The 135,209-nt window shown below is 36.4% G+C and overlaps 1 protein-coding gene across 8 annotated transcripts; it reads left to right on the forward strand.

The window, feature by feature from the left end:
- Window positions 1–11,968: 11,968 nt before the first annotated feature.
- On the forward strand, window positions 11,969–113,241 carry ehf (ets homologous factor). 8 transcript variants are annotated; one of them, XM_073942221.1, is made up of 13 exons: window positions 11,969–12,350; window positions 35,250–35,297; window positions 83,386–83,546; window positions 86,465–86,722; window positions 88,962–89,027; window positions 101,665–101,773; window positions 104,086–104,343; window positions 106,240–106,296; window positions 106,479–106,538; window positions 106,658–106,726; window positions 112,096–112,125; window positions 112,330–112,525; window positions 112,614–113,241. In XM_073942221.1, the coding sequence occupies exons 5-13, from the start codon at window positions 88,998–89,000 to the stop codon at window positions 112,711–112,713; spliced, it is 909 nt and encodes a 302-aa protein (XP_073798322.1). In that variant the 5' UTR covers window positions 11,969–12,350; window positions 35,250–35,297; window positions 83,386–83,546; window positions 86,465–86,722; window positions 88,962–88,997; the 3' UTR covers window positions 112,714–113,241. The 8 variants fall into 8 exon arrangements, with proteins under 8 accessions (XP_073798322.1, XP_073798323.1, XP_073798321.1 ...); XM_073942222.1 differs by lacking the exons at window positions 11,969–12,350; window positions 35,250–35,297 and adding exons at window positions 43,272–43,615; window positions 49,122–49,288 and having other exon boundaries at window positions 106,482–106,538; XM_073942220.1 differs by lacking the exons at window positions 11,969–12,350; window positions 35,250–35,297 and adding an exon at window positions 81,650–81,971.
- Window positions 113,242–135,209: the final 21,968 nt, after the last annotated feature.

Raw genomic sequence — 135,209 nt, forward strand, 5'->3', positions numbered from 1 at the left:
TTAAATAATCTTGTAAATCATTTATTGATCATAGTTTAACGTTTATTTAGCATTATTAAAATCTAAAGTTAAAGTTTGGCTTGGTAACATTAAAGGGGGGGCTGAACAGTGGCGTAGTGGGTAGCACTCACAGTAAGAAGATCGCTTGTTTGAGCCTCGGCTTGGTCAGTTGGCATTTCTGTGTGGAGTTTGCATGTTCTCCCATGTTGCGTGGGCTTCCTCCAGGTGCTCCGGTTTTTCCCACAAGTCCAAAGACATGTGGTAAAGGTGAATTGAGTAGGCTAAATTGTCCATAGTGGATGAGTGTGTATGGATGTTTGGAAGGACATCCACTCCGTAAAACATATGCTGGATAAGTTGGCGGTTCATTCCACTGTGGTGACCCCAGACTAATAAAGGGAATAAGTCAAGAAGAAAATGAATGAATTAGTCAAAGGGGTGGTCCAGAGTGTATTTTTAAGCCTTAGTTGTGTTTATAAAATGCAAAAAAGTGTGTGATGATAGCGTTATATATTTTCTTAAATTTTCTGGAACATATTTAAATTAAACTGTAAGCCCTTCCCTCTTTGTGTCATGTCCTTTGGAAGCCTAAATACAGAAACAGAACAAGCTCTGTGGAAATAGCAGCGTTTGGATGCCATTTTAGCTTTCTCTGCTATAACATTACAGCACCTCTGGAAAACGCCCCTTCGCTGCATGGGTGTATGCATGTGGTGAATGCATGTAACCTGAAGCGTTTGTAATCTCACTAACCCAAATTTTTTTTCTTTTTTTTTTTTTTGTAGTCCCCAAACTTTGTTCGCTGTAGGCTTTGCTAAGCTAAATGTCTCCCTTTGCTCTGAACTTTGCGCATATTACATTCCGAGATGTTGTTTATGTCCACACAGCTACATTACACATCAACTAAAGTTGAAAATATATTGTAGTGGACCACCCCTTTAGTTAATGCACCATGAGTTAACATTATTTATCTTAAATAACATCAATGTTAACAAAGATGAAAAAATACTGTAATAAATGTATTACTAATGGTTTGTTCGTGATAGTTAATACATTAACAAACAGATCCTTATTTTAAAGTTTTACCAAATCATTTATTAGGAAGAAATATCATATAGATTACGGGAAAGACTAACTTAAAGATATAGAGCACCTAAAAATTAAAATTTACTTTCAAGCGGTTACAGTCTGTCACAGAAGGAGGACTTGGACCAGAACTGAGTGAGTATGAAACGGGTAAAGTATTTTATCTTGCAGAGGAAGAGCAGTGGACTAGTGATGGAATGAACCGCAAACTGACGACGATGAGGAACACAGGTGAAATTAGGAAACACACAACCAGGAGGGAGCCACACTAGGAGAGAGACAAAGATACTGTGGATATACTTGGAACAGACAAGGTAAGTAAAGTATCTCAAACGTGAATAGACTGACCGTGATAGTACTTTCTACAAAAATAGAATTGGGATTTGGCCTAAATGTAAAATGATTTGTATTACATGTAAAGATGTATTTAACATAGGCTCATTCTGCAAACATAGCCGTATATACACGTTTCTGAAGATTACAAATTATGTAGCCAGAGCTTCTTTAAAACAAACGTTGCGGGGTGGTATGATGCTGTTCTTTTTCTCCTGGAACATATTTTGCTCTCCAGAAACATAACATAATCAGAATGAGCCTAGTTTGGATGTATTATATCCCATATTAACTTGCTATGATTTCCTTTATTATTATGGATCCATTATATTATTAAAGGTGCAGTAGGCGATTGTCTTCAGAAACATTTGTTGTTGTGCTGGTTGAAAGCAAGTGTGCCGCAAGCCTACGTTTGAGTGAAGGTTTCGGCCGTTAGATCGCCCCCTGGGGGCTGGCTGCAGTACAAGTCATAAAGCCCGCCTCCTCCGTGTTAATGAAGGAGACTTGAGCCCAAATAAAAAAAAATATTACACTTGCAATAAAATGTCTCGAAAGATAGTTCTGGTCGATTAAGGCACTGGTTATTGTGCTGAAATAGGTGCAGATCTTCATTTTTGTAAACAGTTTGTTTTTAGCAGTAATTTAATGCTGGGCGTGTCATCGTGATTGACAGCTGTGATTGACAGTTTCTCAAAGCGCGGCGTCTGAGCTTTGGCAGGAGACTGAAGTAGACTGAAATGTTATTATTCGATTTCTGTGTTATTTTACCATGACAAAATGAGTTCAGCAGTAAACTATAGTTTCTGACATACATGATCCTGGTGGAACACTGTTTATTCGCTAAGTTCAGGGCTTTTTTCGGGCTTTATTAGTTTGCTGATACACGCCTAGCCACCCAGATAGCAAAACACAGTTCCGGCTAGATTCTCGCCTGCCGGAGACTTATCTCTTAGAGCTCAGACTGACTAATGTTACCTCTGCTGGACCTACTCCGGATGCCTGGACTCACTACCCAATTCCAGCCCGAGTCAATCGAGCCAGATGCGGCGGCCGAGCGAGCAGGCGCTGCCGCATGCGAGCCGGAATCAGCCCGCGACGCCGCGAGTAAGTTATGCGCTGCGGCCTGGAGCTGGCGCGATTGAATATATAAAACCCTCATATTTGTTAACGTTATTACATCCATTTGTGTTGATATGACAGCAAACGCATGCTGAGAAGTTCGGGGGACGTAGTTGATTTTACATAAAGCGTTTGATTGGAAGCTCGACTCTGCTCATTTTCGCGGCTCCTCCTCTGGCTCCATCAGACAATCCTTCTGCGCATGTCTGGCTCCAATTTATTTATATATACATACATTTATATGTATTTTTATATTTCGGGTAAGTCATGAAACTAAAAAATGTTCATCCACTTAAATAGAGTTGGGCCGACATCTCTCATAATTCCGATAAGTAGGCTAAACTGTCTGTTCAATTCAATTCAATTCAGCTTTATTTGTATAGCGCTTTTACAATGTAGATTGTGTCAAAGCAGCTTCACATAAATGGTCATAGTAACTGGAACAGTGTGGTTCAGGTTTTAGTGTTTAAGTTCAGTTCAGTTCAGTTTAGCTCTGTTCAGTGTGATTTAATCATTACTGAGAGTTCAAACACTGAAGAGCAAATTCATCGATGCGTAGCTCTACCAATCCTGAACCATGCGAGGCAGTGGCGACAGCGGAGAGGGAAAAAAAAACTTCACCTGATGGGAGTGAAGAAAAAAAACCTTGAGAGAACCAGACTCAGTTGGGCACGACCATTTTAATTTCTCCGCTGGCCAAAAGTCTTGTGCAGAAATTCATTCGCCGTGGTTTATGCTGGAAGATGGCCTCAATGAAGACTCGTCTGTCCCTGGAGCGTCGCTGGAATCAGACACATGTTCTCCACTCCCCATGACCATCAGCGCAGCAGCAGCTCAGGATATGGCCTGGTCCCGAATATGGAATCCTTGGGGTCATCACGTCGCTGGTCTTGGATCCAATTAGTGACTCCGCCTAATCTGAGGACCTCGGGATGAGTATCCCCAGGTGAAAATAGAGAATAAAGAGAATAATTAGCGTAGCTGCTGTTCATAGTGTATATAAGCAAGATGTAGAAGCCAGTGTGGAACCCGCTAGGTGATGCACTGAGTGTATGCTTTACTAAACAGATAGGTCTTTAATCTAGTTTTGAACTGGGAGAGTGTGTCTGAGCCTCGGACATTACCAGGAAGGCTATTCCAGAGTGTAGGAGCCATGAAAGAGAAGGCTCGACCTCCTTTACTTGATTTTGCTATTCTAGGTACTACCAGAAGCCCTGAATTTTGAGATCTTAAGGAGCGAGTTGGTTCGTAGCGAGACAGAAGGTTGGTTAGATAAACAGGAGCTAGATTATTTAGAGCTTTATAGGTGAGAAGTAATATTTTAAATTCAATACGAAATTTAACAGGCAGCCAGTGTAAGGAGGATAAAATTGGGGTTATATGATCATATTTTCTGGACCTGGTCAGAACTCTGGCTGCTGCATTTTGTACTAATTGAAGTTTGTTAATAGAGGATGCTGGGCAGCCAGCAAATAGAGCATTACAGTAATCCAGTCTCGAAGTCATAAAAGCATGGACTAGCTTTTCTGCATCTGAGATGGATAGCATATTTCGTAATTTAGCGATATTTCTCAGATGAAAGAAGGCAGTTTTTATGACATGGGATATATGGTTTTTAAAAGTTAGATTGCTGTCTAATATGACACCCAGATCTTTTATAGTAGAGCTAAAGCTAACTTTGTATCCCTCTAATTGTAAATTGAGTTGCGAGATCTGCTGTGTGCAAGATTTAGGCCCAATAAGTAATAATTCTGTTTTGTCTGAGTTTAAGAGAAGAAAATTGTTGGTCATCCAGTCTTTGATATCTTTGATACACTCAGTTAGTTTAGAAAGTTCAGACGTCTCGTCAGGTTTAGTGGAAATATATAATTGAGTATCATCTGCATAGCAGTGAAAGCTGATCCCATGTCTTCTAATAATGTCTCCCATAGGTAGCATATAAATTGTAAACAGTAAAGGGCCTAAAACTGATCCTTGAGGCACCCCATACTTTACTGGGCAGATTTGTGAAGGCTGTCCATTAAGATTTACAAACTGGTAGCGGTCAGTTAAGTATGACTTAAACCATTGTAGAGCCTGTCCCTGGACACCTGTAGACTTTAAACGATTTATGAGGATATTGTGGTCAATGGTATCAAATGCCGCACTAAGATCGAGTAAAACTAATAGCGAGACGCACCCTCGGTCAGCAGCTAAGAGTAAATCGTTGGTTATTTTCACTAAGGCGGTTTCTGTACTGTGGTGAGCCCTGAAACCTGACTGAAACACTTCAAAAATATTGTTCGTCTGCAGATAAGAGCATAATTGAGTGGAAACAACTTTTTCTAGTATTTTAGACATAAATGGAAGATTTGAAATAGGCCTATAGTTAGCTAAGTTGTTGGTGTCTAGTTGCGGTTTCTTAATAATAGGCTTAATAACAGCTAGCTTGTAAGAGTTTGGAACATGGCCTATAGATAAAGAAGAGTTAATAATGTTAAGAAGAGGTTCTCCTATAGCAGGCAGCAGCTCTTTCAGTAATTTTGTTGGAATTGAGTCCAGCATACACGTAGCTGGTTTAGAGCTATTTATAATTTTTACTAACTCTTCATGTTCTATGATTTTGAAGCAGTGTAGGTTATTATTATGATTTAATGAAATATTTACAGGATTTGGAGTATAAGCCGGTGCAGAAAGTTTGGCATCTCCTATTTTCTGTCTAAAGCCTTCTATTTTATTACTGAAAAAATTCATGAAGTCATCACTGCTAATTTGCGGTGGAGTAGTTTGTTCCAAGGATGACCGATTATTTGCTAATTTAGAGATGGTGTTAAATAAAAATCTAGGATTGTTATGATTATTTTCTATCAGTTTGCGCAGGTGCTCGGTCCTGGCAGATTTTAGAGCCCTCCTATAGCTGTACATACTGTCTTTGTACGCAATTCTAAAGACCTCTAAACTAGTTTTTTTCCATTTACGTTCCAGGGCGCGGGTTGCTGTTTTGAGCGCACGAGTATGACTATTATACCATGGTATAGTTTTAATCTCTCTAGCCTTTTTTAATTTGATGGGTGCCACAGTATTTAGTGTGCTAGTAAAGATGGCATCCATACTGCTGGTTACTACATCAAGATCATTTGAGTTTGCGGGTGCATTACGAAATAGAGAGAGATCAGGTAAGTTATTTATAAATTCATCTTTAGTTGACGGAACAATAGTTCTACTAGGGCGGAGTATTGGAGCGGGTTTGCTGATTTCAGGTAAACATAGCTTATATAGTAAGAGGTAGTGATCTGTAATATCATCACTTTGTGGTATAATGTCTACGTCAATAACCTCGATTCCATAAGACAGAATTAGATCTAATGTATGCTTTAAGCGATGGGTTGGACCCACAACGTTTTGCTTTATCCCAAGTGAGTGTATTAAATCCATAAACGCGAGCCCTAAGGTATCATTAGCGTCATCTATGTGGATGTTAAAGTCACCTACAATTAGCATTTTATCAGTTTTGACTAATAAGTCAGAAATAAAATCAGAAAATTCTTTTAGAAATTTGACATAGGGTCCTGGGGGTCTATATATGGTGATTAAAGCGAGAGATAACATAGGTTTTTGTATAGTATCTGGAAGCTGAACATTAAGCGATAATACTTCAAAGGAGCTAAACATAAGTCCGTTTCTCTGTTTAATATTAAGGAAATCACTAAAGATTGATGCAACTCCACCACCACGACCAGTTTGACGAGCCTCATGTTTATATAAGAATCCTGGAGGAGTTGCTTCATTTAAGCTAATATAGTCATTTTGTTTCAGCCAGGTTTCAGTGAGACAGAGTGCATTAAGATTGTTTTCTGTTATTATTTCATTAATGATAAGTGCTTTAGGTGCAAGTGACCTGATGTTTAGGAGACCAAGTTTTACGAAATTTGTATTTTCACTTTCTACTGGTTTTTCTGGTTTGATTCTTACTAGATTTTTCCTGGAGCACACAGTACGTTTATTTCTTAATCTAATAATAAGTCTGTCAGCAAATGCAGATTTAAACAACTGCTCAGCTGTTTGTATGCAGCTTCTCTGACCGCTGTTTGTGCATAGACGTGGTGCCTGTTCACAAGATAGGGAGAGAGCGCTGTCGGCGAAAACCTGCTGAATCAAAGCTTATTCAAAACCTCAATCAATATTGGAGTTACCTTTGCACGCTGGAGACTGGATGACACCATGGCTAAAGGATTTCTCTTAGACAGGTAATGTTCTGTTTTGAAACATTTTAGCTTCACGCAAAGCAGATGTTGTTGTTACAAATGGGTTATATCTTCACAGAAGTGTTGTTCAGCCACTAAAATCTTCCGGTTAAAGATTGATAAAACTATTTTCAGTTTCACAAGGGACCTTTTACTGCATCGGTAATGAAGATTCTAATTAGTTTAACAACAAGACACAAGTAAATACCGCTATTCTGCCTAGTCTCTCCCTTTATTGTTTAACATGCAACTCTAAATATTCGCTCTGAAATAGCATGTCAGTTTGGCTTAGTAATGAGTGTACTTCCTTCACGCTGCCAAACAAGCACTAGTCGCTTTTAACACATGAGAGAGGGTTCCTTTGCTATCAACTTTAAGGTGTCCTGCTGAAAAAAACAGCTTAAACCAGCCTAGGCTGGTTGGCTGGTTTTAGCTGGTCGAGCAGTCTGTTTTTAGAGGGGTTTTGGCCATTTACAGGCTGGTTTCCAGCCATTTCCAGCCTGGTCTTAGCTGGTCAGGCTGGGAGATGACCAGCTAAAACCAGCTTGACCAGTTTAGCCAGGCTGGGAGCCCAGCCAAAACCAGCTATGTCCAGCTTAAACCAGGCTGGAAATGGCCAAAACCCCTCTAAAACCAGGCTGGTCGACCAGCTAAAAACAGCCAACCTGCCTAGGCTGTTTTAAGCTAGATTTTTCAGCAGGGTGCTCATGCTCCTGTTTCAGGAGGCGTGGCTCTGGATGGCAGGGGAGGGACTGTGATTCAGAGATTTATGCTAAGCTGTTAGCATTGTGGAAAATCACCTACTGCACCTTTAAACCTGTCCAATTTAGATTGTTTATAAATCTCTGAAAAACATTTCAGCGAACGAGTATCTGCTATTGACTCTGTCAAATAAATAATGACTGATCATATATGATGACTGATAGAAAACTCAGTCTATTATTTTGAATGCAATTCAGAAACAACGTTCCCCATTCACCCGTCTCGATCGCCGTATTTATGAAATAATAAAAACTGTTGTTTATTGTGTACATTATTTATTAACAATACATGAAAATATATCGATGACGAGGTCCGAGAAGACATTATTAACTTTAACATCCGTCGTAACCATATATGGTTCACCCCATGCCTGGATTGTGTGTCCTGAAACAAGTGTGGGTCTGCTTATTATTGGGCGTGTGTTCTACACAACTGCAACCCAACACTGGGAAACACCCATATACACTCGGTCACACACACTACAGCCAATTTAGATCATTCAATTCACCTATAGCGCATGTCTTTGGACAGTGGGGAAAACCTGAGCACATGGAGGAATCTCACCCCAACACGGGGAGAACATGCAAACTCCACACAGAAATGCCAACTGGTCTAGCCAGGACTCGAAACAAGCGACTTTCTTGCTGTGAGGGGACAGTGTTAACCACTGAGCCACCATATCACCTAAAAAAACAACATAATCTACAAATCAATTACTAGCTGCCTCTGATCCTTAGTTTGTTGTCTTCATTTAATTTACCAAACGCTCACGAAAATGTCTCCACATACAGATAGATGTGCTGGCCAGCAAATTTGTACACTTAATCTTAGCAAAAAAATAGTTTTGAGCAAGTGCCGAGAGCACAAATGTGAGAAATGTGTGTATAAAGAGTCTGGAGTAACCGTTGTTTAAGGACTAACCTTGACACCGCTGTGCTATAAATGTGAGACTAAATAGCTCAGCGTAGATGTACGGCAGCGATGGGCAATTCTTTCTCTCTACAGGTCTCCAGAGGGATCCTCCACTGAACCGAGGGGAGACGCGTGGCTGTTTTGTCTCGGCTAAATATAATATGCTATATTTTTCAACGTGTTTTAATTGAGCAGGAGGTATTTTTTATATGAAAAAAAGAGATATTATAGAAGCAGGCTAAAAAAAAAAACACAAACAGTTTTTACCGTAAGATTAAAAAAAAATGGATCACCCCCTCCAAGACTCCTTCAGAAACTCTTCCAGCTACTTTCCTCTTGAGGTCAGAGCCAACTTGAGACTCTGCCGCAACGCACTCTTGCCTGCCAAGCAGGACAAAATTACGCCGCTCTTATTTCTCACTCCGAGTTCTAGTGCTGCCATTTACCCAATTATTGGTATTCCAGCCCGTGTATGGCCGAGGTAAAGCACTTTACAACGCGTCAACATAAGGGCTTTGCTAATTATCCGTCCTCCGAAGCCGTACTTCATAATGGAGGGTTTTCGCGGAGTGCAGGGGTCTCCAATTCCCTCTCGGTCACCGTGCCCCCATAATCCCCCGTCTCATCACTGTTGTCAGCAAGACAGTATATCCATCGCCTGGAACCGTGGCCTTCGCAAAAGTCCTTAATTAAGTCCTGATCACCCTTTCCTCTCTCTCCCTCTCTCTCTTTGGCATTAGTGTGTTTAATTTCCTGCCTTCATATCTCTCTAACCCTCGCCGATATTTTATTAATCAAGTTTCGACTCATGTGTTTGGAAAAGGCCGTGCTCTCTTTTCCTAGCAAAAAAAAGGGAATGACAGTAAAGCTCTATTCATCGATTTAGCCATTAAGCGAGGCTTAGGCTGAATAATTCTGTTGAAACATTGCTCAGGGGTTCGTTCTGGCAATATTTAGATTACGTATATATGGATTAGGCTTTTCAGTCTGCTGATATAGTGTCTAGAAGACCTACAGATGTTGTTTTTTATTTGAATAAGGTGGAGAGATTGAAAGGTTCATCTCAGACTGTCAGGAGGGTGTTTGTTGTTTGAATTGAAAAGTCAGAACTACAGAAAATATCGTCTTTCAGTTTTATAAAATCTCTTTGTGTCCCATAAATGTGTTTTTGCATTACACAGCGTATCTTCTTTGAAAAAAAAAAAAAAATCTTTAAGTAATTTTTTGTTTAACTTTTTTTTGAACATTGAAAGCCATCAAATTTAATTTCTGCGGACAATTGCCCACTTATCAAATTTCTAAAGTGTCTTGACTGGCAGGAAAGCACTTAATCCACATGGATAGATTTTTTATGAGCTTTTAAAAACACCATTTGTTAGACGAAGAAAGAAATCTATGCTTGTTTGTTTATATATATATATATATATATATATATATATATATATATATATATATATATATATATATATATATATACATACACACACACACACGCTTTCATCCGCTTGTTAAGTGTGACGTCACGCGAAGCGGCTTCCGGGTCCAAGCGCTCTATTCATCTGAATGAGGAGACTCATGAAGTGGTAATAATAAACGTTTACGAAGCGATTTAATACTTTCGAAAATCACGATTGCAGTATATATGTCCATGCCTAATATCCGATGTCAGAAAGTGATAAAAAAATTATATAAAATTAACTTAAATGTGTGATAGAAATAAAACATGATCATAAACGAATGATTTCTCCACTCATATAAATGGCGACTTGGACCCGGAAACAGTATTCCATACGTCATCACTTAACAAGCGGATTGCGTTTAATGAGGAAACACACTAAACTTGGAGGGCTCATGTGTAATGCCCTGTCTTTGACAGCTCGCAACTTCACCACAGACTTTCTGAGTAAATGTACATAAGACACTAATACTCCGATTTTAATATGATTAAGATTATATTCTTATTAAAAGTCTACCGTGTAAGCAGCGATTTTATTAACCTAAAGGAACACCAAGTCACGAAATGCGGAGGATTTTCTTTCTGTTCGCCATGCGGTATCAACTTACAACAGATGTCAAAAGTTAAAAATGAAACACCCGAAATTGCATGAAACTCTGGATAACCTCAAATATATATATATATATATATATATATATATATATATATATATATATATATATATATATATATATATATATATATATATATTCATGTTATGGTATGTTAGTTTGGGAGGACATAATTAAAAAAAATTCAGTAAGATCATTAAATGACAAAGAAATTGACACTACGCACTACATACCATTAGATTGGCTCTGTTTGTATGTTAAGAAGAACGGCTTTTGAACATAGAACCCCATCGACTTTCAATAAATTATCCAAAATATATAGACAAATTACCATGTTTGTAAACATTCAGGATGCACACGCAGGGAGGTGGTACAAAAAAAAAAAAGGAGCGCTACATACAGTTTGTTGTTGTCTTAGAAATAAGTTATATTGATTACATATTATATATACTACTTACATAATGCTTTCAGCTTAGTATAACAGCTCGTCACCCAGTGATAAGCACAGCGATTCGACAAAACTAACGTTAAAGTGAGCGGCGTTCATCTGACAGGTCCATTTGCGATAGCACCCTCCCAATGAATATTGGATAAGACGAAATGCATCCAGCTCGAAATATACAATCTCGTTGAAGGTTATTTCAGACCGAATATTCAAAACGCCGTGGTAAACAATATAGGGAGTGTGTCACAAGTTGTCACTGAATAAATGTGTGATTATAAAACCAACTTTACCTTAATGACTTACACTTTCACGTTTCATTCTTAGCACTCAGTGACCGCAGTTTAATTGAGAAGAACTGTTTATGTAGATTGGACCCCATTGACCTTGTCAATTTTCCCTAAATATATTCTTGCCATATACTCCACATGTACAGATTTGCAACAATGTGGGGGTGAATAAATATTTATAAATAATTATATTTATTATTATTATTATTATTATTATTATTAAGAACTATTTTTAACCATTGAACCTCTTTTGCTTTAATTTTAATGAACATAAACGCGATCAATTTTTAAAAAATACCTTGACTTTGATTAAGCCACGCAGTTCAAAGTAAATTTTAGATGAAGAGATCAATCTGATTCATAATACCTTCATTTATATCAATGTCTGATGGGATTGAAATGACATTAGTAAATGATAACATACTGTAGTTTTCTTGTTATGACAGTCATTGAATGTCAAAGAACTACATAATTCACACTATATAGCATCAAATTAGTTCTGATTTTCCAAAATATGCCTTTCCACAGCCAAACAAGTTTCTAACAATGTGAGGCTGAGTAAACAATGACACCATTTCCATTTTAGGCCAAAGCGAGCGTTCATTCCAGCGCTCCTTTGATCAAACTTTAAGATGCGTTAACAAACCCGCTCGACTTCCGCCTTGTTTTTCGTCAAACGCAACAAGAAGCGCTCACAGACCAAAAAACAAACAAATGCTGAGCAGCATTTGAACAGACTAGAAGACAGCTCCGAGTGTGTACAAGCACTCTATCAAATCTCAAAACCAACAGGGTGCAGAATTCACTTCCACCGTCATACCGGCCCGCCGTGGCACAAATAGAGATCTTGGCATCTTTTGATACGCGGAATCCACAGGTGGCCCCAGCAGCGCTCTTTCAATTCCGATTTCATGACTGACACCCCTCTCTCCGAGACCGAGAAGGACAGGGCTGTGATTTTCAGGAAGGTCGACCGGAGGAAAGATGGACGCTTTGCAGCATGGGACTGTCTCGGGACAGTGTGAGCTCTAATTTCACAGCTGAGCTCCGCTGGCTGGCGCATTCGGACCGCCGTTTCTGATAGACGTGCCTCTGACCCGGGCAGAGATGGTGTCAGTAAGTATTTGATTTATTTTTTTCTCTCTTTTACACCTCTAGCTGTCAGATTCATTACCTTGGAGGCATCCATCTTTTCAATGTGACAGCGCATATAACAGATTGTCATGACAAGTGTGTTTTTAATTTTTTTTTCTTCCTTCCAATGTCAAAGCAAGCGGAATTGTAATGTGAGACGTATGTCACCTGAAAAGACAGTTATGATGCTATTATTCCAGTCACATATAGTTGTCTCAAAATAGATGGTGGCATAAGGGTAATATGTTGACAATTGGCAAACTGATAGCAGTAACCTTGTTGGAGATGTGACTGCAATATCTGTTGCGCTGTTAAACAGCTCTTTTCTGCCTTGCGGTTTGAGGTATAGAGAGCACAACGGATTTTATAGCATCTGTGGTGGTTTTTGATTATTCATTCAATCGAAGTAGCGGAAGGAAGCGTTCTCGTAACTTAAATGATCATCTTTGAGCCAGAAATCAATTGTTGGATGGGGGATCAGGAGAGATGGATTGAGCTTGTTCTGGGATTTCTATAAAAACACTAAATTCTTGTACACTGAGGTACGCCGAGAGATCTGGTGTAGGAACAGGTTTCACGCTAATAAATAATTACAAAGAAACGGAAAGTTTGGAAGAGAGTCAAATGCAGGACTTAGAAACCAAACGACAAAGAGTTTTTGATGACAACAGTGTGCCTCATTTTTGAGAAGAAAGACTGAGGCAGTTGTTAAACTCCAGTGGTAAAACAAGTGCAAATCCAAATATAATGACAATATCCCAAATGACATGAATTTAATGTGAAAATCTTTAGGTCTATTTGACATCCACACACTGATGTCACCAAAATAACGATCTAAAAAGCATTATAATATGAGAAAAGTTTGATTCATCTGAAAGCTTTAATTGCAAATTGACATTGGATTTTGTATTCCTACAATGCATGTGAACTACCTTGATGTCAAAACGACATTAAATTGACATGTAACACTGGTTTAAAACTTCATGGCAAAAATCTAAATTATACGCTGGGTAATGTAGTAAAATCTAAATTCAAATTGATCCCTAGGGATGGGTATCGTTAAGATTTTAACGGTATTACTACTTTTATTGATACCACTCATCGGTTCGGTACTTTAACGGTTCTCTTATCTGTACTTTTTGTTGTGTTTTATTATAAAACAAAAATTGAACAGAATTAACGACACATTATTTTATTATTACGTTTTTAATGTTAAAAAAAAAAGCTAAACAAATATTTGTATAAACAAATGAATAAAAAATGTCCTGTAAAAGAATGCACAATGGTTTAAAGGAAAATGACTTTCAGATTTTAACCTCGTTTCTTCTGGAGAAAAATCGACATGTTTGCCTTTTCTGGCAGAAGTCGGGATCTTGGTTCGTTGTTCTCCTTGAGTTGCAAAATGCAGTTGAATAATCAGATAATGTTTATGATTTTTCTTTAACACATTCACATACTGTAAATGAGTCACCAGGGGTTTGGGAGTTGACAACGTAAAAATAAGCAGTTTTTTTTTTTTATAATTTCTTAATAAAATTAGTTTATTATTATGCTAAATTTGTAAAAACAGCTGACATAAAAGCATTTTTAAATGTTTAACATTTATCTAGGCAACAGCAGTAAAAAAAAAATACTGTTTTCATTGTAACCGAATGTGTGTGTTTATTCAACTATTAATAATTGATAAATTATTAGAGAGACCTTATGTGTTTGACTGCTAGCATAACGATGTGGATGATGTACCTTTAGCTAGTCTAGTCAGTCAAAAACTTTTCAATTGTCTTTCTGCAGTTAATGCATTTTTAAAAGATACTTTTTCTTAGCCAGATTGCTTGTGTTTCTGCTTTTACAAGAAAACAACTTGTTGCGTTTTTTGCAACGGGCATTGTCGCTGTCCACTCGGGAAATACAACCCGTTTGGTTCACTCCGCAAGCTTACGAGCTGTGTGTGCGTGCGAGTCTGTGTCGCGAGCTACAGCCAAACACGGTGAAGGCTTTTATACTTGACGTGCTCGCCGCTGTACTTTTGGGCGAAAACACGAGCATTTCTCATGTGAGATTGCCAACTGTGCAGACGAATATCGCAAATTAGAAAAGGTTGTTCAGTTAAGTTATGCTTCTGTAAATAATGTTTATTTAGCAATTATTCTCCAGTACTAATAGCAGAACCGTTAACCGTCAGAGCTTATCAATAGTTCTGTTTTTATAATTTAGCACCAATTATTACAGTTCAAGTCAAATTATTAGCCAACCTGTGATTTATTTATTTGTATTATTTTCAAATATTTCCCAAATGTTGTTTATCAGAGCAATGAATTTTTCACAGTATTTCCTATAATATTTTTTCTTCCAGAGAAAGTCTGATTTGTTTTATTCCGGCTAGAATAAAAGCAGTTTTTAATTTTTAAACCCATTTTAAGGTCAGTATTATTAGCCCCTTTAAGCAATATTTTTTTCGATTGTCTACAGCAGTGGTTCTCAAACTTTTTTCATCAAGTACCACCTCAGAAAAAAATTGTCTCTCCTAGTACCAACAAAATGAGCAGTATTGAAATACAGTAGCGTAGTAGGCCCAGTAAAGCAGCTACAACTCTGCACAGTTAAAAAAACGTGGCAGAATACCTCAGAATTATAGGCTATATGTCCTATATGGCATATTATATCCATAATTTTTGATAAATTTTGAAATGTGTGTAGCATGTACATGACATATTTCATTCCTCCGCGTACCACTAGAAGGAAACCACTGGTCTACAGAACAAAACATCATTATTCAATCTTTTTTTTTTTCTTTTTTTTTTTTGCAACCGGGGACCCGTGTGACATAGGTTGTTAATTCTACTATATGATAACAGGTACAGATTTGCAACAAAATGTTGAATGAAATTTATATATATATATATATATATATATATATATATATATATATATATATATATATATATATTTATATATATATATATATATATATATATATATATATATATATATATATATATATATATATATATATTTAATTATTTATTGTTCATAAAAATAGTTTTTGAATAGTGAATCTAATTTACTTTAATTTACAAGGACATATAGTGGCGAAAAAAGTATTGAAAGTGTCATGTTTTTGTTTATTTGCTGAGAATAATATTTCTAAAGGAGCTGTTGACAGGGAATTAAACCAGATTTTGGTAAAAACCCAAACAATACAAACATAAAAATAAAACAAAACAAATCTGAAAATTGAGTTGTGTAAAATCAATGAAATGACACAAAGAGAAAGCACTGAACTACTGAAATGTTTTTAATACTTTATATAAAGGCTTTTTTTGGTGATGGCAGCTTAAAGACGAGGACAATGAAGTCACATATGAATTGCTTATGTGTAAGTTTTCCACAGACTTTACCAGAGTGTAAACATCTTGATGATTCTGTGGGTCTTGTCTTTCAAATCTGAGCTTTATTTTGTATTTTCTATTGGATTCAGTTCAGGTGATGGGCTGGGCCATTCTACAGCTTGATTTTCTTTCTTTGAAAGCATTTGAGAGCTTCCTTGGCTGTGTTTTGGATCATTGCCTTGCTGAAATATCCACTTTGGTTTTATCTTCATCATCCTGATAATGTACATGTTCAACTGAAGAAGCTAATATTAATTTACAATGATGAAGGGTAGAGGGATGCTGAAGAACTACTAAAGAATTCAGCTGCTGTCTGGGCTTTCACTGCCTTTTTACACCTCCCTTTGAATAAAAGCAACCGCAGCCGGTTGCTTTTCTTCATAAAAACTGAATAAAAGCAATTTTTAATTTTTAAACCCATTTTAAGGTCAGTATTATTAGCCCCTTTAAGTTATATATTTTTTTGATTGTCTACAGCACAAAACATCATTATTCAATAATTTGCCTAATTAATTGCCCAACTAACCTAAAAGTGCACTTTATGCTGAATACTATTGCTAATATGTTCTGTCATCATGGCAAAGATAACATAAATTACTATTATGTTATATAAAAAACTATTAAGTTTTAGAATGTGTTGGAAAAAAAACTTCTTTCCAATAAACAAAAATTAGGAAATAAAAATATACAGCGGGGCTAATAATTCTGACCTCAACTGTATATTATAGTCCATTATTAGAATAGCTTTTAAAGCTCTCCTTACATACATACTCTTTCCTCAAGAGCAATTTTTCCCCTGTTTGTCATTTCATCCCTTTTCAGTCTGACATGTTGGCGGCACAAACCTGTCGACCTTCCAGACCTACAAGCTTCGGTAAGTCCAGTCGAATCTCCACCACATGACGAGCCAAGACTCTGACATGCCAAAAAGAAGAGGCCTTGAGGGGAATTGCAGGACATTTACTACCTTTGTCTTGGTATCTCTGTTTGGCCCATTATATGTGTCAAGCAGCGGGTCATTTTTCCCCAGCGTGGCCCAGGCTGTCGCTCCCTGTGGTGGCAATCACCTTGCTGACGGAGGCCTAGTCGGTGCGGCGGGTATTTTTCGCCAGCCCTTCGGCTTCGACCCGACATGCTGCAATCTTTCATGCGGACGCCTCTGTGCCACGTTCTTAAATAAAGGCAATGCATCACTGGAAGGAAAGGTGTCAGTTATAGAGAGCGAGAGAATGGGGCTAATGACTTGAAAAGGGGCATTAAAAGAAAAAGTGGCACATGAAATTCAGGCTTCTGTAATACTGGAGGTATTAGCAATTTTAAAATATAATGCAATTAATACATACAAATTTGATTATAAATGATATAATAGTTTAAATGTAAAATTATTTTAGAAAACTTATGTGAAAAGTGTAAATTATATACACTCACCGGCCACTTTATTAGGTACACCTGTCCAACTGCTTGTTGACTTGATCTGCTGAAATGTTTTTAAGGAGCTTCCTGATGCTGACTTTAATTTTCTAGTCATTTCAACTTGCATCAGTCAAGCTATAAGTTAAACTTTGTATAACTTAAAATGAGTTGAAACACGATTATTTTTAAAATAAGGTAAAGCAACATTACATATTTATTGTCGTTATATTTTTTACAGTGTATTGAAAAATAAAACCCTTTGAGGTAGAGATTTCCAGGTATATAATCATTTTGATTATGCACAAGCTTTTTATATTACATCAATGATAAGAAGCTCCGGTTTCCCCACATGTCCAAAGACATGCAGTACAGGTGAATTGGGGGGTATTGAATAATAGGAACCATTTTTTATTATTTTTGTCTCTTTTTCTTTTAATCAAACAATTATTTTTATTGGTCATGTAAGGGTCATATATTAACTGAACTTTTAATGTTGTGTGTGAGTGCTGTGCATACTAATTAGCATTTTTGCAGAAGTAGATAGATGCGGGTCCAAAATTAAATTCAGCTCTGCAGAAACTTCCTGTCTGAAAAGAGGTGTTAAAACTGAACACGGAACACAGAAAGATGTATACTTTGTTGTTGGGCAGAGAATTCGTAGAAAAAGAGAAAGTATGTCGAAGGTGTGGCCAATGGAGGACTGAACAATGACTGACAAGTGACGTTACACCAAAACTCCACCTGTTAAGATCGGTTGTGTATATATGGTGAAGTCAGGAAATGTATGTTAGTTGCGAACCTCTTGAATGTAATTCTTGTATTGCATTGGGGTAATGTAACCCAGAGCTCTGTCATCGAATTATTCATTTGTATCCAATAAATTGTTACGATTTTTGACATTAAAGAAAAACCTCTCCAGACCTTTTCTTATTGAACACGCATGGAATAGAGATAGATATTTCAACAGTTGGCTAAATTGTCGGTAGTGTATGTGTGTGAATGAATGTGTGTGGATGTTTCCCAGAGAGGGGTTGTGGCTGGAAGGGCATCCGCTGCGTAAAAACGTGCTGGATAAGTTGGCGGTTTGTAACGTTGTGACGACCCCAGATTAATAAAGGGACTAAGCCGAAAAAAAAGAATGACAAAAACAATGCCAAGAGTAAGTGCTTAATACAAACATCTTGGGCATATTTTAGAGTCTCAAAGGCTTTTAATGAGTCATGAAACTCCTTAACAACAGTTTCCATTTTAGGGCAAGTTAAAAACGAATTCCTCCAGCTGGCTGAGGGTGTCGTAGTGGAGATGTTGCACCTGTTCCAAACGCTTAAGCGCTGGCCATCCGTGCCAAAGCCAAACCACAAAATGGACATAATATTCTGTCGCCAAACTTGGACACGCGTGACAATGATGGAGCCCCGGCGAATGGACTTAACACGGCACATTTGGTAATTTGCACACCTACCTGCACTTCAGAGCAGCACAATTACCCAGTTCTTCTGGCCGGCTCGCCTCTTTTTCTTTTTTTTTACTCTTCATTGGCAGACTGAGGCGCACCTTTTTGGCCCTGTCCGGCTGCGGTTGCGACGCCGTGAAATGGACGTTAATTCCCTCCGCTATCTGTACCATGCAGAGACTGTTTTAAAGCCTACATATGACTCTCACTCTTCTCTGCTGCTACAATCATCCAAATGCAGCGAGAGAGAGAGAGAGAAAGCAATGGGTAAAAAAATGAAAACATCAAACAAACCTGTGAAATGCAAAACAGCGCAAGTTTTACATTTGGTTGTTGCCATCAGTGGTGCTTAATGAGAATTTCACCTTCCAAGTTTGAAGGTAATGGAGGGAGAGGGAAAAAAACTGCATTTGTTCCTTAAAAATAAGGAGATGATGTACATTATGCAGTTAAGTCTTGAGTAATGAATGGTTTGACCTGTGTTTGGGGCTGCTGTCCATGGTCCTGAAATCAATCCTCAATCCTCATTCCTCATATGCACCAGTGGGAGATACTGTACTTTTTCCCACTGGGAAGATAACAGATTTTTCCTTTCGCCTAGTCCCTTATTTATCAGGGGTCTCCACAGCAGAATGAACCGCCAACTCATACACTAAGGCCAGTTTTGTTTACCCAATTCACTTATAGTGCATGTTTTTGGACTGTGGGGGAACGGGAGCCAGGGGCATAGTAAGTGGGGGGGTGACAGAGTGCGTAGGGGGCTGGCAATTTAGGGGGTTATGTGGCGGTGTTCTGACAATCTTTGCTACCTCCTCAGAATGTGCTACCGGTAGCTTAATCTGTCATATTTCAGCTAAAAAAAAACAGGATTCAAGAGTTCACACTTAGATAATGCTTGACTATTTTAGCAGGTTTGGCATGCTGTAGGCGAAGCAGTGGCGCAGTAGGTAGTGCTGTTGCGTCACAGCAAGAAGGTCGCTGGTTCGATCCTTGGCTCAGTTGGCCTTTCTGTGTGGTGTTTGCATGTTCTCCCTGCGTTCACGTGGGTTTCCTCTGGGTGCTCCGGTTTCCCCCACAGTCCAAAGACATGCTATACAGGTGATTTGGGTTGGCTAAATTGTCCGTAGTGTATGAGTGTGTGTGGATGTTTCCCAGAGGTGGGTTGCGGCTGGAAGGGCATAAAAATGTGCTGGATAAGTTGGTGGTTCATTCCGCTGTGGTGACCCCAGATTAATAAAGGGACTAAGCTGACAAGAAAATGAATGAATTGGCATGCTGTCCTGAGCTCGGAGATGGATGAACCCAAAGCTACCGCCTGGTCGATAAGCATTTGGGGGGATATGAGATCAGGTAGTTCTCGATTACTTCCCAAGAATAGACCTCTATCTGCGGCAGTTTGTAGTAAGTGCTTGTGACTTTAACTTTTGTTACATGTTTTTTGAGTGTGGGAGGAAACCGGAGTACCCGGGGAAAACCCACACGAACACGGGGAGAACATGCAAACTCCGCACAGAGTGTCGACTTGCTCAGCTAGTGTTTGAACCAACGACCCCCTTTCTGTGGGGCAACGGTGCAAGCCACTGAGCCACCGTATTGCCCGTACTTAGAATTGAGGAGGAGAGAGAAGGGATGGATGGGGGGTTTCCAAAACGAATCAATTTAGAATAATCCGATTGGCTAGTTAGTAATTAGTGATAGGACTGACTACAGCTGATTCCTATCATGTGCCTCCCCGGAAATTAGTTTGTGAAACTTCACTTAGCACATCTTGTCAGCTTTAAATGTCTATCAGAATGATCTACCTACTTAAAGAAGGGTGTAAAAACAGGGGGAGCAGATTTTGTCAGCTTCAAATGTCAATCGGAATAAACTATCACTCTAATAAACAAATTAAAAATAAAACTAATAATTTAAAAAACTAAAAATTAAAGCAGTAGTTTACTCTGATAGGCATTTGAAGCTGCTACGCCTTTTTCTACTTTGTTCAATAAAGTAGTAGCTATGCAGAGATATGCTCTACTCCCCCTCCCCTTTGCTCTTCATCCCCACCCCCACTTTTCTCTTTGGAGATTGCTAATGTAACTATCATACACCCCGCCCCACCTTCCCTTCACTTTGGGCTTGAAAACGTCACTATCACCTCCGCTCGGGTTTCAGTTCAGGTGAAGCTAGTTCCACACAAGAGACAAAATAGAATCGGGGTAAAACTACATGATTGCAGTGCAGTTTTCTGATACGTTTGCTTTTAAAAACATTGGTTGAGTTTAGGGAAGGGTTTAGTTTAGCTTTACTTGAAAACCAATTGAGTAAACCAGTTGTCTTAAAATAATTTGTTGTTATTACAGTATATTTAATGACAAGTACAGTCGAAGTCAGAATTATTAGCCCCCCTTTAATTTTTTCTTCTCTTTTTAAAATATTTTCCAAATGATGTTTAACAGAGCAAAGAAATTTTCACAGTATGTCTGATAATGTTTTTTCGTCCAGAGAAAGTCTTATTTGTTTTATTTCAGCTAGCATAAAAGCAGTTTTAAATTTTTTAAACCATTTTAGGAACAAAATTATTATCCCCTTTAGGCAATTTTTTTCCCGATAGTCTACAGAACAAACCATCATTCTACAATAACTTTCCTAATTACCTTAACCTGCCCAGTAAACCTAATTAACCTAGTTAAGCCTCTAAATGTGTTACCGACTGGGTGGAGTGACAGAGGACAACAGGAGGTAAGATCCAATATGCAGTTTATTCAATGTCAGGCAAGCAGTGGTCATCAGGTGCAAACAGGTATATATAGGCAGTCCAGAATCATAAACGTTAAACAGGCTAAAGGTCGAAAGGCAGGTGGCTAAACAGGATAACAAGGGTACAAGGCTAGGATCGAGACACGGAGAAACAAGACAGGTAAACGCGTTGTAATGTCACACTGGGTAAACAAGACTCGGCAACCTGGAAGCGTCAAAGAGTGGCTTATGAATGGAGTGAAATCAGTCTGTGAACAAGGTCCAGCTGGTGATTGCAATCAGGATAGATGAATGAGCAGGCGTGCGTGTTTGGGAGCAGTGCATGTATGAAAATGTAGTCCTGGGAAATGCGGAAATGTAGTCATGAGAGTTCGTGTGAGAACCAGCGATCCTCTGGGAAGCGATCGCTGGTTGTGTGACAAAATGTCACATTAAGCTGTATAGAAGTGTCTTAAAAAATAGTAAAACATTATTTACGGTTATCATGGCAAAGATAAAATAAATTAGCTATTAGAGATAAATGGTTAAAACAATTATGTTTAGAAATGTGTTGGAAAAAATCAGCTCTCTGTTAAACAGAAAACGGGAAAAAATTAACAGGGGGGCTAATAAATCTCTACATGTTCAGTAGCACTGGTTGACTAGTATCTAAAAATAGAGCAGCATAAACGAAAAAGGACAAGCCCCACATTCTCATAGACAAATGTACAATAAAACGTAGCCTAATTAACATATTTCAGATTCGCAAAAAAGTAGACAGCGCCCTCTAGTAGATTCGTCATCTGAAATCAGCTAAGCTTACCCGGAGCAACGTATTTTTTTAGTATTATGTTTTATGTTACGTATTTTGTAACATATTGCGTTCCACAAAAATGTAGGCTGAGATATGTATTTCCAATGAGCATGGGTTGCAAAAAAGCCCTTGTTTGATAATTACTAAACATTATCAGGATTATCAGATATTTAGATATTAAGTGTACTCATCACGTTTTTCTTGAGGGTACACAAAAGCCTTGTGAAAAAGACTAATTCAAAGGCATTGAAATATATGTTTTTCATCTATGTTTTCCATCACCATGTCCCCTTAGGGCCTCTGTAGTTTTCAGTAGACGAGTTGATTAGCGGAGCGGGGGAAAGTTGGTGCTTTCATCAGTAGAACCAATGCGCAGAAACAGTCCTGACCTTTCATTGCAGTAATTTCAGTTTTTGTTATTCAGTGTTATGCCTCCTGATTAATTTCATTTGCTTTACCTTTCAAATGTTAATTCTTGGAAAATAAACGACAGATAAAAACATAAGTTGTTTTATAACTTCACAGCTATCATCTCAGCGAGATGAAAGCTGAGCATCAAGCGATTATCATCACATTCATTAGCATGAGCCATGCTTGCAAAGCAAATGAGCAGGGCCGAAGCCGCTTTATCTCTCCCCTTTCTCTCTGTCAACAGTAAATAGTCAGTCAGCTCATCCCAGAAGCAGGGATGGGTGGGGTATCTAAAATCTCTACTCAAGTAAAACTAACAATCTTAATAGTTACTTGAGTAAGAGTAAAGAAATATATAAAGAAGAAACTACTCAAAGTAGCTAGTTTCTTCTGATCTGATTGATTAATTACATTCATTTATTTTCTTTTCAGCTTAGTCCCTTAATTAATCATGTGTCGCCACAGGCCTGAACCGCCAACTTATCCAGCAAATGTTTTACGCAGCGGATGCTGCAACCCATCACTGGGAAACATCCATACACACTCATTTACACACATACACCACTTTCAGATTATTTTTCCCAATTCACCTATAGCGCATATCTTTGGACTGTGGGGGAAACCAAAGCACCCGGAGGAAACCCACATGAACACGGGAAGAACATGCACAGAAATGCAAACTGACCAAGCCAAGGCTCCTCACAGCAAGAAGGTTTTGCTACCCACTGCACCACTGTGAAGCCCCTTGGTTAGAATAAATAAAATTACATTTCAAACTACTTTGCTTAGCTATCACACACAACTTTAGGTCACATCAACATCATAACATGCCATTTGCAATAAAATCTCAAACAGACCAGATGTTGTCTTTTCCACATTCTCAACACAAATTTGTCAACGCCTGCATGTACACAAAGAACAAAAGTTGAACAGTAAATTTGAATGAAAAAGGCAAATGGGAATATAGCAGCTTCCCCAGGACTTGCAAAAAAGTAATATGAACAAAATCCTGGCTCACACAGTACATTTACTAATCATAAATGATTGTAGTATGTCAGACTGCAACAACATTGCTCCCATGTTACACTGTAAGATCTCTGTTGTCATGACTGATCAACTGATGCAAGAAATCTCACCTAGAGTTTGACGTCTCCACTCTGTGACACTTTCACTATCCCATGGTCTCATAAACCAATTGTAGGGTTATTTCTGAGTAGGGTCTGTCCGCGGATTTCAAGAAAGGGTGGCGTAACGTATAGGGCCACAACTTGTAGTAGAGACGTAACTTGAAGTCCAATTTATCTTTATTTCTATAGTTGAAATACTGGAACAATAAACAACGTGATCTCACCTAATGACCCGATCTAATCCTGTTTACATGAAATAAACCTGCTCCCGAGCAGGTTTGAGCTACCAGAACTGTTGCTATGACAACAACTCTCGATAAGTTTTAAAGAACCAACCGTTCCTGGATCGAGTCAAATCGTCAATAACCAAATCCAGCTAATTGAGTAATCCACGTACGAAGAACGGACGCCAGTGCAAGGCAGGATAAACGCATCATAATAGTCACGGTTACAACATGACAGGACTTAGCAAAGATGTGTGTGTGCTGTAATAAAAGTCCCTGTAATCAGTCAGTAACGATCCTCCGACTGTGTGTATGCATGTAATAAAGCTGAAACAGGAACAGCTGTGTGCGAGGTGCATGATGGAACTTGTAGTCCATACACCGGCGACTTTGTAGTTCTATGGGGATCTGCGTGTTTAGCTGTCATCTACAATAATTGGTGATTGTGACAGTTCAAAACATCCAATTTTTTAGACGTATTAACGTTATTGTTTGGTTACAAAACATTTAATTCTCTTGTTAAATTAATGTTTTAATAACAATATTTAAAGTGTTATTAAAACGTAACCCCAACAACACAGTGATGTTTTAGTAATTTTTAGAATGTTTATTAATTACAAATAACATTATGGAAACGTTCTACAAACATTATCTTTTTTGATAACTTTGAGAGAACCTTTGGAGCACTGTTTCCCAAGCCTGTTCCTGGAGGCACACCTACAGTACATATTTTGGATGTCGCTCTTATCTGACCCATTCATTTGAGGTTTTGGAATCTCTTCCAATGTTCTGATAAGTTGATTCAGGTGTGTTTAATTAGTAAGAGGTTGAAAATATGTACTGTTGGTGTGTCTTCAAGAACAGGGTTGGGAAACACTGCTTTAGAGAACGTTAGCCAAAGTAACAAGATCATTCCCTGCTAGCTAGGTCTGCCCAGGAGTACTCTTAGATGGAGAAGCCGACTATATTGCAACCACACATCTACAATGACATGATAAGCATTGGCACCTGTCGCAACAAGTTACTCGACTCTCAAAAAGTGACCACCCGCCATCTGAATGAGGTCTTCATTTAAGTGTAAGTACCGTGACACTGCCTGGAAACCAGAAATAAGTGCACACACACACACAGGCATACTGACTCTATTCCTAACAGATGGGACTCTGTCTGTTCTACAAGGGCCCGCCGGCATGTTATAGTAAGTGCTCCCTTGTTACAGAGAGCATTGGCACATATGCAGGGCCTAAAAAGGACATGTTAGCACGTTAGAAGTGAGAAGATCCATCACAGAGAGCCCAACATCTCCTGAGATTCTTCGTATTGGCGTAATCAACTTCCGTAAAAATACAATAATACCCAGCTTTCAAGTATTAAACGGCTCTACCTCCGAATTGTTCTCCCGACCATCTGATGTGCACACATGCTTCTGTTTTTCGATCGCCTTAGACAAAACAAACAATAATAATAACGGAATAATCATAATTTCCCCCGTTGAGGATTGAAATGAGTTAGTGGCTGAACTGAGGCTCCACACAGTCACGCTTTGCTGATTTGGAACCCTCTTTGTTTGTGTGTGTGTGTGTGTGTGTGTGTGTGTGTGTGTGTGTGTGTGTGTGTGTGTGTGTGTGTGTGTGTGTGTGTGGCAAGACTGCATCAGGCGCTCTTCCCGCTGGGCTTTGTCAAACTGAAGCGCTATGTTTCCCTCTAGTGGACGGTTTGAGAAGCACAACCCCCAATCCAATAGCATCTGTGTGGCTGAGCTAAACATCCAAGAAAATAAATCACTCCTTTGTCAATACCCTCATCCGCGCATCTTGTTTGAGAAAAAGTCTCAAACGCTGGTAAAATCCATTGCAGCAAAGTGATTCAAATGGATTGATTTTTTTTTTACCTCACAAACACAAGCGTGCTGATGCAGCTCTAAGCAAAGACACAGCTAGGGTACTTTCCTGAGCACGAGTGCATTGTGAGGTTTATTTTATTGATACGTTGGCTCAAGGCTGATTTCCAAACAAAGGCGATATGAAGGTAAGGGAAAATCCACTCACCAATGATCTATCGGAATATCTTCCTCAATGGCTCTTTAAAAGACAACCTCCAAAATCAAGCTCACCATTTTCTGTTTACTTCATAACATTTCTTGATGTGAATGTGGTCAAATGTTGCTGGTTTTCTTCTTAAGAAGGGATTCCTCAATGGTCATCCCATGTAGCCTCAAGTTCACCTGCAACTGACAAGATTAATCTATCAGAAATCCATTATATTGAAAAGACCTAACAATTTTAATCATAATGTTAACCGATGTGGACTTGGACCAGATTCAAAAGTAGCCGGTAGGTTTAGGCCCTGTCCACACAAATATCCACACCAATCACAAATTTTGCACGTTCGCAGTAAACATATCACGTATTCAGCATTGTTCAACTGCGGGACGGTAATTTGCCTCTGTTCACATGCCTGCATTGACTTGTATGCAATTTACTCACAACATATTCTTCAAGAGATCACACTTAGATATTGCTTGTTTATGTTAGCAGGGTTGGCATGCTGTACCGGTAGAAAATCTTGAGCTCGGAGATAATTAAGCCCAAAGCAAAAGGGGGTACGAGATCAGGTAGTTCTCGAGAAACCCCTGAATTCAATTGGCCTACTCCTTGATTACTTACCACACCAGCGCATACCCATGTGGTGAAAGCTCAGTACTAAAGCACTCATATACTAAATTGAATAATATTTTAATGCAATTGAAACTGGTTTCTATTTTTGTCTTTAGCTCTACAAAAGGGTTTATATATATATATATATATATATATATATATATATATATATATATATATATATATATATATATATATATATATTAAGGGTGTAACGATATGCATATTCATATAGAAATGTTCGGTACGAGACTTTCGGTTCAGTACGCATTACAAACAGAACGATCCAATTCCGACTAACATCTAAAAAGATAAAAGAGAATAATTTCAAAATATAATGTTTTCAGTGCAATAACGCTCAACGTGGCATCCTAGATGACGTGGCAGACAACATGCTGCCTTCCCCGCTGTCATGTTAAATAGTAGACCATCGCTTTTGAACTCAGAATATCACTTTATTAAAGCTCATTAGCAATCTTGCTGCCTTCTGTGTCAGCCTGCTCGTGTTGGCTCCGCCCTCGTTGCCCCAGCAACTCTGGACCCCGAAACAAAACAGCCAACCCCAATTACCCATTTACATATCATCACATCTGCCCACCTCCAAACACTACTCCAGTCACACACACGCTACCAGGCATCCCAATTCTCCAGGAAGTTTCGGAAGACTCCCGGATGCCCAGATAATCATCCGGAGATTAAATATATATATAAATTTATTTATTTATTTATTTATTTATTTTTTTTTTTTTTGCTTATAAATGTATAAGTTGGCACCCCTACCAAGTTAGACCGCTACAGTAGTATTTGTTTTTCCTATACTATTTAAGTTAATACTTTTTCAGCTTTCTTCAAAATATCTTCTTTTGTGCAGAAGAAGGAAACTCTTAAAAGTTTGGAACATTTTTAGGGTGAGTAAATATTTTCATTTTCGGCTGAACTGTCCCTTTAATGAAATTCTCTAACGCAACAATGCTCTTCAACCTTTAGAACTGAAATTAGTCATAAAGCATTTTGTTTACTTCAGCAAATTTCCTGCTGTAATTTCCTGGTGAAGATTCAAAAGCCAATCTTATTTCGCTCTATGCAGTTAGATTGGATTTGAATGTAATATAGTTTCCCATTTTAAACAAATTTGCCTTGGTCTTAAATGACTTCAGTGAATAATGCAACAATGTTGGGGATTCCTGAGGGATCATTTCGCTCAGGGATTTAGTCATAGGAGATATATTCATTGATGCAATTTGGTTTCTCTAATGCAGGGGCGTCCAAACTCAAGGTCCTGCATAGTTTAGCTCCAACCTCCTTCAATACACCTCCCTGGAAGTTTCTAGTATACCTTGAAAGGGTTGTGAAGCAGACATTAGTCACGTTTTTTAACAATATTTTAATTTATTTTACCAAATTTTACAATGTTTACAGGGTCAGGATTCAAACAGAGGCCAAGGGCTACCAAATTAAACCGTCTATATTTACAAAATCCAGTTTCGTTGACGCAACAAAGCCCTCAACCATCAAAAAGGATAATTGATTAGCTTTTGATAGATGAAGGTTTAAACAGAGTCTCCAAAATCCAGAACTAGCCAGAAAAACACATTTTGGGAACACGTTCTGTTTACTTCATCAAATTTCCTGATGCGAACATAATCAAGGTTCCCACATTGAAGGCAAGGACAACCACACTAGACTGTCTATACATGATGAGATGAAATCAGCTTATATAACACAACCGTGCTCTCTTCATCTTTCGAAAGGGATACTTCAATGGCTCTCTAAAGTTGACAGTTCTCATAGACACTCCGAAAATCAAGTTTGCTAGTAGATGGGGAGTAGGAATTAGTCAGAAAACCATTTTAATTGAAACATTTTTGGTTTATTTGATCAAATTTCTCGATGAGAACATAATCAAGAGACAAAGTTAGACAAACTAAGCCATCTACAGTCATGCTGTTTTTGGTGGTATAAAGCAACAATGCTCCTTCAGCTTTTGGAAAACCCTTAAAATATATTTTTGACAACATTTTGACAATTCCCACGGAGCCTTTCAAGTTCACCCACAGCTGAGTAGTTGGAATTAATCAGACAAGCATTATTAATGAAACAGCTCATGTTTCCTAACATGTTCAAGATCTGAAAATAATACCAAAGCCTAGCTGTACTTGTGATGTTCTCAAAGCATTTTATTCCCATCCAGCTCCACTCCAACCATATAAAAGCATTCAGAGGGGATTTCCCAGTGGCACACGCCCCTCGAGAGATTACATTTCCCATGGAGCCTTTCGGTGCTAAATCAAGTTCACCAGCAGCTGAGAAGTTGAGAGAACAATCCCTCTGAAGACAATCATTTCAGTCTTTACACTTCTCAATGTGACCATTTTTTTTTTTGCTGTAGGCCTTTCAAAAGCAAGAGAATTTATAGAGCTTGAGTGAGCCGGTTCAAGTTTTTTAGTTTTAATCGATAGCTTCTGATGGCTCGACGTAGACCGAACAAGTGCATGAATGAACTTCAACCAAAACTCCATCAATCCTTGAGTCATCCGGTCCACTCCAGTGTGACTCAGAATCAATGAGAAAACCATTATTACTGGGCCACGTTGACATTTATATCACCAATTCATACTTTTCAGACATGGGCGCGTAGACGGGGTTTGACTTTGACAGAATGATAATAGCCTGAACTTCTAGAGAAAACTGTTTCGACGGTGAAACAAGGAATTACATTCTGTGAGCTCTTTCTTTTTTGACTCTGTCCACGGGAAGTCCTTGAGGCCTTGTGATGGAGTTGGTTTGAGATGTGTTTATTTGTGAACTTCTCAACCTTTACTCTTTGAAAACAACACTCTCTCCACCACGGGTAGATGTCTCACTTTCCGGGCAAAAGGGGCGTCCTGCTGAGCCGCCGCTGACGCCGGAGTGCTTTCATAAGGGCATGGCAAGCTAGGTCATATCCTTGATCCTCGAAACTGAGGAGTCTTTGGGGAAGCTCTTGCTAATGGCTTCAACTTGTGTGACAGAGAGAAAGACGACCCTTGACACTGATCAAGGACCAAAAAGCTACTCTAGTAGCTGTGGAAACAGTAGAACAAGGGTGTCGCCTCACAGTCCGAGAGTTCACAAATGGTGGAACCACTTGCACTGTTGACACAATTTTAACAGTGCATTATAAATGAAATTTAAGGAGCTATTCATACAGGATGCATCTTTTAAATTTCAATGTGCTACTTTTCCATTGTTTTCAGTGCATGACTGTTGCCCCTCACAATTTTTTGCAGCAACTTGCCTATGAGCACCAAGTTTTTAAGACGCCGTATCAAGGTACATAATTAAAACTTTTACACAGTGCGACTCATCAATGTCAGTTGCAAAGCACTGGACCAATCAGAAGAACTTGGAGGTGGGACAAGCATTTCAAGCTTCTGTTTTACAGTACCAAGTTGGCATTACAACCGTTTTATTTGACAGCAAAATAATCAAGAGATAGTGGCTGTCTCTCATACTGTCAAGTTCTACACCAGGGGTGACCAAACCTGTTCCTGGAGATCGACCTTCCTGCAGATTTCCGTTGCAACCCATATTAAACACACCTGCTTGTAATTATCAAGTGCTGTTCAGGGCCTAATTAATTGATTCAGGTGGGTTTGATCAGGGTTTGAGCTGATCTCTTTAGGAAGGTCGATCTCCAGGAACAGGGTTGAGCACCCCTGTTCTACACCATGCTTTTTCCTATGCTTGTTTTTCATGTTTTCTCAGACTGAATGGATATATATGCATATTTGGCATGCTGTCCAGGGAGGGGGCTCCACGTTCAGCAAGACACCCTAGTTGTGTTATTCCCCATGTCAGGATAGAGATAGAGAAATGGGTTCGAGTGCAATGTCTCCAGAAGCTCCCTTCGTCTTATGTAGGAATCAGGTTTAAAAGTGTAGGGTTGGGGTGGTGGAAGGATGCTGAAAGTCACGAGAAAATGGAGGTATGATATGCTTGACTATTTATAGGTTTTTATAGGGTTAGTCTTATGCTGATTGGATAATAGAACGATTGTCAATAACACATTAGCCTTGTCAAATCTGTTTGGGCTTCTCCTGAAATTCGTTTATAAAAGATCACTTAGACCAGGGGTGTCCAAACTTGGTCCTGAAGGGTCGTTGTCCTGCTTAGTTTAGCTCCAACTTGCTTTAACATGCCTGCCAGGAAGTTTCTAGTATATCGAGTAAAGCTGCGGTCACTTTTCTTCCCATAGACTTTCATTCATACGCATGCAAATGCATCAGACCGGAAATACAAGCTTGTGCAACAAGTTTTGCAGTTTGCTGCATTGCAAAGTTCAAGCTTGGTGAACTTTGACCTGCGAAATCGCATCACTTGACATTGTGAAACCAACTGAAGATCAAAACATGACCTCTGTGGACAGAAATTTAAAATATGGATCAATCGCTCGCTTATTTAAATGTCTAATCATCTTGTTTAATCCCGCCCCTTTTGGCAGTACCATACAGCAGAATTACGCAAGCTCATACTCTAGTGCAGTGGTCACCAAACTTGTTCCTGGAGGGCCGGTGTCCTGCACATTTTAGCTCCAACCCTAATCAAACACACCTGTACAAGCTGATCAAGGTCTTACTAGGTATACTTGAAACATCCAGGCAGGTGTGTTGAGGCAAGTTGGAGCTAAACCCTGCAGGGACACCGACCCTCCAGGACCGAGATTATTGACCCCAGCTCTTGTGTGACTGCAGCTTAAGAACTTGATTTGCCCGTTCAGGTTTGTTTGATTAAGGTTGGAGCTAAACTCTCCAGGACACCGGCCCGCCAGGACCTAGTTTGGACACCCCTGACTTAGAAAGTTGCCTAAGAGACTGTTGCCGTATGTCTTATGTTTTCTATGATGGTCCAATAGAAATCATTATAACATGCTGATTTTGTTGCCAAAAAAACAACAAAATGAAACTCTATTAAGTCTGACAACTACATAAGTGTTGAGTCGTAGCCCAAGAGTTCACAAATGGTGAAATCATTGGCAATGTTGACTCTATTGTAAAGAGTGTGTTAACAGTTATAATAAACCAATAAATAAGGAAATACAGAACATGCAGGAGAGGAAGATGTGAGAGGCAGCAACCATATTGGCACAATGAATTAAGATTCGTTTGTGTGTACATGTGTGAAATATTAGTTGGTATGCTGTTAATCTCAAGATTTTCTCACATCTTTTATGCGTGGTATGCTCAAATCGTCTCTCACCTACCATCAACAAATGAATTCTAATAATCCTTTGAAAGCTCGGCGTCTCAGTGAGGGTTCTTGTAGGAACGGGGGAGAGGCATTAGTGTGAGATGAACAAGATAATAGGGGTGGAGGAAAGGAGGGAAGGGAACTGTGTGAAAGAGAGCGCCAGGCGCTAGTGCTTTCCTGTGTTATTTGCCCTCTGATAAGCTCACAGTGCGCGCTAACCAGGACTCTTATTTTTTTTCTTTCTGCTTTCCGTTCTCTTTCGCCTTTCGTTCCCATCTCTTTCTATTACTCCCTGACTATCTCTGTCTCTCTTTCAAGTAGTATAGCAGCACTTTTCTCAGAATGTTCAATCAGAAAGAGGTAAGAAAGCAGGTGAGGGTCAGAAGGCAGGTACATGGAGTGAGTCTATTAAAGCGCGTGATTGCAATCGTCTTTGAGAATAGCCTTCTTGTGTCTCAGACTGAAATATTTCCCTTTGTGTTTCAGTGTTGAAAGCCTGATATCAGTGCGTGTGCTTTTGAATGGCTGCATTCGCACAGATATAGCATGAAAGAAGTTTGAAGTTTGAGAAGAAAGAAAGAGGAAAACAGAAGTGGTATTCAAATATTAGCATTGCTAATTCAAGCGGTAACCAAAATAACAGCTAAAATGTAAAATAAGTCAAAACTTATTGAAGATAGGACTCTTCCATTAGCATATTTTTCCGACAGTCTTTTTTCATGTTGTAACCTCTACTGATCAGGACTCTGAATTTCTCAACTTTCTGGATAATTGTAATAGTAAATGCTGGTAATCGGGAACAGACTGCATATGGTTTAAATGCTAAGAGGGACCCACAGTAAAGTCCATCTCTTAAATGCAGTTTACCTAAGATTCCTCTTCCAATTAAAATTCATAAAAGTGTACCTCTTGAACAGTGCTTAATTTGTAAATTGCCAGGTCCGGGGACAGATCGGTGCAACGGATCTGGCCTGTTACCAGGGGAGGGAGAAGTGTTGCAGACGAAAGAGCTGGAGGGTGGGGGACTTGTTGCAAATGAATAATAAGAGCAGGGGGGCAGGGTGTGTTGGACGAAAGTGAAGAGGGTTGGGGAGTCACGGAAGAAAGTGAAGAGAGTCTGAAGAGGGGGATTGGCAAAATGATCTGCTCTTGAAGTAACTACCTAGAGGTATTTTGTGGGCACCTAATAGGCCTATATTACTATTTTTTTTTTAAAGCAGTTTTATTTTTATTTTAGCAGTAAGTATCATATATTATTTTAAACAGGAGAACCTGAAGTTTCAATCTGTATAATTTAAAGGTCAAGTCTAAAATATTTTTTGGTCCAAAAACATATGAACAGACAGAAAATATTCCAGAATTATCCAGAAACGATTTTTTTTAAAAAGTGGCATGTTCTAGTTATTACAAACAAAACCATATGAAGTTTGTTTTTCTTTCTTTAGAAATACATGTTATGATGTTTTATACTTCCAAAACAAATTTTGTCTACATCCACCATTCCCTGAGCAAGTTATAGCAATTTATTTCAATGTTATTCCAAGGCGTTTTTCAATGGGGGAAAAAAATGCATTTGCTTACTGACAATGTATTTGCCCAAAAGTTCTGGGAATGAACTAAACAGAAAAAAAATGTTCCAAATAACAGAACACTGAAGCAAATTTGACTTTTTCCAAATAATAATCTGGGCATGGAGGAGGGACAATGCATCAATGTATCATGTCTGGTTTGTCCGGAGAGACAAGTGACGAGCGTTCCTTTGTCAAATCAGCGTTGTCAAAATTTGATGACGTAACCACACTGATTCCGGAGCCTCTGAAAGTCCGTTGTCCTTTATGCCAATCTTTGAATTGTATGGATTGGATCAGCGGATCAAAAGTTATTAAACATTTAAGAGCAATACTTATTTATAGCCGCGGGCGGCTGTCTCGGTCTTTAAGGGTTAAAGTGCAAATGTGTACCCAGCAGACACCTTGATACCAAAACGATCCAAAGCCTGTCAAACTTGATACAAAATCCGCCACATCACCCTCTAGCCTAAGACCAGTTACTCACTGAAGCTAAGCAGAGCTGAGCCTGGATGGGAGACCACATGGTTACTAAACTACAGTAGGTTGCTGTTAGAAGTGGTGTTAGTGAGGCCATCAGGGGCGCTCAATCTATGATCTGTGTGAGTCCTAATGCCCCAGTATAGTGAAGGGGACACCATACTATCATTGAGCACGCTAAACCAAGGTCCTGACTCCCTATGGTCATTCAAAATCCTATGGCACTTCACGTAAAGGGTGTCCAGGCCAAATTCCCTCCATTGGCCCTTAGCCATCATGGCTTCCCAATCATCCCCATCCACTGAATAGGATCTATCACTGTCTCTCCACTCCACCAATAGCTGGTTGGTAGTGAGCACACTTGTTTTGTTGTCCTGTGGCTGCCGTCACATCATCCAATTGGATGCTGCACACTGCTGGATGCTGAGGGGGGTTTGGAGAGACCCCCCTCATGATTGTGAAGTGCGTTGCCTTTATGTACATACAAAATCCAGTGTAAATTTGTATTCTGGACTTGAATCTTTCAGATGAATACAACTTTTTTTATACTATAATACTTTTTGTGGTGGTCAAATGGGATACAATGTGGGGATGTCAAGGTTTTAACAATTCATGATGTCAATTTAATGTTGTTTTGACATCAAGGCGCCTGCTGGGTACCTTTAGCTTTTCAATTCACCTATAGTGCATGTCTTTGGACTGTTGGGGAAACCGGAGCACCCTGAGGAAACCAACGCGAACAAAGGGAGAACATGCATACTCCACACAGAAATGCCAACTGATCCAGCCAAGGCTTGAACCAGCGACGTTCTTACTGTGAGGTGATCATGATAACCACTGCGCCACCTTGACACTAACATTGATGATATCACCACTAATGAAAAGAACCTTAAATTTGCACCTTAAAAAGTAGTAGTAGTAATTATTACTAATATTATGGGGCAGAGGTGTAATGGTGGGGAGTTCAAGGAGGGCTGCACACTGCCACCATTTACATAATAGAAGCAAACCCCACAACCAAGTTTTAAAAGCAAGTTTTTACTAAAGAGGAACCCAAAGAGTCCAGAAACCCTAGCTACGCCATTACCCACAGATGCTGTTTTCTGTACAATTACCAGTAACGTCATTAACAGCACTGGTTGTCATGGTAAAGCACAGGCTGTAATTGTTGTTTCAATGATTTTTACATCCATTAATGCCAGGTCAAGGGGCCGTTTGTCCTCCAGCCCCTGAAGACTTCATCAGTGAGGCTTTGATGATGCATTAGCCAAATCTCATATGAGGATTTCAGCCCCTCCAGGACGCTCCGGCTAATCCATATGAATTTCCATCTGTTCATATTCTAGATCGGTCCCCGATTTGATGTTTTTTTCTTTCTTTCTCTCTCTCCTGCAGGTGAGAGAGGCGAATGGAAACTGAGAAAATAGCCAGGATTAAGTTGAGGTAATGGCACTCGCGCTCTGCCTTTTGTGTGCTCAGCATCTGCAATTTTTTTTCCAGGATGCCATACAGGGCAAGTTAATTTTTCATTGCGCCACGAAAGGGGAATAAGATAGAGGGAGTGGAATAAAATAGAGAGGAGCTTCTTTCTCTCTTCCTTTAGATACTCATTTCACCATCTGATTGGTTTCAGCCAATCAGCTAGGCGCGATTTGGCCCGGTAATGAGGTGTGCTGAGCGAATGAGCTGTGGTGGCGTGAGCAGCTTATGCCGTGCTGAAGGATAACTGATAGTCACCCCTCCTTCCTCGCTTTCTTCCAGCCCTGCATGCGCATGTGTGTACGTATGGCCTATTTTTATGTGTTCAGCAGCTCAATATTCCTTCTCATAAAGCGCTGAATGGATAGTTGAAGTGCGTATTAGATTAGGAGTCAGCTTTATGGATGAATAAGGTATGCAAAAAACAGCAGGGATCGCAGCAGAACTACTTAACTTTGGAAAGGTCAGGGGCCGCAAGGCAGGATGTCTTATCTTATATATTACAGTAGATATTATGATCTGAAAAATTCAACTCAACGTGATTTTATTGCACAGTAGTGGCAGTTTTTGAAAGGGCTTCAGAAGCGAAAGGTACTTAAATTGCATGTTTATTCATTTTTATTGTATTTGCGGCTTTATTAGAAGATTATCTATAACAAATATGTCTGATGTGAGTTCAGAAGCTACCCATAGCAATTTGTTAAAGCAGGGCTATTCAATTAGTTTGTCATGGGGGCCAGTTCATGAAAAGCATCCCAAATGAGGGGCCGGAGAGATATTACTTGCAATATGAGTGATAACACAACTGCATATTAGAGTCCATATGCTGTATTTTTGCTCCTTACGACACCCACGTTGGCTTTTTCTACATTAGAATATTAATATGTTGTATTTTGAAACTACATAACATCACTGCATTGTACAATGTGGCTTTTTTACAAACATATTCAAATGTTGTATTTCGAAGCACAACAAAATCAGTGTATTGCTCAAGTAGGCTTTATCTACATTCAAATACATTCATATGTTATGTTTTAAACTGCGTAACAATTAGGGATGCAACGATTATAGATTTTGGTACTACGGTTATAGTCTGACGAATAATCATAGTTTTACGGTTATCATGATTATTTCGCATTTATTGAATTCAAAACAGTTTAGAAAATTAAAAGAAAACTGTTTATATTTTAAAGTGTTGTTTATTGCTGCTCAGTAACCAAATACAGCACAAAATATTTATAAAAAACAAATAGTCCATTTCACTCGTAAATAATTCACTCGACTTGTAAAATGTTTTTGATTTAAATATGAGTGATAATTTTACAATGAAAAAAAATGACAGAACAATGAATAAATCAACAAAATAACAATGAATAAAACATCTTATTTGTCTAATGTTAATTTAAGCTATATAATAGTTAAGAATTTAAATGAACTGTTATGTATCTGTGTTCATACATACATAATCGTTTTAATCATTTGTAATAATTCGTCTAACGTATCTTTCGTTTACATTGCACTAAAAGCCACGCACAACTCTCACCACCACAGCGTGAGATAATTTCAACTGTGTACGCCTGGAGGGCGCGAGTGCGTCGGTTTGCTTGTGAGCCGTGCGCGCACTACTCTCAATATGCACACGTCTCCATTGGAAATAATGAACTTGTTAGCACAATGAACAAAAGTTTTTTGGTTTTGTAATCTGTTTGAAATGAACGCAAGGTACAGTCCGTTCTGTCAAATGCACATGAAATGACAGCAGCAATTACTCAAATGCCCACAAACTTGTAAACAAAGAGTCGCTGTCAATTCTGAAGGAGATTCGCCATCAAGACCAAGTTGTGAATTACTTCAGAAGACCAGCATGATCAGATGAGCATTATCCAGAGGATGATAATGTGTAGATCCAGCCTGATCTCAAGAGGAAACGTAAGTATTTTACGTTTTGTCAGTTTAGTGGCTAATTTGTACAAATTTGCACGATTTCAGTCGTATGAAAATGTTTGATTTAAAAAAGGAGGCGTGGCACCTAACCCCAACCATCATTGGGTAATGAGCGAATCGTACTAAATTTTACGAATTAGATCGTACAGTTTCATACGAATTAGCCACTAAATCAAAAAGTTTTTAATTGCCGTGAGATCGGCCATAAATGAAGTTGGTGTCATGATCACCGGTGTCTGTTTTTTTATTCTATTTCTTTTTTTTTTACATGTTTAGAAATGAAACTTTTGAGACAGTTGTTGTTTGATTTTATTAGTGTTCCAAATATGTAATGTAGTGTAAGCTTGGCAAACTGTTTTTGGATGAGACTTGCGTCAGTCCTTTAAACACCCAACAATGGATTTGAGATTTGAGAAGGAAGATTATTACTATTATTATTATTATAAATTATTTAATATTATTTGTATAATGAATATGATTTATGAACCAGCCAATTATGCAAAGATCATGAAAAAAATCACGAAAAAACAGTCAATGTGTTTTTTTCCAAATATTCCAAATGTCATTTCCACCACTTTTCCAGAATGTTTTCAAACCAAGTTACATAATTTGAGATCCTGTGCCAAACGTCTTGCAGCTTCCCTCATTTTTAATAGCTTCTGTTAAATGCGTGAATGTAAATGAGATTAACAAATTAACACTTCATAAAAAATAAAAAATCCTCCTATACTTAGTATCTATGTATCCACTGCCTGAAAACTTCCATTAAAGCGGGGACAATTGTTACCACTCTCTCGCTCTCCCTGTTTTTTTTTCAGATGCTTTTGTCCAATTGACCAGATAATTATATAAAGGAACTGTTTGTGCTCATAGAATTACGTTCTATAGCAGTTTTTTTTTAAGAGAAGATTGTTTCTACAGGTGGTTTGTCAAGCCCACTCACCTGTCTGAACTTCACTTGGAGAATTTGATGTTTCCCCATTCGACAGAATGCCTGAGCATATTGCCTGAAAGGCATTTCAAAGACAGCCGCCTAATGACTTGCCGTAAGGAACTTTGGTTCAATCTTACTCCTTAAACAAAAAATATTACCACAGTAAATCTTTGTTTTTTGTATATACCACAAGTGTGCAAGTGTTTATTAACCAGGTCACCAGTAATTGATTAATCAGACAGCAAACAAATCCTACAATCTCCAAAACAAGCTTCTCAAATTGTTGGGTGTTTAAAGGACTGACGCAAGTCTCATCCAGGGCACGAAAGCTCATCTAAACCGTGATCTCTCGATCTCAAAGGTGGCGTGTTGAATTTTTCACAATCAGCCCCCACCGCAAACAACAAAAAAAAAGACTCCAAATCTGTGCTGAGACAAATCCCAGTCAAGTGGAAGAGTCCTGCTTTGATGTGGTGGATAACTAGAGAAAACTCTGCCAGCCCTTCTGCCTCACAATTTTTCTTTTAACCGAGAAGCTACATTCAAAAGAGCTCTCCAAGAAAAGCAAGAGAGGCTGGGAGGTTGTTCGCTCCTCCAAGTGTGTGTGTTGGTCTGGGATGCCACACAGATGGCACTGACCACAGGGACCGGATAAAAGAGCCAGATTAGGAATGGCTGCAGAGACCCTGCTGGGTTGTTGGTCGAGCTTTCCATCGCTCTGTTTTTTTTTTTTTTCTAGTCTTGTTTGTAGGTTGGTAGGCTCCAGTTTGCAACTCTCTCTCTCTCTCTCTCTCTCTCTCTCTCTCTCTCTCTCTCTCTCTCTCTCTCAAGCCCATTTATTGCCATTTTACAGCTCATTTGGGTCCAAGCGAGCAGCATGCCAGCACCTTCTCCCAGCTCTCAGTGACCCACTTTCGGTTCAAAACCCTCAAAAGAAGGGCAGATGAATTTGACCATGTCTGTTATTTAAGGTTACAAACTTGCGCCAAACTGCGGGCTATCTCTGGTTCGCATTCGTAATCTCGTTGGCTTGGAGAGAAAGGTATCGGTCATGGTGACTAAACAACAGGGAAGTATTAAATGTTCAGTTTTTTTACGCACATACAAATTCACACGAAATCCGATGCCAGGTTTGCTGGAAAAAGTTCAGTTGCCTGAAAGGATTGTTCGGTATCCAGACAATTAAATGTCATGTTGTTGCAGCATTATATTGTGGATTGCATTATCACAATATTTTGGTGTGAAGGAGCATGCAATGCATTGTTTAAGTTGTTTCCGAAGCCAGAAATTCAGATTTGATTGGAGACGGATTTTAGAGAGACGTGTCTGGAAGGAAATGCTAGTCCCTTGGGTTAAATATTGTTTTGTTTGGGTTTAGTTTTTCTAAATGAAACTTTTTTTACAGTCCCAGAAGCTTACAAAATTATACATACAGTCCTAAAAGCAATCATTTTACGTATTTTTTTAATTATTAAAATATTATAAGTTAAACGACTAAACTTATTTAGTTAAGTCATGTACCTGTACTTAATATGATTAAATACGCGGCATCAGTTGTCTATGTAAAACAATGTCAAGTGTATTGTCCCTGTTAAATAAAATAAATAAAATAAAATAAATAATCAGTTATTTATTGATATATTTATTATAGATATAACTGAGTTGATATTTTAATTCTGTTTAATCGTTTTGGGTTTTATTTTAGTTTGTTCATTTATTTATTTATTTTTTTTTTGCCATCTTCAGTCATCAGAACTTTGAATCGCAAACAGATTAATTTCAAATTCATTTATACTTACTCCCAGGTCCATTTATTTATTTATATATTATTATATTTAGCATTTACATTGAATATTTATCATTGATATTTATATTGAAATTTATCATTTATAACGCAGTTTATATCAAAGTTGATGATTATCGTTTATATCGAAGTTAATGTTTATCGTTTATATAGAATATTGTTTATATTTATATTGAAATGTATCGTTTATATCACCTTTTATTGTTGAAATTGATATTTATAGTTTATATTGAATATTTATTGTTTATATTGATTATATTTATATTGAAATTTAGCATTTATTTTGCCATTTATATCAAAGTTGATATTTATCGTTTATACTGAATATTTATTGTTTATATTTTTATTGTAATTTATCATTTATATCACTGTTCATTTCGAAGTTGACATTTTTTGTTTATATCGAATACCTATCGTTTATATCATTTATATTTATATCGAAATTTATTGTTTATATCACCTTTTATATCAAAGTTGATATTTATCGCTTATAACAAATATTTATTGTTTATATTTATATTAAATATTTATTGTTTGTATAATTTATATTTATATTGAAAATTATTGTTTATCACTGTTTATATCGAAATTGCTATTTATCGTTTAAATCATTTATATTTAATTTTATTGTATATCGCTGTTTATATCAATGTTGATATATATCGTTTATATAGAATATTTATCATTTATATTGTTTGTATTTATATTGCAATTTGTCATTTATATCGCCATTTATTTCAAATTTGATATTTATTTTTAATATTGAATATTTATTGTTTATAACATTTATATTTATATTGAAATTTATCATTCATATCACCATTTATATCGAAGTTGATAATAAGCACCATGTGTTTCGTAACACCTAATTTTTACGAGGTGGGTCATTAGCCCAACGCTCAACCCCCAACCTGGAAGACCAGGACATTCACACATACACCATAAACAATTTAGTTTACCCAGTTCACCTATAGTGCATGTCTTTGGACTTGTCAATAAAGGGGACACTTAAACAACACCCTTTATTTTATGAGCGGTGTGTATATATATAAGATTATTACTATTATTATTATTACATATTATTTAATATTATTTACATAATGAATATGATTTATGAACCAGCCTGCAATTTTCAAATTATGCAAAGATCATGAAAAAAAATCACGAAAAGACAGTCAATGTTTTTTTTTCCAAGTATTCCAAATGTCATTTCCACCACTTTTCCAGAATGTTATCAAACCAAGTTACATAATTTGAGATCCTGTGCCAATCGTCTTGCAGTTTCCCTCATTTTTAATCGCTTCTGTTAAATGCGTGAATGTAAATGAGAATAACAAATTAACACTTCATAAAAAATAAAAATCCTCCTATACTTAGTATCTATGTATCCACTGCCTGAAAACTTCCATTAAAGCGGGGACAATTTTTACCACTCTCTCGCTCTCCCTCTTTTTTTTTCAGATGCTTTTGTCCAATTGACCAGATAATTATATAAAGGAACTGATTGTGCTCATAGAATTACGTTCTATAGGAGTTTTTTTAAGAGAAGATTGTTTCTACAGGTGGTTTGTCAAGCCCACTCACCTCTCTGAACTTTCCTTCATAAATGCATATATGTTTTTTTTTTTTTTTTTTTTTGGTTGGGGGTGGGTTGATGTTGAGCGATCATAAGAATTTCTCTCTTTCCAGCTTTTCATGCCTCCCCGGCTCTTCTCACAGGCTGATTTAAGAGCCGGCATTACGGTGCAGGAGATGAAATTATTTCATTCCTCTCCTCCAGCGCTCTTGATGGGCTCCCCTGCCGCTTCAGAGACACGTGGGGAAAGAGACGTGTCCTGCGTGAGAAGCAGATCTAGCTTTCTAACACGCGCTTGACCCTCCGTTCCTGCGGCAGAGCGAGCGAACGCTTTCAGCATCAAATGATTAGTGATCTGGAGCCCCAGAGGCCTGGCACTGAGCTCGGTATACGCTCAATTTTCTGCCATCAGCGAACAGTTAATGTTAGCCCGAGTAGCGGCACACACAATGGGACAAGGCGAGCTTCTATTCCATTTTAAAAGGCGACTTTGATGCGAGAGCTGAATTACATTATCGAAACTGGCCCCAAGTGTTTTGTCAGAAGTGATAATAGGCTGTTTTGTTTTGTTTTTGTTGCTTAATTATGTTGCCTTCATTGAGATTAATTTGTATGTACCAATTTTCACTGGGATAATATTTGTGTGTATAAATATATACAGTATTCCAGCATATGTTTTAAACAATGGATGCCTTTCCAGCCACAACACAGTACTGGGAAACACCCATACACACTCATTCAGACATACACTACAGCCAATATATATATATATATCTTTTTGGTCACACTTTACAATAAGGTTTGTTAGTTAATTTTAAGTAATGCATTTACTAACATGAACAAACATTGAACAATTCATTCACTACAGTATATATTCATGTTAATAAACGTTAGTTAATGAAAATACAGTAGTTCATTGTTAGTTCATGTTAACTCATGGTGCATTAACTAATGTTAACAAGCATGGACTTGAATGTTAATAATGCATTAGTAAATGTTCAATTATGATTAATAAATGCTGTACATGTGTTGTTCATGATTAGTTCATGTTAGTAAATGCATCAACTAATGAACCTTATTGTAAAGTGTTACCATATTTTTTTTATTAATGTAAGGGTAACAATAACAACATCATACAAATATGTTAGAAAGAGTATACAGATGTTTTACAGAGGAGTAAAGCATCAAATAAGCACATACAAGAGAAAATGTCCCAACAACCAGCATTTTTCAAAATATCTTCTTTTCTGTTCAAAATAAAGAAAGTCAAATTGGTTTTTAAACAAGTGAAAGAAAGAAACAGTAATTCTGGCTGAACTATCCCTTTAAGGTGCGCTATTAACAACTTTGTCCTTATAGCTTTGAATCAACTACATGACATGAGACATGGCTTACTTTTATACAGATGAACAGCCCCTGAATATTATTATTATAAAAAGGCTCTCATTTTTGCATTATCTCTTCATTTGTGTTCCGCAGACAGAAAATCAGGTTTGTGGTGACATGAGGTGTGCAGATAATGGCACAATTTCATTTTTCGCGGGGTGAACCGTCTCTCAATTGTTCGTATTCGAAATCTTGATGATAATAGAGCTCCCCCATTCCATAATATATGAAGGAAACGAGCAGTGGGATGTTGAAATTTTATTTCTGAAAGCAGCATCTAGTACTGCAGCTCTGTGTATTTCTATCCATCAACCTCGCGTTCCTCCTAAAATCCTAGTTGTAAATGTTTGAGGAGTGTATGGCGGCTCTCTTGAGCTTATTCTCTAGTACAGTAGATTCTGTCCATGCTCGATCACTAAAGTCCCTGTTTCCTCAATATATCCCTCTTTTGCGCACATAAATGCATGTTTCTCAGGGCTTTTTCTATCGTTATTCTGTGGACGGATCGTATTAGAGATGCACCTCCATGCTCGTGACTCAAAGGGAGCGATCTGACCCCGGCAAGAGCTGCTGAATTATGGAGACCACCAATGAAGTTTGTTCGCCTTTGATCCAATTCAGCGCTGCTTTTCTCTCAGGTAAGACTGTTAGAGGTGTTTAAGTCGCTCTTTAAAGTATTGTGATAAAATGACAATGTGGTATTATGATCATTTTAGCACTATTCCCACCACTTGGTAGCGATTTCCTATTTTCACCACCTACCAGTCAATACATATGATTTTGCTGCTTGTCCAAACTGCGCTGAAACAACACAATTATAATGATTTTTTTGGGGACAACCTAATTGTTTTATGTTTAGTCCACTTAAATTTGTTAACATTGCCAATAAGTGTTGGGACAACATGATTGCATTGTGTGAGACCAACACAATCTCAAGGCAATTCGTAACTTTTTTGATTTAGTGGCTATTTCGTATGAATTCGTAGAATCTAATTCGTACAATTTAGTACGATTTGCTCATATCCCAATGACGGTTGGGTTTAGGGGTGGGGTTAGGTGCCACACCTCCTTTTTAAAATCGTACATTTTCATATGAATTAGCCATTAAACTGGCAAAACGTAAATTACGTAAATTACTGCGGAATGAACAGCCAACTTATCCAGTATATGTTTTACGCAGCGAATGCCCTTCCAAATGCAACCCAGCAAACTCCGTGCAAACTAGGGTTAGGTATCGTTTGTTTTTTCTTGATACTGGTGCTTTTCGATAATTTTTTATCGATAATTCTGCGATTCTTTTTGTATTTCTCTTAATTCACACTTTATTTCTCATAATTGCAAGTTTAAAGGTTTTTCCGCAATTCAGATTTTATTGAAAGTTCAAAAATTTTAAAGGGCCATGAAACCCCCTCGTTTCAGCAGTGTGTTTTCACACCTCTACTTTGGAAAAAGTCAGAAAAGTGGGCGTGTCCAGCTCTGTTTAGGGGGGAGTGTCGGAGGAAGAAAAGCGGCTTGGTATGGGAGTGTCTATTTGGGCGCGCTGAATTTCAGAGTCAAAACACACAACCACAGCGGACAATGTGACTGTGTTTACATGGACATCTGTAGTCGAATTATTTGCCAAATTATTAAATGGTGGACTTTAACTGCAGTTTGGCTCTTTCATTCAGGGAATTCATTCATGCCCCTCCCGATAAACGTAATATTTGATTCGAGGCGCTGCTCTAAGCGTGTATTTTTCATGCAATGTTTGATACCGCACGGCGAATGAGAGAAAAAAAAACTCAGCATTTCCCGGAAACTTAGATGCACATGGCAGGTAGCGTCAGAAAGCCGCGTGTGTTATTCCGGTCACAAAATCCAACACGAGGTTATAGTTTGGTTGTAACTGTTAGTGCTAACTATTGCACTCGGTGCAATAGTTTGTTTGACATGAATAAAATACGAACTGAATAAACAAAGAGCACTGGTCGCTCACTTACCAAATATGTAGAGACAGGACAATCACCAGCAACTAGAGCCGCGTCTTTATTTAGAGGAGACTACAATCTGGATCTCAGCGTTTGCAGATGAGAACAGCTCTCAGGTAAACAATGTTCCTCCTTAGACACGTAAGTTATTGTTGTCGCGCGTCGCGTACACTTATTCATCCACGCGTGAGTCTGCGCTCTCACAGAGACAAAATGAAAACGAAACTTAACTGCAGCAAACTATAAAAGCAACACTTCACGCTTGTTTTGCCAACACAACGTGGCGTCTTTGCCGTCTACACTGTGACAGTAATGAATATTAATGAAGTTGCACAATAGAGCGCGCTGATTGGTTTGAACCAAGCCTTACTCATGCATTAATGCAACACACTGTAAGACGGAATAAGACTCACTCTGGCACAGACGCCCAGTCTGCACGCTGGAATACAGGCTATTATGTCATGACCGTGACGCAGCTTCAAAAATTCGTTTCAAACAGGAAGTACGAATTTGCTTGAAATAACGCAAAAACAACCAATTTACACTTTTTAGTGAAATATAGGTGTCCTAATAGTGTTTTTAGCAGTGTGGGACACATATACGACTGTCAACAGCTCAAAAAATGTGTTTTGGTGTTTCGTGACCCTTTAAGACATTAAGTTAAAAATATATAAATGAAAAAGAAAGAATTGCAAGATAAGCTCTGAATTCTGTGAATAGGCCAAAATGGTCACAGATTTGCAACTCATTTTTAATCATGTTTTTTAATGGAACAGAATGGATCACACTTTGCACTTTCAGCTCTCAAAGCAGGTCAATTTTCTTTTATAGAGGCCACAAAACATGTCTAAAAGGGACTCGGGTTTCTCTCTCGAGTAGAACTGATAGATGTGCATTGCTCTTTAATGTATGATGTGATATTATGATAATTTTACCACTACGCCTACCACTTTATAGTGATTTCCACTCTAACCTGCTCATTTTACACCCATTTGAATGACCAAGGTTGAGATGTGTCTTTATCTGCACATTATGTGTGTATCTATTTAATGGTCACAAAAAAAATGCAAGTTTCTAAATGCATGTCATTCGTCCCGTATTAGTTATGCAGTGTGATAGGTCGGCTTGGAGTTATCCTCCTTGATTTCCACTGTTTCTCTCTACCACGCAGTGGAAAATGACACATCAAGCTAAGCAGTAATGACCCGTATTTTGGCTTTTGGGGCGTTTAGGAAAATTGCTTCTATCCTGTTCGATTTCTAGCCACATGATGTCAGGTGTATGAGAGTGAAATTTGAAAGGAAAAAGTCACACGTGAGACATATTATGAAATATTGCTGCCGGTAATGAGATTAAATGAAGGAAAATAGAGTAATTTTACAAATCTCAAGCTGTGGTGTAAGACTTGTTCGAGTCTGCAAGGAAGTTTTAACGTTTTTTATCTTGACAATGGCATTGGCGAATTTATAAAATATTGTAACATTATAAGAGTACTGGAGTATGTTTTACATAAAAAAATCTTATCAGTCTTAAAATTTCACATTTTATTAAATTAATGTACATTTGATTAATGTTATTTATAAGGTGCTGTATTGACCTTATTCTAAAATGCGGAAGTGCGCCTGTTTTTGCGATTGTCTTAGAACTTCCGTTCCAGTCGCCTATGGGAGAAATGACAAGGAATAATAAATGACAGAAAACGGTCAAACTACTTGCTCTACAAACAAATGTTTGCATGACTATACAGACCCAAGTAGAATAATATAACAAGGAAATATCAGTTTGCAACATCAAACCGCGAAACGAGCAGTTTTTAATGTCTAAAAATGAATGGAAGTGAATGAGACCGGAAGTACCAAAAATATTCAAATGGCAGCGCCCGCTTGTCTGCGGAGAATAAGGTCAATAGGCTTTAAATCAAAATTTGCTTATCAACACATACATAAAGCATGTGCATATACACCTATAAATTACTCGCATGAACACCTATACTATTGGATGTTCAAAACATTATATATGAAACTTGCGTATATTTATAAACTTGACGCATCCATACACATGCATGCATATAAACTTCATCCTTGCATAAACACCAACATTAACACACACAAACATATAAACTTGCTGCATGCAAACATACCTCTACACACTCACATACTCATATAAACTCGATCCTTGCGTAAACACCCGCACATACACAAACTCGCTGCATGCAAACACCTTTACACACGCACATACATATAAATGTAAGTATAATGTATAAATGTGTGCATAAACACCCAAATAACACTTGTGCAAACATACAAAGTAAAATTCAGAAACGTATATACAATTAGTTGTGTGTATACATATATGCAAGTGATTTCATGTGTATATGCATGAATTCTCAGTGTGAAAGGAAGTAATTTCAGTTTAAAAGGAAGCAGATTAATTTCAGCGTAAAAGTCCTTTCAGCATAAAACAACAGCTGATTCGTGGGGTTAACTTGACCAACGTTATAAACAGAGATTTTTAATCAGCGTTTTCATTTGTATATGCTGAATATTTAACAATCAAATTGGTACCAAAATCTTGAAATTATAACAACTACATCGTAAAAACATGTAAAATGCATAATAATTATAATAATAAACAAAAAAGAAGAAGGGTATAGGCTTAATTTGCAATAGAAAAGAGAAGTTTATGAGTATACAGTATTCATAGTTCTGGTTGCTTTTCAACTTAAATGTCCATTAAGGGTTCTATCTGTCCATTTTATATATTTGTGTATGTAAAATCATAATTAAATTAAAAGGTTTAACATTAAAATATTTCTTACATATTTTAAATAGTTTATACACTAATATTTTTGACTGTTTTATATAACATTTGATCAATATTTAACAGATTTAATACCACCATTAATCACATTCTTTCTATTTCATAAGCTTGGCAATAACCCGATTCATGATAAATACTGTATGTTTGTGAATTTTATTTTATATTCTCGCGCAAGTGTTATTTGGGTGTTTATACAAGCATTGAGTTTAGGCATTGAGGCCATATATGCCAGTGTAGGTGTATTTGCATGCAGCGAGTTTGTGTATGTGCGTGTGCTGCTGTGGGTGTTTATGCAAGGATCGAGTTTATATGTATATGTGATTTAATGGCTCATCATCAATTATACATTGCTTAATATCGACTTTTATGCATCCAAAGAAGTAACGAAGCGAATAATGCTATTCGCGCGTCAATAGACGCATGAACATTTGAGTTTACTCGCTTTATTTGACCATCAAAATTCGCTTCATTCACGCATCAAATTCACTACAGAAAAAAAACGCGGGTTCGCGTCATGGGCAGGGCTTCTGTCTGCCTGGTGACTGTAGCTTCGTTGCTAAATGGCTAACATGGATTTTATTGAGAAAATAACTGTGTTTATGTGCCTTTTGAAAGCTGAAAAACAGTGTTGATTCGTTTGAAGCCGAGTCTGAGTCCACAAGATCCTTTCAGAAGTGCACCCAGCTCTGTGAGCTCATAAACTCCTCCAGAAACTTAACCTGGATGATGGAAGCATTTAGCAGTGCTTTTGACTGAGCCGAGCCCAGTTTGATGAACTGTTGTCGGTCTAGGCAGGAGGATTTTCCCACAGGACACCAACAACAGGTGCTAAGTCATAATCACGCCCCCACAAGAGCAAGCTCATGATTGGTTAACACGTCAAATGCGCCATTCGTGCCACGCAATTTGCGTCATTTGCGACATCCCATTCGCGGGAATTGTGCTACAGGATGTCTTTTCGCGCCTTTGCATTGACATAACATGTAAATTACTTGCGCTTGATGCTTCTTCCGCATCTGTTGAGAACACAGCAAAAGATGGTGGCAGGACAGACCTAGGACAGAGTAAAATAATAAACGGTCACTGTTTGCTGTGCAATATTTTCCCATAATTAAATGGGAAACCCACATGAACACGGGGAGAACATGCAAACTGCACACAGAAACGGCAACTTAGCTAGCGACTTTCTTGCTGTGAGACGACAGTGCTAGCCACTACACCCCATCATCAACTATTCCTTACATAATATCGACTTTTATGCATCGGAAGAAGTAACGAAGAGCGAGAGATGACGACAGGCGGCTGACAGACCCGTTCAGCCACTTCTCTCTCTGCATGTGTGTCTTTCTAATAGGTTATCCAGGGACTGCTGGATGACAGTTGCGAGTTGAAGGTGACCACAGTCGAAAAACTCGTACAGTCACCGCCACCATGGACCCAATTAAACCATCCGCTGACCCCGAGACGCCACACTCCTCGATCCCGTCCTGAGACGCCTCTCCGTGTCTGTATTTGTCGCAGGTACAAATGAAGTCACCTTCTTGTTATGGTGAGCGTGTGTGTTTTTTGTTTTCTCCAAGGTGTTGTGATCAGACAGCCTTTTCTTGGTGTTGTCAGTGGCTGCGAGCTTGCTTTAAATAACAAGAGGGAAATAGTAGGCACTCGAGGTTGTGCTGCTGACCACGAGGGAGTTTTGAGAGGGGGAGAGGTAAACAAATCCACTGGGTGACTCAAGTAATTAAACAAGGTACTATCAGGGGTTTTTAAAGTTTATATTTGGGAGGACAAATACACAATATTATGAATCGCAATAGTACTGTTTGAGTAAAAAGTCTTCTGTTTTGTTCAGTAGACTATCAATTTTAAAATAAATTTTCTAAATAACATAACAAAAATTTAAGATATTTCTAGACATGTTGATAGTCATTTTTAACTTCAGAAGTGCTAAAAAAAAAACATATTTTAAAACATCAATATTATGCAAGTTTGCTAAAACACCTAAACATGCATTTGATTGTCCATTGTAATTGTAATATCCATGTCAAATAAATAAACTATACTACTATACTAAACAAATGCACTAAAACACAATTAATTTATTTAAATAAGTTTTGGGTTCAATATTTTTATTATTAGAATTTTTTGCACACATTCACTTGAAAAAACACTTTTTTTAAACATTAACAAACTTGCATTCAAACAGTTAGACATTTAAAGGAAATAAATAAAAAAATTAAAAACCAACAACAAACAACAGTCATAAAAATAATAATTAAAATAAAATAAAATAAACATGCATTCCACAAACCAACCACCCACCAGTGCTATTCAACAATAAACGTAGTTACTAAAGGCATAATAAACATATTAATCACAAGTTTGTAAAAAGGAAATAAACGGGGACCAAATTATTTTCAAATACCAAAACCTTGTCTTTTAGCAGAGCAGCCATAATTTAAAAGTTGGAACTTTTTTCTTCCAAAACAAAAGGAAGTTTTTGGGCAGAGATCAACCCATATGAAACAAACTGTTGTTTTACCCGTGTAAGTCTCAAAAATATTTTGGAAACTCCAAATATAATTAATATAGGATCTGGTTCATTTGGAATGTTTAATGTAACTAAAAAAAACTTGAAATATTAAGTTCCAAAAACTGTAATTTGGGACACATAACATAGGAATGAAACAGGTTGGAAAATGTATTTAAATTATTAAAAGTAACATAAAACCAGCCCAATTTCATGCCGCAGTCACACTACAGTTTTAGCATGCAAATTTCTTTCTTACAGAGCTGCAAAAAGGGGCGGGATTAAACAAGATGATTAGACATTTTAAAAAAGTGAGCGATTGGTCCATATTTTACATGTCTACAAGAGAGGTCATGTTTTGATCTTCTATTGGTCTCACGCAGTCTCAAAATGCAATTTCCAAAATTGAAATTTTGAACGCAGCGACATACGTATCTTGTCGCTCGAGCTTGCTGTTCGGATCTGTCGCATTCGCATGAATATGAATAGAAGTCTATAGGTTGAAATTTGCAGTGTGACCGCAGCTTCATGAGGAAATTTGAACAAAAATTGGCTAATTGGCTAGCCCAGGTATGTCTGATTGGGGTTGGAACTAAACTATGCAGGACACCGGCCCTCCAGGACCGAGATTGGACATACCTGGGCTTAGGGAGGGAGGAGGGTGGGTCAGTCGATCGGCCAGTCAGTCAGTCAGTTAACAGTGCCCTCTGCTGAATTTACGTGAGAAGAGCAGGTGCAAACGGCACTCCTGAGAGAAATTAGGGATCTAAAATAGTATACACAGCTGGTGGAATCGTGAAAACTGGGACAAATTTGGTTCTTTCCAGAAATGTATATAGCGGTACATTTTCAAAATGAGCCTGGGTTGCATTTTTACAGTATATATTTTTATATCAGTAACAACCAGGACATCCTCTGAAACCCACTTAAAGATAATGCGACTCTCTGCTTGTATTTCTTTTTCTGCCCAAAAAAAAAAACAGTCAAACAGTCTGTGTTTGATTAATGGATGTGGCGCAGTAATGTCAATAAGTCCCGGTAGAGTTTAACAATGATACAGGACGATAAAACACACGCTGACACAACACCAAACATGCCCCGATTCCTAATTACAGATTCCCTTATATTAGACACACGGCATCAATCATAATGTTTACAATGACGCTCATCCCTTTGTGCTCGTGCGAGGATCATTTATTTAGCCGTCCATCTGTGTTTGTTATAGGGGTGATAAGGAGGTGGGCCTTTGTTTTAAACGAAAGCCGAGCTGCTAATGTAATTGGAATGAATCTGAAGTGCAGGTATATTCACGCTTTGTTTATCATGACCATAACTTGGGTTGGTTTATAATGGAGGCAGTGAAGATGTGCGTGGATTTACGGTGTGAGGAATGCAGTCAGACAAGGCCTGCAATGTCATTTTGAAGGTCGTAAACAATGTTGCAGGCCTCCGTGCTAATTTTATTGATGGCTTACTTGAGCCAGAGTGTGTGTGTGTGTGTGTGTGAGAGAGAGAGAGTTGTTCATGCTGTATGATTCCAGTTTGCAAGTAATTGAATAATGTGTGCTGTGTGTGTGATTGTATGTGTGTTTGTGTGGTTGGACACAATGAGTGTTTATCTATGAGTATGAGCTCCTGAAGTGTGAGACTACTTGTTTTATTTAATTAAATCATAATTATGGAAGATTTGGCTGTCGGTAGCTGTTTTGATCTTATCAACAAGTGAGAACAGATCAAGTTGTTGTTCTTGTTACTAAGCCCAAACACTTTAGAACAGGACTTCCCAACCTTTCTATCACCGCGGAACGGTCAACGATTGACAATTTTACTGCGGACTTGAAGGAGGGGGGAGAATGGGGTTGGTTTGTATGTTGCTAGACGACCATCAACCATTTTCTCAGAGGATGACAAGCAGACAAAACATCGATGTCACTCTGATACAAGTTTTATTCATGGAGAAAATTACAAAGCACTGCAGTGTTTGGGTGTTTTTCTGAGATAATTAGTCGACCAAAATGTGTATATTCCATACAAGCTGAAGCTGATTGGTCAGTTCTTGTCACGGGACTCGCGGTGCGCTCGCAGCCTTTATTCAACTGGGAGCGTCTGGAAGGCTTGAGTGTGTCACGCCACTTGCGCGTGATAGCTGTGTACATCCAACCTTCATTGGACATAACAAGCTTATTTATTTGCGTTATTTGGGGCCTCCAGCGCATGTTCTTCTTGCACAGACAGGCTGGATTCACCTGATTTGTTGACAAATGGGTTGCAGATTTTTTCCTTGGCAGTTCGTGGGTCCTTCACAGGGTATTTTCCTGTTAGCACAGAAACATTCCAAGGCTTAAATTTGTACGCTCAAGTGACCGAGATGTAAGCAAGAGTATATGGTCATTTTACAAAATAAAAGATTTTTCAAATTAAAAGATCGTTCAGACTCAGATAATAAATGATAAATGGAAATAAATGGAAATAATTAATGATTTCTTGTGTGGCCCGATACCATTTAGCGACACTTCCACTATCACGCCTAAATCGAGCGAGAGCATTTGGGCTGAATGTTTGACGGCGTCTATCAAAAGGAGGATGTTATAAAATCCATTATTACCAGAAGATTTCTGTGGTTTTATATTATGGGTTGTGCGGTGGGTCATCCCTGCGTTAGTAGTGAGAACACTCGATGCACGATGCCAACAGTCGGTCAGTGAGTAAACAAATATAATGAATGAAAATACAGGCCTGTGCGTACAGACATATAATATAATTATAATTTATCTTCCTGCCTGATTCCCGCTGAACTGGGTGGGTTGTGTGACATTTGATTTGTGGGATGTTCTGGGGGCGGGGTTTGCATGACTAGCTGCGAGCTAATAGCCCGACAGTGGAAACGCGACATGATTTCGGCCTCACTGCTCTAGTTCCCGGGCTTACTGCACGGCCTGGCCCAATAAAAGCCCTGGCTCGCACTGGCCCGGCCCAATAAAAGCCCTGGCTCGCACTGGCCCAACAGTGAAAATGGGGCTACTGTTCCATGAACCAGTACCGGTCCGCAGCCCGGTGGTTGAGTACCACTGCTTTAGAAGATATTTTTTTAAGATTTTTTACGTATATTTTTTGTAGATTTTTTTTTTTATATTGTTTTGACCAATTGATTCAATACTGCTGAAATTATAAGCAAATTTCATTTTTATTTTTAGTTATAACGTGTATGTTTATTATGGGTTTTATATAATTGGTTTTAGTTTAGCATTTTCTTGCTAACTAAAACAGAAACAAAAAATCTGATATTATTATTGCATTGCAAAAACACTTAACTTAATTTAAAGGATATTTTGTCAGGTAAAAAAATCTGCAGTTCTTTGTTGTTGGTTGCTATCCTTTAAATTTTTAGTTATAAAATATTGAAATAATTATTTTTTTTAATTATTTGTTTTCATTTACTGGTAATAATTGGATATTGGTATTGTTTAAAAAAAATCTTTATAGAAAATCATTGATGTGCGTGTTTGTTTCAATTATATATTAATACTATTCATTTAAAATAAAAAAAACAATAAATAAAAACTTTCTTCATCTTAAAATTTTCTCTTAAAGGTTGTTTGACTGGTTTAATTGAGTAAAGAGTATTCTAAATATTTGCTACTTATTTAATTTAATTAAAAATAATGTTTATTTTTTTGTTTGAATCTGATTTTGATTCCTAGCACTTTAATGTGGATATTTTAGCCCCTTCTGTGTTCGTGCTTCTGTATTTATGTACGTGTACACTCACTTCATTCCTCTTTGAGTGTTTGTTTACACCTGATCAGAGGCTCCATAATCTATACTCTTTCCCTGCGGCTCTCTCTCCATCTGCTCTAAACTATTCTTTCATTTAAACCTTAATCTCACAAAAGCTCCACCAAGCGCATATTTTTCATTTGATTTACCAGGGGCAGCTGAGAGAAAGATGGCGCCACTGATATCGCCATCCCCACCATGATAACATCATCTCCGTCATCTCCACAGCAGGCCGACTGAGTATCAGGGTTTCTGTTTGGTGTCGGTAAAAAAAGGCTGTAGGTACCGTTAAATCGTCTGTGGTAAAGCATAACACTAAAACATGTCATCAAACGCTGAATTCTGGCTCGGTGTGCGCTGTTAGATTACACAGCTGATATCAGAGCTGTTTGCATATGCAAATGTTTTTCCAATACGGAGAGATGGAGGGGAAAAATGAGTCTTTTATTCCAGGCATGATCCTGGGTCAATTTGCAGGAACATTAGGACATCTATAATCGCTCGGTTTCTTGATATAGCATGAAATGACTCTGTGAGTTCGTAGCAAGTTCATATTGTTAGTAGTTCCTCAAGTTAGCACAGTTCTGTCCAACACCTTAGCCAGACCTTGTTATGCATATTCATATTACTAATATTTTATACAAATAGACTAACATCGCCTTAAAATTAAAAGCTAACATTGTTCTGTTTCTTTGTGTAATGCTAGTATGTTAGCCTGATGCGCCAACCCAGTATCACAGCAGTTTGTTACGAAATGCTATCTATCAATACATGTTTACAGACACTAGTTTTGTGTGTTTGTTTCTTAACCGAACAAAAATTGTTAATTTTGTTGTGGTGTCAATATTAGAAGCTAATAACTATGAATTGGCTAAAATAGATGCTAGCACAGTTATTCAGTTGTATAAAGCTATATGACAGAAGGCCTAGAGATGGTAAATTGTTTCTCAAATCGCAAAATCAGTTGCTAAATCATCTCAAAACTACACTACCACAGTTCTGTCCAGTTGTATGAGTTAGCCAAATGTGCTTGTAACAGAACCATCAGATAGGCCTACTGCTTTTGGGGCACCAATTGATGCAAGTACCATAAAGTACATCAGAATGACAGCTGGCACAGTTCTGGAGAGCTTTATTTTGCATCAAATGTGCTTATTATCAGCCAAATGTGCTTGCTAATACTAGATGCTAATTTAGTATTATTACTAATACTAGATGCTACTATGCAACTACCACAGTTTTGTCCTGTTGTGTAATGGTAAAAATTTAGCCAGATGCACTGAGCCATCTATGGAAAGTAGCCTATATAGTGTTGTTTTTGTCTTTCCAATTGATGTAATTGATTGTTAACAGCTAGCTGTCAGAAATCACCTCGAAATGTAAGTCATGGCATTTTTGTCTACCAGTGTAATGTTAAGAAGGTAGCCAGCTTGGCAGCTAGAGCCATACAAATACTGCTGTTTTTTTAACTGATATTGCAAATATTATATGCTAACCACCAGAAATTATCAATTGGAAGCTAGCACAGTTCAAACAAGTTAGCCAGTTGCTCTTTGTGTCATACACAAAGAACACTGGTGCTTTTATTGCTTAAATCACTTTTATTAGATTCTAACTACCAGAACCATACTGAAAAAACAGCTTAAACCAGCCTAGACTGGTTGGCTGGTTTTAGCTGGTTGACCAGGCTGGTTTTAGAGGTGTTTCTGCCACTTCCAGGCTGGTTTCCACCCAGCCATTTCCAGCCTGGTCTTAGCTGGTCAGGCTAGGAGATGACCAGCTAAAACCAGCTTGACCAGCTTAGCCAGGCTGGGAGCCCAGCCAAAACCAGCTATGTCAAACTTAAACCAGTCTACTCAAGCTGGTTTTAGCTGGTCATTTTTCAGCTAAGACCAGGCTGGAAATGGCTGAAAAACCCTCTTAAACCAGGCTGGTCAACCAGAATAGGCTGCTTTAAGCTGTTTTTTTATTAGGGAAATCACCTCAAAATGTAAACTAGAACATTTCTGTCAAATTGTATTATTGTTGTATTAGTTACTAGAGAGGGATGCTAACTGCTATTCAGTTCTGTTATTACTAAATAAGACAGCCAGATGTGTTTCCAACACAAAGCCATATATTTAATGAATAAGTTGTTTTGTTACTCAAATTGCTAATGTATGCTAACTACCAGTTCTGTCTAGTTGTATTAACTATGCTAACCTGTGCACTTGCTAAACTGGAGTCATATTTTTGATTCTTGAACATTCTAGTCATGTGAACCCTATAAAAGTCATAAGGTACTTTCTATTGGCCCCGAAGGGGTTCTGCTGTGCCCTTTAGTGTCTGGCTTTTGTGCTAATAACACAGCTTTCCTGAATTAAATTTCTTTCCATCTCTCTAACGAGGTAACCTTTCCAGATGCCCACTAATAATATTACATTTCCTCCTTTTGGGCCTAGAGAGAGGCCACAGGGAGAGCCTGAGCTCCAGGACTCCTTTATATGAGCTGATGTGATGAACAGGAGTGTGAGAAATGCTTCTGTTTGAGACAGATACATGTAGACACAAATACAGGGCTGACATGTCCTATTATATAGCAGTTGCTATTTTTCTAGGTGGCCCATTGACTGGGTTTAAAGTGTTTTTGGAGGCTTTTAACGCTTTTTTAACTAGTTAGGTGGGGAAACAAGCTGCCACTCTTAGATAAACCGAGCACAAGTTGGTTAAAGGCTGAGAGACAGTCTGAGCAAACCTTCTAAGTTGGCTTTCTACTCTTTCTGCATTTTCCATCTGGTCTGTCGTTCTATGTATCCACCCAAGCTTAACCATAAAAACCTAATTTTGGTTTTCCAGTCTTTAGTGGTCTTCCCAGTGATCCGAAGATTAGAAGTGTTAGAAGGGTTTTGGACAGTTTTCAGGTGGTCAGACTGGGAAACCAGGCTTTTTGGCCAGGTTGAGAGACAATCCAGCTAATATGTCATTTGGTTTTCAGCTGCCTGAACAACCTAAATACCCTTAAATCTCATGAGAATTTCTTGGAATCATGGTTTTAGAGGAGATTTGAACTTATAAGTTGATCAGACTATATATTAAACCAGTTTACTGCCCAAGCTGAACGCCAACCTGATTTCACTAATAGGACATGCCCCTGGATTAACATCTAAGGTGATCGTGGAACAACATTCCAATCAGAATTAAGAGATACAGTTACAGTTATGTTAAGTTTAGGCTTTCAGATAGGTTTATGCACTTCTACATGATTGTTATTTAACTATTATTCCCCTCTGAGTTATGGTTGGGTTTAGGGGTAAAGAATAGGATCGCATTGGACTTGGCAAATCATGACGTGCCAAGCCAAAACACTGTTTTGGCCAAGGTTGGAGACCATCTAGATAATTTGTTTTTATCAGACTTTGAGATCTTTGAGCTGGTCTGTTTTTTCGTTTTGTTTTAAATGTATTTAAATGCTTTTTAGCTCCCCAAACCACCTAAACACCATTTAGGCCAGTTTTGAAAACAAGACCAGCCAACCAGCTTTGCTTTAGAAGAGTTTTAGATACTTGTCAACTGCTTAGTCTAGAAAAAAAAAAGTTACCTACCCAGTCAAAACCACTTAAACACCTTTTTGGCAGGACTGTAAGACCATTTTAAGCTAAGCAAACCAGCGTATGCTAGTTTAATTAGCTTGTAAGCAAAAAGACAACACAATGGCAAAATTACCAACAACATTGTACTAATTGAAACCAAAATATATACATGATGAAGCCATGCTAATCAATAAAGCTAATAGCTGGACCACAAAGCTACAATAAATTTAAACTTGAAGGTTATTTTTTACTTTCACTAAATAAAGAAGTTTAGTTAAGCAAGATCTCAGCATTTTAAATGAGAAGCACCACATCGTGTCTGTTTTTATTTGTGCTGTTCCGCTTTTACAATTGTGTCGAGACAGAATGAAATGGCTGCTGAGACGTTTTTCAAGGGGCTTTCATTTTTAACACTGAGCTTTATTTTCCCGCTCTGCATTGGAGATGACGGTGGGAGAGCAGAGATGTGAATGAACACATTGAGCGGCACCTAAATAATCTACGGCTTAAGTGTAAGAACCCGGGAACGAAGGCTATAGCCACAGAGGAGGCTGATAGCGCGTCAGCTCAGTCTCCATGTTATCGCGCTACACAAAAGAGCGGCTTTTATCCACACCGCTGAATAGGCTCGTATCTGCCTTTCTAGGAAAAAGATTAGCACTAGAGAGAGCGAGGCTGAAAAAAATGCACCACTCATACACTCATATTTGTTTGCGTATGTGCATGCGGTGACACTTCGGAAAATAAGAATAAACATCAGCAAGTGACTGGCTTTGAATCTTGTCCTTACCTAGATGTGCAGTTTTGGTCAAAATTATTGGCACCCCTGGTAAAAATGTGCAGTCATATATAAATTTGTTTTGTTAATGCTTTTTATTTTTCATTCAAAACATTCAACTAAAGCATTGAAAATTGCTTATTAGGCCGATATTTGAGAAGTTCAAATCAATAGAGATGTTATGAATCATCCTGATAGAAAATATTGTCTTAATGCACGGTAAAGAAGCACTCTCTGAAGATTACAAATAGAGAATTGCAGATATTAGTTATAAAAGAGTTTGGGATCATAAAAAAGCAAGTCACAGAAAATAAGAGCTTTTGAACAGCAAATACACAATATGTGTTTATTTATTGCACACAGGGATAAAAAAGTACCCTGTTTCCACAGTTAAATATGCTGCAGGATCTTTAGTGTTGCTTATTTTCGATGTCCTGGACATGATGTTCAAAGTACAACCAATTACATCAACCAACAGACAAAACACAAATGAAACTGGACTGCCTATGCTGGAAGTCTTTTAATGGGCTATGGTTGAATCTTCGAAAAGAGCAATTATCCAAATCGACCTGAAAAATGGGTCACTGAACATAAAAGTAAGGTCTTTTCAGTACCCTGACCCGGGCCCTATTAATAATGAGTGGCTGAACTGAAAAGTAAGAGAATCCTGAAACATATGGAGAGATTCTGTGTGGAAAATGCTCTCTAATCACTTTCTGAGCTATGGTTAAATCTTCCACAAGAGCAATGATCAAGACTGACATAAAAAATGGGTTACTGAACACAAAAGTAAGGTCCTCCTATACCTTGACCAGAATTTTATTGAAAATGATTTGCTTAACTGAAAGGGCAACATAATCCTGAAACATCTGGAAATATTCTGTATGGAAAATACTCTCTAATCCATTTCTGAGTTTTTCTTGAATCTTCTATAAGGGCAATGATGCAAATCGACATGGAAAATGTGTCACTGAACACAAAAGTAAGGTCCTCCCGGTACCCTGCCCTGAACCCTATTGAAAACCCTATTGAAAGGGCAAGAGAAACCTGAAGCATCTGGAAATATTCTGTATGGAAAATGCTCTCTAATAACGTTCTGGCCTATGGTTTAATCTCCCAAAAAGGCAGTGATCCAAATCAATGTGAAAATTTTGTTACTGAACACAAAAGTAAGGTCCTCCCAGTACCCTGACCCGAACCCTATTAAAAATGAGAGGCTGTACTGAAAAGGCAAGAGAACTTGAAGCATCCGGAGAGATTCTGTATAGAAAAAAAGCTCTCTAATCTCTATCCAAGTTTTCTCCAACCTCACTGAGTATTACAGGAGAAGATTTAGAGCTGTTAACTTGGCAAAAAGCGCTACTGTTTTGACCAAAGTATATTGTTTTATTTGACAAAAGATTTTATTATATTATATTATTTTATTTAATTGCAAAAAAAAATTATTCACAAAATTATTTTCTCAGCTTTGCTCGTATTTACCAAGGGTGCCAATACTTTTGTCTATGACTGTAACTATGAAGATGATAATGAAAATCCTGTTCTAAAAATCATTCAGAATAAAACAGCAGCAGACCAAAGCTGTTACTGCAACAACTGAGTCATTTCCCAACAATAAAACACTTTAATTACAATATTAGTTAATCATTTGTGTTTTTGTTAACAGTCGTTAAATTAACTTTCTTTAATAGATTGATGGTGACACGGTGTCTCAGTGCTTAGCACTGTCGCTTCACAGCAAGAAAGTCGCTAATTCGAGATCCAGCTGGGTCAGTTGGGATTTCTGTGTGGAGTCCAAAGACATGCAGTATAGGTCAATCGAATAAACTAAACTGGCCATAGCGTATGAGCGTTTATGGATGTTTCCCAGAGCTGGGTTGCAGCTGGATCGGCATCTGCTGTGTAAAACATATGCTGGATAAGTTCATTCCGCTGTGGTGATCCCTGATAAACAAAGGGACTAAGCCGAAGAAAAATGAATGAATGATTAGATAGTTTACACAAGCTGGATTCACTGGCCAAATGCACTAATGGACAAACTGAGGACATCTGGTGGTCACAAGTAGGTAATGCAAAAAGAAAAGCATATAACCAGGTTGTTATGGGTGGACGCAAATACATTTGTTTAATATATTTATATCTAACACTTAGTGCAAATGACTTTTAATCTAATTTTGGGTAGGTTTTAATGAATTATGAGTGTCCCTAAAGGTCATAATTATGGTATGATTCCAGCTCTGCTTCCCACAAAGAGTAATTTCCTCCCATGAAAGGATCGAGTTCAGAAAGCCATCATTCAATGTTCTTTGTCTGGGAATCTGTGCAGGATACGGAGTGTACAAACAGCCCTGGTGATGTGCAGTCGTGCGGGTTCGGAGACAAAGACATAGTGCCTTCCGTTCCGTTTTTCCCCACCGCACACGGACATTAATCACAGAGCGGATGTGGCATTGACAGACAGCTGGATATCCCAGCATGCACACGGGGAGAAAACTTTATCTTTCTCAGCCTCCCTCCAGCTAATTCCAGACGCTGCGGTTTGTACTATAATTCTGAAACATTATGCAGGGCTGTTCTTTATTTCAGATGGCTTAATTAGCATCAGTTGTTGTACATAAACATTGGGCTACTATATACGTATTGTAAATTACTGTATATGACATCTGAATCTGATTATTTGTTTTGTGCTGAATTTTTGGGAGAAATTCCGTCTGGAAAATATATATTCGGACAAGTAAATATGTTTAATTCAAATTTACCCTTGTTAATCATACTTGCTATTAGTATATATACAAACAATTTATTTATTTTTAAGTCATTTCCAATCATGTTAACTGTTTGCTTATTTCTTTGTGTAATCTATAACTTTTATGTATTCGTTCATGTATTTTTTTTTATTATTATTACTGTTTTGAGGTGGCATTAGTGGCAGATAGATAGACAGATAGACAGACAGACAGACAGACAGACAGACTATAATAATGTTGATACAAGTGAGTAAATGTCCTGAAAATCTGCTTCTGCAGTCAGTAATAATGTCTGATATTTGCTCTCTAACAATATGCTGCGTGCTTGTTAAATGATTGGTTTGTTTTGCTGTGAATGTTGGTGATGTACGTTTGTTCCACAGGTGTTCAGCAGCTCACAGTTGGTTTCCTGCTGGTTTGAGGACTCATTATTTGCTGTAAACAGGTGGAGATGAGCAGCACTGGGGTTCTGGGAGAGCTGGAGGATTCATACAGTGCAATCTTGGTTTTGGGGCTGATTAAAATATAATGTATGTTGTGATGATGTCACTCCATTGATTGACTGGTTTGATTGAATGGGCGAGTTGTTGGTTGATTGTTAAATTGATTGATTGATTCATCAATTCATTTATTAATTAACTGAGTGGTTGATCAATTAAATTGTTGATTGATTGGTTGAGCGGTTGATTGTTTAATTGATTGATTGCTTGGTTGGTTGATTGATTGATCAACTGAACGATTGATTAATTGATTGATTGATTGAATGGTTGGTTGAGTGGTTGATTGATTGATTTATTGAGTGACCGAATGATTAATTGGCTTGTTGGTTGATCAATTAAATTGTTGATTAATTGATTAATTATTTGATTTATACACTGAGTGGTTGATCAATTAAATGCTTGTGTGATTGGTTGGTTGATTGATTGGTTGGTTGGTTGATTGAGTGGTTGGTTGGTTAAGTGGTTGATTGATGGATTGGTTGATGAATTGAGTGGTCGATCAATTAAAATTGTTAATTGATTGGTTAAGGGGATGTCAGGTTGATTGATTGAATGATTGATTGGTTGATTGATTGAATGGTTGGTTAAGTGGTTGATTGATTGACTTATTGAGTGATTGAACGATTAATTGGTTTGTTGATTGATCAATTAAAGTGTTGATTGATTGATACACCAAGTGGTTGGTCGATTAAATGCTTGATTGATTGGCTGATTGATTGATTGATTGATTGATTGATTGATTGATTGATTGATTGATTGATTGATTGATTGAGTGAGTGGTTGGTTGGTTGAGTGGTTGATGGACTGGTTGATTAATTGAGTGGTTGATCGATTAAAATTGTTCATTGATTGGTTAAGGAGTTGTCAGGTTGATTGATTGAATGATTGATTGGTTGAGTGGTTGGTTGATTGTTCAATTGGTTGGTTAATTAATTGAGTGGTTGATCGATTAAAATTGTTAATTGATTGGTTAAGGGGATTGCAGGTTGATTGATTGATTGATTGATTGATTGATTGATTGATTGATTAACTCAGTGGTTTATCGATTAAATGGTTGATTGATTGGTTGTGTGGTTCATTGTTTGATTGGTTGGTTGGTTGATTTAGTGGTTCATATATTAAATAGTTAACTGTTTAATTGATTAGTTGGTTGAGTGATTGGTTGTTTAATTGAATGATTTGTTGAGTGATTGATTGGTTAGTTGGTTGATTGATTAAATTGTTGATTAATTGATTGATTGATTCATTGATTGGGCAACTGAGTGGCTTATTGATTACATTGTTAATTGATTGGTTGGTTGAGTGGTTGATTGTTTAATTGATTGGTTGGTTGGTTGGTTGATTGATTGTTTGGTTGGTAGGTTGATTAATTGAGTGGTTGATTAATCAAATAGTTAATTGATTGATTGATTGGCTGGTTGAGTGGTTAATGGTTTAAATTCTTTTGAGTGGTTGATTCATTGGTTGGTTGGTTGAGTAATTGAGTGGTTGATTAATTAAGCAATTGAATGATTAATTACCTGAGGGGTTAATTGATTAAATGGTTGATTGATTAATTTATTCGTTGAGTGATTGCTTGATTCATTGATTGTGTAAAATGTAATTAGAAATGTAATAGATATTCATGAACTCCCCTATATGATGTATTACATTTAGGACAGTATTTGTGTGGTTTAAGTATGCAAATGAGGTATCTGGTAATGCATATGGAAATAGTCTAACATGCACAAATAAATATACAGCCTAATATCTCAAGCAAACGTAACGTATTTTGTTTTAATTTTGTTTGATAACCACTGTAACCCACAATTAATGTACAACTTTATTTATATGTTGATTGTTTTTTAAAGTTTTCAGAAATGGTTGTATTCATTTATATTTTAGGTAAACAATTCATACCAACCAGACTTTTTAGCTGGCTTACATTTATTTATTTTATTTTGTCAGTTTTGATTTATTTTGTTGACATTTGGAAGTCAACGTTTTTACAGCGAGGATGTCATTTTTTTTTAACTCAGTAAACAGTGCAAAAATCAACCTGTTTATACGACGAAAGAAAAATAAAACCTGCCAGGAAATATAAACAAACTACTGTGTAAAAACTTTCAGGGTGTAAATAAAAATAAAACTGAAAAAGTATGATGTAAGTGTGACTGAAGTGGAGACTTTTTTAACCAAACAACTTTAAAAGACATATAGTTGCTGAAATCTACAGACTAAATAGATAAAGTGCAGCAAAACAACCACTTAAAAATGTATTTTGCTCCATTTTTTTCACCTAAAGCAATAGTTCCCCCAAAACTAAATGCATTAAATGTGTTATTCGCTGAAAATCCATCTTCGCCAGACATATTAATGAGGGCGAGTAAATGATGATGGAATTTAAATCCACATTTAACCTGACTTACAGGTGCATGGGTCATATTTCCATACAGAGATCACACTGTCAGTCATCCTCCATTACAAGTTTATTGTGGCGGCGCGACTTAGGAGGGGTCGATCTCTGCCGGCATGTTGTATATTTATGGGAAAGAGAGGGAGGCTGACGTTTAATGAAGCTGTGCAGAACGGACCCGACAGGCAGCGTTTTCCACCGCAGGCTCACTCTAATCTCCGTTAAAATAAAAGATAATGAAGCATTTAAACCATCTGAACCTCTTTCAGCCTGTGGCCACACAGAGAGACTTGATATGGAGAGACAAGGCGAAAAGCGAGCTGGTAAAAGAGGAGAAAGGGAGGCTGTTGTTGTTGGGTCAGAAGAGTTCATCAGCCTTAAGGCCTGGAAAGGAGGTGCTAATGCTTGAATGTCAGGTTACGTGTTGAAAAGTTTTGCAAACAGACAACAAAATAATAACTGTTTACATGGTTCTACGAAAATGACTAAAAGCGAGAAAATGTGCATGTCAGGCCACTAGATGGCGGTCACTTTGTACAGAAATGTCTGTATATATTGTGCTGTAGTCTAAAATTGTTGTTTAAATTATTATGTACTAACTGGTATTGTAATTTAATGTGTATTTATGGTGTATGGCCATACACCTTAAGCAATCAAGAGGGGGAGGGGTCTCTCCACACTAGAGGTCTGCATTCCCTCCCGCGGGACCCGACCAGATTTCTGTGGCGCGGAAAAAAAAAATCCGAATAAAGCGCGGGAGCGATTGGTAACAGGTTTAATTTGGAACGGGAGCGGGCTGTCTAGCAATATCGCGCCCAACTCCCGAGCGACATGCGTTTGTATGTGTGTAATTGAAATACCGCGATGCTGTGTTTAGCTTGTATGTTGCTGTGTGTATGTGCGCACGCTCGAATGAGAGGTGTGTGTGTGTGTGTGTATGCACGCATGAATGAGAGAGAGAGAGCTTTGCCTGTGTGTGTGTGTGTGTGTGTGTGTGTGTGTGTGTTAGTGCGCGTGCACGCGAATGAGAGAGCTTTGCCTGTGTGTGTGCGTGTGTGTGTGTTAGTGCGCGCGGATGAGAGAGAGAGAGCTTTGTCTGTGTGTGTGTGCTTGGTGCTATGTGTGTGTGTGTGTGTGTGTGTGTTTATACAGAAAGCTTGTTATAGGCAGTTTGGACTCTGTATAGCTGGTTGGTTTTCAGTTTTGTTCTCCCCCCGCTCTTTCCAGCGGTATCTAGCGGGATCGGGTGCGGCGGATAGAAAATGGGGCGGGTCAAAACATGGCGGGTGCGGGATTTAAAATTTAGTCCCGCGCAGATCTCTACTCCACACCACCACCTGTGAGCAGTATCCAATTGGACGATGCGATGCCAGCAAAAGGACCACTACGCCAGTGTGATCACCACACACCAGCTTTAGGTGGAATGGAAAGACAGTGATACAGCCAATTAAGTAGATAGGGATGATTGGGAGTCCATGATTGGTATGAGGCAACAGAGGGAATTTGACCAGGACACCAGGGTTACACCCCTACCCTTTACAAGAAGTGCCATGGGTGTTTAAAGAATGAACAAAGTCACACTTTATATAATATGAGATGATAAGGTTGTAGTTTTAAATGTTGAATTTTGATACCAATTTTCAAACCTTTTCTAGTCACAATGTAAACGACCAACCAAAACGCTTTTCTATTGCCAACAAGAACAAATCTTGTCAACAAGAACAGAGTCTGCTACAATCTTTAGAAGGTTGCGGCAGGTCTTTAAGACTGAAATGAAATAAGCTGTTTTCTGCTAAGGTAACCTGGGGGGATGAAATATAATTGGGTAAACTGATAGTGGACGGAGTTAGATAGAAATTTTGGGAAATCACGTTTATAAAGTAGAACAACTGATTTTAGCATTGTTTTTTAGCTAAACAATTATGTTAACTTCAGTGCTATCTTACAGCAAGTTACTTTGTAACTTTTTGATTTAATTTAATTCACCTTTATTACTATAGCGGTTTTACAGTGTAGATTGTCAAATCAGCTTAACATAGAAGTTCTAGTGAACTGAAACTCTCAGTTCAGTTTTCAGCCTTCAGTGTGGTTTAATTTTCACTGCTGAAAGTCCAAACACTGAAGAGCAAGTCCCAAACCAACCAAGCCAGTGGCGACATTGGCGAGAAACAAAACTTCACCAATTGACAAAAGTGAAAGAAAAAAAAAACCTTAAGAGAAATTAGGCTCAGTTGGGCAGACCATTTCTTCTCTGGACAAACTTTGTGTGCAGAGCTGCAGTCTAGGTGCCGGAGGCTGTAGAATGCTGGACACCCATCATGGAGAAGCTGCAGTTGTGAGAATGTCACCGGCAGGTGTTCAGGCTTGCCCATGGAATCAAAACAGAGACTCATCTGTCAGTGGGGTCTTTCGAGAATTAGTCTCATGCACTCCACTCCTCTATGACCACCACAGCATCAGCTCAGGATACGGCCTGATCCAGGATTATGGATTCCTCTAGAAGTCCTCTATGGTTGACATCTTTTCACAGGTCTTGGATCAGTGGTGCTAAACAATGTCTAAAGGCCTCGGGATGAGAAATAGGGAACAAAGAAAATAATTTAGTGGCCAATTCGGATTAATTTGTATGATCTGATTAGTACTTTTTAGTATAAGTGCTCATGCCCCAATGAGTGGTTAGGGCAGGGGTGGCCAACCCTGGTTCTGGAGAGCCACCTTCCTGCAGATTTTTAGTTGCTACCCATATCAAACACACCTGAGCCAATTAATTAGGACGTGATAATTACAGGCAGGTGTGTTTGATGTGGGTTGCAACTGAAATCTGCAGGAAGGTAGATCTCCAGAAACAGTTGGCCACCCCTGGCTTAGGGGTAGGGTAAGGGTTTGAAGGCAGGCCTCCTTTTTAAAATCGTACATTTTAACCATCTCAAGGCAAGCGTTGCAGATTTGCAACAGTTAAAAATTAACTACCTTATTACTCCAGATACATATTTTATGAGTTTTTTTACTCAGAGGTACCACTGCAGGACTTGGTTGTCCATTAGCAACAAACAGTTTCCCCACTTGCACACCAGATGACACGAAAGACAAAAACTGTTTCTTGGAGTACCACATGACAAAGTGACTTAAAAACATAACCTACTCTATGAGGATTTGAGATTTTGGATTTGGATCCCATATTGTTTTTGTTGTTGTTCTGCCACAGAAAAGCAATTTGTTACACTGTTTGAAAAGTTTTATAAAAAAAGTTATTGTTTATATCATATTCAGTGTCTAATTACCACACTGGGCCAATGTTGCAAATCTGCAACATCCCAGAGCGCCTTGCATGTGAAGGTCTCTCTAAAAAAAAAAGTCAGGATTCTATTGTACTACCCCATATGATAATTTTCCCCAAATATCAGATTTTTCCTGTTTCTAAAACTTAATTTGAGCCTGAGAGGGTTAATATGAAATAAGTTGTATGAATTCATACGAATTAGCCACTTTTCTAACAATACATAAAACAGTTACGCTTCCTCGTGAGATTGTGCTGGTTAACATGTTTATTAAATAACTGCAAACATATTATAATATTCTTATGCTTATTATGGTAGACATATTATGGTATTCTTATGCTTATTATCGTAAACATACTATTTTTTTCTAATGCACGTCAACTGCTAAATTCAAATCTTCTTTCCTGTACTGAGGCTTAGGACAAATCATCCAGCTAGCAAAACATAAGCAAATCAATAGAATGGGGATGGCAACTACAATTTGACACAACGCAGTGTGAATACCGTTTTTGTGCATTTCCTCATTATGCTCAAATGTTAGGTCTGTAGGCGGAGAGTAGGTGGTCTTTTTGTAAGGAGAAAAGTATTCTGATCAAATGTATTTTCACCATTTTCTGAAAGTGGTCAAGCTCAAATGAATTTAGAACCCGTTAAAGCCTTTATTTAGCATTGTCCACAAGGGTGTCAAAAACACTGGTTAATACCAGGTGTAAACAAGGCCTAATATAGCTTCAGAAGTCTCCAGTTTTGTTCAAACGTCCATCTCTCTTTCTGTTTTTTAATGTTTAAATGTGCCAGTCTGCTTTCTTAGTTGCATCATAGCAATTGCTTCCAGGATAAAAAAAAACATGAGAAAAAAGGGATGCAAGAAAGGCTGCAATGAATGTATGATGGAGACAGCGAAAGAGTGGGAACAAAGATAGAGTAACACACAACAATGGCAACAAACAGGGTAGGAACATGTTTACTGCACCACATGCCGTGTCCCTCACCTCTGTACTGAAATTACCTTTTCTCTTGAGCTCAGATCCACGAAACCCCCACAGCCAGCAGAACCCGGACAATTAATGTGTTTCTGTTATCCGTACAGTCCAGCTCTGTGTCTTTTCTCCTTTAGCCCCATGGAGCAGATACATCTCTGTGGGACCTGCCCTCACCAGCGCAATCAACCCAAACAAAGCTGCGTGATCAAAGTATACTGCAGCATAAACAAAGCTCGAGAGCCCTGCTCGCCTCCCTCAAGCTCCGGGTTTTTGATGATGAAAAGCCACTCAGTGTTCAGAAAATGATCTATTTGAAAACATCATGGTAATTTATTTTGGTGCATTTGTTTGAGTTTTGAGTTTATTCCCAACTTCGGTGCACTGACACAAACATTGCCAGAGAGGTAAAAGTACTAAAGCTTGGAAGGTTTAGAAGAACCATTAAGTTGACTTAGTGCCATAGAACTTTAAACATTTTCCATGACACCATAATACCTTTAAAATCCTATGCCACCACAGAAGAACTTTTTTATGCCTTATAACATTAGCCATTTCCTCTGATGCCACAGGGCACCTTGATAGGAATTGATCTTTCATGGCCTCATTGGAAAAAGGTTTAAGTTTGATTGTCATCCATGAAGAATATCTCATTCCAGAAAAGGTTTTAAGAACTGTTCATTATCGTCGTGTAACCTATAGTTTTAGAATAGAAGTTTACAGTAGTTCTAAGACGCAACTTTCTTAAAAATACAGGTTCTAGATGGAGTTCTCTTTAGCAATGCCATAGAAGAATCATTTTGGATCACTAACAAACCCTTGTGTTAAAAGTTTCTAAAAGAAAAACATCACCTAAAACCTTTTCCACTTTATGGTCCTTCAAAAATTGAATTGAAATGAGTCAAGCTGTGCCAAACTCTTATCATAAAGAGAGCTTGACTCGTTTCAGTTCGAGATTTCCTGAAAAAACATTTTCATTGCATGCCATTCCACCTAACCGGATTTGCTCCTTGACTACCAACAAGAAGATCATTTGGACTACTGACCACAATGCTGCCACTTCCAACCCAGGCGCATTCTGAAAACGAACCTCTATATACATTTCTGGAGACCACCAAAAACATTGCAGGAGCTATGTTTTAGTTTTCACAAATCCACTAGAGGCCACTGTGTACGCTTTTTGAGATCTCAAATTTCTCTTGCAAGTGCCGTTTGCGCCTGCTGTTCTCACGTAAACCCACCATAGGCAGCTGTCAACAGAGTTTGACTGACTAAATGATTGACTGACCGATTGTCTGACCCATCCTCCTCCTTCTCTAAACCCTACCAATTGTATTAATTGACCTGCCCACCCCTTCCCTAAACCCATCCAACAGTTTTCAAAAGCAATCCAGAAAAAGAAAAGCCCTCAGATTTTTAACATGTTTTCAGATTTTTACCATATTTATTTGTTTATTACATTTTTTGGATACTCTTTTTGTATTAACTGCTTTCTGGAACACAAACGTACATAGCGAGCTAACGGGGCAAACTGGTAACAGAGGGAATTCCGTCCATACGGAGGTAAGCGGTCAGCTGGTAGGTGTGAAAAGGAATGGCATTATACCTCCCTATTGCATTTATTTAAAAAATAAAATTCAATTCAATTCAGCTTTATTGTATAGCACTTTTACAATGTAGATTGTGTCAAAGCAGTTTGTCATAACTGGTCATAGTAACTGGAACAGTGTAGTTCAGTTTTTAGTGTTTAAGTTCAGTTCAGTTTAGCTCAGTTCAGTGTGATTTAAAATCATTACTGAGAGTTCAAACACTGAAGAGCAAATTCATCGATGTGTAGTTCTACCAATCCTGAACCATGCAAGCCAGCCAGAAATGCAGTCATATATAGCTCTGGCTACATCATTTGCGATCTCTAGAAATGTATATAGGGCTACGTTTTCAGAATGAGCCTATGTTGGCCATTTCAGGTGTCTTTTTTTGCTGTGGTTTAAAAACAGACATGACAACAAGACATGAGTGGCTTCTGCTGACTAGTGGGTAGGGTCTTGTGTCACAAATCCAATGAGGCTGATAGGAACGATTTTCTCAGACTAAAAAGTGATCTATAGTGTGTATATTTGGTGGTATGAGGCTGGCTTAGAACCTCATCTGAGGTGGTACTAAAAATGTATTAGGCACTAGGTACAGAATGCATTGGGAAAGCTCCCAAAAGTAAGCAGTAACAAACCAAACCAAGCTGTACCATGCAGTGGAAAGTGCCTTCAAGAACCTTATCTAGCACAGCGATAGTTCAGTCAGGCCATGTAGGCAATCAGCTGAATATCTGCTCCAGCCACTGTCATTGTTCTATTATATCAAGGGTGTCCTGGAGGGCCGGTGTCCTGCTGATTTTAGCTCCAACTTGCTTCAACACACCTGCAGGGATGTTTCTAAAAAGCCTAGTAAGAGCTTGATTAGCTAGCCAAGGTGTGCAAGAACCCCCCCCCCCCCCCCCCCTTCTTAGAAACCATACTTTCAATAAATTTGTCAATAAATGCGGAAATTGCCAAAGTGGTCACGTCTGAACTGCAATAAAAAATAATATTTGTCCAATGCAAAGTAATATAACCTTTAATTCCAATTATTATTAGAACTGCAAAATTTCACTGAATCATTATGAATGAATCAAACTTTTTAATGGTAACTTGTGAAGTTTCTACAGTGCAGTGCAAAAGAAACATTTGAACTTCAGAAGATTGCTATAAGAGAACCTTTTATAACCTTTTAAACAAAAAGAAATACCTTCTAGTGCTTTCAATGGCCAGGGAGGACTTTACCTTTCGTCTGTTAACAGATCGATACCTAGAATCAATATGCTGATCTGAAGAGCTTGTACTGTACCATCAAGAACTTTTACTTTTAATCTATAAAATAACCTTCTAGCTAACCCAAGAACCCTACACAGCCAGCGATAGTTTCTCATGTGAAGAGGTTTCTCTGCTCAGGCTAAGTGTGTACACACTCATGCACTTTATTGCCAATTTCCTTCATATTCAGTCCGAGCGTAAGAGAGAGAAAGAGAGAAGGGCCTTACTCATAACATGACTGGAGCTGCTTCTGCTAGGTGATGCGGTGTGAATGTAAAACAGCCCTGTGGAGCGAGCTAGAGGGGACTGCTGAGAAACCAGCGGTGGTAATATCTGCTGTCTCACCTCAGCGCCTCTCCTCATCTCTCCTTGATTAGCTGAGAAATGCAGTTTACACTTCACCCCTAATGAAGAGAGAAATAGATGTGTGTGTGTGCTTGGTAAGGGTCGAAGAAAGAGACTAAAAAGAAACACTGTGGCTTGTTTTAGTAAGTCGTCCCTCTTCCCTTCGGCGATCTCTGAATCGTTGACCACCAGCTGGGAGGATCACGCTCACATTTAAGTGCACTTCTATCTGCCGCAACCTTTATGAAATCCTAATTGAGGATGACAAGGCAAAGTGTTATTTGACTCTTCCTTAAGGCATGAAATATCCCCATAAGCACTTCTTGGAACAGACACAACACTCATTAAAAGGCTTCAGTTTAAAGTCTGTGTGCCACAATAGTGTGATGGTTGCATATTTTAAAAGTTTACTTCCCCGGTTTGGCTTATAGTATAAGTGGATTATTGTAAATACACCACTTGTTCGGTTTTACAAACAGAGAGATGAGTCTAAATTAGATTTGCATTTCCTTAAGGAAATATCTAAAAGAATTGAGTTAAACTTTGGGGCTCTGTGTAAATTCTTGATACCTACAAACCTCAACACTATTAATGCACAGTTCAGTAGGCAAACTGTAGTTCGCTGAACAGAACGTTCCATTAATGTAAAGTCAAAATAAATTTTCTAACTTCTTTAATTGTAAAAACAAAAGCAGAGGACTGTTAGAGAGACCTGAATTAAATATTCTCACGCTAAAAGAACACAAAAACTAATATAACAAGCGAACCAAACGCCGTAGCTGGACGTGAGCTGAAATAAGTCCCAAAACAGCCAAGACACGGTGGAACGGCTCAGAAATATCCCGCAAAACGCTAAACGAAGGTCTTAACAAGACACCATGAACAAACAATTATGAACTGAAAACAACAAAAAGAAATGTTACTCAGATATAGGTGCAGAAATTAACCACAGCAGAAGCGGCTGATCAGAACAGTTGATTTTCCATTAAACAAATTTTAAACAAATCCATTAAACAAGACCGCAACAACAAATGTGGAGTACAGCAAAACATAACCATGTGACAACAACACAGACAACTACAGAAAGAGCACACACCCACAACATGACTAATTTGTATATAACTGATTTGTTGTGGTACAAAGAATATCTACAATAAAATATAGCAATAAAACCAGTCCAAAGAATATTTTGCATGCGTATGGTGCATTTACAGTGTTCTCTGGTCTTCTCCCGTCTCATTAATTTTTAAATCAATCAGTTCAATGAAAAAGTCAAATTAATGGCCACTTGTCGCCACCCACTGGAGAAACTATGTAATTTGTATGTAACCTTAAGCAAATGTAACGAAAACGTCCACAATGTTGACGCACAGTTCAGTGTGCAAATTGTGAGTTATAGAAAATTAAAGACCATTCAAGAGACCTGTATTTGAATATAATTGCTTGTAAATTTACATTTAGTCATGTAGCAGATGCTTTGCTCAAATCGACTTACAATGGAGGAGGCATTCAGCGATTCAACATGAAGAGGGAATACAAACAAGAAGTGTTAATTATACAAAGGAACTGTTAAGGCTGAAGAAATACTTCTGCGTCAAACACCGGCGTATGCTACGGCGCTGACGCATAGCCCTTCGCCGTGGCCATCGCCGTCACTGACGTGCACCTCTCAAAAAATGTAACTACACGTTGCAACGACGCGTAGCGTAAGCTCTGTGATTGGTCGGCTTGGTAGCGCTGACGAGTCTGGGCGGGACCGAGAGCCGCGCGAATGACGCGAGCGATTGTTTACAAGTGTGGAGTCCCGTGAAGGAGCTCCGGATAGAAAGTTTTGTTTTGTGTTTACCTCATAGTTAAAGTTGTTGCACGTCTGCCGGTTCCTGCCTCAAAATGAGCGAGTTTGAGCCACTTGTACATCCCGGAAGTGTTCAGGAAAAGCAAAAAAGCAGAAAAGAAACTCGACACAGAGGAACATTAACACCTCACTGCCCACTAGCGTTTCGGAAGTGTTAATGCAGACCGACAGAGACAGCGCACAGAAGTATAAATGCACAGCCACGCGCGTTGCCTGCGCCGTGGGTTACGCTGGTCACTTGACGCAGAAGTATAAATCAGGCTTTAGTGCTCAGGGAATAAAGTGCTAGAGTTAAAAAGGGGAGTGTTTTAGGGCCTACACACACTATGCTAACCGAACCGTGCCTAGGCGCGATTTACTTGGCCTTTGGCGCGGTATGCTTGTGTGTGTGCAAAACGTGCCTGAGCCTGAAACTGAAAGGGTGACTTTTAAGGGACTGTTTCATATAGATTTATTAATCATTCTTACTGTTCAATGAACACAAACTGTCGTGGATTATTAAAGACGCAAAACCCTCACTGCACGACAGCTGCACCTTCAGCAAACCTCACAATTCCTGCAGCATGAGGACTTTATAGTTGTTTATGAGCGTCAAAAGTGACTGACCTGTTCGGCGAAATATTTGACTGCGTGTCACCGCATATCAAACGACTTAAACGATATAACTGAAGAAATCTCCACTGAGCTGAGCGAAAGCGCTTACTGAACAGCGCATTATCGATGATGTAAGCGTGCCCAGGCCCGAATGTAATGTGAGTGCAGACCGTCGGGGGAAGCGGGAGGGGGGACAAGCGTGCTTTGGCCCGGTTAAAGGTTACCTAGTGTGAGTACGCCCTTTGAGAGAATAGAGAGAAGAGTTTCTACATGTGTTTTGTCAAGCCCCTGTGTAAAGAACACTTCATAAATGCTTTTTTTTACAGAATATGAAGTGATTGTTAGAAAGAATCTTGTGCAAAATTGGTGAAAAGTGTTAAAGTCTCAGGTCTCTTGATATTGTGGGGCTGCCTTGGCTGACACGTCTCAACAATATTGCATGAAAGTTGGGGACAGTACCTCTGCGTTTGGCAAATGGGGTAACAAAGGGTGTGTTCCAACTATACACTTCTCAGCCTCCCTGGGAAAGTCAATGCTAGGGTACTGGAGAGGAAAGTTGTCTCGTCCCTGTATGGACAGTCTATCTCCTGAGACTTCACCCCTGTGACCCGGCCCCAGATAAGCAGATGAAAATGAATTAATGAGTGTTGGTTAAAATGTCAGAGAGTGTGTTTTCTACAGGTGGTTTGTCAAGCCCACTCACCTGTGTGAGGCACACTCAGAATTGTATACTATTTTGAGCGTGTCTTGATGTGTGGTGGGTGGTGGGGTTGGAAGAGGTGGGCCTGGTTTTGTTCACAGGGGTTTAAGTAAAATAACATTATTAATAGTAATAGTACATTTTACTAAGCAAGAAACCATTCAAGAGATCTATTTAAATAAAACTGCTCAGTTACAGAAGAGAATTTACATTGAAATTAATCCAACAAACAGTATTTTGTACACTGTAAAAAAATGCTGGTTTCCACACAATTCTTTCATGTTGTCCCAACACAAATTGATCAAGTTACTTTAAAGGGTTTACAAATAGGCTGCGTGGTGGCTCAGTGGTTAGCACGGTCGCCTCAAAGCAAAAAGGGCGCTGGTTTCCCCCACAGTCCAAAGACATGTGCTATAAGTGAATTGTGTATTGAATAAACTAAATTGTCAATAGAGTATGAGTGTGTGTGTGCGTGTGTGTGTGTGTGTGTGTGTGTGTGTGTGTGTGTGTGTGTGTGTGTGTGTGTGTGTGTGTGTGTGTGTGTGTGTGCGCATGTGTTTGTGTGTGTGTGTGTGTGTGTGTGTGTGTGTGTGTGTGTGTGTGTGTGTGTATGTGTGTGTGTGTGTGTGAGTGAGTGAGTGTGTATGGTTGTTTACTGGGTTGTCGTGGGAAGGCTACCCACTGTGTAAAATATATACCAGAATAGTTGGCAGTTCATTCTGCTGTGTTGACCTCTGAAATAGAGACTAACTCGAAGGAAAATGAATGAATGAATTTACAAATATAAGGGGATTGAACATAAAACAATTAAGTTGTCTCACAAAAACCTCAGGAATTGTGTTGATTCAGCTCATTTTAAATAAATAGTTTGAACAAGCAGTAAAGATATATTTTGGAGTGTACATGTGAGGCAAATGTATGATGTCTTCCACTCCTGAAGTGTTTTTTCGTGTTAAAACCAGAAAAGCTTACAGTCTATTTTCTGTGGTAACATCTCTTTCTTTTTTCCTACACCTCTCAGAGCTCCAAGAAGTCCAGAACCTGAAAGTGCCAAACCGTGAGTGCCCTTGTCAAAAAAAAAAAAACTACATCGCCTTATAAAAGCTGAAAAACCACCTGCTGCGACAAGGAATTCTGGGTATGAGTGTGTGGCTGTTGCTGTTTGGGTTCGTAAAAGTCAATGCGTGGGGGATTTACATGTATGAACTGAAGCTAAAGCTAATCAGCGCACCACAGAGATCCATAAATCAAGCCCAAGCACCATAACTGCAGGCTTCAAAGCAAAAACAACATCAAACAAAATGTCATGATTGCACTATAATTTTTATTTAGACAACCACCATTTGTGCCAATTTTGATCGTAATCGCTTTCGTGGGCTGCGTTATCATTATCACAGACTCATTATTCCATAAGAATAGCCTACAGATGCAGAAGGACACATGATGGGACACGATGGCTTCCATCGGGATGATTGTTTTCGTCGTTTAGATTTATGAATGCATAAATATTGAACTGTCTCACTTGAAAATGTGCAATGACTCTCAGAGGCTGGATTCAAACTCTAGTGGTTTCAATTATTCGCCATGTAAAAGTCAATAGGGGGAATCTGTTGTTTGTGTTCAACAGTTGCAATTGGGAAAACATTCAAGTGGAGGAAAAAATGTGTGAAATGTTTGATTTTTTAAGGAGTAAAATGAATTAAAACCACCCACAGATATTGTTTCTGTTTTTACACCAGGTTGTTTATTTTGCTATTACTTAATTATTTTTGCTCTGTTTTAAAACAACCCGCAGATATTATTCCTGTTTGTATACAAGATTGTTTATTGAGCCATATGAATAAAATATTTTAGCTCTGTTTTACAAACGATTGTACTGCGTGGTTAGTTGAAACATGTTATTTAGTAGCATTAGTGTGTGTGTGTGTGAGTGTGTGTGTGTTTGTTTATTTGTTTGGGTGTGCATGTGAGTGTGCGTAGATGTGTGTACGTAAACAGTCAAGTTCAACTGAGAGATGTGAGCATTTATTCAATGTCAGTTGTTTAGTTGTATTTGCTATGCTTTTCTATCTTCCTTGCTTTCTTTCTTTCTTTCTTTCTTTCTCTCTTTCTTTCTTTCTTCTATTATTGTTACTATTTTTATATAATTTTGTTACTATTATGATATATGTTTTAGATATTTTTATTAAATTATATTTTATGTTATTAAAGCTTTAGGTAGATTTATTTTCTATCTATAATATGTATTTTAATATTAAGCTGTTCTTGTTTTACTGTATGTTTATATGTATTATTTTATTGTATTTAAATTTTTAATTGTGTGTGTGTGTGTGTGTGTGTGTGTGTGTGTGTGTGTGTGTGTGTGTGTGTGTGTGTGTGTGTGTGTGTGTACACAGTTTAAAAAAACACCACACAACCATTTAAAAAAAAAAGGCAGATTCATTTGACTAAACTTTTTATCTTTTAGCGAAGTTAGGATTATCAAATTTGCTTCTGTTATGCTTAATAGCAGAATAATGAAAGAGATGTTTTTTGAGAAATTGTTATAACTTTACTTGAAAGTCAAGTTTACATACAATAAGATTATTATGCCTCTGAAAAAGCTCAGATGATGGTGTCAGGGTTTTGAAAGTTTCTGATTGGCTAATTGACAACATTTGAGTTAAGTGGAGGCACAACTATAGAATAGTGTTTAAGGAAAACCTCAAACACACTGCTTCCTTGTGTGACAACATGGCAAAATCAACAAGCCAAAATTAAAAAACAAAAACTGATTACAATTAGCTAAATTACACTGGGAAAAGAATAATTTTTGGAGACATGTCCTGTGTTCTGATGGAATTAAGATTGAACTGTTTGGCCATAATGACCAGTGTTACATTTGGAGGACAAAGGGGGAAAGCTTACAAGCCTAGTTTGTGTCTGTTTTGCTGCAGGAGGGACTGGTCCACTTCACAGCATAGATGGCATCATGAAGAAAGAACATTATGTAGAAATACTGAGGCAACATCTCAAGACATCAGCCAGGAAATTATAACTTGGCCACAAACACACCATGGCTTCCAAACACACCATGACCCTTAGCATACTGCCAAATTAATTAAAATGTGCTTTAAGGACAACAGAGTGAATGTTTTGGAGTGGCCATCGAACTGTTGTATAAATATCACTATATGATATTGCATATATATATATATATATATATATATATATATATATATATATATATATATATATATATATATATATATATATATATATATATAATTTCTTTTTTATAATACAATTATGGTTTTATGTAGTTTTATTTTCTATCCGTAATATTTATTTAAATATTAAGCTATTCTTATTTGATATTTTGTCTTATTTCATGTTTTGTGTCTTATTAGGTGTATTATTATATTTTACACAATTTTAATTATTGTTTGGAGTTTGCATGTTCTTCCTGGGTTCATGTAGGAAAGTCCAAAAACATGTGCTATATGTAAATTGGGTAGGTCGTCTGTAGTTAGTGTGTGTGTGTGTGTGTGTGTGTATGGATGTTTCCCAGTGATGGGTTGCAGCTGGAAGAGCATCCGCTGCATAAAACATATGCTGGATAAATCGGCGGTTCATTCCGCTGTAGCGACCACAGATTAATAAAGAAACTAAGCCAAAAAGAAAATGAATGTGTTGTTATTCTTTTAATTTATTATTACTATTATTTAAAATGATGTTTGTGTTTATTATTATTTTTAAATCATTTTTATTTTCTCAAACTTTTTCTTTAATTGTTGTTATTTTAGTTTTTTGTTTATTAGATGATATGCTTTTCTAAGAATGGCACTGTCATGATTCTGTGTTTCCCCTGTCATGTGTTTAGTGCTTTTGTTTGGTCATGTGATTCCCTTGTTCTGTTTTCCCGCCACTTTTTCAGTATTTATTTGTTTCACCTGTGTTAACGCCCCTATTAGGTAATCGTGACTAGTGTATTTATACTCCTATAGTGTTTGTTGTTTGGTCTGTTGCTGTGGGCACACTAGAGATTGACCATGTAAAATTCTGTCAAATGGCCTTCAAAAAGAGGCAGGATTACATAAGATAATTAGATATTTAAGAAAGCGAGCGATTGGTCTATATTTAAAATTTCTATATGGACAGGTCATGTTTTAATCTTCTATTGGCCTCACATAGCCATGTGATGCGATTTTTGCAGGTCAGAGTTCACCAACTTTGCAATGCAGAAGTTTTCGCAGGCACTTGCACTTCCCGTCTGTCACATTGTTGTGTATGAATGAAAGTCTACAGGGCGAAAAGTGCACTGTGAGCATGGCTTTAATCGTCATTCTGTTCAGTCAACTCGTGTTGGTTGTTCCTATTCACCTGAAGATTCAGTAAAAAAATGTTTTATAACCTGTTTCATGTGCGTGTGTGTAGAGATCACATGACAGACAGTTCTGTTTTCAATTATTTCATATTTGTTAGCGCAGTAAAGCCTATAGTTTGTGAGTTATTAGCATGCTGTTGTATGTGAGCACAGTGTGATTTTCTGCTCATCAGTGTCGTCTCCTTCCTTCTGCTTGTACAAAAAGAGTGTGACATGTTCATTAAACAGCAGGAATTGCATTAATAACCCCGGCAGCCACATGTCACATCACTCTATGATAATTAGTCAAACAAACGACCAGAGGAAAGCTCATCACCCTGTGATCTTTCTGCCTCTTGCTCCTTCACTGTCACTCCAGTCTTTCTGTTTACTTCACAATTTTATAAACTCCATCTTGATCGCAATATCATAAAAATAACTATTTGATTGTCTTTTAAACAATAGTGGCGAATTTTTGTTACTTTTTTGTTTTATAAAATTTGTTTGGTATTTGGTATTTTTGTCATTTTGTTTAATAATTTGTTTCGTTTGTCTTTTTATGTCTGTTTTCATTTTATAGCCTAGAAAACTGTAATCAATAAATCTAAGAATAGAATACAAGTGATATACATTATATTTAATGTTCTTTGTAGATTATTTTATTTTAATTTGTTTGCTATTTTTATTTTGATAATATAGTAATAACAAAAACACTAAATATGAATAACAATCATATTATTTTATTTTAATTGTATAATATTTTTGTTAATTTGATTTTAATAATAACAAAAATAGTGTGTGTGTGTGTGTGTGTGTGTGTGTGTGTGTGTGTGTGTGTGTGTGTGTGTGTGTGTGTGTGTGTGTGTGTTTGTGTATATATATATATTCATTCATTTTCTTGTCGGCTTAGTCCCTTTATTAATCCGGGGTCGCTACAGCGGAATGAACCGCCAACTTATTCTATTCATTTATTCTAGCCGAAATTAAAGAAATAAGACTTTCTCCAGAAGAAAAAAATTCTTGCTCTGTTAAACATCAATTGGGAAATATAATAAAAAGAAAAAAAATGTAAAGTGTGGGGGGGTGTAATAATTCTGACTTTAACTGTATATACCAGTCAGCATTTCTGTGTGAAGTTTGCATGGGATTTCCCTTGTGAGTGTGAGTTTCCTCTAGGTGGTCAAGTTTCCCCCACAGTCCAAAGACATGGGCTGCGTCCTAAATCGCCTACTACTCAGTAATACATTTAAACATAAATAAGTTTAAACAGTAATAAATTTAAACATAAATGTACTACTTGGCCAGCAGCATGTCCAAGTGCCCATGCTTCTTTTCGAATTCTATGAATTTGCAGTTTTTAGCATACTATATAGTATGGAAGTTTATGATTTCAGACGCAGCTATGCGGTATAGTTGAATTGGATTATCTAAAATTGGCCAAAGTGTATACGTGTGTGTGTGTGTGTGTGTGTGTGTGTGTTTAGAGTACTGAGTAAATCATGTCAGAATAGTTGGTGGTTCGTTTTGCTGTAGCGACCCCTTTTTCTTATATATATATAATTTTTTTTAATGTTTCTATAAGGTTATATCTATTTTTATATAAGTTTGTATAAAATATTATAAACTATATAAACTTTTAAATGATGTCACTTTAAATTAATTTAATAATTAAAAATCAAATAAAATATTTTTATATGTTTATATTATTTAAATTTAGCTTTTTATGCAATATGTTTTTATTTTATTGTTATTTGTTAATGTTAATTATTTAGTGTGACTAAAACATTTATATTTTAAAGTTAATTTATATTAATATTTTATTTATTTCTTGCATTTCGGTTTAATACATTTTTATAATATTATATAATGTTTAATATTATTTATATAACAATATTTTTTCTTTTTATTTATTTATAAATGTTTATCTATAATGATGTGTGAATTATTGATCAAATCAGATGAAAACTAACATAGTAAAAGGCTGAAATGAAAGGGCCCACTGGGACCTCAGTTATGACAAAACATTATTTTGAGAACATGTAAGAAACACTGTGTGAGAATGAAGCATTTTCCCAGAGTCATAATCCCCGTCGTGTTTCTAAAAGTGTCGCTTTGTTGGTGTAATCGCACAATTTTGCATGTTTCTTTGCGTTTTTATCATTTTTCCAAGGGTTTGCCAGCAGCTCATGCTCTCCGCTGAGCTCCGTTCTGTCTGAATGAATCTTTCTGAATTAATTTGTTCAGCAAAACCCCTCTGCAGACACAAAAGAGGGCTATAATTGTTGCAAAAGCCTGTCGACCGTTTTCTTTAGGAGCTCATGACTTCCCGAAAGGAATATGATCAGCGCTTTTAAAACCATTCAAAATTATGTGTGTGATTTACTCATCTGTGTCGACTGGATCTGTGTATTCACTGTATCAACCTCAGCTCACCTTGTGGCTTCTAGAAGAGCATCTGTTGACCAATTTAATTGGACCATGGTAGATTTTATTTTGTTTTACCTAGAGCCAGCAAGCCATGTAGTGTTTTGTTTTGTTTTGTTTTGTTTTGTTTTGTTTTGTTTTGTTTTGTTTTGTTTTGTTTTGTTTTGTTTTGTTTTGTTTTGTTTTGGCCAGAGCCTGCAAGCTATGGAACGTCATTCAATCATTCATTTTCTTTTCAGCTTATTCCCTTTATTAATCTGGGGTTGCCACAGTGGAATGAACTGCCAACTTATCCAGCAAATGTTTTATGCAGCGGATGCCCTTCCAGATACAACCCATCACTGGGAAACACCCATACACTCACACACATACACTACAAACAATTTGGCTTACTTAATTCACCTGTACCGCATGTCTTTGGACATGTAGGGGAAAATGAAGCATTTGGAGAAAACCCACGCAACATGTGGAGAACATGCAAAGTCCACACAGAAATGACAACTAACCCAGCCGAGGCTTGAACCAGCGACCCTCTTGCTGTGAGGTGTATTTTATTTTATTTTATTATGACCTCAGGCCTATTTTTCATTTGGTTTATTTTATTTTCTAATAATTATTCTTTTTATTTTATTTAAATTTCATTTTTAAAAAGCTGAATGTCTTTTATTTGATTTGATTGTTTATTATATTACTTTATTCTACTAATACTTTTTTTTTTTTCTTTTGGAGCCTGCAGGCTGTGGAGCATGAAACAGATAACAGTTTTATTTTATTTTATTTTATTTATTTATTTTTATTTTTTATTATTATTTTTTTTTTGGCTTTAGGCCTATTTTTCATTTGATTTTTATTTTATTTTATTTTTTATTTTTTTGGAGCCTGCAGGCTGAAAAGCGTAAAACAGATTTGTTTTGTTTTGTGTAGTTTAGCTATAATTTAGTTTTAAAGGCTGTATTTTCATTTGATTTTATTTTTAGTAATTTTGCATTTTATTTTATTTATTTTAGTTTTAAAAAGCAAACTTTTTTATGTGATTTGTTTGTTCATTTTATAACTTTAACCTTTTTGTTGTTGTTTATTTGAAATACTTTGTTAAATATACATTTATTTGATTTTAATTATGTGATTTATTATTGTCTCATGTTTATTTATGCCCTTTAAAATAGTTTGCTCAGGTTAGTTTTTCTTGCAATGTATTTATTTTAATTGCTAGCTATTACTGTTCATGTTTAAGCTATTCCTCATCATTCATTCATTTTCTGTTTGGCTTAGTCCCTTTATTAATCTGGGGTCGCCACAGTGGAATGAACCCAACTGACCCAGTCAGGGCTTGAACCAATGACCTTTATGCTGTGAGGCGATTGTGCCACGCACTGCACCATTGTGACGCCCATTAAGCTATTTTGTTCAATTATTGAGTAATTCTTTTTTCTGTATTTATTGTTCGTTTTTCTAATTATTTAGTTTTTCCTTTTCTAGGTTTACATCATTTTCATCGAAATTGATTACATAAATTAATTAAAAATAATTAACTTTTTTGTCATTCTTTGATACTGAAAAAATAATTTGCTCTTAATTTTATATTCTTTCATTTATTATAAAAATATATAAATTTGTATTTTTTTAAATAGATATGTATTTTATGTTTTCTTGTTTAAATATATTTTAATGATATTCTTTTTATTTAGTTAAAATAAGTTTCAGATAACAATGTCTAATAAGTTAGTTAATATAGTAGTTATAGTAACAGTAATAAGTATTAATAAGTAATAGTAATAATAATAGTAATATATTAGTTTAATATGTTTATCAGAATAACATTTTTTGTCTTCATTACGATTTTAATGTTTTTGCTTCTGAATGTTGAAGCGTGTGTGCGTGTGTGTGTGTTTTACCCATCTGTGTCTGGTCTTCTCTCTGTGTGTATTTACACCCTCGGCTCACCCTGTGGCTTTCAGAGCGACTCTCACTCCAGAAGAGCTTCAGCCTCTGTTGTCCAATTTAAGCTTCTCCGCCACCGCCCAGCCAATCAGAAGCCTCCGTTCTCAGGAGCCAGAGACGCGTGTGGAGCTCGTGGTTTTGGAGGGCAGCGCTGGACGGCAGACATCGCTCGCTGGAGGTTTGTTTGGGCTGGAGCCTGCAGGCTGTGGAGCATGAAACAGATAACAGAGGCTTACCAAAGCATTGCTAAATTAACACACACACACACACACACACAGAAGAAGAAAAGGTGGAGGAGGATGATGATGATCTGAAGTGCTAAAACTGAAGATTTTTATATAGTCGGCATTAATGATTTTGTGGTTTTCAAACCAGCAGCTGGGGTGCCGGAAAAAAAAAACATAAAATAGCGGCCGTAAATTACATTTACCGTAAAATAACAAACAGTAAATTACAGAAATTTAACGGAAATATCTGTACTTTAACATCTGTTATTTTACGGTAAATGCACCCTATAGCTGTCGGAAAAAAGTACATGTACAATAGTAAATGAACAACCATTCATCCCTAAAAATATTGATTAAATAATTGGTATTTGTTTATTTTACATTGTGCCTATTTATATTCCAAATAAATTTTAAAAAGTATCTGTTAACAATGAATAATAATACTAATTATAATTTTTTAAAAAAGTATTGGCACCTGTGCTTTTGTGGTTTGTAAACTTTAAATTTAAGTCTTAAATTGGTACTTTTTTTGCCCTGAAGACGAATCTAAAAAGTTAAGGATGTTACTGTACATGTGGATAACATTAAGTCTAATAATAATATCAATAATAATAATAATAATAATACATACTTATGAACAATCATGAATCCCTAAAAATATTAATTAATTGGTATTTATTTACTTATATTCTGCATGAATAAAAATGATCTGTTAACAATTAATATTAATACTAATTATAATAACATCATCAATGTCTGTTTAAATTAAAAAAAATTATTTACCATTATTTTTGTATTTTATCTAATTTAATATTTATCCAATACACGGTATACAGTGTCCATAACAGTATACATAACAATTTGCTACATAACTATATATATATATATATATATATATATATATATATATATATATATATATATATATATATATATATATATATATAGTTCTAATTTTAAACATTTATTATTATATATAGCGCTAAACATATATACAGTTGAAGTCAGAATTATTAGCCCCCCATTGATTTTTTTTTTTTTTTCTATTTTAAATATTTCCCAAATGATGTTTAACAGAGCAAGGAAATGTTCACGGTATGTCTGATAAAAATTTTTCTTCTGGAGAAAGTCTCATTTTTATTTTAGCTAGAATAAAAGAAGTTTATTATTTTTTAAACACGATTTTAAGAACAAAATTTTTATCCCCTTTAAGCTAATTTTTTTTCAGTAGTCTACAGAACAAAACTATCATGTTTAGAAATGTGTTTTAAAAATGTTCTCTCCGTTAAACAGAAATTGGGAAAAAAAATTCAAATAATTCTAATAATTCAGTGGGGCTAATAATTCTGACTTAAACTGTATGTACACGCCTTACAAATCTATCTTTTGAATTCATATTTAGCTAATATTATTTTTGTGCATCATATTAGATTAATCAGTACTGAAGCCAAATCTGGAGCTTATCTAACAAAATAACTTATGATAACGGTCAAAAAACTAGTACAGACAAATTTATATGTTATTAAAAAGTTAAATACAAATTTTTTAAAAAGGCCAAATCAAGAGAAGCAAAAAAATTTAAAAACCTTGTTGAAATTTTGTAGGTTGTAATTTATTTTGCAATATTTTGCTATTTCTGTTATCTTTCAATTTCAAAATATGTTTGGTGACAAATATTATTTTAATAAATATATCTGTTTAATAAGTCTGTTTTGTTTAAATACACCAAAATACATTTTACAATTTACAAAATACAATATATTCTATATGCCTATTATATAGAACGTCCTATTGAATTTGTCCTGTCAAATATAACCAATAGCCTATCTACAAAACAATATATTATTATTATTATTATTATTATCAAATAATAAAATAGACACTCGACACTGGCTTTTGGCCTGTAAAACTACAAGCATTATTGAATTATATATTCTTTTATGCCTTTTTGGAGGTTTTCTTGGGGACTATTTGTAATATTTGACAGCACATATTCGATAGGACATTCTATATATATATATATATATATATATATATATATATATATATATATATATATATAAATATATATGAATGTATTTTTGAATATATGCTGTCAAATATTACCAATAGCCCATCCTTAAAACAATATTATTATTATTAAAAAATAGACACTTGAAACTGTATTTGGCCTGTAAAGCTACACACATCACATCACTCAAACATACACTCTTTTATGGCCTTTTGTTTTTTTTTTTTTTTCTTGATTCCCTTCTCCAAAAACAAGTGTTATCTTACATTGGAAAGTGTTTTTTAACCACTTACCATTCTCCCCGGCCAGTTCTCACAGAACGCATAGTCTTTGTACTTGTAAAGTAAAAACGAGTGAAATTAAAAATATATAGGCTATTTCGACTAAAAAAAAAACCCAAGTAGAGTTTTACGTGACAGCTTTCCCATTTCTCTTAGCTTTCTTTAGCGTTCTACCAGCGCCATCATGTGGTCAGAAGAAGAACTGCACGCTGATTGGCCCGTTTCAGAGAAAGGTGGCAAGTCAGTCAGAGAAATACGGTCATATTAACACACCGCAACACCGGACTCTGCGGTTCAACTGCTGTAATTAGACATTTGCGTGTAATTACTCGACCCATAACGTGCAGTGGTTCAACAAATAGACAATCCTGAAGACACACACACACAGACACAAGTCGCTCTCATTCGGCACAAATCATTCGCCTGATGCACCGCTCATTACTCTAATTACACAGTCATTGTTCTCTCACAAAAAGGACGTAAAATTGCAATTTAGCCCGAGAAATTGTCATTTGTATTCGTAATTGACCCTAATAAAATCATCCGCTCTCTTTCTTTTCTCCGTCTCTTTCTGCAGCTCGTGTGAAATATTGAGGATGACAGCTTTGGATGTGCTGATGAGAGCCTAATGAAGGAAGGGAAGCGGGATTTGACTCGTGTAACGAGAGCGCATGCGCAGTGGCTCCTCTTCTTCACCAACGCCCTAAAACCGAGTTTTCTGGCAGAGATTTTTCATGACTCAGCCCTAAAATTGATCTTAAATCTTAACCTGGATGTGGATTACAGCTTAATTTAATCGTCGAAGAGCTGGAATGGGTATAGAGTGGAATTAAAGGTATGATTCACTGAAGTTTTCATTTTTTAAAGTCCACCTGAAATCAAAATTAAAGGTATAGTACACTCAAAAAATTATTTTTGCTACTTGTTCAAACTACTTATTTAAAATGAGTTGAATCAACACAATACTTAAGGTTTTTTGAAGGAGGACAACATGAAGTTAATCCATTTGTGTTGAGAAAACATGAAAAAATGTGTGGAAACCAGTATTGTTTACAGCAGGGGTTCTCAACCTTTTTCACTTCGAGGGCCACCTCCTTTGAAAATGTTTTGAAGGCCGCATGTCTGACATATTTTCTTAAACTGTTTGTCAAGAGAGAATACTTATTTGAAACCTTTATTTATTAGCAAAACATTTCTTTTGCTTATTAGTATAAGCATAACCTACTGAAAAAAAACAGCTTAAACCAGTCTAGGCTGGTTGGCTGGTTTTAGCTGGTCGACCAGGCTGGTTTTAGAGGGGTTTTCGCCATTTCCAGGCTGGTTTCCAGTCATTTCAGGCCTGGTATTAGCTGGTCAGGCTGGGAGATGACCAGCTAAAACCAGCTTGACCAGCCTAGCCAGGCTGGCAGCCCAGCCAAAACCAGCTATGTCTAGCTTAAACTAGGCTGGTCAAGCTGGTTTTAGCTGGATTTAGCTGGTCATTTTCCAGCCTGACCAGCTAAGACCAGGCTGGAAATGGTTGAAAACCAGCCTGGAAATGGCCAAAACCCCTCTAAAACCAGCCTGGTCGACCAGCTAAAACCAGCCAACCAGCCTAGGCTGGTTTAAGCTGGATTTTTCAGCAGGGTAAGTATTTTTATCTTATTTTTATACAGCATTATATATATATATATATATATATATATATATATATATATATATATATATATATATATATATATATATATATAAAACTATGAATAATGTATTTTCTTTTTTTACATTTGCCCACCTGGGACCCACCTGGGATTGCCCACGTGGGACCAACCTGCACTCCCAGAAATAAAGGTTTGCAATCTGTTACTGGGGTGGTACCTTTTAAAAAGGTACACATTTGTACTTGAAGGGTGCATATTGGTACCCCAAAAGTACATACTAGAACCTACACATTTAAGAGGAACACTTTTGTACTTTTTGGGTAGTAATATGTACCCTTGAGGTATTAATATGGACCTTTTAGGTACAAATTTGTACATTTCGAAAAGGTACCACCCCAGTGACAGATATGTCTACCCTTATTTCTGAGAGTGTGGGATTGCCATTAATTGTCAATAAAGTAATGAAAACAATTTTCAAAGAGCACACTAATGCTTAATCACAGCCCAGCTGGAAGATAGCAGCAGGGAATATCAACTGGGTCGGGTCAAGTCTGGGCTCGTGTAGAGTATCTAAAGTTTAATTCAAGGCCCTTAGTTTCTCACTTTAACCAACTTAGAATCGAATATTTTTTTTCTGAGCAATATCTGAAATGTCCCTCATAAACAAAGGGAGCTGAAACCAGTCATTTATGCAATTTTTTTCACCAAAACACTTTCAAATATGTAAATTTAAAAATGTCTTGCATGTTTATTAATCATTACATTGTGGAAAGGAACCCCAAAAATATTAACGTTTATTTTTACCAGTTTATTCATTAAATGTTTTATATATAAAAAATTATATAAATAATGTATTTACATTTTTATTAATTATTTATTTACATTTTAAAATATTAACAAGAAGCTCTGATATAAAAGATAAATTCATTTTTTTCGGCTTAGTCCCTTTTGTAGTCAGGGGTCGCCACAGCGGAATGAACCGTAAACTTATCCAGCCTATGTTTTATGGAGTGGATGCCCTTCCAGCCGCAACCCAGTACTGAGAAACATCCATACACACTCATTCACACACACACTACGACTAGTTTTTTTCATCCAAATCAACTATAGCGCACATCTTTGGACTGTGGGGGAAACCCATGTGAACATGGGGAGAACATGCAAACTCCTCAAAGAAATGCCAACTGACCCAGCCAGGACTAGAACCAGTGACCTTCTTGCTGTGAGGCGACAGTGCTAACCACTGAGCCACCACCATGCCGCAAAAAGCTAATTAACATTTTTTTTATATTAAAAATACATATATAAATGAAAATCTTTATAATGAAAAAGTAAAATTATTTTATTTTAATCCACAAACTCCACAAACAATGCAAACTCTACTGCTTTCTAATGAACATCTTAAATGTGCTGTGTTCTGTGTGTTTTCTTTGGCAGAGCTGGAGTGCAGCTGTTTGCAGTGTGAAGCTGTGGATGTCTGTAATATCCAGCACATATGTTCAGGTCAGATCTCCTCTGTGATTTACCCATTACAAGTCTTAAAGCTTCAGATTCTCTTTAATCAGCAGTGCGAAGCTAACCTGAGCGCCGCAACCTGCTGTTTCTGTGTGTCAGAGAGCGCTCAGGCCTCAAATCAAGAAAACAGCATGTTGGTCTCGATCAGAGCTGGGCTGAACTGAGAACGGGAGGCGTTCGGCTTGGGTTTGATCATGTTTTGGTAGTTCTGCAGTATGACGGGGTTGTTTTGTTTTTGCTAACAGGTTGTCTGGGTGGATTTAATGATGGGTCTTTTATAGAGGATTTTTAGCTTGGTTTAGTTTCACTTGATTGAATGAAATACGTTTTAGTTCAATTGATGTTATTTTAAACGATTTTCAAGAATTTGAAGCCAAGGGAAACCCACATGGACACGAGGAGAACATGCAAACTCTGCACAGTAATACCAGATGGTCCAGCACGGACCCGACGCCATTGGTATTCTTGCTGTGAGGCAAAAGTTTTAGTCCCTGGTCCACCGTGCCATCCATTCTGGATAAAGCTGCGGTCACACCAGAGTTTGAGTTTGCGAACTTCTGTCGTATTGCGCTGCTAAAAGGGGCGATTAGATATTTAAAAAGCAAGCGATTGCTCCATATTTGAAATTTTTGTCCAGAGAGGTCATGTTTTGATCCTCGATTGGTCTCACGCAGACTAGTGATGCGATTTCGCAGGTCAAAGTTCACCAAGCTTAAACTTTGCAATGCAGCAACCTGCAAAACTTGACGCATGACCCTGCGTTTCTGGTCTGACACATTCACGTGCGTATGAATGGAAGTCTATGGGAAGAAAAGCCCAGTGTGAACGCAGCTTAAAAGTGGAAGAAGGGGAGGAGGAGGGTTTCTTCCAGATGATGATGGCCGTATAAAGGAAATGAGGATATATATATATATATATATATATATATATATATATATATATATATATATATATATATATATATATAGTGACTTGATTGGAGGATCGTGATTAACTAATTTGTGCCATCTGGGTCAATCATGAGCATGTGCTCCTCACAAAATTAGTTTGATATTAAAGTTCACATATACAAAAACGATATGTTAAAATTAAAAAATAAACATCAGAACATCTAAAAACATCTAATAATCTAATAAAATTAGAAAACAAATCAAATCAAAATGTATGTTTAATTGGAAAAACAGAAAGAACATGTCAGACAAAAATTTTAAAATATTATGCGTTTATTTTTTTATTTTATATTTATTTTAATGTTTATTTATTTATTTATTTATAAGAAGTATCTTCTGCTGACCAATGCTGCATTTATTGGATTTAAAATACAGCAAGAACAGAATTTTTTTTATTTAAATATATTTTAAAATGTAATTTATTTGCAATTTCAAAGCTGAATTTTTAGCCTCATTACATCAATTAAAAATCATTATAGCATGCTGACTATGTTATTGGATTGGTTTGATTGGTTTCCTCCAGGTGTTACAGTTTCCCCCACAATTCAAAGACAAGTGCTGTACACTCAACGACCACTTTAATAGGAACAACTTACTAGTACCGGGTTGGAACCCTTTTTGGACCTCGTCGTAATCCTTCATGGCATAGATTCAAGAAGATACTGGAAATATTCCTTAGAGATTTTGGTTCATATTGACATGATAGCATCACACAGTTGCTGCAGATTTGTCGGCTGCACATTTATGATGCGAATCTCCCATTCCACCACATCCCAAAGGTGCTCTATTGGATTGAGATCTGGGAACGGAAGGGCATTCGCTGCGTAAAGCATATGCCAGAGTAGTTGGTGGTTCATTCTGCTGTGTTGACCCCTGATGGATCAGGGACTGAGTCAGAGGAAAATGAATGAATGAATGAAAAATAAGTTGACAAAAAATATTTTGAGTGTGTAAAAATGGTGGATTTAATTTATTTCTTTATTATTATTTTGCTAAATTGAAACCATTTTATGCGTATATATAAATATGCTTGGAAAATATTTCACTTGAAAGAAAATTAAATATGCAAATAAAGTTAAAAAATAATGTACATATAATGTGAAACATTACTTACATCACAGTAAAGCAAAAACACTTTTATTTTGAAATCATATTATTTTAATTAAATTTAATTTAAATTTTTCACATTTTAACATTTTTTGCGGCTTAGTCATTTTATTAATCAGGGGTCGCCACAGCGGAATGAACCACCAACTTATCCAGCACATGTAGCAGATGCCCTTCCAGCTGCAACCCATCCCTGGGAAACATTCACACACACACACTCATTCACACACATACACTACGGACAATTTAGCCTACCCAATTTACCTATGGCGAATGTCTTTGAACTGTGGGGGAAACCTAAGCACCGGGAGGAAACCTACACAAACATGATGAGAACATGCAAACTCCCCACAGAAATGCCAAATGACCCAGCCAAGGCTCGAACCAGTGACCTTGCTATGAGACGATCATGCTAGCTACCCACTGTGCCACTGTGACACCTTTAAAGAAATAATTTGCAATGTAATGTGCTTAAGTATTTTAAGTATTTTCCCTTAGTCTTTATTAATAATTTCCTTTTAAAACATTTAAGGAACCTAGTCAGCTCCCTTAAATGAACAAATAACACTAAAATGCAGACATTCTCACCCCAAAAAATGTTTTAGATAAAAGACTCACATGACTGTAAATAAATTATAAAAAAAAACATTTAATAAATAAACAAATATATACGTGTCCGCACAGGAGTGCATCCATATGTAATCACAGTTTCAGTGCAGCTTTAAGAGTCTCTACTGTACATGATGCCATCCCAGTTTTATAGATCTTCAAAACATAATCTCGTCTTGACATAATGGAAAGAAAACAGCACAGATGATGTGTACTGCAAAGCTGTTTTAAGGCAAGCATTCGTGGTTCGTTACGATTTGTTTACGTAACTATAGCAACTGCTGCGCCCGTCGCCATATGTTGCCAGAAACTACAGTGAAACACTTTTAAAAAGACACTTAGGTAGAGGGTGACAGATAAGAAGTTTGTTGCAATGCTCTTAATGAATTTCCTTAGTTAAATTACATAGGACTTTCATGCAAGCGGGCACAGGTGTTGATTGTAAATGACGTCACTTGCAGAGGAAGTGCAGTTGCTTGAAAGTGCAAGTGCGAGAGTGCAAGCCTGCAAGTGCAAATCTGCAGCTATTGGGTCAGTCAGTCGACAGCGGCCTCTGGTGGATTCACGTGAGAATAGCAGGCGTGAATGGCTCTCGCAAGAGAAATCTGAGATCTTAAAGCGTACACAGTGGCCTCTAGTGGATTCACGAAAACAAAAAATGCAAAAGCTCCTGGGACGTATTTGGCGCTCTCCAGAAATGTATACAGGGGTATGTACAGATTGCGCCTGGGTTGAATAAAGGAGGTCTTGTGGTGCAAAGAAATTGTTGTTTGAAGTCTGTTATTCACACTGTAATGAATGCAGGCTTCCAAACACACTTCATTCATGTTGTCCAAACACAAATCAATCAAGTTAACTTAATTGTTTTTTTTTTACAAATTTAAGTGGATTGAGCATAAAACAATTAAGCTGTCCAAAAATAATTAGCAATAATTGTGATTTTTACAGCTCAATTTAAATAAGTGCTTTGAACAAGCAGCTATTTTTTAAGGCAAACAGGATGGTTCAGTTTTCGTTAAACATCAACAGATTAAACTGGCAGGATTGCTGAAGCGTGTGTGTGTGTGCTTCATAGTGAAAGTAGCTCTCTACAATCCTTTTTTTTTTTTTTGGCATCATGCAAATACACTCACCTGGCATGAATATCAGCCAATCAAAGCAGAAGGAAGCAGGTAGAATAAAAATCCTCATTGGTCAGCGTGAAGTTCATAAGTTCAGCAGGCCTAAACACTGACAGGTTCACAGTTCTGTCTCTCTATCAAACTCAAACCTCTGTCCCGTACAGACACCAAACACTTCAGACAACTTTAACTTTCTAGTCCGACTGGATCCCATTATCAACATCTCTGGTAAGGAATCATTTCATTCTCTTTGATTTTCTACTGGGGAAAAAAACAAAGTTTGTTTGTCAGTACAGGGGATGATGGAAAGTTGTTTAGTGTTACAATGGATATACGAGAGCTGTGAAGTGTATGTCTTTATTTTAAAAATGAAAGTACATTTTGTTCCTTTTTTTGTTGTTTTTACTCGGGGAACTTTACCTCACATAAGGCTTTTTTGTTTTTTTAGATGCATGTTAAACAGGTTTGCAGGCAAACTTGTCACATATTTTAAGATCAACTCCAACTACTAGTTTGCACATTGCTGTTGAATTTAGAAAGTTATTTTAAAGAAAGAATTTACGTGATTTTGTCTACTGTACTATATCATACTATTAAAATACACACACACACACACACTTTTTAAAATATTTCCCAAATTATGTTTAACAGAGCAAAGAAATTTTCACAGTATGTCTGATAATATTTTTTCTTCTGAAGAAAGTCTTATTTGTTTTATTTCAGCTAGAATAAAAGCAGTTTTTCATTTTTAAAGTCCACTTTAAGGTCAAAATTATTAGCCCCCTTTAGCTCATTTTTTTAGATAGTCTCCAGAACAAACCATCATTATAAAATAACTTGCCTAATTAACCTAGTTAAGCCTTTAAATATCTAGTAAAATCGTATTTACTGTCATCATGGCAAAGATGAAATAAATCAGTTGTTATAAATGAGTTATGTTTAGAACTATTATGTTTAGAAATGTGTTGAAAAAATATTTTCTCTGTTAAACAGAAACTGGGGGAAAAATAAACATATAAACTAAAATTATTCTGACTTTAATAATTCAGGGGGGCTAATAAATCTGACTGTGTATAAATATTGTGTGTGTGTGTATGTATACATGTTTTTCAATTTATAATATTGTTTTACTATACTCTAATTTAAATCTATGTGAAACCTAGAATATTGAAATGTGAAGAAAATAATATTTGCCGTTAAATATATTATATTTTGTAACTTAAAAATACAAACAGTGGATCTGCTATTTAGCTAAATATACAAAATAAGATATTAATATAAATATTTAAAGATCTAGATATTTCATCCTCCATAATTATAATGAAACCATAAAACCTGAATAAATAAACCAAACAAAACATTTATTATTTATACATTTTGTAAACAGCTTTTTACTGCTTTAAAAGTATTTTGTGATCTATATTGAGTCAGAATTAAAATTATTTCAAGAGTTCACACTTAGATATTGCTTGATAATGATAGCAGATTTGGCATGCTGTCCCGGGAGAGAACCCTGAGATCGGAGATAATTGAGCCCAGGGCTCCCGCCTGGTCAATGAGCATGTAAGGTGGTACGAGATCAGGTAGTTCTCGAGAGCTTCCCCTGGTAAAAGAGGAAATGGGGTGGATGGGGGGATTCTTCAAAAAAGGAATAATGCTAGACAAGCTATTTATAGCTAGTTCGGAATAATCCGATTGGCTTACTAATGATTACAAATGAGAGACCAGCCATGATCAATCAAATCACAAGCTCCTCTCAAAATTAGTTTATGAAACTTCACTTAATAAAGATTTCAGACATGTTGTTGTTAAAATACAACAGACAAGTACAGCTAATGTTAATTTAAATGTAGGTTATAATATATATTTAATACAAATTTGATCATATAAATGGTATAATAATATAAATGTTATTTAAACTTGATTAATCATCTGTTTATCTGTTTAGTTCTTGAACCATTTTCTAAATTATAACTATATTTATCTATATTTATTATAGTATTATTAACTTTGAGTAAAAACTAAACTAATGTAAACTACTAATGACATTTCTTCCAAATATTAAATATATATATATATATATATATATATATATATATATATATATATATATATATATATATATATATATATATATATATATATATATTTTTTTTTTTTTTTTTTTTTTTTTTTTTTAAATCTAAATAAAAATGTGCCGAGTTTTTAGACATAATTTTCAGACAGCACAATAACAATGTTTTAAATGCAGTTAAAAGAATAGCTAAAAATACAGTTCATGTTTTTAACTGTTAAATATTTTTAAATGTTAATTCTGTTAATATTTTTAGCTGTGTTTAAAAATTTAATCAAGAAAGTTTTGAACCAACTTTTAAAAAGCTGCAAAAAATGTCTTTAAAGGTCATTATTTGAATAAAAATCACTTTTCGCTTTGCACATGCATTGGTTGCTTATCTCTATATAATAAAATGTCATTCATTAATTTTTTTGTGTGTAACTCGAGCGTCTGGATTCTTTGTAGAGCCGATAAACCCTTTGCGAGTTGTGTACAACACAGACAAATGAAGTGTAAACGGCCCCTATGGCTTCGCAAATGAGAGAAGTGTCTTTGGCGTGTAGCCCAGCTCAGTGGCTCAGTTACTGTAAAGAATGTCATAAACACCAAAATATGTGTTTATAGTTTTGTTTTTCCTCATACATTACGATAGACTTTACTATAGTAACAGCAGTCTGGGATATAACACATCAGATGAGTTTCGTAATGCTGGAACGAATCTGGCGACCTGATTTTCCTGTTAAAAATGACACAATGAACGATTCATAAGTCATTTGATTTATGAATGATCTTTGAGTTGGAGGGGAAAAACGTTTCGCTTGTCAAATTACGATTGTGCAAAATACCCATTTATATTTATTTTATATGTTTCCTTATGTGACAAACATTTTAGAAAATTATGTTTTAAATTAATTGTACATTTTACGCATTTGTACATATAACAGTTTAATAAACAAACTGGTAACATTTTAGTTTAAGTAACAATCCACACCATTTACTACTGGACTATTACCTGCCTATTATTAAGATAACTGTTTATTAGCACTAATGAACCATCATCTACTTTTACATTCCAAGTCCTACCAAAAGCCCACACCTACACCCAACTACTACCTTACTAATTAATAAGCAGCTAATTACTAGTTTATTAAGCTAAACGTCTTAGTTAATGGTTTGTTAATAGCATGGATTATACAATAAAATAAAGCGTAAACAAATATTTTATCTATTATAATCTACTGTTAATATATGAACTGTTTATTAGCACTTATGAACTATACTACTTCTTTTACATACCAAGTCCTACCCAAAGCCCACACCTAAACCTAAACTCCCAACTACTATCTTACTAATTAATATGCAACTAATTACTAGTTTAAGTGATGCAGTGGCGCATTAGGTAGTGCTGTCGCCTCACAGCAAGAGGGTCACTGGTTCGAGTCTCGGCTGGGTCAGTTGGCGTTTTTGTGTGGAGTTTGCATGTTCTCCCTGAGTTCGCGTGGGTTTCCTCCTGGTGCTCCGGTTTCCCCCACAGTTCAAACACATGCGCCATGGGGAAATTGGGTAAGCTGAATCATCCATAGTGTATGAGTGTGAGTGAGTGTGTATGGATGTTTCCCAGAGATGGGTTGCAGCTGGAAGGGCATCCGTTGTGTATAACAAATGCTGTATAAGGAAACCCAAGATTAATAAAGGGACTAAGCCGAAAAGAAAATGAATGAATAATTACTGGTTTGAATTAAACGTCTTAGTTAATGGTTTGTTAACAGCATGGATTATACAATAAAATAAAGTGTAAACAAATGTTTTATTGATTTTTTTCTATTAAGATAATAACTGTTTATTAGCACTTATGAACTGTGATCTTATTTTACATCCCAAGTACGACCCAAAGCCCACACCTAAACCCAACTACTACGTTACTAATTAACAAGTAGCTAATTACTAGTTTATTGAGCTAAACTTCTTTGTTAATGGTTTGTTAATGGCATGGATTATATATTAAAATGAAACATAAACAAATATTTTATCTATTATTATTTATTGTTAAAATTTTATCTATTATTATCTATTGTTAAGATATTAACTGTTTATTAGCACTTATGCACCACGATCTTCTTTTACATACCAAGTCCTACCCAAAGCCCAGACCTAAACCCAACAACTACCTTACTTATTATTAAGTAGCTAATTACTAGTTTATTGACCTAAACATCTTAGTTATTGATTTGTTAATAGCATGGATTATACATTAAAATAAAGCATAAACAAATTGTTTATCTTTTATTATCTATTATTAAGATATTAACTGTTTATTTGCACTTATAAACCATGATCTTCTTTTACAGTACATACCAAGTCCTACCCAAAGCCCAGGCCTAAACCCAACTACTACTTTCGTAATTAATAAGCAGTTATCTACTCATTTATTGAGCTAAACGTCTTAGTTAATGGTTTGTTAATAGCATAGATTGTATATTAAAGTGTAAACAAATATTTTATCTATTTTTATCTATTAAGATAATAACTGTTTATTAGCACTTATGAACTGTGATCTTATTTTACATCCCGAGTCTGACCCAAAGCCCACACCTAAACCCAACTGCTACCTTACTAATTAACAAGTAGCTAATTACTAGTTTATTGAGCTAAACTTCTTTGTTAATGGTTTGTTAATGGCATGGATTATATATTAAAATGAAACATAAACAAATATTTTATCTATTATTATTTATTGTTAAGATTTTATCTAATATTATCTGTTGTTAAGAAATTAAATGGTTATTAGCACTTATAAACCATGATCTTCTTTTACATACCAAGTCCTACCCAAAGCTCAGACCTAAACCCAAGTACTACTTTAGTAATTAATAAGCAGCTGTCTACTCATTTATTGAGCTAAACGTCATAGTTAATGGTTTGTTAATAGCATGGATTATACATTAAAATAAAGTGTGAAGAAATATTTTAACTATTATTATCTATTGTTAAGACGTTCATTAGTACTTATGAACCATTATCTTCTTTTACATTCCATGTCCTACCCAAAGCCCACACCTAAACCTAACTACTCCTTACTAATCAATAAGCTAATTACTAGTTTAGTGAGCTAAACGTCTTTAGTTAATGGTTTGTTATTGAGTTTAAACATTAAAATTAAGCGTAACCAAATATTTTAATATTGTTAATAAACACAAATTAATGGAATAATTTCATCGAAATAACTTTAGCGTGAGAGCATCAAAACATTGAGTTAATCTGTCTAGTTTTTTTTTTTTTTTAGGAAAAATACACAAGCTTCTAATATCCTTTGTTTGCTTGAGGTGTGAACATTATCTGTTGTTAGCATAGCTCCTGTCGGTTTTACACACATTCCATAAAATGATCTCCTAGGCCATCTCAGAATCAATAAAAAAGACAACTGAAGGTCAGATTTCACGCTGGAAGTCAATCAGCAGAGCCGAGAGCACAGGTAATGCTGTTCACATACGCTGTTAAACACTAATGCATATACGAGAAATAAACAGGTTCAATCAAACTAAACAGGTTTACAAGCCTTCGGAGGAATGTCAATAAGAGTAGTCAATGCAAATATTTCTGCCTCTGTTGTAGGCATTGCTACTGTCAGTCTGTCGAATCAAATTAACTTTGACTTTGTGTCAAAAAAACTAAACGGGTTTTAAAGAGGGATTCGTAGTTATGTGTATGTTTGTTTTGTACTGTATGCTTTAAAAATGCTAGGGGGGGACAACATGAAGGAATTCAGTTAACTTTAAGAGGATTGAACATAAAACAATTAAGCAGTCCTGAAAGAAAAACTCAAGAATTGTGTTGATTTGTCTCATTTTAAATAAGTATTTTGAACAAACCGTGTTAGTGTAAACTACTTATGACATTTTTTCCAAATTTTATTTATTTAAAATAAATGTTTTCAGACATACTGTAATTTTAGACAGCACAATACCAATGTTTTAACTTCAGTTAACCCTCCTGTTGTGTTCACATCCCACCCCCGTTGCTTTATTGTTCCTAGTAAAAACTCACCAGTCTGTTTTACCTGCTCTTATATTAGGACACATTTTTTCACCACCAGATTTTTGTTGATTAATTTTTAGCTGTGAACAAAGTGGTGTTTAATACTATTTAACATGATATGCTCATCCCCTAATGATGGTTGGGTTTAGGGTTGGGGTTTTGTTCCCTCTTTTTAAAATCAACTTGTATGAATTAGTCACTAAACTGGCAAAACGTAAAATAGTTACGTTTCTTTGTGAGAAAAGGCTGGAGGATCGGCGCATAAGCATGGAAAAGAGATGTATACCTGCAAAAGATATTATTCAGTCAGAAATGAGTGAGTGAGTTGGGGTGTTGTGTATGGCAGACATCCCAAGTTCGCCAAACAGGCCCCCACGAAAGATAATTGTGTTTTTTTAACAATGATACATTTGTAACCACCAACAATGCACTTCCGAAAATGCATAGAGACTCCCGGATGCCAGCATTCATACATCTATGCCCGGGAATGACTAGGGATGTCTGGTATGAGGATGTTTTCTGTCTGATGGACGTCTGATTTTTATCCGGTTATCTGTTCATTTGCTTTTGGGGTCGCTTTTAACCGGGAACACCTCAGGTGAAACAAGGTTGATTGAAAACATTCAAAATTTAATGAGGGGATCATCACTTTTCCATGTTCGAGTGCATGGTGTGGAGGATATTATAAGGCCTTGAGGTAATCAGATGTAAAACACTATATTCATAAGTCTTTTAAGTTAATAAAAGAAATAAGAAATTAAGAAATTATTATTTTGATGGAATTGCACTGATTTTCAATCCCAACAAATAAAATATTGTCATTTTCCTAAATTACATTTATTTTCTCAATTTTAAAGAAATGCAGTCAGACTTTTGTTGAATAAAACAAATATTAACATTTTACTCAAACCCATACATAATAAGTCCAGTAATTCCACAGAAACTGAAAGTCTCTACGCTTTCTCTGACTTTTTTGACTTGTAAGGGAACCATCACACTAAAAGCCCCAAAATATTCTTCATTCATTTTCCTTCAACTGAGTCCTTGATTATCAGGGGCCGCCTCAGCAGAATGAAGTGCCAACTATTCCAGCATATGTTTTACGCAGCAGATGCCCTTCCAGCTGCAACATATCAATGGGAAACACCCATTCACACACACTACAGCCAATTTTGTTTACCCAACTCACTTATACCACATGCCATTGGACTGTGGGGGAAAGTAAAGCACTCACCAACACGAGGAGAACATGCAAACTCCACACAGAAATGCCAACTGGCTCAGCCTAGACTCAAAACAGCAACCTTCTTGCTGTGAGGCGACAGTGCTAACCATTGAGCCACTGTCCCGCCCCTATCCCCATTTGTTTTGGCATCATGTTGTTCTAAGTGACTTTGCTTGTTTTCACTTTTAAATATTTTGGGATGGGGGCGGGACAGTGGCACAGTGGTTAGCACTGTCGCCTCACAGCAAGAAGTCCTTTCAGAAGTTCGAAACAGCTTGCCAAAGAAACCTTGAGTGTGGCGGCCATGTTGTTTTTTTACACCAATGTTCCTTTCACAAGTGAACGAGTGACTTCAAATGCAAAATTGCCAGATCTAACAACCTAAGCAGAAATTGGCATTGATGATTTGATTTTAAAAAGTTGAAGGAAGTGTAACTTTATGCAAATGAGCAGCAACCAACCAATAGCAGTCAAGTCTGTAACAATCACATCATCCATGTCTTACCAGAACCCATAGTTAAAAATAGGCAGTTATATTGATTTGAAGGAAGAAAACTGATTGTGTAGATACAATTTATATCTGTTTATTAAACAATTTGTTACCACTAACAATGTTCTGATATACAATGAGACATAAAGATGCATAATAAACATCAAGAAAACCAGTAAATTACTAACTTGCATCACCCCAGTTTATGTTAAGACCGACTGTAATTGTTTTCCATTGAGTTAGCATGTTGCTATGCTAACAGTGCAGTCTACTCGGGTATAACAGTGCCATACAATTATTTATCTATATATTTCATGATCAGGATGTGATTATGATTAGCTTTTATTACGCTTAACTCGTAAGGTAGCATTAAGCTAACTTCAACAGCTAAATTTAACACAAAGGGATTTAAAGCATTAGTTCAAAGCAGTTCAAAAGTGTTTTGTATAACGCTGAAAGTAGATCCGATGATATAAGCTATGACTGCACCATTGATCTAACTGTTTAACTGAAGGACAGGTGGACCTTTATGTATGCAAAGCAGCTCAACACACGGACACATTCCTGTGCAAATGTGTCTGCATGTGTGGTTGAGCGTGGCACGAAGGACACCTACGCAGCCTTCACCCCCTCCCTTTACCCCTCCGAACATACAGGACCTTTGTTTTCCCTCCCTGATCACAACTGGAAACTGGTATAACGTCTACACTTTAATTATACGTCCACTTTTGAGCTTGTGTGTATGTTTACTATTACAAGAATGTCGTCAAGTGTGGTGTTACTCTGCCGCTCGACAAGTTTCATCATGACTGATTTTCCATAGTGTAGTAGAGTAAGGCTTGGGGCTAAAAATTAGAGGGCTGTTGGATCGATGGCCACAAGTACAAAAAAACTCAACTCCATTCCTTCTTCCAACGTAAACTCTGATTCTTTTAGTCTACGTTAAGGTTGCAATGCGTCAGAAAGTGGCAGAATCATGTTTGGTTGTGTGGCAGCAAATGAAGTTTCTTTTCTGTTTCCTATATTCAACAGCACTGGATCATGGTCCTTCAGGCCAGTGGTGTCATGAGTATCCCAGCTACTGTGAGTGTTGACAACCAGCTACCTGCTTCTTGGACGACCCATTACAACTGCACTGATGGTAATATGTTATCTCATTTGAAACCTTGACATACGGAGCCTAACAAGGGACTCTTATGAAAATATTCCGTGGTCCAGTGCAAAAACAGTTTTGTTTATCACCCTTTCTGGCAGGTTAATCATTTACTCTAGCAGTCACTGCGGGAGTTACCAGGTTATCAGTTGCGGGGACCATGATATAGATAGTGAAAGTGATTCACACTTATCTAGAAATCATGTGCAGTACTTTATTTACATTCCTAACAGTGTGAAACTGTCTTCTCTATTTGATATAAGTTTTACCATTGCTAAAATACTGGCTTAGCTGCTCAATGGCATAAATTATGTCCTTTCTAACTTTGAGGTCTTCGACCTTGGTCCCAAAGACCCACAATTCAACCTCAATAAAACCCCTTAATAAACTAGGATAACGGTGGCTAGTGAAGTGCTGTGCAGGTAAAGCTCACTCCTCTGACCTCTAAAGGTGCTCTAGCGACGGAAGCCATGGTCTTTAGCCTCCTTGTTAGAGCAACCGACTCCCATGTGGAAGGTCACTAGTTTGATCCTAGCTCAGAGCTGGTTGGGTGATGTAGGACCGGTGGGGATTACATTGGTGCCGTGACCCAGATAGGAGTGAGGTTTAGGGGGTGAGTGTAACGGAGGCCAGATAGTGAAGTGCTGTGCAGGTAAACCTCAGACCGCTGACCTCTAAAGGTGCTTTAGCGGCAGACACTAGAAGCCATGGTCTTTACCCTTCTTCTTAGAACAACCAACCCCCATGCGGAAGGTCGCCTGTTCGGTTCCAGCTAGGAGCGAGTTGGGTGATGTAAGACCAGCAGGGGTTACACTACCTATTCAAGGAGTTTTGAATTTGGATGTGATAATCACAAGTGAGCGTGATGAGAAAGGTTGGAAATTACCTGTTTAAGACAGTCAGTCACGAGAAGCCAGTTTAAAGACTGGCACGATCTAAACAAATAAAACGTCTTTAGAGAATTTACTTCAACAAAGACACTGCTGGTTAATCAGCTGTACCCTCGAACGTAGCTTGGAGTAACATAGAGTACACAAGCTCCTAATCAATCATTTAAGTTTGTTCTGATACGAGTAGTATTTCTTTTCTGGTTCTTCTAGATCATGGGTGTTCATATCTGTTTATTGAGGGACATTGTCCTGAATAGATTATTTTCAACCTCAATTTGATGGACCTGGACAGCCAATTATTTTTCCAGGACAGAAGGTCCCAGGGGGCTTGCTTGAAGACTTTCTTGCTTAAGTCTGGCCCCATGTCAAACTGTAAGGTCTCAGTCGTTATAATGTCAGACTGAACAACAATGAAGAGGTGCAAAACACAGACACATGCAAGATCATGTGAAGTTTGATGTCATCAATCCATGACAGGATCCATAGGTTCAGTAACCCACATTCTGAAGTGATACCTTAAAGCACAGGTGACAATTCCAGTTCCCAGAGGGCCGCAGCTCTGCACAGTTTAGTTCCAACCCTGCTCCAACACACTTAACTGTAGGTTTCAAACAAGCCTGACAGACTCAATCAGTTTGATCAGGTGTGTTTAATTAGGGTTGAAACAGTGCAGAGCTGCGGCCCTCCAGGAACTGGAATTGACACCTGTGCCTTAAAGTGAACATAAATAATCTGTAGCATTAATTTGACTGATAACTTGCATTGAAGATAAAACCAGAAATGAAGCTGTTTTGACATTTCCCTGAAGTGGTTTTTAGTTGTTTTACTGATTGTGTCATTAGGTTTAGTGCTCCTATTGGTTATTGGCTTGACACTTGTTGTAAGAAATTCTAGCTGCAGGAAATAGTCTGACATTTTCTGACTCTGCCACAGAATTTAATTAAAGGAAACATTTGATTGCAACTGTCATGAATTGGCTCTTGGTGAACATGCCAAACTAGTGATCAGACACTAGAGATTTTATCTTAAGAACATATGAATCTTTTGAGATTTTTCCTAAATCTTTCTCAGATGATCAAGTTGTGGCCGAAAGGGGCTTTTCCCCACAGACTCAAAGTTTAGCTCCAACCTCAATTTGGCAGACCAGAATCAGCTAGGCAAGGCCTTTAGACGCTCTGGAAATCTCTTGGCAAATGTTTTGCAGTTGGTTGAAGCAAAAACCAGGGGAACATTAGCCCTCCCAGAAGTGGAGTAAACACCCCTTTAGATGATTTTGTCTCACTTAGCCATATTCTCTAAAAATCTTAAACATGTTTAAGCTAGATGGTTCTGGTCAAGCTGACCAATGTAGTAACAGGGCTTTAAAAGTGGCATCTTTTTAAACTGTTTTCCTTCAACTTGTATCCACAGTTTCTATGATGACGTCCAATTTTACAAGTCGACTCTGGACTCAGGATCCTCACCCACAGAATTGGACAAAGTTTCAGGTGTGGGAATGGCTCCAACAGACACTGGACATGCACCAAATTGATGCCACCAGCATTCCCTTTCAAAACTTTGACCTTGACGGGAGGCAACTGTGCAACATGAGCTTCCAAGACTTCACACGGGCGGCCGGATCCGTAGGTTCAATTCTATTTCAGAGCCTGACTGACCTCAAGTGGAATGGTAAGATCCAGATGTAATTCAGTTGAATCTTTACCCGGTCTACTTTGCCAGCTCTAAAAGAATGATAAATGGGATTTTGCCATGTAGAAAATGTCACTGAATCAACAAAGCTATCAAGAGGATATCAGATTGTTAAAGTTGGGTTTTAGTATTGGTTTTGGGTTGGAATTACTTGCTAATCTATGGTTTCCTTTTGATTGCCAGTGATGGAGTATGTTACGATTGGGGGTGAGGATAGGGTTAGGGATGTTGTGGTTGGGATTGACTTCGTTTTCAATTGTTAGCTAGCCAATTAATGATTATCCAGGTCAGAGCTATAGCCTTTGGTGTAACAGGGCTTTAGGTGACCTAGCTTGTAGTCCATTTCAAATTCAATTCTCCTCTCTCCTGTCCAATCATTTCTTGTCTCTCTTTGAATTTTCCATCAAATTAAGGTGAAAAATATCAAAAACCAAACTTAGTTGGTACACCATGGAACATGAACATTCCCAGCAGGCACGTTGATATCAAAACAACATCAAACTGCTGAAGCATGACATCAAAAACGCTAATCGGTTTCATGTCAAAACCTTGATGTCCATTTGACATCCACAGATGGATCCCATTTTGACCACCAATACAAGGACACAAAAAGTATTATAATATATGAAAGGTTTTTTTTCATCTCAAAGCTTCAATTGCAAATGATGACTTTGTATCTGTACAATGCATGTAAACTACCTTGATGTAAAAACAGCGTCAAATTGACATCTTGCATTGTCAAAAAACACGTCCAAAGTCAATTACAGGACTGTCTTATAATTAATTTTTGATGCCAATGTCAAAAGTCAATTTGATTTAGTTTTGACATCAAGGTAGTCAATTGACATCCAGTCAATTTGACGTTTTTTTTTTTAAGTTGTTTTGACATTGCCGCTGAGATGTTTATCTTAGTATTTGCAATCCAAATATTAAGCAGTTATGGATTATGCTGTGTTTGATACTTCCAATAATTAATACCAAGCTTCTTTGTCAGAGCTTGTCTGTTTTCAAAAAGGAAGTAATGGCAGGAAGCCACTTTTTTACAATATAATCATTATATTGAGAGAAAAATGCTTTTTGGCAATGGTGAATACTTCAAAAATCCAAATTTATTAGATTAAAAACCTGGCACAAAGCGTGTAACGTTTCGAGCCACACGGCTCTTCATCAGAGTCTGTTGAAGAGCCGTGTGGCTCGAAACGTTACACGATTTGTGTCAGCTTTTTTAATTTAATAAATTTGTATTTTTGGAGCTTTGGTGTTGCCGCCTTTGATGAATGTTTAATTTGCACCTTTTGTGTTTAGAGGGATGTGCGTGCTTTTGTACAATTTTTCAATGGTGAATACTTGCAAGCATGATTTTGGAAGGTCTAGCCATTGAACCTTTGTCCCTGTTGAATTCATTAAAATATTGAACAATCCATTTCTTACACTTGAATTTGTTTAAAGAATAAATAAAAATAATTTAAAATAAATAAAATAAAATAAAAAATAAAATAAATAAAATTCATGGTGAAATGCACACAATGTAATCCTACAAGTTTTTAGATAAACGGATTGTACATTACATGTACTTGCTAAATTAAATCATAAGGCTGCTTCCCAAAAAGTTTGTAAAAAGCCAGTTTACATTTGATACTACAAGTTTGATACAGTTTCCATTACGGTGTGTTACTAAACCTTATAAAATCTAGAAAAACGAATGCAGGTGAAATATGAGAACCGTACCAGCAAGATAAACTGGTTTACGCCAACATGATGTGGGAATGACTTGGAAATGTAATGATAGCCCTTGCAAAACACACTCTGATATTGAGAAGTGTTGAAACATTCCTTCATTTTTTTTTTTGTCGTCTCTCATTTATTGTCTTGCAGGTCAGTATGGTCAAACAGATATGTTCACACCAGCCGACATTAAAACAGAAATAGATGGTGAGTATTCAAACACAAAGTAAAAGCAAAAGAGATATTGGTTTCAACTGAATCCTTTTTAGTGTGAAGTTCACATCATTTCAGTGGATTTAACAATGTCTGACTCTCATCTGAGTATCTTTTGAAAGTTGGTGACTTTTTATGTCACCATTTTGTAACTAAGTCCTTTTATTTTTATTCAGCAGACTTCCCGTGTTCAATTCTCCCCTTCAAGGAAGAATCCAGCTTTTACAGCAATCCAGGTACCTTTTTTTGTGATTTATGTATTTTCTTAATAAAACAAGTTGGTGTGTGTGTCTGTGTGTTTAAATTATCGATGCGTGAACTTGATGGTTTGACAATTTATTTCCTCTTTCCTCAGAACTGTTTGATATTAAAAGTTCATTCCAGCCTAGCTCCATATTGCCTTCGCCAGCTCCTTCAAGCCCAGGTAAAAGACCTTCATTTGAATTATCCTAAAGCTAATGTTAATATCGGTTCTCTTTTGGCTTTCAATCATATAAAAAAGTTTGTGATAATCCAACACATACATATTATGTACTATGAAACCAAAATACTCCAAAATAACCACTAAAAACAATAATTGACAAAGATGGGGTTATAAAAAAAATTAATTACCTACCTACGCCAAACGCGGGTTCAACCATGCATACCGGTTGTAAAAAAAGACCGGTTGCAATAGCAAACATGTCGTGTTCTGTGGTCAGATGTCAAATTCGACTTAAATTTTACCGTACACCACACTGCGTTTAATGCCAACCGCAGATGTCTTTGGCTAACAGCCATCAAAAGAGCTAAATGGAGTGATGACCTATTGAAAAATGCTCGACCTAATTAAAATGCAGTTCTCATTTCATATCAGTAATTTCACTCAATGCTGAATCAAACACATTACTTTTTTTTGATTGCAGCAATGATGTCAGCTAAAACTGTTAAATATGGTTAATTAAACTGTGGACACTGAATGCCAAGAATGAAATGCAAAAGTGTAAGTTCACATACCCTGCCGTACGGGTGCAGTTTACTGTCAGAATGCAGTTGTTTTGCTTGTTGATGATTACCCAGGCCTTGTATAGCTCAATCTTCTTTGCTTGTCTTTGGCTAGGCAGAACCTCGGTTTTCAGCACTAGTTTCTGGTAATCATGGATCATTATTTCTTGCACATGACCACACAGAACAAAATTGTAGGCATCCAAAGAATTGTAGGCCTTTAACTCTCTTGGAAAATCATTTGGAGTTTCAATTTGATAGCTGTATATTTCCTCTTATCCAATATCCATTGGGAGGGTGCTATCACAAATGGACCTGTCAGATGAACGCCACTCACTTTAACGTTAATTTTGCAAAATAACTGTGCTTATCACTGGGTGACAAGCTGTTATAATATGCTGAAAGCATTATTTAAATAATATATGTAATCAATATAACTTATCCCTAATACAACAACAAACTGTACCACATCGGATGTCAATCCCTCGCTGTAAATGCTAACGCTCCCGATTTATTTATTTTTTTCTGCAACCTCCCTGTGTGTGAATGCTAAATGTTTACAAACCGGTAATTCGTCTATACTTTACTAAACTAAATAAGACACAGGTGTACAACATACGCAACCATGGCAACAAAAATAATCTAAAGAGCAACCAAGAAAAAGAAACTGAAATTAAACATATTAATACATAAATGACAACACAATACTGGCAGAAACATGGTATATTTACTGTATCTAATGATAATATCATAGTATCCAAATTCCATTATATTTGTGGATATACTGAAGCATATCAAGTTGATTTAGTGTTTTGCCAAGGTTATAGGTTCCATTCCCATGGACTCAATAGTTATAGTAAAATGGCATTCGCCCCAGGTCTGTCTGTTTGTTCTTCCTTATAGCTCCTGCTGCAAAACTGAAAGGATTTGTTCGCTGCAGGCAAAAAAGGACTGAGATCTGACTAGTTAGACTGTCATGCAAAGAAATTGCAAAGCTACTGATACTAATCAGAGTCTACCCACATTCATTAATTTTCAGAGATGTATAGTGATGAAGTACAACTATTTCACTACTGTACTCAAGTACTAAAAGGCTGTATCTGTACTTTACTGGAGTATTGATTTTTTTCTCCTACTTCCACTTTTACTTCAGTACATATTTTCGATGAGTTTAATACTTTTGCTCCAATAGATTTTTTATGTGCTGCACTGTTACTCGTTACTAGGGGTGTCAAAATTATTGATATCAGTAATAGATCATAACCGGTTATTACGTACTGACGTCATTTATCTCCTATGTGCGATGTCGCAATACTATGGCGGAGGCAAGGGCGAGTAAATAACGCTCTCACTATAATGAAGGCAGCACAGCACACAAGCCGCTATTTCACTACTATGAGGAAACGCTGTAAAACTCCATCTTTACCTCTCTCTCGCTCTCTCTCTCTCATACTTTAGACATTTGACTCGCTGGCCTATTTGTGAGGTAACTTTTCCTCTCCTCTTGGCTGTTAAAGTGATACTTGTGGATACAGACACGAGCATACCTGAGGTGCAAGTTTTCTCCACTGTGTCTATTACGGATTTTTTGTGTTAACCGCGTATTATGCGCATACACACTGTAACCGAGGCTATTCTTCCTGCCATGGGTGAATAGCGCTTTTATTTCTAAAGCCGATCGCAGCCCTTTCTGTTGAGCAGGTGAAGACAATAACCAATCAAAGGGGTGTAAGACCTCACCTGTCAGCACTTAAAAAGCAAGCAGGATAATATTTACATTAGTTTATTAGCTATAAATGCTCATGCTGTCTTCTGTGCATGTGTTGGAGTTTTGTTTGATGCATTCAGAAAGAGTGTTTTCTTTGAGCAGGTCAAATTAAAGGTACAGTTCATATATCTTACCGCCGTAATAAAGAATAAAATTGTATTACAAATAATATTTAAATATTAATATGTTTATTGATTTTATTTTGAAAAATAAAAAAATGTTTAAAATAAAAAATTCTTGTGTTGTGATGAAAAAATCTAATTATGTATAGAAAGCATCGTGAATGCACCAATGCACCGAAGATACCGAATTAAACCGAATCGACGGCATGATAATCGTAACCATACCAAACCTTGAGACCAGTGAAGACTCACACCCCTACTCGTTACAATTATAGACCTTTTTCTTGGCTACTGCATGGAGGGTGCCATAGCGGCCAGAGTCTTTTGGTAGAATGTTTAGAACTTCCGTTTACAGTGTTTACAACCGGTAATTTGCGATCGGAAAATGGGTTTCAATAGTGTTTTGAGTGGATTACGGAGTGTTTTTGTGACACACAACTTTGAAAGGTGCGTGTTAAAGCTGTTATAATCTGTCAGATCTGTGGTTCAAGCGCGAGAGAAAAACGTTCTCCTAGTTCACATAAATCATAAGCCCTGTTTCTTTTCGTTCTGCTTAATCACGTGCCTCAAAAAAGATATTTAAAATAAACAAAACAATATGAGGTCTTTTGACTGCTTTCTTTAATAACCACATTACACAATACTTGTACTTTCAGTACTTTAGTACATTTTGAAATAAACTTTATTAAGCTTTACTTTAGTACTTCCACTTAAGTATGGTGCTTAAAGAGCACTTCAACTTCTGCTCAAGTCACTTTTTTCGATAGAGCACTTATACTTCTACTTTAGTCTGGGTCTCTAGTACTTTATACATCTCTGTTCATTTTTACTTCGGCTTAGTCCCTTATTTATCAAAGGTCGCCACAGCGGAATAAATCACCAACTATTCTGGAATATGTTTTATGCAGCTGATGCCCTTTTGTCTGCATCCCAGTACTGGAAAACACCCATCCACTATGGCCAATTTATTGCCTCCCTATTATTAAGACATTAACCGTTATAAAGTATTATCTCATTCTGCATCTCTACATCCTACTCATTACCAAACCTATTAAAAACTAATATTATTAATAAACATCTAAAAAGTAGTTTATTAAGCTAGTAGTGTTAGTTAATGGTTAGTTAATACTGTGAATTATGATCTAAACTAAATTGTTAACGAAATATCATATTCACATGACTCTATAGACCTAAAATTATTCATAATACCCAAAATATTGTCACTTCTATGTTATGATTTTGACTCCTAAACATGTCAAACTACACATTACTTGCTTGTGATCTTTAACAACATGTCCAACGTCATCGAGAAGACGGAACTGGTGACAGACTTCTGCAAACAAGAGTATAATCAAACAATGGCTACTGAAGTGTAAAGGAAAGAGTTTGATAAAGTTTCATGAATAATTCCTGCACTTCACTGAAGCCAGTTTCACTCTCTGTTCTGGAGAATTTGCTGGATAAATGTGAACCTGTTGTGAACTCCAAATAAAAATACATGGATTTTGTCTATAAAAACTAGCTATGCACAACTAAACGCAGCCATAGGGCTCATGTTTAGTGCCAGATGGCCTGGTACAAACCCTTGCTTTACACTTTAATAATTCTGTAATTTTTAAGAGTTTCGCTTTCAGACTCTAAATTGATGGTAGGAGAGTAGTTAAATTATGCAGAATTACCCAACTTTAAGGCTTGCTATTGTTAGTTTATTGGTATTTGCTTAATTATGGCCATTTGTAGGCGCATTTTGCACTAGACGTGCTCTGATAGTTGCTGTAGAAGGAGGGAAACTGAGAGTCTGGGTTGAAGAAGTTAATTAATTTTAAATGATAGATAATATTAACCAAACCAAACTAAAATCATTATATAGCAGAATAGATGAACATCTTGGTTCTTTCATTAGGGAATTGAAAATAAATAATACACAGATCTTTACACTCCCATCATGGCTTTCATTGGATTGCACTCTCAGACATTTTGTTTACCCCATTTAGTGAAATTGAACAATATTTACCATTGCATTAATCCAATTGTTTTAATGGGAAACCCTAACAATTCAGCTCCAACACTCTTAAAATCTGCATAAATCAGATTTTATTTTATGCCAAATTCTACACAAATTGCAAAAAAAAAAAAAAAAAGCAGATTACGTCTGGCACTGCTCAGATTATGTCTGGCACTGCTGTCTGTCAGCATTTCTCAGGCACTAAATATCCAGCTCTGTTCTAGATTGGCAAGTTGTTAAGGCCAGAGTTTAATCAATCTTTCCAACCATGAGTCCAATTTTTCTGGGCCAAATTACAAAATTTAAGACATTATTCAATACATTTTCCACAATATACAGTTGAAGTCAGAATTATTACCCCCCTTTGAATTTCTCTTTCTTTTTTAAATATTTTCCAAATGAGGTTTAAGAGAGCAAGGAAATTTTTACAGTATTTGCAATCATATTTTTTCTTCTGGAGAAAGACTATTTTATTTCCGCTAGGATAAAAGCTGTTTTTAAATGTTAATACATTAAAATTAAATACATTTTAGGGTCAAAATTATTAGCCTCTTCAAGCAATTTTTTGATAGTCTACACAACAAACTATCGTTATACAATAACTTGCCTAATTAACCTAACCTGCCTAGTTAAACTAATTAACGTAGGTAAGGCTTTTAATGTCACTTTAAGCTGTATAGAAGTGTCTTAAAAAAACATCTAAGAAAATAATATTTACTGTTATTATAGCAAAGATAAAAGAAATTAGTTATTAGAAATGAGTTATTAAAACTATTATGTTTAGATATGTGTTATTCTCTCCGTTAAACAGAAATTGGAGAAAAAAAATAAACAGGGGTGCTAATAATTCAGACTTTTACTGTATATTCAAAATTTTGAGTTGTTTCTTTAATAAGATCAATTCTCTCTTCCAGATCCCAAGCGGTCACAAGTCAAAAGACACAGTAAGTTGACAGAATCTTCCTTTCTTACTTCCCTACAGGTTTATTTTCTGTTAATGTGTCCTAAACTTCACCCCAGTCTTTGGAGAGCCTGCCTGCAGCACTTATAACTGAAACCTCTGGCACGAAGACGTGCTTTTTCATTCAAGTCTTGCTTTAAATTCCTCCTCTTTCTCATTTCATTCACACAATCTCATATTTCACCAGACCCCCGTGGGACGCACCTTTGGGAGTTCATCCGAGACATTCTCCTGAACCCCGAGCGTAACCCAGGCCTGATCAAATGGGAGGATCGCTCCGAGGGCGTTTTCCGCTTTCTGAAGTCAGAAGCTGTGGCTCAGCTCTGGGGAAAGAAGAAAAATAACAGCAGTATGACCTACGAGAAGCTCAGTCGAGCAATGAGGTAACATCTTCACCGGAGTTTCGCAGCTTCTTAAAGATTTCCGATCAATATGCTGAGCTTCTGACATGTTTCTTTTTCCTCTCTGAAGGTATTATTATAAACGTGAGATCCTGGAACGGGTTGATGGACGTAGGCTTGTCTATAAGTTTGGCCGAAACGCTCGAGGCTGGAGAGAGTCAGAGAAATGAAGGACTTTTTTTTTTCTTCGTACGTAGCTTTTAAGTGAAGCCTTTATTTATGACGCTAGTTTTGTCTTTGACGCCATGGGACTAACTTACGCTGTTGTTTTTATAATAATCACGTGCCTGTCTGTCATGTATTTTTTTTTATCTGGTTGTGTTTTTACACACTCTTCAACACTGTTTACAAATGTACCATTGACTTTTTTTTATTTGAATTCCACTCGTGTCTGGAAATGAGAATTGTAGTTTTCTTTAGTTTTATTGTTTGGATTACCGTCATTTGTCTTGAACACAGGGCCCTGAGCCCTGAGAAGTGCTGTTGAATGAACTCATAGAGGAGATTTAACTCAGTGAAACACTTAAAATGAAGGACTGGGTTAAAAAAAACAAGCAATTAAATTGCAGGTTGTGGTTTATATTGATATGGATTTCAATATACATCCTGAATCACAAAATGCCACCTTGTACATTTTTCGATGTTTGTAAATAGATGTATGTTTTACAAATTCAATAATAAAATTGTTTTTAAACATTTGTTTTTTTTGAATGAAGCTTTTTACTACTTCTTTTGGTCAACATTGGACTATTGTGGTATAATTGTTTAGCTTATACTGTAGACTTTATTTCGCATTTCTGACTCATTTTTTAGAATTTGAATACTTTTTTACACAAGTTTACAGAGCACTGGTGTTTAAACTCTATCCTGGGGGGCCGGTGTCTTGCATATTTTAGTTCCAGCCTCAATTAAACACACCTGAACCAGTTAATCAAGCTCTTTCTAGGCATTCTAGAAAACTCCAGGCAGGTGTGTTGAAGGAAGTTGGAGCTAAACTGTTATTGAAATCTTGTAAATCTGAAAGGTATTTCTTGCCATTTTAAGTACATTTCTTTATCGAAATTTTAAGTTATTTTATTGGTCTCACAATTACAATTATTTCAAAAATAGAGTTTTTATCTAAAAATTCTGCATGACTTTTTTCCTCAGAATTTTCTGTTTGTAGTTTTGACTTATATGCTATGTGGTAATCGCTGTTCATAGGCCATTTTATGTCTCAGAATTTCTTTCTCCTTTTCTTTCTCAGATTTACAACTGTAGCCTAATTTTTGCAATTTGTAGTTTAGCTACATCTCTAAATTTATTCTTTGCAATGGGCTATATGAACAGCTTGCCTTTTTCAGCCAAAGGTAAACTTCCAGTAAACGGTTTCTCTGACTAATATCAATTTTATAAGCTTTCTTTACAGTATTGACATCACAATGTATGTAAAATAAAATCAGTTAAATAAACTTAAGCGTTCATTTATTTGTTCGAGCATAAAACGAGATGACCTAGCATCGTCAATACCAGCAGAATAGTACAGAAACTCTATTAATAATACTGAGGCAAAATAAATGTTTATATTTTAAAGACATGGCAGGGAAAATTTTTATTTAATGCAGTGCTTCTTGTCTAGTTTGAGACCTACTTTATTTCAAATATCTATTAGGCAATGAACATCACTGATTTTTAAAGAAAACAGACCTCAAATGTGCCAATTTTGTAACGAAATACAGTTCACCAGAAGTGCTTGATTCAGGTTACTGAAAATTAAAAGTCCTTCTGCGTATATCCTAGAATTATTTTTCTGAGTTTATTGAATATCTTATAATTCTTAGTCATTTTTAGTAAATGTCTTTATGAAAAACTGTCGAAATTTCAGGTTTATTTAGTGGTCTCACAATTACAATTATTTAAAAATTCAGAGTTTTCATTAACAATTCTGCATGGCTTTTTTTCATCAGAATTTCACACTTGTACACTGTAAAAAATTATATGATCAGTTATTCCTGGCAGCGTATGTTTTAGGTTATTGTAACTTATTAAACTAAGTTGATCATTTTTTAACTTAATTTAATTAAATTAAGGCAACCAGGATTTTTTACAGTAGTTTTGAGTTGTCTGATAATCGCTTTTCATAGGCTAGTTTATGTATCAGAATTTCTTTCTTCTTTTCTTTCTCAGATTTAAATGTAGCCTAATTTTTAAAGCCTGAAATTTGTAGTTTGGCTCTGAATGTATTCCTCGCAACGGGTTGTATACACAGCTAGTGTTTTTCAGCCAATGGCAAACTTCCGATGAACGCGGTTTCTATGACTAATTTAAATTTCATAAGGTTTCTTTTACAGCATCAACATGTAATGTAATTAAAATACAATCAGTTTACACTGCTAACACCATCAGTACCAGAAGAATAGCGCAGAAACATTGATAAGTCTGAGGTAATATATATATTTTTTTATATTTTAAATGGATGGCAGTGCTTTTTGTCCGGTCTGAGACCACATTATTTCAAACATTAGGCAGTGAAGATCACTGATTTTTAAAGAAAACAGACTTAAACGTGGCGATTTTGTAATGGACAGACAGTTCACTGGAACCGTCAGGCTGGCTGGCTGAAAATTGAAAGTCTGTGCATATACCCCATTCACTCTTGACTCCAATTTCTTTCTGAAACGACTCAACTTCAGCATCAGACGACGACACATTTATTTCACCTGACTGAACCAGCAGCTAATAACCCTGATAAGTTCAATGCTGGACGTCGAGCAAGTCTTTTATTTCCCCTTTTGTTGCTCGGATGGCAATGATAGCTAATGATTTGCGGCAGCTGTGGCCGGAGATGTTGTCAGTGTTGAGTTATGTCAGATAAGACGAAATGCCAGCGAGTTAATTGTTCCAGAGTGCGTGCCGCGGCCGCAGAGTTGCCTCCTCCGGACAGCAGATAACCGGCTCCCGCTGCTGCGCGCGATAAGAGCCCCTGACACCCGACGCACTTTCCTGTCAAATTTTTCATAGGCAAATCCCTCTCTCACCTCCCATCCCTTCCAGAAGCTTTGCAGTTCTTTTCATAAACGTGGTTTCGCAGGGATTTATTTAGATTTTCTTTTAATCCTTATCTTTATTCACGCCCACAAAATTTGCCAGTGAGTGTTATCGTTTCATATCTGCAACTGAAGAAAACGGGCTCGTATCAGGGAACAAAACACAGCGGTTGCAAATACTGAATGTCGCTGCTGGAGTGAGACATGCTTGACAATGAGTTTATTATATGTGCTGATGATAATCCATTAAGACAACGCACTTTCTGTGATGGTGAATCTTAAATCTTTGGCTGAGGCACTTTATGATGATATAATGCAGTGTTTTTAAATCAGACGCCCCTGGAGGTCTAATAAGAAACTGCAGGGATCCGGCTGGAAAAGATTTATATCAAATGATGACATGTTAAAGGAATATTTCCCTCCAAAATGAAAACGTAATCACCCTCTAGTGGTTCCCAAACTTTTATGTGTTTCTTTCTTCGGTTAAACACAAAATAAGATACTTTGAAGAATGTTGGAAATTATTGACTTTTATAGTAGGAAAAACAAATGCTTTGGAAGTCAGTGGTTACAGGTTTCCAACATTCTTCAAAATATTTTCTGTTGTGTTCAACAGAAGAAACTCGTGAAGGTTTGAATTAAGTAAAAGGTGAGTAAATGATGGCTGAATTTCCATTTTGGATGAATCACTTTAATTTCAGTGCTGGTTTAGTATTTAATAGAATGTTTTAAATTATTTTAATGAAATTCATTGATAATGTTTCCATAATGTTGCTTAATTATTATTTCTTAAATATTAAGAGTGCTCTCCAAAATTATTTAATATTGATTTTATTGTATGTGTTAAATTCATAATTAAATGAACACTAAAATTAGTGTACAAATTATACATTGAAGAATGGGGGGGGGGGTAACTTTTCTTGGCAATGTTAATTTGTGCAATTCATGCTTCATTGCAAACGAAATTACATCTAATATATTCATAAAATGTATTTTAGTTGTCAGTGTTTTGTGGGATAGGCTATTTACTCTGATCTGATTAGCTATTTTGGCTTACTTTACGACAAACTAAGCAAACAATGCATCTAATTTTAAGTTACTTTTAGGCAATATGTTGAAACAAACACCTATTTTTTGAGAAAACGTGGTTTTCTCCACATCGTGTGAACTCATGGGGTCCTTCCATACACCCAGTGCAATGCGGCACAATGCAATTGTTGTTTGCTAGTTTCAGCTTTGCGCAAGAATTGTTTTGACGTTTTGCGCCACACTGTTTAAATAGCAAATGCATTTGCGCTCATATGTGCGCCCATAGGTGTTCTGGTCTAAAAAAGGTGGCGTGTTGAGGCGCCTTGCTGGCACGTTGCTATTTTGAGAAACTATAATAGATTTTTCAATAGACCAGAACAAAGCTGGTCTAAAGTCCAGCACAGAGCGTGTTAGCTGTACGCCTCGCTTACACACTGCTTAATACAGACAGGATTTTTTTGAACACACTTCATTATTATTGTTCATTTATTCGTTTGCTGAAAATTAGAACTGAATTTAGAAACAGTTTTGAAACAAATCTTTGCGCTTAACAAACAAAATTAATTATTTTTAGGCTAAAGGATGTCTGTGCATAAAACAAGTTTCCCTATCCACGAAAGTGAAAGTGAAAGTAAACAATGAGGAGGCTCATCTCTCATTCTCGCGCTGGAGATACTCTGTTTAACTGTTTTCTCACTGGTGAAGCGCTCAATTTTTCCACTTACAAAGTCCGCCATGTAAATAGCAAATGCGCTATGGCACACCGCAACTGACTCTTAAAGGGAATGGGAGATGAGACTCTGATGGGTTTATTCTCTAAACACTCCTATAACTCATTAAGTTACAATTCATAAGCTCATTTTAACTCATAAGCTCAACCCTTTTGGACCATGTGCCACGGCGAAAGGTGGATTTTTCCATCCTTAAAATAGCAAAAGGGATTCCGATACGCCCTTGCGCTTTGCACTTTGCGTATGGATCGTCAAAATAGAGCTCATGGTGTCTGTCGGGGCTTTAAATCAGACTGTTGAACACAATGGTATGAACCATTATAGGGGAGGTCAAATGGATGTCTAATATTGTACTCGTTACCATTATTATTTAAAATAAAGAGAGTGAACTTTTTTCTTAGTTTATATATATATATATATATACATACAGTTGAAGTCAGAATTATTAGCCCTTCTTTGCAATTTTTCTTTTCTGTTTTAAATATTTACCAAATGATGTTTAACAGAACAAGGACATTTTCACAGTATGTCTGATAATATTTTTCTTCTGGAAAAAGTTTTATTTGCTTTATTTTGGCTAGAATAAAAGCAGTTGTACATTTTAAAGACCATTGTAAGGTCAAGATTATTAGCCCTTTAAGCTATATATTTTTTAAATAGTCTACAGAACAAACAATTGTTACACAATAACTTTCCTAATTACCCTATCCTGCAAATTGTGGCGTGTTGCATTGTTGTTATTAATGACATCTCCAGCGACTAGACGACGTCAACTCTACTTTGATAAAATAAAAGTCGTCTTGCAAAAATCTGAAGTCATTAAACCCCTAAATATATATATATATATATATATATATATATATATATATATATATATATATATATATATATATATATATATATATATATATATTAGGGGTTTATATATATATAAACCCCTAATATATATATATATACATACATATACATATGGTACAAAGGAAAAAGTATATATATAAACATATATATAAACATATATATATTTATATACAAACATATATATATATATATATATATATATATATATATATATATATATATATATATATATATATATATATATATATATATATATGACAAACATTTATAGAAATGTAATATAATATTTTTATTTGTGACATTTTAAACAACATTTCAAATCGTAATGTCTTTGGATCAAAAATAACTTGAGAAACATTAATAAAATGCATAGAAACCAATGATTACATGAGGTGAAGTATGAATGTAGTGTACATGAAACGAAGAATGCATAAAATGTGACTTAAACATGATTCTTACATGCAAATCAATTTTTTTTAATGTATGTCATGAAGATAAACAACAGTTAAATTGAATTCCTCAAGGTTGTGGTTTTGAGAAAAGAGAAACTGTGGTGGAGAAATGAATGGCATGTCTCACAGCAGCTCATCTTTCACTTCATCTGCTGCTGAATGAGCAGAAAAACTGAACATTTAAAAGACAGTCAGCTGTTCAGCGCAGGTCACAACACAACACTCAACACAAATCATGTGTGCACTGCGCTAATACATTCAGGGCTTCAAATTGGTTCAAACTGAAGTGATTAAACATTTAATTATGTCTTAAATTTTAACCCAAATAACAGAAACATTCTCAGAGCATTCCTGCAAGGGTCTCTCTATGTTTAAAGATTGTTAGGTGTTAATCTACGTTTTTTTTTTTTTTGTAATTGTGAAACTCAAAGTTATCCATTCTTCAGTAATGTTCTCAAAACGTGGGCACAAAAAAAATCATACATTGTTCATGAATAGTTTTTTGCTGATATTTTGTTCATGCACTGCAAAAAATGCAGGGATTCACACAATTCCTTCATGTTGTCCCAGCACAAATCAATTAAGACTGAACATAATAAAATTAAGTTGTCCCAAAAACATCTCCAAAATTGGCTCGTTTTAGCTTATTTTTAAAAAATAATTTAAACAAGCAGCAAAATAATTTTTTAGTGTGTCATTTATTGTTGCTTTAAAAGCTCCTTCAAAGGTACTCCTTAATAATAAATATTTGTTTTGTTTTATTTTCGTAAATATTGCTTTACTTTTTACTTTTTATTCAAAGTTATTCAAAATATTATGAGAAAATGTATGTATTTAACAATGTTTTAGTTGGAGTTCATTAAAGGATACTGATCCTGGCCTTCATGAAAACATTGGCACACACAAAAAAATATATTTTAGAAACTTTTAGAGGTTAAAAACTTTTTTAGAAATATTTAATTTGGACATTTGCTTTTTGCTGATACTTTTTAAAATATTACTTCAAAATTATTTTATTCTTTAATAATGTTCTGAATTGCACAAATGCGTTGTTTATACACTGTCCATGGTACTTTTTCCTTTGTACCAAATTTTAAACATCACTTCAAATCTATTTTCTTTAATGTTCTCAAAATGTTAGCACAAACACGCTTTGTATTGTTCATGTGACTTTTTCTAGAACTTTTAGTTGGATGTTTGTTAAATGTTTTATAAATGTTATATCAAAGTTGCCTGGTTCTTATTGTTGACGTGTGAAATGTTGAATTGTGTTGGACGTTTTCAAACATTACCACATTCTGTTACTTGTTTATTTTATTTTTGTGGCTTCTGTTTTTGTCTTACCCACTTTATGGAACTGTTCTTCGCCAAACTCAAACCCTGTCATCGTGGTCAACTCCTTTCTGTGTCTCAAGTCAGCTGACGAACATGGCGAACTACTGGACAAACTGGTTACAGCAGGAAAGCGGTCAACTGGTAAGCGCGAAAATGAGCGGCGTCATACCACGCATTAGTTTTAGAGATGAACTACCGCCAAAAGTATTTCACAATCTCCAGAAATGTATAGGGCTACATTTTTTTAGAATGAGCCTATGTTGTGAATGTTTTATAAACGTTATATCAAAGATAGCTGGTCTTTATTGTTGAAATGTGAAACGTTGAATTATATTGGACTTTTTTCTAATTTTCTTTAATGATTCTAAAAAAGTTAATTCTAAAGTTTTGCTATTCAATGTTTACAAAATGTTAAAGTGGAATGTTTCCTCAACATTCACATTCAACTCCTAATAAACAACCCAGGCTCTTTCTGAGTACGTACCCCTACATACATTTCTGGAGAGCTCCAAACACATCCCATAATCCGCTATCTCCAGAAATAGAGAAGCTCATTTTCAGAATGAGCCTAAGTTGTAAAACAAAACTTACTGCAAATGTTTTTAGCTATTTTTCAAACATTATTAAATGTTTACACTTTATTTACTTAATATTATTTGAGACTTAATTTACGATAACTTATCATATAATAATAAATTATTTTTTTATTTACATTTAATCAAACCAACTTTTTTTAAGGTAGTACAACTTTAAATTTTTATTTTCTGCCACAAAAACATGTTTGTGATGAATGGTGTGGCATATATTAGCCTCTTTCACACATACAGACCTCTCTTTAAAATTACCGGCAATTTTCCGGAAAGGTCTGTATTTGTGTACAGGCCCTTTTTGAAAATACTGATAAATTCGTTCTGGCTATTTTCCGGAAAGAGAAGTTGTAACATTATCGGTAATTTGCCAGAATGTTTCGATGTGTGAACGCAGAGTGAAGATTGCCGGAAAAAACCTGTTCACGTCAAGAAAAGTACTTTAGCCAATCAGAACACTCAGACGCATTCACATCTGCGCGGTTTATGAAAAGGAAAGCCTTTGAATATTTTTCCAGACACATTTAGCTGCTGGATGTTAGTTAGGTAACGTTTATATGTTCCTTTTTAATGCCAACTGTGTAAATAATTATCGATAAGATGCTTATGATAAGCTGTTGTTTGTTTACCTTCAAGCTCTGCTTCAGTTGCTTGACGCGTGTGCACGTGAAGCAGCTGGTGAGTGCCAGAACACAAACATATTATGTACATCTCGACATGCGAAAGTGTATCTTTATATGTTTTCATCGAAGTTGTTCACAATACTTCCATCCACAGAGTTTGTAATGTAGTCAAATGTACAAATACAAGCCCAGCCATTTAGAGGTCATTTCTGTTTAATGATGTCAGAATTTACCGTTTTTTTTTGGAATGGATGTGTAAACGGTCTTTTCCGGAAAAAATTATGTAACATCCTCGACTGTGTGAACAGCGATTTTATGAATTTACCGGTAAAGTCGTTCCAGAAATTTTCCCGATATTTATCTGTATCACTGTGTGAAAGGGGCAATTGTCTCTCATTAACATTATTAAATAGTTAGCCTTAAATTAAGTGTCTCCTTGTTAATGTTGTGCACAAACAAGTTATTTTAAGTTATACAAAGTTCAACTCAAAATTTTTAGTCAGTTTGATTAAGTTGAAATGACTAGAAAAGTTCATTTGATTCAACTGCTAAAGTATTAAGTCGACAAGAAAATCCTGGAGTGTATATATATATATATATAGTATACAGTTTAAGTTCACCTTAATACCCCAGCAAACGATTTTGTGTTTAATAGACGTCTAATAGGCATCTAAACGTAAACAGCTTGGCTCAAACAATGCTAAACTTGAGTTATCAGTTAAAATCTAATATTTAATAGACGAATTGCCCAAAACTAGTCATCGAACAGGCAGATTAGACAGACTTTGTGTTCATTCATTTCTATTTATTTGATGACTATAGCTTTTTAATGACGAATTTAGCCTTGTTTTAGCCAAGACGACGATGTTTAGACGTCTATTGCGCATCTATTAGACATCTTTAAAAACAAAAAAATGCTTGCTGAGACACCAAACATTTAAGTAAATGTAACTTATGTCTATTAGCTACAATTAATGCACATTTGAGAATAATTAACTCATTTTAATTGATATAATTTCAGTGTTTGATCTTGCTCGTGTTGCATGACAGCAATAGCATTCTGTTTTCCATGCTTGAACCAGACGTAACATCCAACACACCACCCAGATTATGGCCCAATTTGAATGTGTCATGTGTGTTGTACTCACACAGTTCAATATTTAAAGCGTGCTGATCATCAGATGCAGTCTCCAGAACAGGGAAGTGATGGGAGATAACGACACCTATAAAGACAGTGGCAACAGACAGGAGTCTATCAGCTGATCTGGGATCTGAGGGGGCTTTGTGCTTGTTCTGTGTAGTCTGGATCCATCTTATCTCTTCGCTTAACATTCACAAATCTCTTTGAGGTCTCGAATGAGGCGAATTAGTTCAGCTGATGGCGGACACCAATCGCAGTTGTCAAGTTTGCATGTTTACTGGTTGGTTTAAAGGGATAGTTCACACAAAAATTTTAATTTGGTCTTTTCTCTCAGCCATGTTTTTCTTATTTAAGTGTTAAAAAAGATTTTAAGACTGAAACTTTGGTTAAAGCTTAGTTTCACACAAAAGATTTGTGTTGGGATACCATGAATAAATTAGATTAACATATTAGACTTTACAAATTTAAAAGGACTGAACATTTAAAACAGTTAAGTTGTCCAACGACTAGAAAAGTTAAGTCAGCGAGTAAATGTACTTATTTTCCCTATACAGCAGGGGTCTCAAACTCAATTTACCTGGGGGCCGCAGGAGGCAAAGTCTGGGTGAGGCTGGGCCGCATAAGGGATTTCACAAAAAAAAAGTCCTCAAATGTCATTATTAACAGTTTTAATTATTTTTTCTGAACATGAAGTGTCCTGAACATTAATAGAACATTGAGTGAAGATTATGAACAGTTCTTCTGAACATGGCATCTTTTGCCTACTCCTTGCTGCCAGAGACTTGACAGCGCTTCTTCTCACAAATCTGAACCACATTTGGCTTTAGAGCGGAAGCAGTTGAGACCCTCAGTATAGCTTGAAGATGATCATCATTAAGTCTACACCTGTACTTTGACTTATTGAAGTTCAAGGTGGAGAATAACTTCTCACACAGAAAAAAGTGGGGGAACTCACTCAAAACTTCCATTCCCTCACCTAAAAAAAAGGCGTATATATGTATAAATAAAACACCCCCACCCCACTCCAGTCACATCAGTCTGTACCAGTCTGTATCTACCTATAATATATATAAGATGCAGGCAGCTAGGTAGGTGGTAGGCTGCAGATTGGTAGCTAAGTGGCAGGCAGGGGCGGGAACAGCTTACCTTGGTTCTGGCCGGGGCGAGTTCCCTCCTAACACTTCCCTCCCGTCACAGTGTCTAACAAAGGGGCGGGGTGCGTGGTGACGTCACCGGCATCCCCGCCCCTTAGTTTACACGGCGGGCGGGGAATGCCAGTGAGCGCTGTGTACGGATAGAATCAGCGGAGCGGGGAGCGCTCTCTCTCCCACAAAATATTGCACTGAGGGCCGCAAATGGCCCGCGGGCCGCGAGTTTGAGACCCCTGCTATACAGTATGGTGAAAAGTATACTGGGAACTAGAAATCTGCTTCTACCCAAAGAGTTTAAGTTCACCTTAATACCCCAGCAAACAAATTTGTGTTTAATAGACGCCTAATAGACATCTAAATGTAAACAGCTTGGCTCAAACAAGGCTAAACTTGGGTTGTCAGAAAAATAAAAATTTAATATCTAATAGACGAATAGCCCAAAACTAGTCATCGAATAGGCAGATTAGACAGACTTTATATGTGTAGTTATTCATTTTTTTTTATTTGATGATTAGTCTAGATTTTCACTCACAAATTTAGCCTTGTTTTAGCCAAGACGACGATGTTTAGACGTCTATTGTGCATCAATTAGACATCTTTAAAAACAAAAAGTTCTTGCTGGGACACCAAACATTTAAGTTGATGTAACTTATTTCTATTAGCTAATTTTATTTTATTAATCTTATATTCATTTTACTCATTTTGTTCTAATCATAAAGGTCTGTTCTTTTATTCTTCCATGAATGTACAGTTTACGTTAGACCAAGTTTGACCACTTTAACATCTGTTTATCACCAGACAAGATAAGTTCATGGTGATTTAACAAACTACATGTTCGGATGGGAGGTAAATGTAAATAAACTGAAATGTAGATGGTCAAAACTGAAGTTTTGCACTGATGTAACTGTGATTCATCCTGGAAGTCACTGATGACCTTGTGAGTATTACTAACTAGAAGAACGCACTCTGTTTCTGCCTCTCACTCTCTGCAGAAACTGTGGTTGATGTATGATCGTGTGACCTTCTTTGCAAAGAATAAAACTTTATAAGACACTTTGGGAAAGAATTTGTCTTCTTTACCACTGAGAGAGCCTTCTTAAAGAAAATTGCTACCACACTATCTACTGTGAAGTTACACTATATATCTGTTATTTCATAGTAATTTTTACAGTATGTTACAAAATCACAGTAAATTACAGTGAACTACCTTACGGTAATTTGCTTTGAAGTTACATACAGTATTTTACTGTAAAAGTAATGCAATTATTAGCCAGTAATTTACTGTGAATTTAAGGTCACTTTTTTCACAGTTAGGGTTTACAGAGAGTGGTCCGAAAAAGAGAAAATAGTGGCAGTTCTGTGGGCGCAAATGCCTTGTTGATGCCAGAGGTTCGAAGAGAATGGCCAGACTGGTTTGAGCTGATAGAAAGGCAACAGTAACTCAAATAACCAATCGCTACAATCGAGGTCTGCAGAAGAGCATTTCTGAACACACAACACCTTGAGGCAGATGGGCTACAGCAGCAGAAGACCACACCGGGTGCCACTCCTGTCAGCTAAGAGTTGGAAACTGAGGCTAAAATTAGCACAGGCTCACCAAAACGTTGTCCGGTCTGTTGAGTCTCGATTTCTGCTGCAACATTCGGATAATAAGGTCAGAATTTGGCATCAACAACATAAAAGCATGGATCCATTCTGCCTTGTATCAACGGTTCAGACAAATGGGCCTATTAGTACCAGTTGAGCATCGTGTCAATGAGCCCATCTGAGTATTGTTGCTGACCATGTCCATTCCTTTATGACCACAGTGTACCTATCTTCTGATGGCTACTTCCAACAGGATAACGCACAACGTCATAAAGCGTGAATCATCTCAGAGTGGTTTCTTGAGCATGACAATGAGTTCACTGTACTCAAATGGCCTCCACAATCACCAGATCTAAATCCAATAGAGCACCCTTGGCATGTGGTGGAACGGGAGATTCACATCATGGATGTGCAGCCACCAAATCTACAGCAACTGCGTGATGCTATCATGACAATATGGACCAAAATCTCAGAGGATTTTTCCAGTATCTTGTTGAATTTATGCCACTAAGGATTAAGGCGGTTCTGAAGGCAAAAGGGGTCCAACCTGGTACTAGTAAGGTGTACCTAATAAATTGGCCAGTGATTGTAAATGTTCATAAGAGTTTTTTTTTTTAAATCAAAAGGATTTTAGATGCTGATGACTCTTGAACACATCACACAATCTGAAAACAGTCTGAGAAGGGTCCATTCAGTTTCAGCTGGTACTGTACATCAACATACTGAAATAAAATCTTCCGGTTCACACACTGACTTAAAGACAATTGCTACCAGAATTTTTTAAATATAATAGAAGGTTTATGCATTTATTTTCTTGATAATTTTTTATTAGTTTTTTTTTTCACTTCAACTCCAGTGTTTGCCTTTACACTGTGAGCGGGACCACACAACGAGTAACACATTAATTGTTTTGACAGAAAATACCTTTCGGCTTTATTTGGAGTGACTTGTTGTACTTTTCCAAAAGAAACCACCTGAAAAAAAACAACACATATAGGTCTACCTATGTGTGACGTAGCATTTAGATATCAGTAATGGCCCTATTTGCTAGATCATTTAATTTAATATTTACTTTATAGCTCAAATATGCTTTTCAACTTACGTACGATGAGTCTATAAGAAAGACTTCCTGCTCAGGTTTCACACTTGTTTAATTAATCTTTTAATTGCTTCTATTTTTCTATCCATCACTAAAATAGCTTGACAGCATCCTAGACTATCAATTTGTTGCAGACATTATACTTTAGTTTGCGGACAATGTGTCTCATTCACTCCAAATATTTTTTCTTTCTTTTTTTTGTAATTTAATCCCTCCTGTCAAATGATTACACACCGAACTGGTGAAACCTGTGCGCTGAGAAGTAGATGCCACATACCACAGACAGGGGTTTCCCCTGCATACTAGGGTAAATGACACTAACCCACCATGCAAATATCAACAGCATCAGGTCGACTTATTTCCTTGTTGAGAATCTTTGGGAAAAAAAATCAAAATTATTATTCTACATAAGAGGAAGTAAAAATGACAGTAAATTGACAGGAGGCGTACAGACTGATAAACAAGGTTTAATACGCAATAACAGACTTGTGACTTAAGAACAAACATTTCCATTTAGTATTGTTCTAATCTATCTTAATAGACAGCCTTTTAAAGGTTATGTTAAGCGTGAGTCAGTAAATGTCTTCAGACAATCACACAACAGTTGAAATTCACACTTATAGCTGAACTTGATACAGTAAAACTCAGTCCAGCATTTCGTGTTAGTCATCAGTGAATATATATATATATATATATATATATATATATATATATATATATATATATATATATATATATATAATTTCTTCGAAAAATGTTGCAAAATATACAAAAGTGCAAGTTACAGTATTTATTTTAGACTGACGGGGAAAAATTAATTGGAAATATTTTCTTCATTATTTATCTTTTACCTATTTTAACAAGATGTTAGACAAGTCTTTGGTGTCTCCAGAATGCGTCTGTAATTTTTAAGCTCAAAATATCCATCGGATAATTTAATATAACCTCCAGAATCTGCCCATTTTAGTGTCTGAATACAGTGTAGCTGTTTTTGTAGCCTGTGGCTTTAAATGCAAATGAGCTGCTTCTCCCTGCCCACCGTTCTCACTTTTGTGTCTGCTTCTCATCATGCGTTTCGTCAGATAAACAGCAGCCAGTGATAGAGACAGACACGAATGAAGCTGAAATACAGCTCATTAGTCAAAAATACCAAGTAAGTTGATTTGATGTATTTGTGGTGGAGTTTATTCAAGCCTTTCTGAAATGATGAGTCTAACAAATACAGTACACGGACACACATATTAGTGTTTACTGACACCATGGGGCCATGGTGATTATATCAGTTAAGAATTACATAGCAATTTTACTTTCTTTATTATAAACATGTTTTAAAACATTTTAAACTTATATAAATCACAGAGAGTTGGAACTAATATTTTAATCCTAGTTTATCTAAAAATATTTATTTTAATATATTTGGATCCTATTTTAATGCCAGGAGATTTTAAAAAGAAACTTGTTGTGTTTATATCACTCCTTTATGACAGTGGACACATTATACCTACACACAGTTCTGTCTAAACAGCTTACAAAAGTTGATTTTCATCATAGGTGCTCTTTAATGCTTAAAGGGATTCACTCCAAACTAGGAAAATTCTGTCCTCATTTACTTATTCTCCACTTGTTCCAAACCTGTTTGAGTTTATTTCCTCTGTTAAACACAAAGGAAGATTTACTTAAGAATGTAGGTTACTGAAACATTTGTTTTTATACTCTCAGAAAAAAAAGGTCCTTAAGCAACAGTTTTGTCCCTCTGTAAAAGTTGTACCTTAAATAGTACAGACAAGACCTCTTTACTGTTCTGTATCTTTTTATGGTACAATTGAAATGAAGGTACACTGGTGTTCTCATAAAAAAGCTACATAAGTGTTGGACAACTACTTCTTTATTACAATATGTATGAAAATAAGTATTACTGGAAGGCAAAGTGATTTTATGAATAATTTCCATATTAAAACATGAATCATCATTAAAAAGCATGTTTAAAGAAACTCAGGAACATTCATTATTAAGTTTCTATAATTCAAAATAATAGGTAAAACAGAACTGTAGGCATTGTAAACTAAACATTTAGACATTTGTAATAAACATTTGGTAAGCATTTTCTGATAAATATATTTTCATTATTGATATTCCACCTTTTGGCATTTGCTTTCCACTACACACATGAGCTGGCAAAAGTCCTGCATTTGCAAAGTGTTCATGCAGAAATTTTTGTATTGTAAAACTAATCAAACATTGTGCACATCTTATTGTTGTATTTTAAAATTAAGTAAATTAAATTAACTTTATGTGATTGCAAAGATATTGTATGAAAATTGGAGAAAGAAATGTTTTATACTAAACATGGGAGAATGTATTTCTGTAAAAATTTTGTGAAAAGTGTTGTCAAATATTTAGCAAAAAATAGATCTTTTGATTGATGCAAACTTTTTTATTCTTTATTGAAATGAAAAAGGTGCATTTATACAAAAAGAAACTTTATTCTTTATTGTAAATGTATTTGATGTGTTACCAGGGGCGGACTGGCCATCTGGCAATTCTGGCAAATGCCAGAAGGGCCGGACTAATTTTTAAATGTGGGCCGGTCAGTTTTTTTTATTATTATTTTTTAAATTGTTTTTACGTGCAGGCAGCTTTTATCTCTTGCTAGATGTGATATTATGATGACGATAAATAAAAAACTTAAATAATGAAAATACATAAATAAATAAAAAAGAATAATAATAATAATAAATGTTAGGCATTTGGCCCAATCGGCAAAGGCCGCCTAATTTCAAGATGGGCCGACCCAATCCAAGGTTACCCGGACGTAATCAAAATCTGGCAAGAATGTCATATTATTTCACTATCTGTACACCAAAATAAATAGTGAATGTGCGTGTCCGTGGGTGGGGCTGTGTCGGTGTGGTAATGTGAGCTAATGTGGCTACAGTGCCAGGGCTGAATTTTTGTCCCAGTCCGCCCCTGCGTGTTACATTTACTGAAAATTAACTGACCCGTTTTGGATATAGCAAAATGCCTTTAAATAGTTCTTGAAGAAACATTTGATACTGTTAGGGTACAAAATGTCTTGTTTCTGTTGTGGTACATTCATGAATCAGATTTATACCTTTGATGAAGATGTTTTATCTGCAGCTTTTAAAAACCAAAGGTACATTTTGGTTTTACTATGGTACAAATCAAGTCCTCAAAGGTACAAACTGCAAAATACTATTTGTCTTTGTCTTAAAGACATGTGCAATTCTGTCCCATAAAAAGTTACTGCCCCAGTGACAAGTATTTGTACGTTCTTTTGTGCAAAATGGCACCATTTCTTTTCTGAGAGTGTACTATAGATGTCAATGGCTTCTTTTTTAAACCTTATCAAAATATTTTCATTTGTTTTTAACAGATTTTTTTTTTGCTCAGAGTAAAGTAGATGTTGTATAGCTCAGGCTACATAATTTGTGCTCTCCAGAAATGCATACAGGGGTACGTAATCACAATGAGCTTGTGTTGGGATAAAGCCTATGCCTTTAAAAAAGGCTTGGGCAAAAACAAAAAACACTGAAAAGTATTTTAAAATAAAATAGCAGATGCCTTATAGGCTAAGTTAAAGTATATTAAAAAAAACTGCAAAATGCAGCAGCCACAAAAATGTATCAAAATAAAATACTGTATTTTTGCATTTGAACAATACTACAAAGTACTTTTTAAACAGGCGCATGACATTCCATTGCAAACTTTCCATCCATAGACCTATTCGAACAGCGCCTTCACCATTAGACTGACATGATTTATGAACACCTATAAAAAAATGTAGCTGTTTATGCAAATAAACTCTGCTGTATAACCTGTCTCGAGCTTTTGAATATTAAATATATTTCATATGTTCTGTCACTTTAGGCACACATCTTTCCACTTCATTTCCTATACAGTGCAGCTATACCTGCTGTTCAACTTCTGGCATTTAAAACAACCAGTAAATTATTGTAGGAATGGCTACTGCAGGACTTATTTTCACGTTGTTTGTTTCAAAGATAAACATTTGGCAATCCATTTAGTACTATTATTTATTGAGTACATATGGACCAAAATCTCTGAGGAATATTTCTAGTACCTTGTTGAATCTATCCCACGAAAGGTTAAGGAAATTCAGAAGGCAACAGTAGGTCCAACCCGCAACTAGTAAGCATGCAATAATTTACAAGGTATTAACGATGAAAACCAAATCTCATTTTTATTTGTAGGCTAATTCAGATTCTGAGAGATAAAACTCCCTGAAATTCTGTCAAACACTTTTAAAATGTTTAATTAGAGGTGACTTCCTCATTGACAAACTATGTATAAGCCTACTAAATCCATTAATCATGTTTAATCTAATAAGTGGAATGGGGAAATGGTTTGTTTTTTTGCTAACCAAGAATAAATATGCCGCTGGGAAACAAGGCAGTGACTCCCTCAAAACAGTTTCCTTATCTGACTGCCAATGTTGCATAAATATTGCAGATAGTTTGGAGTTTTTAGATTTGTTTTGGTTTTTAATCTCATGTAAAGTGGGTTTGTAACCACTAGAGGTCAGCATAGGAACACTTTTATGTAAAATGCACAGCCTCACACAGGCTGATCAAATTTTCATGCAAGTTCATGTAAGGTTCATGTAAACTCAAAAACAAATTCTTTGTGATCAAAAGGTTTGTTAGTAGCCCTATTTGCCTTTTTCATTTCATTTGCATATGATCCTCTATTCGCTTACCATTTCAGTCTGGTAACAGTAATCCTTTGCCACATTTACATGTAATTTTCTTCTGTGCTAAATATGCTAATATGGTTTGGCAGGTACTTTTTAAGGTCTAAATTTATCCTCAGAACAGCCTGGGCAGAATCTACCCAATTCTTTTACAAAGATAATAGATAAGATGTGATTTATTGTCTCAACAAAGCACTTCCTTTTACGTAAACGCTTTATAAAGTAAATGTAAACATGCAAATGGAATTGAAAGGAAGCGTTTCTTAAAGTAGCATTATGCAATACAATGACAGTGAGAATTTTCTGCTTTAATATGTTTAACCAGCCGTGAAGCTTTGTCTCATTAAAATAACTTGAACCAAAAAAAACAAAAAAAAATGAGGAATTTGCAAACAGACATCTGTAATATTTTAGAATTATTTATACATTTAATATCATTTAGGGTCTTGAACAATTAGTTAGCAAAGACCAGTATTTACGTTTTTAATGATTAAAATTACATTCAATTATACATTAAATTATAAATAGTTTTTAGGAAAAATAAAATTTGAATACATGAAAAAAAAAAATTAAAATATTTAATTCAATCAATTTATTATCTTTATTTTTTTAAATAATGTATTTTAGTATTAATGTTTAGTATTAATACATTTAACCCTCTACAGCACGCATTATGATAAATCTGTAAAAAAAAATATATATATATACTGTTTTTCTTTTCTTAAAATAGCTTAACTTGAAGTGCTGTAATTTTTTAAAAATAATCTTTTTATAAGATACTTTATGATATGTTGCCATATGGCAACAACGTCCAACAGTGGATCTAACTTAGAAATGTAAAATTTAAAACCTTCCTTATAATTAAGCATTTTTTTTTTTTTTTTGAAATACTTTAATTGGTGTTGCAGTATTATGAGCTTTAACACTGAACTTATAAATGACACCTAATACATACATTATCACAACTGATATTCCAACAGTTTTCATTCATTCCATTCTTTTTTGCTGAATATTATTAAAAACAAACCTAATATTGTATTATCATGTATATAACAAACAGTAAATATAAATATTTCCTCCAGTAAATATTATAACAAAGAAATAACAAGTCTAGTATATCCAGATGCATCAGAATAATGTAGCTACTAGCCAACAATGTTTATATATATTATATATCCTATTCTACACCTGTCTTATCTGCATCTAAGCTAACTTACCTAAACTTTCTCTATCAAATTGTCCAGTGAGCATCATTCTCATGGTCACTAAAACCTATCTCATCCTCACTTTCATCTGCAGGAAGAGCCAGTTCTGTCCTTTTCTTCTTTCACTTACCATAGAACATGGTGGTGCTCGCTAATACACTGTTCCCTGTATACATATCTATTCAAAAGAAGTATTGCCATTAAAACTAGATTTTATCCATAATGCAAATGCCATTAATATATGACTAATCAACATTATATTACTAGCATTCATGTTGTTATTGTTACAACTTAAAAGTTCACAGTTAACCTTGCTAGCAAGCTAACCCATAGCAATATTGCATGTTCCACTATTGTACAGTGTTGCCATTTGGTAACACACGCATTTGATCGATTTACAAAAAACTAATTTGATTTAAAAAAAACTTGTGAATATGTCATCATAACTTAATGGAGGTGATGTTTCAGATTTATTTGTGGATCTGACATAATTTAATCCTTTGTTTTTTATTGACGTTTACATTTGCATTTAGCAACTACTCAAAATAATCGCCAGTCTGTCAGAAATCGCGCTACAGAAAAACACTGGATGTCATGTGACTTAACCAAAGCACATCATTGGCAACTCTAAGGTCTTCCCTTTCCAATAAAAAAATACATGTTGGTATTAAAGAAACAGTGGCAGGGAAATGAACATAAGTATCATGTTGCCATATGGTTACACCGTGCAGTAGAGGGTTAAATTAGTGTTATATTGTGTCTTGATCTTATCATTATCTGAGGGTACAATTTTGTTCCTATAGGGAAACAAAATATATAATTGTACCTTAAAAATTGTCCTTTACGGTACAATTTTGTACCCAAATGTGCTATAAAATGTACAAAAATCTACCTTTCAAACTTAAATCTGGACATTGTACCTTTATAGCCCATTTAGAAAAATTGTACAAGTAGAAAATTGTACCCTAAGGACCAATTTGGGCCCTTTAAAAGAACAATTATGTATTTTGTTCTCTCTAGAAACAAAATTGTACCCTCACTGTACCTTTTTTTCTGACAGTGTATATAAACATTTATTTATAAACCTTTACGTTGGGGAAGTATTGAACACGTCATGTTTTATTCATGGGAATCAAATTACTAAAAGAAGCTGTTGACATTGAATTGAACCAGATTTTGGTAAAAACTCAAACAATACAAACATAAACATAAAACAAAATAAAATATCTGAAAAATAAGTTATGTGCAATAACAATGAAATGACACAATGAGAAAGAACAGACTTTGTCAAAATCTTGATAGTTCTGTGGATCTCGTCTATTAAATCTGAGCTTTATTTTGTATTCTCTGTTGGATTTAAGTCAGGTGATTAGTTGGGCCATTCTACAGCTTGATTTTCTTTCTCTAAAAGCCTTTGAGAGTTTCCTTGACTGTGTTTTGGATCATTGTCTTGCTGTAATATCCACTCTGGATTCATCTTCATCATGCTGATAATGTAGATGTTGGGCTGAAGCAGCTAATATTAATTTACAATGACGAACGGAAGGGGGTTGCGAGAGATTTTAGCTGCTGTCTGGGCTTTCACTACCTTTCTACACCTCCCTTTATTTATGTGTTCATTACTTACTATGCATCATTCCATTTAATTAAACATACCTGTAGTTAGTTTTGTTTTTGTCTTTGCATGTGGATTTCTTTGGTTGTTAACAACATCCACAAAAAAGTCAACAGCACCTTTAGAAATATGTTTTCTGATAAAATGGTGATGTGTTCAATACTTATTTCCCCTGCTGTATAAGTTACTCATTTAAGTTAGAACATAAATTAATAAAGGGGAAAATGCACTGTAATACTGTTTTTTATAATAATATTTTGCATTAAAATTAAAAATAAAATTTTATAAAATTATAGATTATGTATTTTTAAAATATGGTCTTTGGTCTTTTAAAATATGGTCTTTGCTATTTGATAATCATTTTAAACCATATTATATTTTCAGGTATTATTAAATGTTTTTATTTTTTATTTATTTTTTTCATTAATTATCTTGTTGAACCTAGAATTAATTTATGTATTTATTTGGGAAAAATATATAAAAAGTTGCTATTTATTTGTGTACATTATGAATCATTAAACCAACTCACTATGGTTTTACTTCACAGTTATAGTACAGTTAAACCACGACAACCACAAATTCATGGTTTTCCTGGATCAGACATAGTTTTACCATGGTGTTTGTAGTAATAATAACATAGTTATACAAATTATATTCAATGGGCCCAAACAAAATAACATGGTTGCTACACTTTTACTATACGGTTAATGTTTGTCTACTTCCCTACGTTGTGCACTATTACTCTGTTCTAAACTTTTTTTTGCAAATCTTTATAAACGTACTGTTTAGCCTTTATTGTTAATTATTTTATTATCATTTATGTTAAAGACTGAAAGCAAATAGAAATCCAAGAAATAATTGCATGAATAAATAGGCTATAGAGATAAATAAATGCATTAATAAATAAATATAAAAAAGCACATAAATAAACATAAAATTTAAATAAATACATAAATAAATCTAAAATATAAATAAACACATATATAATATGTTTGCAAATAAAGTTTAAATATAAATGAAAAATGCATGCATAAAATAATAAATAAAAGGAAGTTAAATTAAATTAATAAATTTACTATTAAATTCGATTTTAAACAACAAATATCTGTTTTATTAAGTCATTTATTACTTTTTTCTATATTTTTCCTATTGTTTCTTCATTCATTTTCTTTTCGGCTTGGTCCCTTTATTAATCAGGGGTCGCCACAGTGGAATGAACCGCCAACTTACGTATCTATTTAGCTTAACCAATTCACCTATACTACATCTTTGGACTTGTTGGGGAAACCGGAGCACCCGGAGGAAACCTACGCCAACACGGGGAGAACATGCAAACTCCTCACAGAAATGCCAGCTGACCCAGTCGAGGATTGAACCAGTGATATTCTTGCTGTAAGGTGATCATGCTACCCACTGATGCCCCATATTGTTTTATATCTTTATAAAAACACCTATTTATTTTATTTTAGGTTCTCCGTATATTTGCGGAATAATC

This window comes from Danio rerio, chromosome 25, assembly GCF_049306965.1.
Source record: "Danio rerio strain Tuebingen ecotype United States chromosome 25, GRCz12tu, whole genome shotgun sequence".
In the NCBI taxonomy this organism is placed as follows: domain Eukaryota; kingdom Metazoa; phylum Chordata; class Actinopteri; order Cypriniformes; family Danionidae; genus Danio; species Danio rerio.

Coding starts and splice junctions, on each gene's coding strand:
- ehf (XM_073942221.1), top strand. CDS start 88,998: ATGTCTGTAATATCCAGCACATATGTTCAG. Junction 101,774..104,085: donor CCATTACAACTGCACTGATG/GTAATATGTTAT, acceptor TTGTATCCACAG/TTTCTATGATGACGTCCAAT. Junction 106,539..106,657: donor CAGCTTTTACAGCAATCCAG/GTACCTTTTTTT, acceptor CTCTTTCCTCAG/AACTGTTTGATATTAAAAGT.